At 40.3% G+C, this 125,479-nt stretch overlaps 1 protein-coding gene across 4 annotated transcripts; it reads right to left on the bottom strand.

Moving 5' to 3' along the window:
- Positions 1-4,229: 4,229 nt before the first annotated feature.
- On the bottom strand, positions 4,230-90,652 carry CHRM2 (cholinergic receptor muscarinic 2). 4 transcript variants are annotated; one of them, XR_005604543.1, is made up of 3 exons: positions 89,911-90,652; positions 6,680-9,165; positions 4,230-4,528 (listed from the first exon to the last, which is right to left on the bottom strand). XR_005604543.1 is itself a non-coding variant. In XM_039571453.1 (3 exons), the coding sequence occupies exons 2-3, from the start codon at positions 9,124-9,126 to the stop codon at positions 4,507-4,509; spliced, it is 1,416 nt and encodes a 471-aa protein (XP_039427387.1). In that variant the 5' UTR covers positions 9,127-9,165; positions 89,911-90,652; the 3' UTR covers positions 4,230-4,506. The 4 variants fall into 4 exon arrangements, 3 of the variants coding, with proteins under 3 accessions (XP_039427387.1, XP_010408701.1, XP_039427388.1); XM_039571453.1 differs by having other exon boundaries at positions 7,733-9,165; XM_010410399.4 differs by lacking the exon at positions 89,911-90,652 and adding an exon at positions 12,878-12,962 and having other exon boundaries at positions 7,733-9,165.
- Positions 90,653-125,479: the final 34,827 nt, after the last annotated feature.

Below are 125,479 nucleotides of genomic sequence, written 5' to 3'. Positions count from 1 at the left end.
GTTAGTGGTGCCATCTGCCTTCATAACTAAAAAAATTCTTTTGCTTGGATGCAACAGGATGGCTACAAAAGAATCTTACCTATTCCCTTCCAATACTTGGATGGCAGAAATATCTGGAGGAATGTTTTATTGGAGGCCCTTGTCAGACTGCTCAAGGGACATTGTGGTTAAAGGTGACATTTTCTGAAGGAGGAACAGAGATGTGGACAAAACAAGGACAGGTGAAGTTGTACTTCAGACCTCTCTTGAACTTCACACTTGCCAAGAAAGTCAGGCAAAAGAAGGTTAGAATTTTTTTCTGGTTACTACAGACATTCTCACTGCCTGTGGCTACTGTAGGAAAAGCATTTCTTTCGATCTATCACTGTTTCATATTTCACAGAGTAGTTCAGTAGGTGGAAAGATAAATTAAACAGAGATACCACATACAAACACATTTTTACTATTATAATTCTCTGTTTAATGCAATGCTTTAACTAGGAATACAACTCAGCAGAAATACATACACATATATTGCATGTAATTTTAGTCGTCTCTTCAAAATGTTTCAAACCCTCATCATCTTATTCCTTCATGGCTTGTTTTGGTGAAATACCTTCTTTCTTCATCTTGTATAACAAGTTAGAATGCTGCTGAATAACACAGACATTTTTCCTCCAAATGAAATACAACATTACATCCAAATTCCCAGTTAATATGACTTTAACAAACTTCGCTTTCACTGTATGAACGTTGTGTATAATATATGTATATCTATACAGCATATATAAATATATATCTATAATGTATATATAATCAAGTGGGTCAGCTTTACACAGCTAACCATAAACTTGTGCTTATCTTATTTATATGAGATCAAATGTACGGCATCAAGAATTTGACCAGTTCCCAACTTGTAAGATCCTCAGTTCCTGGTTTTACCACATGATTTTGGACATCACATACAGGTAACGCATTCCCTTCTTTTTTGCAGTCATATTTTCTTTTGAGGAAAAGAATGCAGGTGTTTTTTAATACATATATAAATGAATAACAAGTTTTTCATATCCTTAAGTTAAAAAAGATCTCAAGAAGAGATGAGATTCTTCCTTGTACATAGAACTTGAAGAGTAGTTTGACATTCATTGTAGATATATTTACATTACAACCTTATCTGGATAGTATTACACATAATGTATTATTTTTTACACAGTCAGGATATGGTATTGGTCATGTTAAAACACACTATCTAAAGGTATTTACAAATTGCTAGTCTCTAACTTACCAACCACCTCAGCTAAGTGGCACCAGAAATAAGGGATAAGATAGAAGAAGGTCTGTGTTTGGCAGTCATGGCACTCCCGCCAGTGTTTTTATTATTATTATTACTGCCACTACTACCATGATGTGCTTCAGAGAAGGGTTGTCTTTGGGGTAGAGGTGGAGACAGAGTCTCCAGTGGGGGAAGAAATCCCTACCTCCTCCCTGAAGCCTACATGAACTGGGGGAAGCAGAAAAGCAATCCAGCTGGGACTTGCTTGTCCCTTTGCAAGTAAGAGAACACCAACCTTGTCCCCCTGTGCTTTCTCCATTTCCATCGGGCGAGTCCAGACATTAAACACTCAGCGAGGTCCTTGCTTCCAAGGGCACTGTAACACGGGCTGTGATCACACTGCCTCATGTACTACACAGAGCTGCTTCTGTCAGAGTCAGAGCACGTTGGGACATCTCTCAGAAAATAGTTTCTGTGTGCTTTTTGGTAAGTATGATCCAAAAAAATAAAAAAGAAAAAGGAAAAAAGGAAAGAAACTCACCGTGGAAAGATGGAAAAGAGTAGTTACTGAATGGCACTTTTCAGGTAATGCAGAATTTTGGAAGGCAAAAAGACACCAGAATTTATTTTCCTTTATTTGGTTAATACTGGAATAAAATGTGTTTAACAAATCTACCCAGTACCCTGAGATATGAGGCCTGGGAAGGACTAAGACGCTCGTGTAACCCACTAGTTCCACAATGTAGCAAAAGAGGCCATAGCAAAAGGAGGGAAGGAAAATTATAGGAGAAACAATTGCATTGGTTGTGGTAAATGATTCATGTTCAACCTAGCCTTGCTATAATTACATTCTTAGGTTTGGACTCTCAGTGCATACTCTGCTAGTAAGCTCGTGAATGAAAGAGGATTTGAGGGAAGGCAGGGCTGCCTTTCCGTTGCACAGAGCATAAAATTAATCCGTGCATGTTGCAGCATGATATTCCACTACAAGCACATTTGCTCCTTGACATTATCCACTGTTGTGCCTAATACAGAGATAACAAAACTGGGGAACAAAAGAACTGATTTGGCTTTTTTTCATCTGAGGGTTTGTTTTACTTCCATTTTAAAACCCATGCAGAAAGGATTTATGGAACTTGCCACTCCACACAGTAGTTTGGGCTTCAGTGGAGGGGGGGATGTGCATGCTAGGGAAGGCAGTTTTTGGGTGGAGTTAAAGAGGTTGAGTACCAGCGTTCACAGTGCCTGAAAGGCAAATGAAACTGCATGCCTGTAGCTGAAACACAGGTGACATTTGTTAAAGTGAGGAAGGAAGAAAGCTTTTTGTTAAAACTGTGGTAAAAGAGGAAAAACAGGCAGAGAAGAGAGGCCACAGCAAATTAAAGACCATCTCTCAGATTCCTTCAAGGCCAGATTTTCTATAAATTAAAAAAAAAGATTCCTTAAAAGCCTGCAGCATTTCATGACATACAAGAACTGTAAAAGCAATATTGTATAGAAATCATACCCTTATAAGTGTCTTTAGACATAGTATATAGACCCAGTGTGAAAGAAAAGCTAACTTCTTTTTAGCCTCTCAATTTCTACCACTTGTACTGCTGTCATCTGGGACTATTAAACTCCAAACTCACTGTCAGAAAACACCCCCCATGCACAGGGTTTGTTTTCTGGTCATTTCTTTTGTAAGACTTTAGCTTCTCACCCCAAAAACACCACAATTTGTCAAAAAATAAAGATTTTTAGGATATATTTTAAGGGGAGGGAGAAAAACATCAGCATTGCTCTTCTCCACTTCCTCCCCACCCCAAGCTGCACTCATGTCAGCTTTGCAGCAGGGGGGCTGTCAGGATGCTTTACCTATTTGGTCCTGCTAGGCCACTGCCATGATTAGTTTTGGGGCACAGAAGTGGCAAGGAGAGGTACTGTCAACAGAAGTGAAAAATTCAAAATGTGCCACCTCAGCACCACAGGAGAAACTGGGAGCCATATCCTGAGGCAACACTCATCCACAGGAATGTCTCATTCATAGGAATGAAGAACAGAGACCAAAACTGGTCAAAACTGGGCAAGTGGACAGTGAGTTTGCTAGCAAGTCCCACAGACAGATGGACACATTCAAATCCATAAAGAGATAAAACCAAAAAATTCTGTGCCCTCCTGCTCCTAACCCTGGATGGGAGGCCAGGAGCTGCTGAGCCACTTCAAGGTTTCTCAGTGGTGTGTGGGCTGCTCTCACCACAGTCACACTTCATAAAAGCACCTCCTCTAGTCAGTATGTTGTCCTCCACCAGAAGGGCATAAAACAGAGGGCTGATAGATTTAGCACTTGCTTTTGTCCCCTTCATGCTTTGTGAATGCCAAACAACTGATCTCTGGGGTCCACTTGAGCACTCCCTATCCCGTCAGCATTTGTACAGCAAAAAAAGAATGAAAGAAGGGAAGAAAAAGCAATCTGACCTCTACAGATGTGTTTGTTGCCTTTGGACTGTCTTTCATCAGGCAGCATTCATATACTTTCCTATATTTTAATAGATCCTATGATTTCTAATAAATCAAATGAAAATCTCAAACAGAAAGAAGGCTGACAAGTTTTTCTTAGACTTTGTTCTCGCTGGAAAACAGATTTTCAATATTGCTTCAGATTTCTCTTTCTTTCTTTCTTCTTTTCTTTCTTTTCTTTTTTTCTTCTTTCTTATTTTCATTTCGTTTCATTTCATTTCTTTTAGTTTCTTTTCTTTTTTCTTCTTCCTCTCTTCCTTCCTTCCTCTTTTACCACAACACCTTTAATACTCAGAGAAGTTGACCACTGGATTGTTGCATCTTCAAGTTGCTGTTTTCTTCCTGAAGAGTGAAGGTAGGGCTGTCCTGTGACAACACAAATCACTCCCCGTGGGCTGCCTCTTTCTGGAAGTAATGAAAGAGGGAAAAAAACGAGGGAACAAGAAGTTCTAGTGCAGTTTTTTGTTGTTAGCTATCCTTTTTTGTTTTTTCTTTCTTTCTTTTTTCTTTTTTGTTCTCATGAGTCACCTGCACAGTATGCTTGATTTCTATGCGAAGCAAAAGTGGTCAGTGCAGCACGTGGTGTGGATGTGCCGCTGGGATCCTCTGGCCAAGCCCAAGGTGAAGATGAGGCAGCTCCAGCAGCAGGGCCACTTGGGGCCGCAGGGCCACGGGGTGCAGGTGACAGCCAGGGAAGCCGAAGTTACCCACGGAGAGTTGCTCTTCAAGACTGACATCTAGATCCCGCAGAACTATCACTCAGAAGGGAAGTGAAACCTGGTGAACGTGGTTTGGGACACAAAGGAAAGACATGAAAGCTCAAAGGATATTCAAGAACAAATTGTTTCGTGGTTCTGAACCATTATGACATTTTTGTCTTACTGAGCCAGCTGAAGACCCAAGAGGTTCCCAGTATCTCAGGGCACTCTCTATCTGTACTTCCTCTCTGCTTTCAGGAGAGGCTAGATAGTGTAATAAGTGTTGGCTCTGCAGCTGCCAGCACCTGGTAATGCACACAAGGCAGACAAGATTCCATGCAATATCTTGATTAGTAGTTGGTTATTTTTCATGTATATAAACTGTATTGGGTTGTGTGTTTGCTTGCCTGTGGACACATGCATTATGTCATCTATTTTTACACTGTTTAGTTGTCTGCAAATGTAGAGGTATCATGGAACTGTTGCAGGGTGGAAACACAAAGGACTGTGTGTCCTGCAAGCCTTTTAAATATACTAAAACACAAATTAAAGCACCTTGTCTTTTGGGCTCAAAAGTGAGGGTGGTGCCAGGGAAAAGTGCTAGAAAGCTTTGAACTGATATTTTTCCTTTGCTTGTTTGTTACATGAATGCTGGGCCCCACAAAAACTTTTTTTTCTGTGGTATTTTGAGTGTTATCACATGATGAAGTATAATTGTAATCTATCTGTCACACTTCCTAACCTGTAGGGGTGTCCTTAGCTGTTAGATTAATTCATTATGAACAAGTGACAGCTTCAAATGTGAGAATAAAGGATTTGCCCCCTGCCAGAAAACCAGAGTTAAAAGATTAAGCATGGCTGTACAAACCATTATTTCCCAATTTGAGTACCTGTACTGTTGATATCCACAGCACTTGCTGAATGAAAGAAGCAGGTGTGTTTCTTTTATGAAACTTTTCTAAAGAAGTCAGATTTAGAAATTGATCACATTTGATTTTATTTTATCTTGGGATTTTATCTGGGTTTTTTAATACTGTGAGAGAATGAACAGCCTAGGAATGTGTAAGTCCTTCCTTTGACCTGTCAAGATAAACCTAGTGAACGAAGTTTTAAAAGGCAAGTAGTGCTCAGTTTGGCAAGCTTTGTCATTGAGTTATTCTTCCTTACAAGCAGGAAGATGAAAACAGTGATAGTAGATATGACTCGAGGCAAGTGGGGGTTTCAAAATTAGATCCTTGGCTGTATGGAGACACTTATATTAGGATGAAATCACTAGGGATATAAATTCAATGGCTTCATATTAAGACACATTAATCCTGAGTTTAACGTGGCCTTAATTTACTGCAGTTTAATCCTCCTGCTTTTTGCTTTCTGCTGGGAACTTGTACTATGAAACATGAAAATTGTTGTGATACCAAAGTGCTTTGACACTGTGTTCCAATAAGCTTGTCAAATGTAAAACTTAATTCTGCAAGATTAATTTCTCTGCAATTTCAGAGGCTGCTATTTTGAGGTACATTTTGGAATACTCTAACGTGGTAGCATGAAATAACAGAATGCATTGGTGTTCTGTTTGGTGGATGGCTTTCATTCCAGAAAAGAGACTCTCGGACACTGTCTATGCTCTTTTTGAGTAACAAAATATATAAACGTACCTTTGATAGGGCCTGGAAGTTAGAGCTACTAAGAAAGAGGTAAATAAAATATGCACAACACACAGACAACCTCTGTTGTCAGTAATCTGATACCCTTTGACCTGTCCACACAATGCTTAGTTTTGCTACAGTAAATATCAAATATTGGAATACTAAATTCTTTATCAGGCAGAAATAATCTAAATTTTGCCTAGTGTGGAGTAGCAGAAAATATTTGATCTTAACTCTTGCCAGACTCCCATCCAGACTATTTCAGTATCTGATTTCCTATAATCACAGTTTTCCTCTCTGCCTTTTTATTAGTGTTATCCCTTGGCTTACAGTCAAAATATGGCTCCCAGGCAGTACACAAGGCAATGTGACCACTATCTTTTCCAGAAAGCAAACATCTTGTCCAGGATTCACCCAGAAAGGACCCAAGTTTCACACTAAGGGCTTAGCAGAGCTTGATCAAGGTGGATATGTTGGTCTATCTTACTCTTTTCCTCAATAAATTAATCATAGAATCATCTTTTGACAGGCCAAGAGCATGGTCATCTAATATTAACTATTCATTCTGTGAAGCCTCAACATACCTCTTTGTCTGTACATCCAACTTTAAATGGATGTAACCATTCATCTTCCTAGCAATAATCTTGTTTCTATTCTTCAGCTGAGACCCATTGTTTGGCCACCATGGTGGCTGACTGGATGAGACCTTTGAATTTAAACTTCTTTTGATGTTCAGTCTTGCCCGGGACAAATAAGGTACAGAAAGGAAGAAAAGGCTGATGGAGGTAAAAGACAAATCCACAGGTCGATGTTATGTGACGAACAAAGTGAACAAAATAATCTCAAAAGCTTTGGTTTACATGGAGGCTGAAAAAGTCTTGACATGTAGCAATCTGGACGAGACCACATCTTTTCACTTTGATCTTGACGTGATGAAGTGGTCACAGAACAAAAGCCCCTGGGAAGGGGCAAGCGGCAGACTTCAAACAATATACAATGATTACATGTTGAGAGCATAAGTACACTTTCAGAACTGAGGCAGTTTTGGAAATGGTGGTGTCATAAACAACATAAAAAACTTTCATCATGATTTACCTAACATTAAGCTTCTTACATGACAGTGGCAAAACAGCTTTAGACAACTTGGAGCTTTAGAAAATTTCTGCCATGATTGATTTGGATTATACAATGATCTTCCAAACTCCTGTGCCTCTTCCACACAGTTATTAAAATTTGGGGGTTTTAGCCATAGGTGAAGATGTATTAAACACATACAGGAAAAAAACAAGAAAAAGAGAATGAAAGAACAAGAATTTTACACAGAATGACTAAAAATCAGAGACTTTAAAGCCCTTCTGCAGAATATTCTCAGAAAGTAAGGAACTGTGCCTCCAGTCCACATTCTTGAATACTTTCTCAAACATCCCCATGTCCCAAAGATTTATTTTCATTTATAAAAAAAATGTTTTTAAGTGTAGTCCTCAGGGGTTCAGCTGATGCCCCTTATCAGTATTTCCACTAACATCCTGGATTGCACATTCCATAGAAGAGCATAAAGTGCTATAGCGTTGGGTTTTTTTAAATTTAATTTGGAACTTCTTCACCCTTTCCATAATTATTTTCATCATTATTTTTACCTTGTAGCTCCTATATTCTTGTAATGACACATAAGAAGGTGCTTAAAGGTCTTCTTGAAAGTGGCATTGCACAGCGCGTAGCAAGCGGGGTTGATGGTGCTGTTGATGTAACAGAGCCAGTAACCTATGGTCCATACGGTGCTAGGGATGCAGGATGTGCAGAAGCTGTTGATGAGCACCATCACATTGTATGGGGTCCAGGTGATGATGAAGGCCAGGAGGATGGCCAAAATAGTCCTTGTCACTTTTTTCTCCCTAGAAGGGGGTGGTTTCTTTTTGGCTGGCTGCTTTGTCATCTTGACGATTTTCCGGGCGACGCTGTTCTGCTTCTCTTCCCCGTTCGTGCCTACAATCTCCACGGTAGTGTTGGTAGGGGCACAGCAGTCCCCCTTTTGGGACTTGGTGACTATCCTGATGCACGTCAGCTTGGAGTTCTCTGCTTTGAGATGGTCTTGGGAGGCAGAAGCCTGTCTGGCATCTTTGGTAGCTTCGTCCTCTTTCAAGTTGGAAGCAACCACACTGACGGAGGTGGAGTCATTGGAGCTCTCCTTCTCCCCTTGAACACAGTCTTCAGTCACAGTCTCTTCGCTGGTTTTTCCATTCTGAATTTTGCTGTGCTCCAACCCATCTCCACTGGTTGGGATATTGTTATTGTTTGGTTTCACTATTTTACCTTGGACAAGGCTGGGGGAAACTGTTTCTTGGTTTTGGGTGGCTTCCTTTTTTCCTTTCTTTATCCGACTCTTACTGGCTCGAGAGATTTGCCAGTAAAGGACAGTCATGATGATAACAGGCAAATAGAAGGCTGCAATGGCAGTGCCAAATGTGACAGCAGGGTTGGAAAAAAACTGGATGTAGCAATCCCCATCCGGGACAGTCCTTCCTCCCACAATAAATTGCCAGAAGAGAATTGCAGGGGCCCACAGGATGAAGGACAGGACCCAGGCAGCTGCGATCATCATGCCTGCCATCTTCGTGGTCCGCTTCACAGGATATGTCAGAGGTTTGGTGACACAAAAGTATCTGTCAAAGCTGATAATGAGCAGGTTCATTACAGAGGCGTTGCTGACCACATAGTCAAGAGCCAGCCAGAGGTCACACACCACAGGCCCTAAGGGCCAGTAGCCTATCACAGTGTAGAGGGTGTACAGGTTCATGGAAAAGATGCCGATGATCAAGTCAGCACAGGCCAGGCTGAACAGGAAATAATTGTTGACAGTCTGGAGGTGCCTGTTGACTTTGATTGACACCATAACCAGGATGTTCCCAATTATGGTGACTAGACTGAGAGACCCTGCCACCAGGACGATGAACACCACCTCAACAGTTTTATAAGGGCTTTCCAAAGCCATCACATTTTCAGTGGAAGAGTTTATGTACGTTGAGTTATTCATTTCGCTTCTGATAACAAGGTACCCAGTTACAACTTAAGCCTGCAGAGGAGAGAAAAGAAAACAGATACCATCAGGAAGTTAGTTTCTTTGCCTTTAAGGAATGGATCCCAAAAAAGCTCGACATGACAGGAGTTGAAAGGTAGATGTATTCAGGAAAAACCAGTCAGCTTTGGCTAAAGGAAACACCTTACAGTGTACAGTTTAAGAGTAACAGAACAATAGGCTAGGTCTAAGCATGTGAGAAAGGCACACATTTGGATCCAACACTACATTTTTAAGTTCTCAGATACAATTTTCTCTTTGTTACTTTTTTACAACTAATGTTGACTTGAATATTTTGGAACTGAACCTGCATATTGTTTTCTTTCTTGCTAACAGAACAGTTCACTTTGCGCATTTCAAACCCTATTCCAAATAAAAAGTCTGGACCTGAGGGTGCAACACCCTTATAACCCAAAGTGAAGCTGTGATTTACTGAGAGGCAGATGACATGAAGGAGATTTCTGTTTCCATCTTTCTTTCCTGTTCCACCCGGGCATGTTTCTGTGAGGTTTATGGAATGGGTTTTTATCATATTTCCTCCCAATTTTCTTACCCTGCAGTTCCTTTTATAGTCAACACGTACAAAGATTTTGGCACTGCATCAAACTAATTAGTCTGTCAATAAAGCAAAAGAGGGTGATTCTGTTGAAGTTAACAGAGTTAGTAAACTCACATCAGTTGAGCGTTTGGCTATCTAGTTAGATGCATACATAATTTATTTCTACTTTTTTCAATTTCAATGTTTCAACAAGTAAGATTAAAGTTATTTTTTACTTAGTTTTGAGCATTTGTATCTGGATAAGGCAGTGTTGTTTGGGTAGAGTTTTTTAAAACACAATGAGATTATCTTTTGATGCTTGCTTGATACTTTTCTCATGATTTTTCAAATCACAATATTTTTAACTGGTATCACATTAAACTACAACAAAAGGTCTGAAATGGATAGCAGGGTAATGCTAAATAAAGAAACAGATAAAAATAGTTCTGTTTACACATAGCAATTCTTTTTGTGCCCTGTATACCCTACTGGCAGTGTTCAATAAATAGCAATTAAATTGCTAGCAATACACATTTGAGAGAAGACTGAGAAAACAGTGCATGCTTTTGCCTTCAGGATATGTTCTATCATTTTGTGCATCCCCTGGAAGTCAATAGAATGCACTGGAATTGTACAGCCCATCTCTGACTGCTCATTATTTATGAGCTGTGCTCAAGAGATTATTGAAGCATGAAGGCCAGATGTGACAGGGAAGTTAGGTTTTTTCTAATTACAATATTCTCCTTTTTTTTCCCCCCACACATAAGGCCTCACTTCCTTAAGAAAGAGTTTCTAAATGTGGTGGTGCAATCAAAGGAAGACAAAAAATTCATCTATGTATAGCCCCTCCAAACACCAGGGATTCAGGAATTCTCTGGTCTCTCTGACTAACCTGCTGCTGTACAGGCATAGGCAGTCCACGTCACTTAAGAGGAGCAATGCATTTTTACTGTCATTTCAGAACTGTGCTTTGCTTTTCTTTTTTTTTTCAGATGTGAAAGAAAGAAAGAAGATGATGCAAAATGTCAGCACAGCAGCAAAACCCCTTCTGACCTCTCGGAAAAATAAGAGAGTATGTCCCCATGGAAAAGTCAAAATGCTAAACCAGGGTAAAAGGTTTTCTGTCTGAGGCAACTTTGTAATCTTGCAATTTACACTTAAAGAAATACAACTGGCAGAGGGTGGGGCTCTTTGAAAGCCTTTGCTTTCAAAAACAGCTAAAATTTTTTTGCCAATTCCATGTTGAAGTGAATACATGAATAAGTAGAGGAACATAAGGCTAGACAGGCATTATTTTCCTTCTATCTGTTTAGAGGTACATCCCTAAAATTCTTGGGATCAGGTTCGAGACAACAAAAAAAGGAGGAGGAATGCTTTAGCAAAGTGTGTTCTTTGTACAGTAAGAATAGGCTGAGTGCAATGGAGCAGAATTTCTACTCTGTGCAAACACATCCACAGGACACCTTTAATATATAGGACTGTCATTTCAGCATTTCCTTGCGTATTTTTCTCCCAAAGCTTCACAGCTGAGCAGCTGGTTATCCAGTTAGATGTGTTAAGACATCAATTTTTTGGACAAGCTAAGAATTACTCCCAAGCAGAGTTGTTTATGAACATTCTTAACAGAATGCATTTTTAATGAAAAGACAAAATCACACATAGAGATGTATTGATTTAAAAAAAAAAAAAATTCAGCTGAAGAGGGTTTGTGATCCAGGGCTCTGCAGCTACCTCTGGTGACAGAAAGTGAGTGGGGGAGCAAAAATGGAAATGACTGAGAATGGATCAGAGCTGAAAAAAATAGTGCTTTATGATAAGGAAACAAATGTTTCTCTGCAATAAATTTTTGAAAAACTGTTCAGAAGTTCTGCTTCATTCCACCAAAGAACAAAATTAATTTTAAAAACTTGAAACTTGTTGTGAAACCAAATTGCCATCTCCCAGCTAACTTTATTCCTGAGTTTTTTCAGGTAAAATTTTTTACACACTTTCACTGGAAATATTAGTAATTCAATTCCCCTGATTTTATGGGAATCTATGGGATGCAAGGAGATGGATGAAAGCTAAAAGCTAATTTTACTTGCTAGGAATAGGATTTCCCTGTGTTGATGCAAATGGAAGCAAAACAAAGTAGTCCCTTTCCCAGTGATCTGTGCACAAAACTTTCCAGCCTTTGAAAAGGTTGGTAATTGTGGACTGCAAATTCCATAGATGGTGACAGCTTTCTGAGGTACAGGGAAACATCTGCTGTCACCAGCTCCAGTGGAAACTTCCTTTGCCTGCATCACTGTGATTGTAAAGTGAAGCATGTTTTGCTGTGTATGTTGATGAGAGGGTGTAGGGCTGGAGAGAAACATCTGATTTCCACTGACATATATTGTCACTGCTGAGAGTACAAATATTACATGAGCAGAGGCAGGGCTGTGCACGCTTCCTAACCCAAGAGCCCCTGCAATCTTCTGGGCTCCTTCCTGTTGGCTCCAGTAGAGCTGGAATCAGGTGCACAGAGAGGGTTCTGTTTCTTGTCGTGGCCACTTGCTGCCTCAGTACAGGACTGCCTGCGGACTGCTTTTGTTTTTGTCTTGCCACAGAGCCCATCTCTCCTGCTGGAGAGGCAGTTGTTATGGGAGCAGATGTTATTCATCAGGCAGACCTAGGGGCAGAGGCATTTTAAGGTAATATGACCTCCGGTGTGAGAAATACCAGATCTTACTCTTGAGCAAACAGAGCTCTCCTCTGCAAGCCCATGGGTGTTTGTGTGAGTTACACAATATGGCACTGACTCCCATGGGCTACCATAATTTATCCTCCTATACTAAGTGCATTCTTGCTAAACAGAGGATACCCAGAAAAGGCAAGGAATGTCTCTTGTGACCTGAAAAGCAACCAAGTTAATATTCTGAAATATATTTCAAAATATATATGACTTCGTGGAGTGGAAACACCATAATCGCTGCACGGAATATGTCCAAAGCCAAGAAATCCACATATAAATTAATTCATTGTTTATATTTGATATGTACGTGCGAAACATTCCCAGTGCAGTAGTTCCTCCCTCTAAAGAACTCATAGTGCTGAAAATCATTCCCTTCTTTTGACTGGACAACAGTTTAGGGCAGAACTGGAGCATACTTAAGCACTACATCCTGCTGAGTTGTGCTTTCCACTTACCCCAACAGGAACACATCCATTTGGTGCAGGCGAATCTTGTAGCAAACACTGTAATTTTAAGTTTAAAATATATCTCCAACATCTGTCACAAAACAGAATGTAGAAATGTTTGGTATATTGAAAAAAATGGCTGAAACATCACGCCTGTCAGAGTGTGTTAGACAAACCCTTCTTCCGTATTGTGCATATTGACAAGTTAAATTTGGTAAGGATTTAATGTCTTCTTTGAATTCTCTGAAACCATATAAAGGTCAAGACGTGAAAGAGGTAACAAATGATCTGCACCTGAAAGTTATATTTGTGATTTAAACAGGATTACCCAAGACTCTGTGCATTGCTATTCTGAGTGCATTTCAACATGCAACTCTCAAGCAGAAGTTACTTTAACTTTCTTTTTCTGATCTAGCTCCTATTCAGCCCAAACCTATGTAAAATGGATTTGATGTTTGCTGTAGCAATAATAGAATTTTTTTTCCTGAACCGATTTTTATCCTGAATTGAATTGATTTTGATTCTACATTTCTTCCTCACACCATTTTAAACTCACAGTATGAAAAGAAAAAGAGAGAAACAAAATCCCTACATCTGTGACAAATATCCTAGGTCTGTTAGCCAGAATTTATTGCAGACTTTAAGAGAGAACTATAGATGTAGTCTGGACTTTTGGTAAAAAAACATTTCAGAAAATACCCCAACACCTGAAGAATAAAATCTTCACCACATGGGTTATCTTCTGCAATCCTTTTGAAACTAGAAACATCTTTGCTAAATGTTATGGTCTTGGTGTGGTCCATTTGTTTTAATTTTCATGCACTTTTGTTTATCTCAATCAACACATGTCCTACAAAAAAGATATCCTGTGGGCCTGCCTGGATCTACTTTTCTCCATCTCATTGTGAAGAATACCTAAGGGCAAAATTAAAAATTTCTGCATGTATCTTGAAACAACAAGTAGATCAGAGTCAAAGAGCATTAAAAAAACCAAACCAACAGTGTGCCACAAGCAACAATTGAACAAGGCAGAAATGAAAACATTCCCCCAAAAGCAGCAGGGGACTGTACATGAGAAGGTATCAATGCTGGCACCAAAAGTGCTGCCTCAGGGCAAGTCAGGGTCTGAGGATTTGTAAAGCTGTTAACTACATCTTGCACACTGCTGCTCTTATAGTCTAAAGCTATATAGGAGCAAATGTAGAAAAACTATTTGGAAGTAAATATAGTGCAATGAGCCCAACTTGTTTGTATTAAATATCACACAAAGAAAAGTATAGTCAATATAATAAAAAAAACTCAAACAAAGAATAACCTCTCTGGTGTCAGGAAATTAAAAAGAAAAAAAAAAGGGTAGTTTTTCCTCAAAGATATGGATAACCAAGTATTTCTAATATATGGGTACTGTTATTACAATTACTACTGTTATGTTGATAGTCACCTGTTGGTACTGAGGCACGTGAAATATTACCTTTCTGTAAGTATAGGTTTGGCTGCAGATATGTTTTTGTTTTCCAGGACCTGAGTAATCAAGAGAGAATTTACATTCTGTCTTTGGGCAGCTGATACCATTACAAGCTAAACTCTGCATCCTACTGCATTGGGCAAACCTGAAAAATATGCTTAATCAGCATGGTTTTATCTAACTGGTTTTGATCCACAAAAAGGGATTTTTACCTCCTGGACTAGAGAAGATACTTTGACTCACATGCCTCCTTATTCTTGCTAGGATCATCTTGGTCCAGAAGGGAAATAGCCAAGTCTCTTGGTGAAGTTATGGAAGGTTTTCCTCGCTGTTCTTGTGGAACCATGAGATATATCCCTATGATAAAAGTGACTGAATACAATGATCCATATCATTCCGTCTGAGTCCCACCTGCAATGCTGTGCACCTCAGCTTGTCAGAGGTGCTTACACAGTAGAGGGAATTTTCAGGATAGCAGTTGTAAAGCAGAGGGTTTCAGCACTACATTTCAGTCAAAGTCAGTAGTTAGGGATGCTCTTGCTGTTGAAAGCTAGAACCAAAGAGCATTTTTTCTGGTGGTTTTTTTTTTTCTTTTTTTTTTTCCTTTTTTTTTTTTTTGTTTTTCAGGTAAGCTGTGAAATATGTCTACTTGCTAAAATCAAAATAAATTTATAATCCAGAAATCAGAGAAAAAAGTAAAATTTAGTCTTTGGAGTATGAAAGGCAAACTGGAGCTCTTATTGAAGCATCCCACAGCTTTCTCTAGAGGGTTGAGTTAAATGGATAGGATCTCCATCTAGAGGCACAGATAAGCAGCTGCCACATAAAACAGTAATTTCCAGCAGTAGGATAGTTTCAAAATATGTTAAAAACTTAGATAATTACTTACGTCTTAGGCAGAGGAGCCCCACATTTTATTGCAATTTACTTTTTATTATAATTAATGAGCAGAGACATAATTTGATGAAAACCTGAAACCATTACAGTTAAATATTCCTGGAGCAAGCAGTCTGGGTGAAGAGGTATATGGCCCTGGGATTAGCTCAGTCTGTCAGAGCCTGGTACTAATCACACCATGGTTCTGGGTTCAATCCCTGGATAGGCCATTCATTTAAGAGCTGGACTTGATGATCCTTGTGGATCCTTCCAAATCAGAATATTCTGTGATCTAGTTACACTGGGGCACCCACTGCACAGAAGCACATGCTTAGGCCTGAGCTTATTCACTGCAACCATCATTTAGTCATCTATCTGGGCATGACCCAACTCCTTCGAGAGGCCATAAATGGGTCAGAAGAGTGGATGATGTCATTAAAAGGTAAAATCTAGGGACTAGCTCACGGCACATACACATTTCATCAGGGCACCTATACTGGTTTATACTTGCAGAGGTTATAGGAGAACTAGAAAAGGGACTTACCCTGACAGGAGCACTGACAGATGTCAGTAAGTCACTCTTTTCCTCCTTGTGCTGCACCACTGTTGCTGGAAGTTGCCTGAAGCTCCACACACCCATCACCCAGCAAGTTTTATCTGACTATAAGTGTCTTCTTCAAACACTTTAGATAAAATAATCATGCCAGAACTCAGACTAAAGTTATACCTATCCTCGGCCATGAGAAAGGTTGCCTCAGCAGAAGAGTTATTTAAGTTTCTGTTCAGATTGAATTGAGGATCATTAGGTTATATTCTCTGAAGGAACAGTGTGGTGTGAGTCAAGTTGTCCCTCTGCAGCCCAGCACAAATTGGAGGCACAGTACTTCATTATCCTCAGATCAGCTATCACACCTGTGCTGTTAAATACAGAAACCTTATGAGACCTACTCGAAGTCCCTGAGTGACAAGTAGTGAAGCTGCTGAAAGAGGAGAGGGATCAGAAGGCTGACTGAAACCAACTTAGAATTTATTCTTACCCAAAGCTAATGTATAAGAGGAACGCACCTCTTTTAAGAAACATACAAGCAGACCTATAAAAAATCCCCCCAGACCAAACCAACAACCAACCAACCCCCCCAGACAAAACAAAATAATAAAAATCAAAACCCAAATCCCAGTCTTTCTAGTCTTTCCTGGCTTAATTTTTTTTTTTTTCCCTGGAAGAGCCTGTAGGAATATTGGTCATGAAAAAACCCCAGAGAACTGCAATACAGCACAGGGAGGGTCCCTTAAGGAACCATGGATTAACCCCCTCAACTTGCCAGTGAGCCCAGAAAAGATGCTGTGATATTTCAGTGAATGCCTGCAAATCCCTCCAAATCATAGAACTCCTTTTGGGATCATGGATAAACCCATGGAGACTCTGACTCTGTTCCTCAGACAGAGTCAGAGTAGGGCTTCTGACAGGAATATTAACATATGAGAGACAAAGAGACTCTTCCTGAAGCTAAAGAAAATCTCTCCTTTTCCCTAGGTTGTAAACAGTGTTAGTATGTGGCTTTTGCACGGGATTTTCTTATTCACTCACTAAGATCTATCAGATGATCCTTGAATCTGCTTTGGAAAGTACCTCATTTCTTTACTCAGCAAATGATTTTAAAATTCTTTTAAACACCATCATGGTCAGTCTTACATGAAATTCTCAAGAGCTTGAAAATCTAGTCTGTTCTGCTTCCGTGTCCATAAATTCTGGGGATGTTTACACATCTTCCATCTCACTTAACAGCTTACCTGAGATGTAGATTAGAAGCACAGAGAAGAATGCTGACTCAGATATAACAGGGAATGGCTCAAATTCTTTGCAAGTATTTAAGCATATATTGAACAGAAGTTCAAACTTGTTTCTGAGAGAGCAGCTAAATCTTTTTTATGTCTGTATTACTGAAGATTGCATTTGAAGCAGTGATAATGAAATACTGAAGGAACTTAATTTGGATCTTACCTTACCAGAAAGCAGTGATACCTAAATTTCCAACCAGAATCTATATTTCCAAGCTCATTCTGCAGTCTGAGAAAAGTTTGTGAAAGAAGGAAAGAGGGTGGCAACACCTAACAAAATATTTATAAAAACATTTAAAAATCTCAAAGGAAGTGTTTTCTGCAGCTAATTATAAACTTGTGGGTCACAGCTATGAATGTTTGCTGTGGGTCTGCATGATCATCTCCCCTTTTGTGAGCAGAGAACCTCAAAGATTGCATAGTCCTTGCCAATGAAAGGAGATATTTATTCAGCAGCTTTTCATGGCTACTGCATTAGTATAGGTTCCATAAGTCTCTGACTATGCTGTTTCACTGCATGACTGCTACCAACTTTAATTACATAGACTCTAGCTACAGACTAATTGTATTTTGACTCCATTACGGGTTTAACAAATCTGTGTTTGAATCTGGCTCTGATACATGGGTCCAGATATTGGTCCTAACATGCTGCAGCTACTCTTAGCAAGGTAAAATACCTTAGCTTTGCATTAATTCACCATGCCTCTAAGAGAAGCCCCTACCCTCTGTCAAAAAATAATGTAATGTTTAACAAGCTTAACTTAATAACAGGAGACTGAGGGACTTTTCTCTGACCATGTACCTTCTGCAAAAATTATGTTCATCATCAGTGGGCCTAAGACTAAAGGCCCAGGAAGACTAAAATGCATAAGCAAATACTCTCAAGCTCTCTGCTTATTTTGGTTTTTAAAGAGACGTTGTAAAGCCTGTTCACATCAGATTTTGACCTCTCTTGAATATTTGCCAAAATAAAATAATGGGAACATATGAAATGTAGGGTTTCAGAAGGGCTAAATTGGATTACTTGAAGCCAAAACCATTAAAAACCTGAGGGGCATTAACTAGCACAGGGTAGAGAAAAGCAAGGCCATTACTGTGCGCACAGATCTGCAAACTTCACAAACTCATCTTGGTACTTTATCAGTGAAGTCTGCGTGATACAAAATTTCCACAGAGTGATGGTGATGAATATATTTGATGTCCCTTGCACATTCCATTCTACGTCAAAGATGAGTTTTTAATTAAAAGAGAGAAAGACTTTGATTTTGAAATTTAGAAGCTGTGCCGCTGTATTTTTACCACATGGGAACTGCCACATTGTGGCAGAAGCACCATGTCAGCTTCAGCACAACTGTTGCTACAATGACTTGACTTGCTGATGAAGTCAGTTCCTCTCCCATTTCTGGTGTTGAGGATCTCAAACTCTTTTTATTAAAGTCCTGAAATTCCACAGTTATGCTGTACATTGCTCTCTGCCTTTCTTTCGCAGGCTTATCTGTTACTGTCTGCAAGTTTCCTGTTTCTGCTTCTACATCTCAGGCCACATTTCCACAGCAAACATGTCTAAGGACAAAAAGACTACTAACTAATATATTTTGTTTTCTGAGGTTTCACTTTACCTTATTCTTCTGCAGTGGTCCACTTCCCTGAACCTAAGTCCATCTTTACATAACAACTCTTTAAATTGGGACTTTGTGGTAAAGCAAACTTATGGGAAGTAAAATTAAATCTAGATAGGAATAGTATCTAGCAGCGTGCCTAGGGAACAATCTCCTCCATCAATCTGCTGTGTCCCTGAAGTGTCATGTTGGGGATTAAATCCCTCCCACTGTGCCATGCAACAGCAGCAGAACCACTCAGCAGTGATTGCTGCACTGCAACGTGCCTCCACACAGAGCAAACCTGTTTGAAGAGCACAAGAACATACCTAGAGAAAGACATAAAAATGTGTGGGGAAAGAGAAAATAATAAATGGGGTGAATGTGAGAGGGAGGAAATCGGGACAAGACTGAGGTGTGAATAAAAAAGAAAATAAGTTAATTAGAGGAAAGCAAGAAAGGGTGACTGCAAGAGAAGCAGTTCTGCAATGCATTCACATGGGCTCTTCACATTGTCACCCTTTAATGCCTATTTTTGGTAGAAATACCTCACTGACCCTAGTTTCAGTACCTGTCTGTATTATCCTATGACAGTCCACACAGAGATAGGGTAACATTTCTTCAAGCCTTGCACTTTGAACAGTATCGTGGAAACACTGAAGTGATTTGAAGTTTGGAATCTCACCTCAGTTGTCATTTAAACATTTAAGTTCTTAAAGCCACTGCTATTCACTGAGACTTGGCCTCTATAACCTCTTTAAAGAAGAGGATAGAAATTATTTTTTCAAAAAGTTATCATCTTCTTTCATAATCAGAAATTCCAATGTATTTATTACTTGTATAGAGATTATTTTTTCTCCAGTAAATTTCTTTTTGGTTTTTTGTGTGCTATTATCTATGTTGTGATCATGAACTTATTTCCTCCTTTTCCTATCATTATTTTCTTGCTCAGTTCTGCATCAAAGCCATGACCTCGAGTCTGGGATCATTAACAATCATTTCCACAAAGGGTCTGCCTCTAAATGATATGGGATTCTGATAATCAACTGGGATTCAGATTTTTATCTCCAGGTAAAGATGGCAGTTATCAAAGGGTTTCTATATTACTGCCTGTCATCCCTGGGGATGAGTAAAGCATTCAAAATACTCAGTTGAAAGAAAATGACACAAAGTAAACAGAAAAGGGAAACTGTGACTGAATTTGGGGGACCCCTGGAGTGGGGTACATCCCTTCTGTGTCAGCTGAACTGGCAGAGGAACAGCTCAGTGCTGTGGACCAGCCACAGCTCTGCATGAGGTCACATCTTGGGACTTTCAGTTGTCTTGCTGTCTCTTTTCCCCCTGCTCTTGGTTGTATTAACAAGGGGTGCCTCAGCATCTCTTCTCCTTAACAGTGACAATTTTCTCTCAGATATTTGCAGCAGCTTTGCATTAGGACCTGATCTGTAGCCTGTAAGTCTGGGACAGACCTACACCACTCTTCTCATTGATCCATTTCCCTTTTCATTTTTCCTTGCTGCCTAATGCAACATCTGCTCCCCTTCAGCCTCTCTGGTCCTTCTTACCCTCTTCATCAGCTCTCTGCTGTTCACATCCATCTTCTGGCTATCATTTTTCCTGAGGCTACCACTGTGTTGCTTTTCTCATCTCCTGGTCTAACAGGTATTGGTTTTGCTGGCAGTGCTCAGCTCCCATTTCTCTGAGCACTTTAAACTGCAGAAAGACAAAAGAGGCTCCTGCAGTCTCAAATAAACCTCCTAAGGGTTGTAGCAGGAAGCAATGCTGTGATAGCACATTATGGTGCTGCCCTCCCACTAAAAGCCAATGTTGGGTGAACTTGACCTCTGTCTCTACCAGACAACTTGCAGAAATAATCCTAACCTTCAACAGCTTTGCTCTGAAGTTTGTAAGAAATGGGTACATCATTACTGACTGTTCCAAAATCATGAGACACAATTTTGCTCCCTCTTTGAGAATTATCCGTGGGGCAGAGTATCTTTTTTGCAATATGCTTTATGTAGGAGAAGTAATGAAAATTGTTTTGGATGAGAAATGCAGAAGAGTTGTGACTGGAGAATGAGGAGACATAACCATGGCTGGAGTATTCTGCCAATCTGTGTGTTAGACTGTGAAGTGAATCAGACCCCTCTGAGCAGGATTTTTTTTAGGAAACATCAAGAGTGATCTGTGGTGAGGGTAGTTTGAAGGGATGACCTTACAACAGCATTCTAACAATGAGAAAGTATCCAGTAGTAACAGAGCAACAGCAGGACTAAGGGGAACAGAGATGGTAACATTACCTAATTTATGTATATAAAATGACCAATAATATTACACACAGAACGTGTGCCTATGCTCAATTATTTCCTCATAAGCTGGTCACATCAACACAGTCACTGCCCAGGGTGGAAGTGAGATAACCCAGGTGGGAAGGTGGAAGGAATATGGGAGGTGATTTTGCCCTGCTGAGGTTTGTGGCTCTCTGCAGCTCTCCGAGGCTGAGGCTGAACAAAGCCTCAGTAACACCACCCTGATTTGCAGATGCCATGTACCCCAGTTGCACACGCCTTGTGATACTCTCTGAGAAATCTGTGGCTCAAAGGCTCATTTCACAGCTCCTTGCTCTCAGTCACTCATGCAATAAACCTGTGACTTCAAAGGGACAGCTGAAAGGAAATGTTTTCAGAGAAAAAAGGAAAAAAAAAAAGATTGTCTGCTTGTCCCTTTTTTTCTGTTCATGATATAACAGGCTTAGGATGTTTTGGTATAACTGCTTCTCAGTGGGTTATTTTTCCCTTCTTACTTTACAAAAGCCACAAAAAAACCCCTGGCAGTGAGGAAGAAAACAGCTTTGTGATCCCAATCCAGATGCTTTCATCTTAGAGTGGGCTTGTCAAAGACTAGGCTCCTTGGGTCAAGCTGGACCCAAGATAGGGACTCTTCTCACTCAGTTTTTTATTTTAGGGCTTTCAGCAGTAGCACATGCTAAAGCACTACTGCTCCCTGCTGCAGACCCAGCCACAGAGTAAACAGAAAAATCTCTGAGGGTTGGTGGTGTCCTTTCAGGCTGTAGGCAAATCACTAACATGACATTTTCTTGTCTCTTAATGTAAATGAGGTTCATTTCTAAATTCAACACTTTTTGAGGCTTTTAACATGTTATCTATACCATCAATGTCCTAGATATGTATAAAGTCCTGAATGCCTTTCACAAACTTTCTAAAGCATTTTTTGGTTTGGGTTTGGTTTTTGTTTTATTTTTTAGTACATATAAAGCTATATAAAAGTATGATTAGATTTCTTTTTAAATTTTTAATTAGTTTGTATCTATTTGTTGATCTGCTCTTGATCTGTTGTGATACACAATGCAATCCCATTGAATGTTAGAAGCATTGAACAACACCAAATAATTATAATGCAGACACTCTTATTTGTAGAAAGACATAGCAGAGGTATTTACAGTCAGGTTAATGTTTAACCTCTTAATCTTTCTAATGTTATGATTGGAAAATGCCCTTTAAATTTAATTATCTGCTTCTGTACATTTACTACTTTGCAAGTGAGCATTTAAAATGTCATTTTTCTTTACCGAGATCTTTCATAATTTTGTATACACTCATAATGATACTGGTCATCCTAAACAAATGCTATCCAACCCACCATGCCACTGACCTGGGCATTTATTTTCTTCTTAATTGTGTAAGGTCTGTAGATCTCAGACCTTGTAATTTAAGGGATAGCATGCTTTCTCCTTAACCCCACCATCTATTAAAAGCATTTCAATGACAACACATTTGCATTGCATCACCTTTGTAGAGAAGATCAAGCATCTCAAAGATGGCATTCACAAGTAATATAATCATATCTGGTAAGAAGAAAAATGTCTTTTCTAGCTAATCCTGCTGGATGTTGTGATTTACTAAATTTGTACCCCATACCTCTGCACAATCTGTTTATAATTAAACATAATAACACAGTTCATAGCCATTTTCAACTACAGAAATTATGGCAGAGAGATTAAAAGAGCTGAACTCTTACACTTTCTCTGGGAGAATCTCTTCTTGCTGCCTTGTAATCTTCACAGGTGAAGGGGGGTTGTTGCTCTACATCAGGTACTGAGAACCTGATGCAATTTGCCTTGTACTACACAGAGTCAATATGACTTCAACTCCCATGTAAATACACATGGACTTCAAACACAAGCAGAAATTTGTGTTTCAGGCATTCTAGCAAATTTGTCATTAACCTGCAGCACATGACTTGTGATACCTCCTGTTCTTTCAATGCTGGGAAACGGGGTGACATTTGAGAGCGAGTTAATGGCAAATAAATGGTGATGCAGCTTGTTCTGATATCTGCTTGGTAATAAAGATAATGCAGTAAAAAGAGGAAAAATTCATCCATTTCCTAGTTGTTCTTTCTAAATCTTGTGATGAATGTTGTACTTCTGTGGCCAGGGAGTGGTTTATTCTACCTGTTTGCTAGGGTCAGGATAAAAATAAAGCTTATGTGGTGAATTTGGATAAGTGAGCCAAAAGTTTTGGGTTTTCAAGGCTCTATGCAGGAAGTGACAAAAGACATTTGAGATTTTTATCCTTCTGAAAGTTCCTAAACTCTATTTTGAGACTTATAAGCAAAGTGACAAAGGTAGTAGTATTAATGAAGGGGAATGCCAAGTAGGTTAAAGCTTCATTTTAGATATTTTTTTTTCCTTTTGTCCTCCTATTTTTATTCAAGGAGGTGTTTTATCCCCAAGAGTGACAGCAACTACTCCAGCAAACACAGAGGTTTGTTAGACCTAATCACTATTCAAGAAATCATTTTTCCTGCTTCCTTAAAATGAGTCTGTTCTGCAACAGATAGAAAATCAAAAGCTCATAATGCCTTCAAAGCATAATCTCTCTCTCTCTGTGTGTGTATGTATATTTACATATTTATGCTCTATTGTAGTTTTTTATTTCCTATCTTTTTCATTCTTTACTAATATATTTCTCAATATGGTTGATCTGCATTGCATTTTTTCCTCTTTATCTGTTTTTCTTGTCGTGTACACAAGGGGTTTGGACAGAACTGTGAATATTAGACAAAGGAAAATAAATCCAATATGATCCAATTATATTTGCTAATCAACAATAGCCAGTGTTTCTGTCAGAAGGTGCACACGCATTGAATGTACGGTGTGTTTCTATCTCTCCTCTATATTGTTTGGGTTTGAGATTCACAGAATTAATCTGAGCTCCCTCTGTAGCTAACAGAGCTATCTCTTCATGACAAAAATACACAGATAATGTTTGCTTGTGCTAGATTCACTTCATCTGCTCTGCAAACATGCTACTTTTGTGCAGGTTTAAGAATTAATTAAATATCCAGCTGCTCATAAAAACAGCAATCAGCGGAAGGATATTAGAGAGTGTTCATGGATTGAGCTGTGAAATTCCACACATCAGCATTGGCCCTGGAAGCCTGACTTCAGAGAGTGCTGAGAGCAGGGCTCCACTGTATAAGCTACATTACTCATCCACAGTCCAATTTCAGAGCCTGAAATCTCATGGTAAATTGCTCTGAAGAAAGATCAATAGGTCAAAAGCCCTGTGTATGCCAATGGCAAAACTTCTGTTGCTTTTGGTAGGCTCACGACTTTTCTATAAAATAGGAAAAAGCCAGGATTGGTGTCTGGGGACTAGTCCTAGTTCATTGTTTTATTAGATCCAGAATCATATTCTGCTGTTCCCTGCTGTAAACTGTCCTGGGATCACCCTTGCTATTCATCACTTAGGAGAAAACTCCGTCTTCAGTATCCGTTTGTAACATTAAGAGTGCCCAACCAAGCATTTCCTCCTTCTAAAGGACAATATTTCTCTTTTCTCCCCTTAGCACAGGGTCATGCAAAACTATCTAGGGCTGTGACTGTTGCCAGGTCATTGCCATATATATCTTGGAAAAAAAAAACCTGCAAAGTATAAAGTTGGGTTCAGGTTTGGAACCCAGTGGGCTTCTGATACCCCAGAGCTGTAGATACAGTCTGCTTTGCTGGTTTTCCAGGTGTATTTACTGGACAGTGGTCCCCTCCTTTTAAGCATCTGCTGCAGTTCACCCATCCTGTTTATGTCCAAATGGATCTCCATGTATATGACTACTCTGAGCTCATAAAGTAACATGGAACCTTAACTGATAAAAGGACTTTGTAAATGACAGGGACTAGCAGCATCATCAATAAAAAGAGCATAGTAATAGTTCTATGAAGATTGTGATAATCAGCAGAACAACTGAGGAATAAAATAACATCATTTTCATTCACCTATTCTATGGAGAGGATGTGGCTAACAGGCTTTCCTTTATAAATTGGAAATTAAAACTCTGGGAAAAGCTGCAGGGACAAGAGCTACTGGGATGTCATGGGATGGGATGAGTTGGAGGAAGTCCTGACAAAGACAAGGTCATCAGTACAAACAGAAGGAGAGGAAGGAAATTATATGACTGCCATGAGCAAGTGCTTCTCTGAACAAAATAAAATAGACCTAAGTCACCACCATTTTTACTCAGGTCTTGTCCCTTAAGTGAATAAGACAAAGGAACAAATAAATAACAGCAAAAAGAATTGAACTCCCCCACATTTGCCCTATCACCTCTTAAAAAAAATGTTTCTGTTTGTCGAAACATTAGTATGAGACTCAGACTTTTCAGTAGCTCCTTTATGCCACTCCTGTGGTGTAAAGTAATGGAAAAGCTTCCAGGCAACTGAATATTTTCCCCCTGCTGTAAGTTCTCTGGGTGGCTTAGACCCAACATTTAAAAACTCTTACAAGTGTGAATAACCTCAAGATACCACAGGTGGCAACATCTAACATTTAGTACAAAGGCCACTAATTACAGCTCTCTGTGTAAAAGGAAAGCAAAAAGCAATGCTATATATATGTCTCCCTCTCAAAAGAGAATCAATAGAGACTACAGGAAATTTCTTAGAGAACTGTTGGACAGAAGATTGGTTCTTTCAGTTCAGTCACCGAACCCACACAGAGGGGCTGAAGTGATGCAGTATTCCCTAGGGCAACTGGGCTCTGCCTGCAAGACTGGGGATGAGAATCCCCACTGGGATAAACATGGTCTTTCCTTCTTCTACTCACATTGCTTTCTGCCCTGATTCTCCTAAGTCACTAATCACTGCAGTGGCAGTGGCTCTCATCCACCAGACATCAGCTTTGGATATCTCATTTCCCACAGTCCAAGAAGGACTGTGTCCAGCAGATCAGAAGTATCTGTAATATAGCAGAGATGTCTAATTTTTTAAAAAATGCTTTTGTCCAGTGACTGATGCATCTTGGAAAGTAGTTTAAGAGCAGACCATATGTCCAAGATCAATGACAAGGGATATTCTGTTTGATAGAGTGAAGCACGTGACCTGGAAGGGAAGGCTGAGGGGAGTGAGAGTGTTTAGCCTGAAGAAGAGATGGCTGGGGTAGCAGCCTGCCAGTACCTACAGGGAATCTACTGAGAAGATGGAGCCAGTCTTTTTATAGTGGTGTGTAGTGGGAGGATGAAAGAAAGAAGACAAAAGGTTTTGATGATATCAAGGAAAAAAAGAGGCCAGCAAAGCAGTGGACACAGATTTGTGTACAGGGTCCATCCCTGGAAGTTTTTCAAGCCAAAACAGATAAAATCCTGAGCAACCTGGTCTGAACTCCACACTGACCCTACTTTGAGGATGAAATTGGAGTGGAGACCTCCTGAGGCTCTATCCCTATGAATTATTCTATGTTCCTGTGATTCTAGCATATGCCATGAAGTTTGCAGGTACTCTGGATCAGGAAAGCAGGAACACAAATACCTTTGTTTAATATAGAGTCAGATATGATGAAAGCAACCCATGTGATTGTGCAGAAAGCAGTCTGTGAGTCTGGGAGAAGCACATTGGAGAGAAAAACAAACAGCATCATGCAGGTCCTTGGCTTCTCACTCAGAGTAAGTCAACATCTGAGCTGCGCCAGAATGAACTGCCCCTTAGTCACCTGCCTGCAGTTTGCAGTGTGGGATATCTGCTGCTTCCCAGGAGCTGAAGCTGAGATCATCAGAGAATCAGAAAGAGATCCTCTTTGCCCCAGTTTCCACAGCTCTGACCTGTTGTTGACCACTAGATAGCCTTAGCAGCCAGTCTGAAAGAAAGAGATGCTGAGGGTGGGTGGAAGGGCCCACAGAGAACATCTTAAGGTGTAGAGATCAGACTCTTACAGAGTTCTGCCCTGATTACATCATTTTGGAGAAATATACACGGAGAAAGGTATAATGTGAGCAAAGTTGTGTGCTGGCAAAATTTCACTGCAAGAGTGAGTACTCAGGTGCATACCTCAGCTCATGCCAAAGCAAAATGCATTTAAGCACAAGTGAATTAGGTTCCATGTTTGTCCTTAACTCTTATTTCTGTTCTTGTCCTACCACAAGTTCACATAGACATTGTAACGAATCACATGAGAAGATCCCAAGCTCTACACTGTCTTCCAAAAAAGTGCTACCTTGTGCATAAGCAAGAGAAATGACAGTTTTAGCAGGCCCTGGCAGAACTGTGGAATAATAGTGAACAGGATCACACAGCAGTCAGCCTTTCCATCTCCATTACATGATATGTATCTTTCCCCCCCCTCCAAATTGCTTTTACCAGCAACCATGACAGCTGTCTGTCTCTGATCCCAAGCATGCACGTCTTGAAGGAGCAGCTGCTTCCCCTCTGAGCATAATGGCCCTGACATGAATGGAGTCTGCAATGATGATGCAGCTGAGATTCATTTTCCAGTGTAAAGGCTCAGCACAGCAGCATCAAGAGAGCCAACCACATACAGTTCAAGCACAAAGGCTTGTAGGAAAGTAGCCAGACTCTTTGGGTTATCATTTCTGCTGTTAACTTGGAGGTTCTGTTATTCACCCATTGTTGAAGAGGTTGAGGGTATAGAGATTCATTCCATTTAAAGAATAGTCAGTTCACTGATGCTCTATGAAGAGTTACCTCTATAATTAGTCCAGCTCTAATTACAACCCAGCCAGAACAGCATTCTCAGTTTTTTGACTGTCATTATAGTATCAGAAATATACTTTGTAAAATACTTGAGTGTGAAAAAAAAAAGCAGAAGGATGTGTTGTGGCAGAACTGTTACAACTAGAAGTGATGACGATATTGCACATGATAACACAGAGCTTTTGAAGGAACAAGAGTTTTGGCATAAAAACAATGATTTAGATTAAACTTTTCTGGAATCACTGTCTGTCTCTGAAAACTGTGGGCACAACACATCATCCCTGACCTCAAAGGCACCTCTGGCACCCAGAGGTGCTATTGCTTATGACAGTCTATTTATCCATTTCAGTCTCCTGTCTGTCCCTTTTTTCCCCCTCTTTTTCCTGCTCCAAATTTATCTTGCAACTCAGAGCTCAAAGATCTGCAGGGCATTGGTGATGTCTCATTCACATCAGAGAGATGCTGAGCACAATAGGCATGCCAAGACACGAGAGCTGCTATATAACTGCATGGCATGCCATAGTCCAAGGCATGGAGGAGAGCTGAAGGTTTGTTCACCTTTTCATTTTCTTGTTTGTTTACAGGCAATGAAACAGGCAAGCACTGAATTTATTTTTGGCACATTTTTATACACAGCCTGTGCTTGCTGGGAGGTGGTGGGATTTTGGGGCACATCACTGATGGCAGGCATTTCCATGTACACACAGACAGCTTTTGCTAAGGGAGAACTACAATAATGCTCAAGGAGAAAGGAGAAAGCAGGGTCTAAGAAAGGAAAAAGGGAAGTTAAGAGGATCCATTTAAATGCAGCAGAGCTGAGCTAAAACCTGGATCAAAGCCTTGAAATTATACCATGAAGTTGGTAGAAGCCTGGTAGAACTGGCCCAAATGAGACTGCTAAATAATAAGTGACTCATGCTTATAATTCCCCCTCTCTTTCTTTTTTGTGTGCTGAAGGTAAGTGAATCCTTATGCCATATTGCTACATTCAGTGAAACCATAAATAAGCAAGTTAGTATTATTACAGCTCCAGCTATAATAATGAAACCTGGCAAGGGCCTGAAAGGTTTTCAGTATTTTCACCAAAAATAGCAAGAACAAAACAAGCAGTCCACCACCTCCAGTTTTCATCAAATTCTTTATATATTAAATTATTCTGGAAAGACATAATATTGCCAATTGTTATATATTATTGCCTCATGGATGCCAGATAGATTGTGTTATCATAACGACCTCTCTTTTGCTTTAAAAGTTCTATCAGCGGATCCAGGAACAGAAAAACTCCCTGGAATAGCTATAAGTTTGGATTCATTAATTCATCCTTTCCCCTAACTGGTTCTCTGATGCCATTTGAAATGAAAGTGCTGAAAATATTCCAAACACATTTTCTTCCCTAAAGATTGTTTGATGCATACCACAGTGTTTTCCATCATTTGTATCCACTAAGCTCTGCACTGTCTTTCTCTCTCTCTGTTCTGTCGTTTGCTGTGCTCCCAGGAGATTAACAAGATAAGTTATTTAAGTTTTGACAACTCTGCAGGGCTGCTTTCAAAGCAGCATTTTTTTTCATGCTCATTTTTTTTCTACTTGGAGAAAGTATCTTTCCTTCTGGAACAAACTTCTGAAAAACATTCTGCCTTGTATTTGCTTTTCCTGCTAATCTTTCTCTCCAGTGTTGTAGGCATTCAGGAAATAAAAGTGCCAGTTCTGAGACCTGAAGGGCTGTGGTGCTTAGAAGGTAAGAAAGGTCTTATCAGAGGGTTACTGTTCTTTGAATTCAGAGCAAGTCCCCTACATTTGGCTGTTCCTTCTGAAAATGCTCATGCAAGCTTTCTAAAGGCTATCTGAATCCAGAAAAAAATCTTCTTTATGACACTTAGATGAGTTCATTCCTTCACAACATCATAGATAGTTGAAATACCACTTTAAAGCATACTTTAAATGGGGAAGCTCACAGCTTTAAAGAAAGTCACAGTTATCACATGCCTGGAAAGAAATTGTAATTATGATAAGGATTTTGAATCCTGTGAAAGAAAGTCAAAGTATGGGTGCCCAGAGGGGTATAACTTTTTAATTATTATTTTTTTATTTCCTGGTTTATCTGGTAATATTCAATAGAAACCTGAGTAGCTTCCTGCAAAGAGTATTTCAGTTACTATTAACACTACTAGATAGGAATAAAAGCCATGCAGGTATCAGGAGCCCTGTCATGTGTCAGTGTGCAGTTCAGTACCTGGCTTCTTGTGGTGGTTACAGACTTACTGGTTAATTACTACAGAACAAAGAGAGAGTGAAGGAGAGAGTTTTCGTACCTATAGCAGCTGATGCTTAACAGTGGTACCTAAGTTAGCAGACTCACCTTCAGCTCTTCAGTGAATGAAGATGGGGAAGATCTTTCACAGTCATTTGACTTTTCAGACCTCTGAAACCTTTCTCTCTGATCCCTCTTAGGCTTCTAACCCAAGAATCTCAGCTGCAGCTTAGTGGAGCATGAGCCCCATCATGCCAAAGAGTGAACTGTGCTATTTAGTTTCTGTTATCCAGTTTGATCTTTGGGAGTCTTTCAATATCTCATCTTTGTCTCATCTCCCCTCCACAAATTATTGTGCAACCTGATGTGGAGAAAATGGCAGTCAAACAAGTATGTTATAAACACCTTGTGATGAGTGGAGCAAACAGCATGGCAATAAAGTTGACCAGCCAGCCTCCCTCACGGGTTGCTTTTTATTGTGTTCAGCTGCAAGTGTCATTCCCCTAATGCTGCCCATTCATCTTGTGCTGGGTTGCAAGTCAAACCTGCTGACACTCATGGTCTCTTGGGGCTGGAGAGATCCAGCTGTGGCCCACTCATGGCAAATAAACTGTCTCATAAAAATACAAGGGTTCCCCCATAATTTTTTCTCCTGACTTTTTGTATCGTTGCTATGGAATAGATGATCGCAACTGGACAGTCCACAAAGGCATTTCTTGGCATGTCAGACAGCTGTGTATCATTTATTTGAGATGCCACGGCAATATCAGAGGGATTCAGGATGGAGAATAAAAGATATGGTAAAATCTAAGCAGAGTGTAGTGGCACTATAATTGAGGGAAGATACAGGAAAATGGAGTTTACCTACAAGTAAACTGAAAAGTGTAAATTTGCTGGTACTCCTCTAGTGGAGTAACACTCACTGGGGAAGGAAAAAGCTGTTTTGTGAGATGAGGGGGGAAAAAAGAAAAGAGAAAAATTCAAGCAGGTTGTTGTAGAAGATTATAGGGGTAATTTATATGAAAGCAGCTGCTCAGTTTCTCAACCTGAGTCAAACTGAGACAAAAGGTCAGAGAAAACAGTGATGGCAGTTCAATATCTACTTCAATAAGCAGCAAAGTGACTTTGCCCTCTGCAATCTTTCAACATGAAGAAAGACTGCCTTGATTTTTTTGCACTTAATGAAAGTAAATCATGTCCGGCTCTAGAAAGTTCAATAAACCTTTCTGGTTAACACATTTTAGAAATGGTTACAGTCAAACCATCTAGTTAATCTGAAATCCTAAAGCAGATGCTTTGACAACTCCACAATATTTACATCTTCTAATCCTGTCACCACAGCAGGCAGAGACTTTTTGTGCTTCACTATAGAAATAGATTTCCTGCTTCTTGTTTTTCTGTTGAGTCATAAAAAATTCCCTGCTATAAAAGATCCAAAACCAATTTACATCTGTCTTTTCATATCCTTGTTCAATTATGGTTTCTATTACCTCAAAAGTTATCTTAAATGCTCCCTATTGTCCAAGAGGTAGGTAATTAAATAAATAAACAATTTAACTGCAAGGGAAAGAAAAGCTTCATTCCAGTATTTACCACAAAGTACTCCAAGGAACTGGTTCCAAGCTGTATAATGGCTACACTGGGTTAAGAGTCTTCTCTCTGAACATTTCAGATACAAAGGTCTTTTACCTCTTCTGTCTCTACCAAGGTTAATTTAGCTGACCTACTGAGACATCAGAGACTGCCGCTATCTAGCTTGAAGAGGAAAAGGAGATGATGCAGTGATCACATGAAATGCTCTGTGTCAGACAGAGGTTGAACTCAATGCTTATTTTGCCCCATTCCTCTCAAATAAGGGGACTTCAGAGAAATTTGAAAGTCCACAGATGTGAATCTGGCACAAGGATTTTCATGTGCTGTACATATGGCTGCAGAGCTCACTTCCACAAGAGAGGTTTTTGGTCTCACCATCATTTAAACAGGACTGAATGTGTGGACTCACAAAAAGTACATGTAAAATGTTTATAATACGAATCTTCAAGACTATATGCAGAGGGAGATGGCATGCTGGTCCTTACTCACCTGTGGCTGGATTTCCAGGGTGATTTCTAAGCAGTACAACTCACACAGACCTATTCATCCTGCTGTTTGTTTAGGAGCTTCCCAAATAGCTGATAAGATTTGAAGCACTAGTGGACACAAGCAGAGGGAGGATTAGAAACTCACTGGGCAAGTCCTGTGTTCTCATGGTCTAACACTATTTGGCTAGCATGAGGTGTGCTGAGATCAACCCTGACCATGCACATCTTTCAGCCTTTGTTAGACCTTTAGGTTTCCCAAGTATGGTGGTTTTTTGAAAAAAATGTATTCCTTCTCTGTAGTCTTATGTGCTCCAGGGACCTTAGCTTAGTCCTGCTCTGAGAGTGAGGCAGAAGGCTTGGAGAAGATAATGTAATGGCTTTTGTATCTGAAGGCACTTACACTGACATAATTGCAATTATTAATACTGGTGACAGGATGCACCCAATCTATAATTTGAGGTAATGTTTGGCAACTCGAGCAATACGAGTCATGAATCATTCATTAAGTGAGCAATGCATTTAAGGAGTTAGAATTAATTTTTAGATGTCCTCTGTCGTTTTGTTGTGTAATTTAAGGTCACCAGCAGTACTTTTTGTATGTCATAATTACATTGAGGCTTACATGCAATCTCTACAGAGCACAAAAATATTGTTTGCTTTAGTTTAAACTTTTTTTTTACTTAGGGGAAGGACTTTGGGAATGGTGCCTGCTTGATGTTTCAGATCCTCTTTAGCCCTAAATTGGCACAGATACATTGAAGCTAGCAGAGCCCTACCACTAAAAAAAAAAAAATGGACAATGTGGCTTTGAGCAGGGATCTGTTTCCTAATCAATACATTTCCAGGCTGCCTACCACTCAGCCAGACATTAATACATTCAAATTAATTACAGTCTTTTTGATTGCTTCACCAAAAACTCTCAAAAGTTATGTGACCTCAGGACATGGCACCATTCCATTGTGTCAGCCCAAAATGCAGGGGATTAGGCAGAGGAGCCCATCTTTACCAAGATATAAGTAAGGCATCTTTTTCTGCACTGACTTACGTTCCATTTTTCTTCCAGCATATCCTAATAAATAAATGAGAAAATCCCCTCCTTTCTGCACAGTCCTGTAGCTTACATTTTAGTTGTACATGCTGTGTCTGTCTCTGGAAATGCTCATCCTCACACTCCATCAGCAGAGGAATGAAGACAAAATGCCAGCTTCCTGAGAGACCACCGAGATGTCTTTAACTGCATAATAATTGATGTTTTTATGGAGTTCCAGATCATTTACTGATATTGAACACTTCAGTGGTTTAATCCTTCCTCACACAATGTGTAGACAAATAATAGCTTGATAGACTTCATCATTTATGAAAGGCAGACAGAGCAGGCAAGCCAGCATGAAAATATTTTAATTATACTTTGTCAGAAGTATATAACGGGAGATAAGAGTGCTCTTCTTTCACCAGTTTCATTTGGAGGATTTGCCCAAGTCTAAATTTATTTGCTATTAATTGCACTTGGGCTCAGAGACTGTGTTTCCAGAAGGCAAGAAGAGAGACAAGATAAGAACAAGTATAAGAACAAAAAGTAGCAGAACACTACACAACTTGGGAGAGCAATTTCTTGCTTGAGGCCAGGCTTGAAAAAGAAAAAACTTCCTAGAAAATATTAAATAGTATAAAAAAGAGAATAGGACAATCTCACATGTTTTGTTAACTCTTGGCTTTATGTAAATTTAGTATGAGACAATACTATGCAGTACCACTGGACACGTGGCTAAGTCACTGCAGAAAACCTTCCCTTTGATAAGTGTTCTCCAGCACAGCATGTGTTCTCCAGGCCTTTCTCCCTAGCTTCCCAAACCATATTTATAAATTATCTAGAAGTGTAAATGAATGGCATCAGGGGTTGATAAGGAACATAGAAAGCTGGCTTTCTGATCAAATAAAAAAGTTATGTCAAAGATAATTTTTTTTTTCTGGAGCTGGATCCAAGCTTACTAAAGCCAGAGGGAGTTTTTTCCACTATGTTTCAATAGTTTTGGGATTGAGCCCCTGTGAAACTGTGCAAGATAAAACACCACATATTGCAAAACAGGGTTATTGATCATTATACTGCTCAGCTTCTGCTTATGTGGGTGTTATTATTTTTAGGTTGTATAAAACAGCATTTGATAAAGGTTGTCAAAATTATATTGTCTCCAGTGCAAATGTAGTATTGCTTTTATGTGTGATGGTGTTATGTTACTGGTGGCTTATCTTCTAACAATATGACATGGTAGGAAATATGTGAGAGAATCAAAGATAACAAAATGGGGTAAACCATATAAAATTCCATTTTCTTTCTTGTCAGTGTTACCATGGAATCATAGACTACAGAGTCCCTATACTGCTGAGATAGATTGTATTGCAGGACTAAAGATAAGATGTATTTACCTGGCCTTTGGTGAATGCAAAAAGTGGTCAAAAGTTTTTCTGTCACCTTGGTTGCCACTGAATGTCTCAGAGCAAGAACTAAAGAAAGGATTTCCAAAAGGTGTCTAGAATTTGCTTTATTCTGCTACCATTTAAAGCCAAGAACAAAGTACTCTCGACAGCCATATTGGTGAGGTCATAGCAGGAGAGGGAATTGAAATTCTTCCCATCCTAAAAGCTCTACACATACTATAATGGGATCAAGCCCCAGGTTTCCAGCCATTCATCTTGTTCAGCAGTAATGGCTCTTCTCTACTCAACCAATTTCCAAAACATAGGCATGTATCCAACATGTAATTCATACAAACACAAACTTTTTTTTTAATCTTGCCAAGCTTTTACTGTCAGTAAAATTTCCATGCAGTGAAAAACAACAATTCAATTAAATGTTGCATGAAACTATTTCTTTTCCCCTGTTGTACATTTGCTATTAATGCATCCTGTGCTATTCAACTCAAGGTAAACAGACATCTCTATTTAGGTCTATTTAGCTTTCTCAATCAATTAATTTAATTTTTATAACTCTGTCATGATTGATGTAACTATTTTCTTTGCCAAAAAAATTTTCCTAGCCTCTTCAATTCTGTCTTACACTGAATGATGTTTTCCCTCACTGTCTTTAGACCTTCATATTTTTGTTTTTTTCTTTCTTAAAGACAAGATAATTGAAACAAAAGACAAGAGGGCTGAAACCACTGTGGATGAGACACTTAACTTCATTTTATTCACTTCTTGCCTCTTCAGCTTTATTAACTGTTTTGTTTGTTTTTCTTTTCCTAGAAAGGTTACTTTGATTTCAAAGCTGATGTTTGTACATGGATGCACCTGAGACTGCCCATTACACTTATCACCTTCCTACGTAATGTGATTATTTAGGAGTACATTGGAACCTTACATATTCTATCTTGGCCAACCTAACCACTTCCATCAGCTAATTTTGCCAAATCTGTATTTCCCTTTAGCCTATTGAGTTCATTAGGTAATAATTGCAGCTAATTAAGAGCAACTCTTGCAGAGAGTAGTCCATTTATCTGCTCGATCTTATACTGAAGCTTGACAGTTATTATTTCTGTTGGCTTACTGTCTCTTTGGGAAAGTTTTTTTCCTTGAGAGTGTGGGCTCTGAGGAGAGCTGAAGGATGGAGGTGAAGACTCTTAAAGAGCATAAACCAAGTCTTAATAGGATGTGAGGGTATTCAGGTACTTCAAAGCCTACATGCTATAAAAACACACTTTGGTCTGAATAGCTTCTCAGTCAGAGAAATGTGGAAAATTGAATTGTCTCCCTGTAGGAAATATTACTAATTTGTTTTCGGCCCACGCTGATGAAATTTTGACATCTCAACTATTTGCACAGAAAAGAAAGTGGAAAACAATCTCAGTGTGGAAATATTGGACTGCAAAATGTTTTCTTTCTTGATCAAAGAGATTATTAATCTCAAAAGGCTGATGTGTTTGGCATTCAGAAATTTGTACAATATTTCTGACAGCTGGAAATATTAGTGTTGGGATTTTTTTAGATTGAAATGTTTATTTGAAATGTTCTACTTCAAATATTCTGTAACTAATATTATAGAGAGAACATCCTGTTTTGTTTTGTGGTGGTGGTTTTTTAAAAATTTTTGTTTCTTTGAAATTCTAGATTTTTATGGCAAAGAGTCAGTCAAAAGGTTTTAGACATCTTCTCTCCTACTCTGTTTTTCAGCAAAAAAAAAAAAAAAAAAGGAAGAGGCATCTTTGAGACGACTCTCTCTTGGTTCACTGAAGACATAGAGACCATTCATGCAGGTGCATCCATGAAAATGCCCTTCATGGAACGTGCCAGAGAAGAGGCATTTTGAAGAGATGTGCATTTTAAAAAGACACCACATGTTTCTGCAGGAACTCAGAAATTCACTTGTGTTCATTTAGTAATTTTGGGCCACAGATTATTTCTGACATGCTGGTTAACACATTTTCTTAAGGGTTTCTAGTTGTCATTTTCATTAAAATTTCATTATCAATTTTGATAAATTATGGTAGTGCTCTCTTTATTTGCCCTAGTTGTTAATACAATATGGGAGGAAAAGCTTGTTTCAGTGTAGAAATGGAACCTAAAACCCCCTGGAAATAGCGACCAAAATCCTGGTTTTGATTTCAGGTAAACATCTGCAGAACTGGAATATTTTTTTTTTTACAACTGCCACCAAAAGAGAAATTTGATGAAACTAAATGTTAAAGTTACCTTGTTTTATTTGAATTACCTTAGCTTATTTGGATGAGAGAGCTCTGTGGCAAAATGCATGGCACCTTTCAGATTTCGTGAGGGCTCCATCTCGACTCTGCCACCACAGGGGGGTAGCCTATGGTGTTCTCACCCTCACTGCAGGCTTGGCTCATAGGAGCCATTAGGAAGAATACTCAGCTATGCTAGACATTAATGCTTCTTTTGGATTTTGTGACTACATAAAATGGGAACTGGGGTTTTGGAAGACATTGCCATATGTGTTTTATCTGCCAACAAACAGTAGGTGTATCCCCTACAAGTTAATGTCTGATGCCAGCAGAGGCTACATATCTATGAATTTACAGATTCTCATTGAATTGCACTGACCTTTTACATACGACAAAAAATTAACATTTTAGTTAAACTTATTTTACCTCCCCCCCAGTTTTTTTTCTCCCTAAATTTGGCCTGCACAAAAGCCTGAATTGCTTCATGATGTCAGGCAACTTTCCACTCATCCTGGAAGTGGCAAGTTTGTGCTGATAACAGTGGTAATGACACCATAGGAAGTACAGGAATGTGTACCACAGTGTTGCCCTCCTACAGAGCCATCTGAGACAGTGGAAATGGATTTTGCATTTTTAGTGATTAAATATGAGGATGTCAGATCAGGAAAACTAGATCAGAAGTGACAGGAATGTGGCTACAGAGTAATATACATTTAGTATTTTGTTTATCATTTTCTCCAGATTCAGGCTGGAGCTACTGTACTTTCAGGAGTTACCAAACTGCACAGAGAAACAACATCAAGAAGGCATTTTGTATTTTAAATTAACACTGACCTTCCATTCACCTTTCAGTCCTCTTGGGTTACCCAGCTTCATATTAGAAGTCTTCATCTGCCTTGCTTCAATCCCCCTTCATTGGTTGTGTGATTGGAAAAAGTCAGTACAACTGCACTTCTGTGGTTTGGTTTCAGTTGCTCGTACTGACAACACTGGAATATTGCTATATATTGCAGTTTAGAAAATCACTTGTATACTAGGGCCTTTCATAAATATCAGTATTGAAAGCTCTTCTGCAACTGCATGGGGTAGATGGGTTTAAATTGACACATTTTGCAGTCAAGCTGAGGGAACTGGTGAAGGCTGTAATGGGTTAGGGGAATCTCAACAGCTGCAGTGTAAACACTTCTCTGCTAAGCTCTACCCAAGCAACAAGACTTCATATATCCAAACATATTCAATGCTTGATTCCTACTCATCATCTCTCATATTTTGGTTTGGAAATATGAGGGCATTTTTCAAGCAAACTAGACTTTCCAGTGAAAACTAGGTGAAATATAAGGTTGCACTTTGATTTTCTGAGATATTTAACTGTTACATTTTAAATGGAAGCAATGAGAAATGGAAATTAAAATGTCTGCCATAGGTTACAAGTGAAAACCTCACACTTTCACAGTTCAAGTCCTGGTATCTCACTTCTTGCTGTCTCTATGTGAAAAGCAAACATATCTCTGAATGCTTTGCCACTTGAGGCATGTAAGGTTTATCAGAATTAATTAAAATCTATAGATACTTAGGAGACCAGTAATGTCCCTCTTCCCCCAAAATCAGAGTTTAATTCACAAATCTCTTTTTATTATGGTTCAAACTCAAGCTGAATTCTCCTCTATGGGAATTTAATTGAAGAAAACATTGTAAATTGGTTAATTGTTGGATTAGACAACCTCATTGTCTTCTTCTCACCTGCCTTCCTGCAGTTCAGTGCAGCACATTTCAAAGGCTAAAAAAGCAGCTCTGAAACTTTACCCCAGAAACCCAATAATATGCCCTGAGGAGACAGCTTCTCCTTTGAGGGCAAGTCCCTTGGTTCTAACTCCCATGCATGCTTGTTTTTCTTCTTTTCTCCTACACTTGGACTAGATATGGATGTCCATTCTGTCTCTCCATGGTTTGTCATTGCTTCCCTTTTAAAACCTCGAGTGCTTTTCAGCAGATGTGAGAGCCTTGGGCTCACTTGCCCTCTGAGCCACAGAGAAATCCTGTATATACAGAACCAGGTTTTGTGTGCCAACAGCAGGCACTGTAGGCTGAAGGTGTGTGTTTAACAATCAGCTACTGAACGTGTAATGGCTTCTACCTGAATTGCTAAAATCACACAAGGGAGGGCTGACCTTTGCAACATGGTTCCCACCAAAGCTGTTTTTCCGCTCCTAGGGCTTCTCTTTTTAAAATGTTTTCATTTTCCTGGCAGCAATTCTATCCTCTAACTGCAGTTTCTCTTCAGTGGTTATTCAGATTAAGCAGTTTGATTGAAATTCTTTGCTGTTAAGCTCTGGAGTTTTCAGCTGTGCAAATGGTAGGGGATATTGAGAGAAGGGGAAACTCTGGAGTCCCTGAAGAAGTGCTTCCTTCCTCAACATGCTGATAGAGACAGCTATTCAGATCCTTTTCTTCAATAAATGTCTGCTGCTCCCATTTTCTACAGTCCATGTCTACAGTGACTCCGACGCGCTGGCACTGCCTGCTGCTCTGCTCGGGGTGCATGCCAGTGCCAGGAGTGCTCTCATGGCACTTGTGGTGCCAATCATCTCTGGGCCTGTGCATCTGGCTCTGAGCACAGAGCTTAGATACTCTTCTAGTCTGAATATTTGATCAGATGAATTTAGGACAGTCTCACCACAACACACAAATATTTGTGATTCTCCCATGCATCCACTTGTTTGATCTAGGCTCATAACCCCTTCTCCCCACTTTCCCTCTGGCTCAGGATGAGAGGTTTTTGGTTCACATATGACAGTTTCAAGGAACTCTTGAAACAAGAACTCAGTGGGAGCACTAAAGACTGTCAGTTATAAAATGCACAGACGAAACTGCAAGAAATGTTTAACAGCAGAGTTCAGGTAGGTGTCATCTAAATTATCCTGGAATTCACTGTTTCTCTGCAAGTGAATTGCAAGGATAGTTTCTTATACACTTGCTGCTAATGTTTTGACTGCTGAAATCAGATTATTTATCTTTTTTTTTTTAATTAGCCAATGTTATCAGCTCTCTAGGAGTGAAAAGTTGCACGATTGCAACTTGTACTGCCATACAAGGGAATTCAGACACTTCTGCATCCTCTCACAGGAGCAGGCATGAGAGTGCAGTAGGACACACCATTCTAATTGGTACTGCAGAAGACCACCTAATATCCAAATTCTGTGCTCTATTTGCATATGTCACCATAGAGAAGGGGTTTATACTCTACTTATCAACAACACCCACTGCACCTTGTTTCATGCCTGCTTAGACCCATCTGAGATATCCTTTGTCTATTGAGCTTTCACTTTTGAGATCTGTGGTTCAAAATGCAGTTGAAGAGTTACATGCCATGTTTGGAGCTATACCAAGGAATAACATGAATTCCATTCTTCAGCCATTCACTGCTACTGTGTCTTGGAAATTTTTTTCAGCTCTCCTGGTGAATAAAGCTGGATTCAAACTCTATGAACACACAGTAAGCACATACCAGCTTAAGCTTCAAAATCATGGCACACAGTAATGCACCACCAGTGAAGGTGCCAGATAACTGAATTACAGTGTTTTTGTTTTTCATTGCTGATACTGGAATAAAATAAAGAGTAAATACTGTACCTTTTTTAAAAGACCAAACTGAGATTAGGATAACAGAATTTAAAAAATTAATCATAGAATCACAGAATGGTTGAGGTTGGAAGGGCCTCTGGGGGTCATCTTGTCTACCCTCCCACTCAAGTGGGGTAACATTGAGCAGGTGACCTTTATAGACCTTTAATCATCTTTTGTTTTGAAGTGTTTTGGTTGAATTTGCAGTAAGTGACACTCCAAGTGCTTAACTGAATTCAAATAAGTATCCAAGAGCTCAAAATTCTCACTGGAGATAAATTTAATTTCTCTGAAACTTGGTAAGCAAATCCTACTGAAAAATTTCATGAAAATCACTTATTTTGTCACACTGAAATGAAATGGAGTAGAAATTAATTTACTGAATAGATCACCACTTTTTTTTGCCAGAATTTGAAAAGTAGCTGGCCTCATTCATTAAGCTATTGATTACCTCTTTATTTAATATTTCTAAGAGTTCCTCTTTTTTCTGGTTTTGAACTAATTTGATTAGAATAGTCTTTATTTTGCTCTCTTAATATATTCAAGTATGGATAAATAACAAAAGGAAAAAGTCCCATATGAACTGAATCTCTCCATAATTGCAAGTCAGGCTCATGGATTGAGGAGTTCATTAGTGTTCTCCTGTATTAACAACCACAAGTTTCTCCAAGTTTCAATTACTTGCAGGTACCAGGGCTCATGGCCAAGCAGTGATTGTAATAGAGAGATTAATCTAAGTCTCCAGTGTATATAGACAGCACACTTGCTCCCAACATGATGCAGGAGAGAGGAAAGGCACAGAAACCCACCCTGTCTGATAACTGCATGATTCTCCTGGCAGTGTTATTAGCACTCCAGAACTCAATGGAAAACAGCAAGGTGAAGAGTACAGGGTGACTGTAGAAGATGATACTAAATACATGAAAGATGAGAAGAGTGTAAAGTTTTCAACACTCTGCTTCTCTGAACTGATGGCAGCACTTTTTGAATCTGTTTTGGGACAGAACAGATATTTTCCTTGCTTTAGGATCAGAGACTTAGCAGTCCTGGAGTGTGCTCCTTTAAAATTTTCAGACAAAGTCACCAGCTCAGATAAAGCAGTATAACTGCACTGTGGCTTTAATTAAATTATGTCAGTCCCTGAGTATCTTGCCCTTGAATAGTTGAAGAAGGAAGCTCTTCCCTCTCAATGACTTTATCAACTAGATAGATAGGGTGGAAGAAAGGAAATATTACTGTCTGTATTAAAACTTAACTTATAGTAGGCAAGTAATTAAGGGATAAAATCGTAGAGCACTACATTTTCTTTTCCACCAAGAAATCTCTGCAGCAGAGTAAGGGAAGACATCAGGACCTTACTGATGGCTGCAGCATTTTAATTTACATGGTCAGTCACTGACAAGTAGTGTCTTAGAACAGCCCTTGTGCTTGGTGTCCCCTCAGAGGACTCTCCATGGCTGGAAGGCTGGTGTAAAAGAGATTTGTTGTCTGTGCTTCCTCCTTGAAGAGGAGAAGAAAGGTGACAGATGCAGACTTCCATTACAGATGATTTGCATTGAGAAACTCCCTTTGAGTACAGGCAGTGAGGACACCAATCTTTTTCACAAGTGGTATGAATTTAAAAAAAAATAAGAAAACTTTGCTCAAAACATTTCCAAAGGAAAGCCTGGGAAGTCCATGCCAGAGTACAGTTTGAAATCCAGCTTTGAGTATGTTTGTAGCTTTCCTGTTCATGAAATTGCCCTTCCTGCATATTTCATTTCTTCTATCTTTATTTCTGGTTAAGGGAATACCCTGTTAACCTTTTTAGGAAATAAAAAAAGAGCTTGACCACATTTTGTCATTAAAATACAGATAAAAAGGAACCAGGTGTTATAAGAATAATCTTAGGACACATTCAGAGATTTCTTAGGCGCTACTGTATTTGTTCCCTAATATTTTTCAATGCAGCTTCCCTTTGATTTAGACCACAGGAACATAAATTTTGATCTCCACTCCACGCTCTTCCTATTGATCTTTCGATTTGTTTATGTCTGCTTATACTTAAAATCTTCTAAGTTTCCTCTTGACTTCTTTTTTTACCCTCTATTTCCCACCACTGACCCTGTTATCAAGGTTACTTTATGCACTGATAAAGGCCTTTACAGCTATCTGAAATGCTTCACTAGAACCAAGTTATATTTTGACTATCCCACTTCTTGTACTTGATCCTGCACTTAATCATGTGTTTAAATGATGGAAATCCATCCTAAAGGGGATAAAAATTTCTGAATTTCAGTTCACTTGCATCCATTTATTGCACACTGAGTCTATATCTGGCATGATATATCCCACTACTCAGAAGGAAATCATTCTGTTTGAGGGCAGCTTTGATAGTCTTTTACTGGTTTTTATTCAGTGCTGAAACTGAACTAGGACCCTTCAAATGTTCCTACAGAAGTGAAACTGTGCCAAAAAACTATTAACAGGTCAGGATGCCTTTGATTCAGGAACCCTGCTAAGTATATTAACTATTTTCCCTCTATGATTCGAGCTGCTGACATTATGGAGCTATTATGTGACTCTGTGGAGTCACAGAAAAGAAGCATGGTGAATCACAAGGTATTACTCCTTTTCAAATGTGAACTGGTATGGGAACCATCCTACCAGAACTCCTCACTGCAGTTTGCATGGAAAATATTGGTAACAACATCCCTGTCAGCACTCCTTGTCCAAGAAGGTAGTTTGTCTTGCTGTGAATTGCAAGTAGTCTTTAGCTAACAGTAAATTTCAAAATATTTTTAATCTGTTCATTGCAAAAAATGAATCAGCAATTAAGGGGTAACCCAACGCCAGGTGTTAGTGGTTCGAGAGTGCCACAGCTGCTTGAACACCTGCAGTGTCACTGCTGTATAAGAAACTCACTTTTTGAATGACCACACCATCTAAAAGAGCAAAGGAGAGGAGGAGGAGGATGGGAAGGAAAGCCTCTTTCCTACAGAAAAGCAATACCAGCTAAGCACAAAGATAAATTACCATGGCCCTGCCAGTGACCTAAAATTGTCAGGAGCTGGGTCTGAACTGGAATAGAGTGAAGCAAGTATAGTTTTGTGTTCCTCCTCATGGTGACAGTTCCCACTGCAGGAATGGAAAAAAATGAATTCATCAAAATGTGTACAATCTTGTAGAAATTGAGATTTGACTTGTGGAATCTTCTGCAATCTGTTGTCAGGGATTTGGAAATTGTGAAACCAAAGCCCAGTGGGGCAGCCATGGATGGCTGATACTCCTGGATAAGCTGAAACATCTCTCTGGTGCCTTTTGTCTGCTGCTGGGCAGTGCTGCTGCTGGACTCTCTGGAGGCTGGGTGGATACACCAGAGGAACCACAGAATGGGACATAAACCATGGAACTCTCTGGCTAGCCTTCTGTTTTGTATTTGCAGGGAAGTGACCAGCTTTACCAGTCCTCCCAGGTGTTCTATGATGGAAGAAGAATTCTTCCTGAAAAGAATATGACACCTGACTGCAGTGGTTGCCATGAGAGAGAAATCCTGTGGTCAGTAAGATAACTCATTGCCTCATTTAACCACTTATGTCACTGGCAATGCCTGCTAAAGTGCTGTTCCTTGGGGGGAAATGAATAGCTAAGAAGGAAAATGGCCAAGCTCAACAGCACAAATGATATAATTGCAAAGCATGTTAAAGAGGCATTATTAAGTGAAGTGGGCTGGATGATTTACTTCGAATCTGCTCAGTGAAAATTTTGCACTGAGAGACATGGGACAATGCCAAGGTTAATCATCTGCATGGCTTGCCCATAGCAAACACTCCCTGCATAGACATCTATCTGCTCTTTAGAAATGGGCAAACCACAGAGTGTAATCAGAGAGGAAGAATGAAAAATCAAACCCTCTGCATCATATATTCAACACAAAAATACAGTATTTTACATTGCCACTTGGTACTAATGAAACCATGAAGTTAATGGAGTGTAAGGAGAACAGCACACCATCTCCTACATGGAGTTTGCATTTTAAAGCCCTCTGGGACATGTTTTTATATGTAAGAAAATTTGTAGAACCTAACTAAGAGGTGTTTTATAAGTCAGAAGTGTTTCTGCATGATTACACTGCTTATTAAAGATGCAAAAGGTTGAACTACTCTTCCAGACTGATTTCTTAAGACAATTTGACATCACTCTTTATGGCTAGTTTCATGTTTGTCAGGGAAAATACAATCAATACTTGCACAAGTTTCTTGAATAATAAAATTCAGCACAATGCCAGAGACTCCATCTGGTCAAGAAGGGAAAATATATTAGCTGGATTCTTGACAGTGTTAGGGAAACAGAGGAGTCATGCAGCCAGTTTCACAGAGGCATGCATGTTATTCCACTGTTTATAGCAATTGTCAAATTCAGTTCTGGTTTATGAAGGTTTAAACCTCTGTGATTCATTAAGTGTCTGCAACAGTTAAGGTATATTTTGCAGGTTATCTTGTCTTCAGAAAAAATAACTTTGTCATTCATATTTCTGCATAATTGATATTCATACTACAAGAAAAGTTATCTTACAATAAATGGCTACCTTTGAAATATTCATTGGTCATGAGGAACACAAGAATATAAGGAGAGAAAAAGACCTTGGATACTGCTGTGACAGAATTATTGTTACATTCAGAAAGTATTTTGAAGTAATTGTAAATTAAGAGTTATTGGAGGCTTTCTTTATTTTAATGTTTTAGGTGTATACAAGAATTTACAAAATTTTAATGTCAATTCCTTGTTTACAAGGCTAAAAAATACATTTCTGTTTTAAAATATATTTGAAGAAAAAAAAAGACCATACAAAGCAAAGTTTTGGAGGAAAATACCCCACTGAATAGGACACAGATTTAAATCCCTCTGCTTCTGTTACTTTTGAAATCTTCACCAAGATGCAGAATTTAGGATTTTGATAATGCAAATTATGGAGTTCACTTATCATGTAAAGCCTGCATATTTGAAACCCCCTTCCACACAGTACAAGGGTAAAAGAGAACTGCAAGAAAGAAACACATTCCCTGGGGAAGACAAAATTCCCTGTGGAGTCTGTTTTTTCCAACAGAAATTATTTTCATCAGTCCTACCTTAAACACACGTGGGCTGGTCAACCAGGGAGAAGCTACACACTAAAAGCAAGGAAGCACTTGGCAATGATTTGTTCTTTCAGCCTTTTGCTACAGAGGATGATAAAGAACAGCTGAATCTGGGGACATTTAACAGTTAGGGATTCTTGACTCTGTAATACAGAAACTGAGACACATCTGAACCCTGTCTAATACACTTCTAGCAGTGGAGGGCTTGTCCCACACACTTGACCTTTCTGCAATCCTCTCAGTTGCCAGTTTTTCCCTAAAATCGTGGTGGGTAGCAGGGTTGGCATACTTCAAGCAGGTTTCTGCTTGCAATTTCTAGCATAACTTTGGCTTTTTCCTTCAATATGAATCATACAGAGGGGCTTCCTCTGGAATGTGGAACCTTGCTGCCTGCACACATGAGCCTGATGGCCCCCTCTGCCCAAAGCCCCGCCCTGTAGTGCTCAGGTGAGACAACAGTATTTGAACATCAGGGTCATACTTTGTATAAAGCTGAGGAAACAACCTCATAGAGGTAGGCTTCATTGTAAGCAAACTGTTGATTCCTTTGTCCCTTTATGTGTCCCCAAAAGTCATCAAAGAAAATGTGGCTGCAACCAACACCAGCTCTAAAGAGGGCAAAGAATTTCCCTTCCAATGAGCAGTGATGCCTGGAAGAGGCAGCTCTCAGCCACGCCCTAAGAGGGTGCGTGGCTCCAAATCGTAACTGAGCTTAGAGTTTCTGGTCACAGACCCCTTCCTCCAGAAACCTGTGTGATTAAAGACCTAATTATATTGTTTTCCCTATCCTTAGTCTGTCTGCCCTGACCTGACATTGACAGTCTCATTTGTTTAAGCAAATGAAAGATGTCTGTCCCAGCTAATTTATGTTTGGCAACACTGCAGTAGAAATTTTTCAAAGAAAACATCACTTCTGTCTTCTTGCCAGAGGCAGGTAAATGTGATGTGAGTGACAACCTGACTTCTGATTCTGGCTTAAGAATTAAGAGAGTGAGGCTGAGCCCCTACTGTGGAAGCAAAACATCTTGGCAGTGACAAGCATGTTGCAAACTCTCTGTACCAGCAATGCCAATGTTTCAGGGCTGCATAAAATTCAAGAAAAAAGGTCACTAAGGAAGAGTTGATTGTGGAATTTGCTATTCTGGTACTATTCTGAGAAACTGATTCTCATAAAAAAAGTTTATGTTTCTGTTTGACAGATTGTGAGTGATATTATAGTTGGCCATTTTTCTTCTCCTCTCTTCTCTAACAATAAATACAATGAAATTCTATTAAATTCCATAATGATTTAGGTTGTGGCAGCCTTACTCTCTGCCAAGTCTGCTGGCAAAATTCCACAATGCAACTGGGGAAATCCATCAGTTATACGAGCAGATAATGCCAAAGCATAAACAGATGTAATTGCAATTGCTGAGGTGTGCTTGAGATGAGGATGATTATCAAAGTGCAGCACTAGAAATAGTGTGGTTATTTTAGGTAGGAGTTTTAACATCTTTTGTCCAGTCAAACCTCGTAGGTGTAGATAAATAAGTAGATATTTGAAATTCAGGAGCAAAAAAAGAGACAATCCTCCTAGTTTCACGAAATTGCACAAGGAAACCTTTTGAGAGGGAGAGGGAAGGAAATGCTAACTATTATTAACTGAAATGTGAATTACCCCTCTTAAGAATAGAAAAGTGGTAGGTCTGAAAAAGAACTCCTTTCAGAACGTCCACACACGTTGAAGTATAGAATTTAGTTACAGGTTAATGTCCAGATATGTTTCAAAATGATACAGTATTAGGAAAGAAATAAAAACATCACTGAAGAAGGAAAGCAAAAGGCCATAAAATTTAGATGGCCAAAATAGGCCATCAGACTCTAAATTGTCCCCGTTATTTGCACTGGTAGAATGGTACAGTAAAAAGCATCTAGACTTGGAAAGGAGTACAAAAACAAACAAACAAAAACCCCAGAGACTGAACAGTGAGGGTAAATCAGAATTTAGGTTTCCAAAACTGAAAAAGTCATTTAATAGGAATGGAAGAAATGTGCAAATGAGAAGGAAGAAGCAGAAGAAAGATGGGTGTCTGTTTTGTGCAGGCTTTGTGTCGTTGTTATCTGAACACTTCACAACCTCACCATACCATGAATTAGTTCATCCTATCACACTCCTGAAAATTGAATAATGAAAACTTTCCTGGACAGTGGAAATTAAAAAAAGAAAAAAACAAAACCAAGGAAAGAGAGTTTAGTAAACTATTCATTGTCTTTTTTGACTTTATGTAATTAAATTTTGACATTACAGTGCATGCCTCAAATAAGCCGTTGGATGATTATTTACACTTAGTATTGTCTGTTGGGCAGTGTTCTACTGAGCTCAGTCTTCTGTGGAAGAATCAGTAAAGAATTTTTCTCTGTTTTCTAGACCTTTTTCCCGACTGTCTGCCACTTAATAATACTCAGATTCCACATTTGGTCTCATTATTTCTGAGGGCACAGACGAAAAACATTTCATCTTGTGAAGGCAGTGTGGAGGTGCTGCAGCCTCTAGCAAAATACGTGAGGGCTGGCTGCTCTGGATTCCTCCTAAGACCCACAGTGTGGACACCCTCCTCATGCACCAGCTCCGTGCCTGGTCCTATATCTCAAGTGCACGACATCCACAACATCCAGCCAGGAGACAAGAGGGTCCCTTCCACTCTGGTGACATGGGCAGACAGTGCAGCGAAGGGGAAGCTCCCAGGAAGAATGTAGCTATCCCTCAGCTCGTTCCATGCCTGCTTCTGAAATCTCTTAGGACTAAATTGCAGACTGGTTTACCTGCTCTAATGGTCATGCCCTGCCCAAAGGGCTGTATGGAGGTTACAGACTGAAGCATATGCAGCTTATATGGTATTGGTTTCTATCCCAGCTGGAATAGAAGAATTGGAAGTCATATTATCCTTGACTTTGAGGATTGTCCCTGCATGCAGGTTTGAACCCTGCTGGTCATTAATGCTGCTAAATATGCAAAATTTTCTTGCACTGACAATGCCTATGCTGTGAAGCAGAGGACTTTGTTTCTCAGAGTCATCACTCTAATAACTTTCATCAGCACTGAACAACCTTGAAGGAGAAGTGTAATTTCTTCAGCTTTTTTAAAAAAAGGTTGTCACCTTAAGGATATTAGAAGACAATCAGTGTCTGACTATTGTAATCATCTTTTACAGGAGAAGTGACATGTCCCAGTCAGACATCCTTTGGGGACATGACCTCTGTTATCAGCACACTTATTAGAGTGGACCACTGGTCTTGGAGGCTACCTAATGAATACAAATCTCCTTGCAAAGTAAAAACATTCCTGTTGAAAGCCTTCTGCAGCCCCTGGTTTGAACACAGGTTTGCTCTCCTGCAGTTAAGTGGAACCTTACATCTCTGGAGGTTTCTGTGTTTATTGGTTACCAAAACTCCACAACAATATCCCGGGGTCCCTGGTTGTTCCTTGCTGGATGCCCATTAGGGATAGAGACGGGAGTCTCTGGGGTCTCAGAACTGCATTGCAATGGGTAGATCCCCAGTCCTGGCTGAATACTGGCAGCTGAGGGATTCTCCCATACAGCATGCTGGATGTTTCTAATCTGTACGTAGAACCTTCTGTGAGAGCATCTGCTCCATCCATAGCACAGGACTGAATCCTTGACAAAAAAGAGTGAAGGCAATGGGAAGTGTCTGAAGACAGAGGAGTAAAAAGAGGGACAGCAGAAGGAAGACCAAGGGAAAAGGGAGAAAAATGGGGAGATTGAAAGACAAGGAAATGAAAGGCATAAAAAAGGCAAATGAGATGTTCTGAAGCTTTTTACAGAAATGGCACAGGTTTTCCCTGCAGGATGTGTACAGAGGTTGTAGTTGGTGTAGAATGGCAGAATTACCCCATGTCTGAAGCTTCAGAAGTTTCAGTTGCTTTCTGGACACCCAGTCACTGGAAGCAGCCTAAGACTAGTGAATATCCTTGTTCTTTTCATGTGTAAAGGCTGTTGATAAAGACCGATGATTTTTTATCTTAGGCTTTTTTTAAGCTAAAAAAAATTAAAAAAAGGATGTTGCAGGCACATAGTTAAATACCTGAGCTCTGTCATCTATCTACTTTCATCAGATCACCATTAATTCTACCTTAGGAAAGCTGTACAGTCAGCCTTGATAAAGGATATTGAGGGAAGAATGAAATACCATTAAAAACCTGCTTTCTCAAGGTGCTTCAGGATGCTTCTGGTCAGCCTAATGCTTTTTAGTAAAATTGAGTGCAGTGCCATATGAATATCAGCTAGTAGCTCATAAGAGGAGCCTGCATGCTGCCCCCAGAGCACTTAGCAGCACTGTGCTCTAAGTGATCTGAGCCAGTACATGGCAGGGTAACACTGCATTATTCCAGGCCACTGCCTTACACCACCACCACCACACTGAGATGCAGCCCCGCGGTGTTATCACGTTGTTGAGCTTGGTCCTGAAAATAAACTCTCTAAAGGTTGCAGCTATAAATAGACATGGTACACTGCCTTATCACCTCCACAGCCTGAGCTGAGGGGTGATGTCTGGTGTTGGCAATGAAAAGGGGTTAACTGCATGTCCCCAGCATGCCAGAGCACATCACAGCAGTGCCACCACGGGCCTGTGTTTTGCCACCTGTATACAAAGTTGGATGTTTCCTCTGTTGGAATCTGGCTGGTATCCTGTCTGCACGAAAGAATGGTATTGTTTTAACCAGCTCAGTAAAGATCTTACAAGTGTTTGGCCACAGTACTCTTGGGGACAAATCTTGTGATGGGCAGAACCACCCACGGTGGGCAGAGTCAGATGAGCAGGGCAGTGGCACAGCTCAGGTCTTGCTGCCTTGCTTTTGCCAACACCACAGCTCTGGCAATGCCCCCCTGCTGCTGCCAGGCACCTCAGAGCAGGCACTGCTGCAGTGATGGCTCCTGACAAAACCAGCAGCTGCTGACTGCTTCCCCCAGGCTCTCACCCTCTGGCTCCCTCCCCTACTTATTCCTGTTTTCTCCACCTTCTCCTGCCCCTATGCTGGAGGTAGCAAGATTCGGTCACAAGTGAGAAGCTTTAACCCAGCTCTGAATTATGTGCATCCTGCAGTTTCACTGAAGAATCACAGTGTGTTTAATGAGTACCAGAGCCCTCAGTTCAATAACTATAGGCAGTTAAAAAATAAATGAATAATAGATAGATTTTTAAATTTGCATCCATATCATGTGTTCTATCTGCATATTAATTTTGCAGATAATGCTCTAGGAAAGAATATCAAACAGTTTTCTAATATGATGTAATATTATATTAAAGTATGTAATGTAGGTTTCCATGAAATGTTGCTATCCCCAGAAACCCCATCTGACTTAAATAGGAACACTACTGTCTGTGAACTAAGTAAAAACAAAAGACTGCAAATAAAGATAACAGTTCTGTGATATGTCTGATCTGTGGAGTGATATTCTCTAATGTGGCTACAGGGAGAGCTGTTTGATTTAATTTTATTTAACATATTCATTAATTCAAGAACATAAACAGCTTAGAAATGAAACAATATGAATATATTATAGGAAATAATGGAGCAGATGAAAAAATAATACAAATTAGCTTGAGCTTTGATTTAGGAAAGAACTTAAGCAGGCTCTTATTCAGGAAAATTCTTAGAATGAAATATCAAATTTTAGGAATATGTCTGTATTGCTGGTGGGAGCCAGGATATTGCACAATGTTGTCCATTGCACAATGACACCTCTTTTTGTCATATGTCCTTGTCAGAGCAGGAATGAGAGTAGAGGAGGAGACTTTTCCCCTTAGCTGTGAAATATGATGCTACAATTTTGAATTGAAACTCATGATTAGCCTTAAACATATTTTTAAACTTTTTCTTCAAGGGGATATTTTCTGTGAATTGGGTTCTCAGGAGATTTGGAACCAGAGCAGGAGTAAAGCTATACCAACTGTGAAGTTTGAAGAAAAATTGTCAGAATATTAATTTACAGTGAAAATGAGAAAAAGTAATACATTTAGAGAGGTTTGATCAATAAAGAAAAATGATAAGGTAGTGTATTACACTGCAACACGGATATCAAGGAACATTATTAATGAAAACTTTCTTTATAAAGGTAATTTACCACCCAAAAAGCAGCAGCTGCTCTCCCACACCACTATGCTGATATCACAACATGGATGAGCACATTTCCCTCAATGGACCAGCTGGAGGCAAACTACAGGGGGTTCCACAAAGCTGATAATCTTTCCCCAAAAAACCCCTGATCGCTCACAACCTTTGCCAATGTTAATATGTGGGTATGAATGATAAGCAGTGAGCATAAGAATGAGAATCTCTAGTGATCTAGTGCCCTGGAAAAAAAAATAAATCAGAAATTAAAATTTGATAAAGGCAAGAACAAAGTCCTACATGAAGGAAGTGGAAATTAAATAGACAAACTCCAAATGGAGACTATTGTTCTTGTGGAAAAGATCTTCACATCAGTAAGATCCAATATGCAGTGTTACTATGAAAAGATAAATATGATTATGGAATGTGCAAATCTCAAGCTAAGGAAAATAATTATTTCAGGACCTTACAATAATGAGTATTCAGCTGGAATACTGCATTCTATTGTCACACCATTTTCAGAAATTCTCAAATGTATTATCAAAGGTCCAGGGCAGTAGAAATAAACTGATCAGAGGTCAAGAAATCATGCAATAGACTGAAAATTGGGAGAATTGGATTTTTTAATTCTAGAGAAGTTTGAATTTCAGAAGGTTGTTTCAAAGGATGAGAAACTTTTCTCTACCCTCATAAGCAACAGCAGAAGGAATAATTACTTTGATCTGCAGAAAAGAAGATTTAGATTCCTAATTAGGTAAAGGTTCTAGCTAAAGGGAGAGTTAAATGCTGGATCAGTGTACCAACAGTTTTATAGCATCTCCATCCATGGAGGCCTTTAATATCAGGGTATACAGATACCTATTGATGATAATCAAGATATCCTTGGTACTGCTTCCATGGAGTAAGAGTAAAAGCATCACAGGCCTCCTTTAGCAGTTTCTGGTGTAATTTCTAAAATGCCTAATCATGACACCATAACAAGGCTTGCAGGAAAACCATGAAGAGGGGGCATACACCAGTGGGTGGTTTGATTGCTCTTTTCCATTTTTACTCTCTGTTATTTTCACCTTTACCTTGTTGAGCTTGTTTGGCATCCTTAAGGATGACTAGCAAAGTCACGTATGATTTTAGTGAAGTGAATGTCTGTGAGTGCACAGAACAGCAGTACCATTCTCTATCACAGTGGGCTATGTTATATTGAAAAATGGTAATTCTTCCATATGAAGAAATGGTTCTCTCATACAACACGTGAACACATGGGAAGAAGCAAAGACATCTCTTTCATAATTTCAGCGTAGCTGTGTAACACAATCTGTATGCCCCTCTCTTGAAAATTCTGGAATGAGCTCAGGAAGGATAAATTGGAGAAATCAGTGGTAAAAGACCCTCAGATGTGGTGGTGGTGGTATTGGCTGTAAAAGTGAGGAGAAGGGGAAAAAAAATTCCTGTGTGGGTATGATTGAGTTTGTTATCCATATTGACATAATTTGCGGAAGTTACTTGCATGCACCTTCTAAAAGGTAAGCTAAATGACTTGCATTCAAATGGAAGAAGAATTCACTGCACAGGGCTCCCTGTAGCTTCTGAGCTGCTGCAAATATTATGTCTATACCAAACTGTCCTTCTATTGACTGTAATGAAGCTGTGTCACGTAACAGTTGCTGAGACGCTGACATTAGAGCTTACTAAAGATAAAATGCCTTTTGACTTAATGTGATTTCTATTTACAGTCATTTGTCTTTACATACAATCTAAAAATACAAGCATTTATCTATGTATGTTTTCTCAATCAAGTCACTTCATGCTTCTACTGGGCTCCCTTAATAATTCTGCCAAGATCAAATAAAGAAGTAAATGGGTCAAAGACTAGAAAGAAGTGATGCAAAATTTCCTGCATAGATCTTTGGAATCTGAAACCAAATTCCAGCTTCCAATACATATAAAATGCCACAGGGCATGGCAACAATGGTGAGTGAATGAACCTCAGAGTAAAGCAAACCCACTCAGTACTTTCAGTTTTTATGATTCAGCTCTTTGCTGACAGAACATCTGAAAACATATTCAATTGGGCATTACTTTCAAATGTAAGTCCATTTTGGAAAGGCTATCAGGAGTTCAAAGCAATCCTTCACATCAGGAAAAGCCCAGTCACTGCCAGTGTATATACACTAAGAAAGTGCATGGAACTTACCTGCACTATAAATTTAAATCTGCCTGGCTTTGTAACATGGAGCTCACCTGTTCCTGGATATGCAGAAGAACTAATTTTATAGGCTTTAGTGATTCTCCAGTATTTTATATTACAGCAATTTAATTTTGAGATAACCTAAAACCAACTAGAGAAAAGGCAACCTGAAATCATAACACTGTTGCAAGTTGTGGCTGATTCAAGAAAATGGATAGATGGAGAGGAAACTACACAATGGTATTTCGAAAACTGTACATTGCAAAAGACAGAACATTATTCACTCACTGGTTGTGTTGTCTGGCATCAAGGGGAAAAAAAAAGCTAGAAATCCAAATTTCATTGCCTGAAATCTTGCTTGCATGGATTTTCTTAAATTAATACATGACCAAAATAAGATATTCATATCAGATTCAGTAATTTTAAATTAAATTTCTCTGCTGGGAAAAGTAATCCTTTGACACATCAGAGAGTTTTATAGATAGGCAAATATAATTGTAGTAGATAAACAGTGCACATGTCATAGTTTTAGAAAGTAATATGAGTTAGAAAAAGAAGAACAAAACCCAAACACACAAAACACCCCCACAAAACAACAACAAAAACCCCACAAAATTTTTTCCCTCTCCAGAAGCAGAGTTTTGACATTAAAAATTGCAGAGACATGAAGAATATAAAGTTAGAAAGGAGGACTAAGATCACTGATAGGAGTAACTTCGTGGAGCATTGGTTATCTACTTTTTTCTGAAAATAATTTATTTATGGAACTTCAAGATTCAAGCTGTCTGGAGCTAAAGTCAGAACTCACTTTATTCAGTAAAGGGGATTTTTCTTAGGAACTTCGAATCCTCTTCTAGTAGCACCTTTAATTAAATAGGAATTAGGTTTGGCAACTTTGGACATACCTTTATTTGTAAGGAAAAAACCTAATCCACAGAAGTAGCTTGCTCTGTACCTTACAACTAAAGCAGAATATTACAAATACTGTGCTGGGGGTTAGGGTATGTTCCAGGCTCAGGGTCCCAATCATAGACATTTTCAAAAGCAGAGGCTACTGAAATGATTGTCACTGTGAAAATGCATAACAAATTCTTCACAGACACACCTTGCCCTGTTGATAAATGTCCTGCTGAAATCAATGGATATGCTCCCAAAAATTTCCACAGAAAATTCTGAAGTCTCAACAGAGTAGGTGACAAGGGAGAAGAACAAGCAAAATCTCTTCTTTCAAATACCAGGGGAAAGAGGCCCCTTTGGTACCCCACGAGGTCTCTTTCATGAGGGTATTTCACCCTTTGTTCCTTGTTCCTCGTGTTTGATTAGAAGCTTTGTATCAAGGGCTGTAGGAAGGTACCCCTTTCTGGTTGAAACAAATGTTCATTGGGGTTTGAGGCTGGAAAAAGGAGACAACAAGCAAAACAGACTTCAGAAATCTTCCTTCTCCTTCTGTGGGATACTGTTTGCCTGATTTTAGTGTTCTGTAAGTCACGTACCTTAACAAAGCTATCTAGGGTCCCTCTACAGCAAAGAACACCGCAGAGAAGCCTCCAGAAGGGAATCTGCCCCCTCTTCCTTATTCCCACAGTAGGATGGAACTAAGTGCCAGCAGTGGACATTTCTTTACTACACAGCAACCTTAGCCAGGCCTTGTAGACTAGAAGGCCAACTTGTAAGTGGGTTTTGAAGCCTAACTGGGAGGAATCCTACCTCCAGTACTGACCTGGAGTACCTCACTGGACTGAGTAAATTTCAATTGTGAAGCTTCCCACTACAAGAAAAAAGACAGCATCACAACTGTGTTATGGAATTCTCAGTGCTTACTAAGTAGTAAAGCTATTATTCATTTTCCTTGGCATTAGAAAGGGCTCTTAAAGCACAGAGGTTTCTTTGGCTATTGTTAGGTAAAATGTCAATCCTCTAGCCTGTGATTAGAAGGCTTTCAAGCCGAAGGCATTACTTCCTTCTTTCCATTATGTGTGTGAGACAGAACTCACAGTTGGTGGAAGTGAGCTACAAGGGAACTCTGAAAACAAAGCAGACTAATAATAATGGGATTTTTCTTTACCCTCACTGCAAAGAATGGTAGTAACCACAAAAGCCACACTGTGAAAGTACCAAGTAGGGCTCTAGATTGTGTTTGCTACCTTATGTAGATTTCTATGTCATATTAGCTCAGTGCACAAATCAAAAGTCAATCTAAGTGTCTACAAGACCTGCAAACCCAGCCTCGTGCCTAAACCCTCCTATAATAAAAGTGCAGTGACTAAGGCAGAGCTGACAATTTTGCTGACGGCACACACACATCAGATCAGAGCACAGCTCATTCTTCCAGATTGTAATAGCTGAGCATTGCTAACAATAGAAAATCTTGGTCAGTAAACTAAGCAGAAGTCTTCAAGGACACATACATAATGTAGATCAAGAAGTGTCTTTTTCACACTTTAGACTGAGGCTGCATTAACTGTGAGGATTTGTGCTCTGCTGTCCCTTCACAACACTGTTAATGGCATTGTTCCATCGCAGCCCATCCAAAGCACCTGCTGAGGAGCACCTAATAACAAAGATCTTTGATGCAGAAAACAAGAAAGCTCATCCTGTTGCCTTCAACATGATGGCAAGCAGTGTTAACACAAGTGGCCTGATATTAGCTGGGAATTTAATGCAGGATCTCTCCCTTCACCTAGCCCTCAAAGAAGGAATCTGTGTCACAGGTGTTGTAATTAGGGGTAGGAAGGTATATGCATGATGGTCACACTTTCTATTCTCTGAGCAGAAAACAAAGCAATGAGCTGGCTACATCCTTCAAGCAACTATAGAAAGAAAGGGAGTGCAATAATCCACCTTGTGAATAGGTTCTATTCATATTTAAAACTGGCTTTCACCTTACTGAACTCCTTCAAGAGATTGTTAATTTCCTTGTCCAATAAAATAATATTGATTAACAAAATGAAACTTTGATCTATGGTTTTGGTTGTTGCATTTTGCTTTGTAGGTTTGTTCTTTTTTTTTTTTTTTTTTTTGGTTGGTTGGTTTTGTTTGTTTGTTTTTTTCTAAAGATGATAATAATATTGTACTAGGAAGAAAACCCTCCAAACAAAAAACCCTAAAACTGTCTATAAATCAGATGCAAAATCCAGCACTTTCAGATCCTGTAATTTTAATATGTCATGTGTTTGGGTTGGGTTTTTTTTTTTCCCTTAAAATCCCAGTTCTGTGAATCAGGTTATGATAGCATCTAATATTTTGAAAGAATGTAAGTTTCCAGTCCTCAAAACATTCCAACATCTGGAAGGAATTGAGAACAGCTGAAATGTTTTGTTTTAAAATGTGCTTGCTGAGGAACAATCTTCCGTGAGATGGATCTGGGGAGAATTAGGGGGTTAAAGTGAAGATGGCTCCGTATCTGCTGTTTGTAGAAAGGAATCACAAAGGAGCCCAATGAAACCTTAACATTGTATTGTTGCTGTCTAGTGTCCTGTATATGGAGTGGCTTGTGCTACTACTGAGGAAAGACAAAAACCCTTACTGTGCAGAGGGTGGCACAACTTAAAACCCACACTCTCTTAGCTTCCAGGCTAGAAGATGAGAATTCCTTCACTTGTCTCCACTCCTTTTTCTTTCCATGTGTGAATGACCAAAGAAGGGAAAGAAAAAAGTAAATTCTAACTCATATTGAGGTGCACTGTGCTGAAGAGATTCAGAAATACTCCCCATGCCATATTAAACTGGATTAGTCTGATGGATCAGTTTTGCAGCTTGTGGCACCCATATTCAAATAGTTGCTACATTGTTTATCCAGCCACACCAGAATGGAAAGGATAGATTTATAACTCTTATGAAATCAGCAGGTTGAAAAGGACAAGTTGATTAGCCAGTTTGCAGTAAGCTTTACACTTTGCAAACTAAACACACCAGCTGGGAGCAGTTACCCAGCTAGTAAACACCCATATGCCATGAAATTTCATAAACAAAGACAAGTGGTCACGTTTTTTCACTTTGGTTCAAAATATAATCTACTTTTTAAGCATGTTTACATTTTTAAGAGATGTTGCAATGAGACAGAGCAACTGAAGTCAAAGCTACAGGCTCCAACATGTGAATAAGCAGCTGCCATGGTGTATTGTAATTCAGCACAAATCTCTGTCTAAAAATAAGATCCATAAATATGGGGAAAAAAGCCCTAAACCCATAAAAGTTGGTGCAGAGTTTCTTAAAAGAACCTGAGTAAATAGCAACATGTTTTCTTTTTCAGAAGACAAGAGAAAAACAGGGACAATGATTACACCCTACTCTCTAAGAGCATGTCTGGACAGATGGGTATAGGTGGTTTGGAGTCCCTTAGCCTCAGCAAGGTCCCACTCTGTGCCAGGAGATTTTTGAGGACAATGAAAGATGCATTACTGGGTGAACACTGTTTCCAAAAACATTAGGGATCTGCTTGAGTACAATCCACTCACACAGCCAAAATTTAACATGCTACATCACAAAGCTCTTTTGAACAAGTGGGAGCATTCATTTGTTCCTGATTAAAGCTGTTTTTGCTCAGTAACAATATCTGGTGACTGCCGGCCAACTTGGAGTCCAAAAAGTTTATTTTATGACATTAGATAACCAGCACAAAAGTGACACCCCATGTGCTTTCTTGCTCTCTGTCTGCTGGAGGCCAATGGCACTAGTGCAGATTTCTTTGGAGAGGGCTGTTACCCCGAGTCAGCTCAGCAGTAGGATAATAGGGCACTGGAAAGTGAGTAACACACTGCCTCCACTCTCCCTGATTATCAGTTCCCCCCTTTTCCCAGTCACTACCAACAGCTCCAAGGGCTCAGGTAAAAGAATGTAACAAATATCCCCTCAGCTGTGGGTCCTGTATCAATTCATAATGCATGAAACAGCCCTGGTGAAACAGAGAGCAAGGGAGCTTGTAATTCCATGTAACTCACAGCCACGTCACAATCAATACTGTATAATACAGGTGCATTGTTTGTCTCCCAAAGTCATTTTATCCCCCAAAGAACTCTTTCACTCCCTTAATCTCTTTTCTTTTCTTTTTTCCCTAAGGAAAAGAGAAATGCCTTACGGAAAGCAAAAGAGGTCTCTGAAAATCCCATCACTTTTAGATTGCTTGTCAGTGGCAGACAAGATATATTTAAATCACGGTTCAGTGAAGCATGCATAAGCATGCATCCCGCTTTACAGAGCTCTTGCTCATATCTATTCTCTTACAACCTCCTATTCTGCCCTCAAATAGAAATCCTGTACAGTAAAAAGAAAATGTAAGTAAGTCCAGTAAGCAATGGCCTAAGCTTTACCACTGACAATTCCTGAGGTAAAAAAATTCCTGGTTTGCAACGATTCATTGTCAATATCTTTGAAGAACCTTGGTGCTCTCAGATGCAAAAAGTGAGTGACCCAAAAGCCACAAGGTCTTCAATATGAGTGGCTGTCTTCTGCTCCAGAGTAGTTCCCCTCTTCCAGAATGACAAAAGTTCCCTTTACCCAAGTGAACAACAGTGGATTCGATATTGAATTACACCATTGCACATAAACACACACGATCATGCAGAAGACATGATCCTCCGTAGGTATGTCTACACTTCCAGGTGGAAAGAGGGCTCAAAAGTAGATGTAAGGGTGCCATTCCCCATGACCTCAGAGCTTTCCATCCACACTGGTATTTATAGCTCAAATTTCCAGGAAAAAGGCAAAAGCTGTACCTCACATGTGCTGATGCAGTGGGAGAGTAACATGCTCTGCCCAGCCATAGCTTGCTCTGCCTAGAACACTTAAACAAGATTTGGGTTCATGCAGAGGTTGGGAATGGGCTCAGGCTCTCCTCTCTCCAAAAAATCATAAATAACCTGAATTCAGAACCGCTACCACCACTGTAGGTATTCACTGAGGATGGAAGGCATCCATCCACGTGTGTTGGAGAATGGCCTCATGCCCATAAATTTTTGACAGTGTAGGCATACCCTTTCAGAACATGCCTGATTTCTTTGCTTTACTATTTCAATGGTTTCACAGAGAGCATCATCTGCCCGTTTACCTCTCCCTTTGACAAAGAATTGAAATTTGCAGCATTCACAGCAAGGTGGAAGCAAATCCACTGCAGACATGTGCACGCACATGCTCTTGCTTGGTAACAACCTGGAAATCTCCTCAGCTGTGTACCAGTATTGATTGTGCTTTAGGCCCCAACAGAGAGATGGTTTGCTCCGTCTCGTCAGCTGTGGAAGGTTTGGGGTTTTCTCCATGGGTAATTTCCTCCAAAGCAAGCGCAAACAATGCAGTCAGAAGAGCTCCAGAGGCAGACAGGGAAAATAACCTGGTGGTTGAGAGGAGTTTATTGGCTTCCGCTGCTTATGAACAGCTCAACAGCATGGAGTCCTCCAGGTTGGTGTATCTCTATAATCTTGACCCACCTGGAGATCCATGGTGTCGAACCATGAACTCATGAAGACAGCACTGCTTCCAGTGTTCCTCTTCATCCTCAGTGCGTCGGACAGGGAATTGCTGAGTCCTTTAGCATTTCTTCTACGACAGGCAAACTCCTTTGTTCCTTTTACTACCCCTTTTCCACCATTGTACAGTTTGATACGCATGGATAAGAGGTCACACACACCTTTCCTTTCAGCATTTGGTAAATGGCTGTCATGCTACTCCTTCCACACTCAGTACTTTCTGTATCAATTAGAGCATCAGGGTGGAGACCTCCATCAGGAATTACAAAATCTGGGATTCCTTTCATGTCCTAACCAAGTCTGAATAAGTTTTTTGGGTAGCTGCTTTGTTTTGCAGCAATGCTGAAGAAAGTGAGTAATAATGTAAGAAATACATTCTGGTTGGCCAAGAAAGACTTATAAAAGGAAATTCCTCAGTATTTCTCAAAGATGAGCAGAATCTGAACTGTCTTTCCAGCCTCAAATCACATGTTTATGTCCAAGGAAGATTCTATGGTGATCATGGTGATTATCATGGTGATCTTAAAAATTTTTCTACCATTTCCAAGCACAGTACAAATGTGTGAGCACAGTGTCAGAAGCTGTTCTTTCGTTCCATTGACTCTGTACTTCACTTTGGTGCCTCTAATGAGACCTCACTTGCAACCTATTATTTTCAAGCTTTCTGGCTTGCCCATTATTCTCCTACACTTTGGGTTTGATGTATAAATAATAAATGGTCAGCATGATGGCTATAGGACCTTTAGGGAAAAGTATTAAGAAATCTTCTTTCTGTGAAGGTTTAGATAAATTAATTTTGCTTAAAAAGCAAATTTGAGCTGACTGCCTGACATTAATTAGCTTAGCCTTACGAAACTCCTCCAAGGTATTATATGAATTTTACAACATGCTATGCATTTTACAGAGAGGTATGCTGAGGTTCACAGAAAGACTAAATGTCACATTATTATTTTATGCAAACAGCTGACCAGTGTGGTGATTAAATTGTGTGGTGATATATTCTTGACAAGAGTCTTTAGCTAGCTTCACTGGGGAGTGATAGCAGGACATTTCGAACAAATAGGCATCTATTTTGGAGCTCATCTCCCCTACTGATTCGCAACCTAGCTTTCTTAATTAAGTTGGCAGGTAGGTTTGCCATTCATTTTTCTGCCACCCAAATAATATTTTTTTTCTTTTCAGGGTAAAGAGGCTGTAATTATTCACTATTGATATACAGTGATGATACATGACAGCATTTGCTGGCTAGAGAAGACACAGAGACAAGACTCATGCATGCCCCACCACTGTCACAGGGAAGAAGCACACACAGCCACCTCACTCTGTAAAAGCTTGTGTAACCCAGGAGAAGCTTAAGAAGAGACCTTGTACACATTTAGGCTCCAGTTCAGCAGCACAGTTACTCACTAATCTTCTCTTCTAGAACTACAGAAAAGGAACAAGAAAGCATATCTAACATTTAGTATTGATAAGTATGAAACATTCCTAAAAACATATAAAGAGATGCCAATGACAATACAGTTTTGAAAACTACTCTGTATCAAGGAAGTACTACTTAGGGCAAAGAAATTATTGCTGCATTTTGCAGTTCATCCCTATAAAGATGCCTCATCATTGTCTTGAAAGTATTTGAGTTAAAGAAATTTTTGGTTTCTACAATGGATATGTTTGGTGTTTACTTTCTTCTGCAATGTATTGGGATGATCATTTGCTCAGAGTCAAAATACATGTGCTAGAGCTGAGGGGTTTTAGGGACGTGCATCTGTTCTTGTGGCTTTATCTTTATTTGAAATTACAAGGCTGTTTGTACCATTAACTTTAGTCGCAGCTGAGATGATGATGATGTCACAGCAGGAGCAAATAATGAGTATAAGCAGAATTGACAAATGAAATCTTAGTCTTTGCTTTCATGCATTTGCCAACAGTCATTTCAAGTAAATATATGCACAGTAGTTCAAATTATGTTGATGACATATACTTACTTTATGGTGAAGAGTACATTACTCCCTGAGCTGCTGTGGGGAAATACATGGGATTCCTGCTTAGTAAGACATTATTCTTCAAATAGCCCAGTTGGAATGCATGAACTGCTGCTGAGTAAACCCACAGAAATGTGCAAGGCTGATAGGAAAACTACATCTTCTCAGAATGAAATAATGTTTCAAGATCTAACTGTAAGGAAAAAGTAAATAAAAGACACAGTATCTGATACATAACTAAATTACAAGACTGTGTGTTTCTGCAAGTTTTCTACAACTTATCAGCAGCCCTTTGATCACTTTACTGTGTAATGGCACTGTAGATTTGTTGTTCCCTGTTTCATTTCCATCAAACATGAATCAGAAAAAAGTTTTACTAAAGCAATTGCCATGAGAAAATCTTTAAAGAATGGGGATAGGGAGCTGCCAAAAGGTACTAAGGAAGGTGAAAGACAGATGAAATTTGCAGTCTGACCTTCCAGTGCTCTTTTCATTTTCATTTACCTCTCCTGCCTCCTTCCCTGCTCAGGTAGGACTGTAAGCCTATACTTCAAATCTGCTGCAGAGATGACTGACAGCAATGATGCCAGTGTACTGTGGAAAGATAATTGATGTTGCAGTCTGTCAGTCTCCCTTATGATATTATCACTATAACAGCAAATTTCACTGCACCACCAGAGACAGTTTCTTAAGAACTTCCTGACTGTCAACAACAGAGCAGTCTGATAAGTGTGCCAAAAAAAAAAAAAAACCACCAACTTTGAAATGTTCTTTCTTAGCACAGGAAATATTTAGATTTTGTTTCTATTTGTGTCAAACTTCCTGGCTGGGGACCTGCTCCAAGGTTTCTTTAACGTGCCCGATTATACGTAGTACCGGCTGACTGACTGATCACTGTCCAGATCCCATATCAAGCAGAACTTGATGCAATGGAGAAGGGGACAAAGATCTTTGGCAGATCTCAAAAGACAACCTCATCTCTGTGATTTCCTCTGTCCTCAAGAAGGCAAAGAAGAGTTTTAAGAGAGTCAATTCCTTCCAAAAGCCATGAATTCTTTTAGAGTTTTTTGGTTTGGAGCTCAGATTTATCATTATAATACTACAAAATATTATCGTCTGTAAAATATTAGATCTCAGCTGTATGTTATTGCAAAGTCTTTCAGTGATTGATTTAAAGGCATGTGAAAGGCATTCCTCATAGAAGATTTTCTTTTATTCCTCACTTTTTCCTTTAAACAGTTCTGGTTTTGTGCCTTTCTCTTTCAACTTTACAAGGGCTGGATAAAACTATCTCTAGAGACCATTGGTATCACCAGCAGTAAATTACCAGCAATTGTGCTATTCTCTCAAATGATAATGAGATGGATTAAAGCAGATACAGAACTGCTACCCTAATACAACTTGGGTAATTAAATTCCAATATGTAAAATTCTATCTGGCATTGCAATGGGATACCATACTCTATTTCCTATCCTTTGATAAGGTGTAATTCTCCTAAATGCTCTGACACAGCTGGCATTTTTCAGCCCAGAAGTGTGCTGAATATGATGCAGTGGAGAGCTTTTAGTGTACTGAAGTTGAATAAGTTGGTAATATATTTTATTGCTCCCTTAAGGTGATAGATAACATGAAAATGCAAACTGTTTCCAGTAGCATTTGATTATGGAGAATCTAGCATGATTTTTGGAAGTGTTGGGCTCTAACAGCCCCAGCTGAAGACTATGAAAGCAAAAAGATTCCCAAAATCTCAGTAAATCAGCCTCATGGGCTTCCCTAAAATGCTACAGAAGACTTTCTTGTAATTACTGCTAGTAACATGAGGGAATGCAACAGAGACAAGATGAAAGCTCTGGATAATAATTTTTATAATCGTCATAGAAGTGAAAGTTCCTGGGTGGAAGTTATAAGATGAAAATGCTGCCAAGTCAAGGCTTTTCCTGCCTCTGCAAAGTTACTAGTCCAAGGGAAGTGTCAAAGGAATTGATTAGTATTTGTATAAAATTTATATCAGGGTAGAATTTTTTCAAAGTGAATTCGAGTCAAAAATTTCCAGTAATTTCTGTGGAGGACTTGATGAGGACAGATACCTGTTTTACAAAATTGCAGGCTTCTCACAAGATTAAAAATTTTCACATCTCTTAGGATCTCTGGGGGAAGTGTGTCTGTGTTGGTTCATTTTAATTTGGAGTAAGATGTTGTCTAATACTACCTGGCCAGAAAGGTATAAGATGAAGTTTTGTGACAACCAGGAGAGAAAGAAGATCTACTTTAACCCCTGTGGAAACAAGCTTTCTCCCAATCCAACTGTTTGTGAGCTGAGACTTATAGATTTCTACCGAATGGGCAGAATTAATTTGATGTGAACTGTGTGTTGTGTACTATTGAACTAATGAATAGTCCCTGATGGATATGGTATCTGCAGGGCATTTCACCCTGCTGAGTCACATAGTTTTTGCAGTATGTCAAAAATGAAATGATTCTTCTAAGGGCCAGCATTTTTCTGAAGACAAATAAAGACCAACAGGCAGCTAAAATCTTTTTAAGGGACAGCACAATCCATCATTTCAGACATGATTTTGACATTACCCAATATTTTAGCAGCTGACCATGCAAACTGCCTGTCCCCAAATACTGCCACATGCCCTCTTCCATCCAAGAGTTATAACCAATAGTGAAAAGATGAATGGTTTATTATAATTGCTTTAATTGTCTTATAAAACCAAGCAGCTCTCTGATAAGTACAGGAGTTGATTGTCCTGCTTTACTCCAAGCTGTGCAGCCTCACCTCCAGTCCTGTGTGCAGTTTTGGGTTCCACAATATAAGAAAGACATAAAGCTGTTAGAGAGCACCCAAAGGAGGGCAGCAAAGATGATGAAGGGTATTGAGGGGAATCTGTACAAGGAGCAGCTGAGGGCACTTGGTCTGTTCAGCCTGGAGGAGACTGAGGGGAGACCTCATTGCAGTCTGCAACTTCCTCATGAGGGGAAGAGGAGGGGCAGACACTGATCTCTGCTCTGTGGTGACCAGGGACAGGACCCCCTCGAGGGAATGGCCTGAAGTTGTGTCAGGGGAGGCTCAAATTGGATATCAGGAAAAGGTTCTTCACCCAGAGGGTGGCTGGACACTGGAACAGGCTCCCCATGGCAGTGGTCACAGCACCAAGCCTGACAGAGCTCAAGAAGCACTTAGACAATGCTCTTGGGCATTTGGGGTGATTCTTGGGGATGATGCTATGCAGGGCCAGGAGCTGGACTTCGATGATCCTCACGGATCCCTTCCAACTCAAGGATATTCTATGATTCTATGATAACACTGTGCCAGAAGCCAAGAGAAAACACAAGTCTGAAAAAATTTCATCTACTCTGAGGTGTGAGATAAAGAGATCATCATCATGAAACGTTTGCTCATGAGATGCATCCATAAAAAGAGAGAAGAGAATTTGAGTCCTGAAGAGTGTTGCACAGGACAGTATGCTAAAATATTACCATAGTCATCCACAGGGATATCAGAGGCTTCAGTTATTAGAGAAATTTGCTTGAAAACTGGGAGACCTCTGTTTTTTTCACCTGAGAGACAATCCTACCCCAGTCCATAGGTGGTCATTCCCATCAGGGATTTAAATCAGACAACTCTTTGAAAAAGGCTCCTACTAGCTGTACCATTATGTATTGAAAACAAATAGCCTACTGAGTGTTGCCTACAAAACCTTGCCTCTTTGATGAGTTTAACCTCTGCTGTGAGGAACATGGGATTTTTAATCTTGATCAAATGGGACAAGGAACACCTTGATGTCCCTGGCATTTTCAAAAGAGATTATCTTTCACATTCAGATTTTTAACTCCTTGCCAGCTCACTCCTCATTTGCTAGTCATTTGCTTAATGCAAAAGAATAAGCCATCTAAGTAATGAAATCTCAAGCACATCACAAGCCATTTCTTGCACTGAAAGGCTGAACTTCAATTCAAGATAGTCACGTGGTATTTTAACAAATTGCACTCTATGTATTACACTATGAAAAATTTAGCCTGGTAAAAGTAGTCCTTTTTCATAGTGCTGTTTTGTAACTGTGCTTTAGGTAGGGCATCAATCCTCACTAGTAGAGGACAATTTTTTCACAGGAGTGTAACTCTGGTGTCAGAAAACCCAGTATTGTCACAAGGGTTCTGATCTTTTAAGAACTGAGCACAAGCTTGCATAGAAAGATACACTTTGACTGAAGGGTAAGTGCATTTAACAAGGCTTTGGAGTTTTGTTTCTAATGCTACTTTTGGTGTTTGTTTGCTTGCTTGTTTGAGTAACAGGGCAAAACTCAGGATGCCAGAAAGAAACTGGTGAGAGCAAAAGGTAAGAGAGCATTTCTCATTCTCTTGTGTTTCTGCTGTAATGCCAAGCTCAGGAAATTAGGTTAATTTTCTGGGAGACACACAGCTTTGCCAGTGTCTGAAAGCTCCTAAATTCTATAAGTCTGCTACACATCATTCATGACAGGTTGCAAAGAGAAAGAACACTTACCAAAGCAGAAAGAACAACCCAAGGGGCAGCAGTACTACCCAAAGAAACTCAAACACTGCTTACTACACAATGCATTACATGAAAAATGGATATATAGAGTATGATGATCTCTTCTCTTGTCAATGACACTGACCAAACTAAACAAAAAACTAGACATTTATCTTAAAGGAAAGTTACTCTTTCAAAACAGAAATATCTCCAGCAGGATGTCTCATTTAGATATGGTCTTGTTTGGAGACTTAACTGGAAATCCAGCTTTGGTTTGGTCTGCTTTTCTTTTGGTTTTCCTACTTTGTAATAATTTTGTCTAAAACCTAAAGGGAAAAGACAGGCAGGCAGAGAAATCTTGTAGTTAAAGGATAAACTGATTAAAATGAAGAAAACAAAATTACATTAAAGGGCTGTGATGTGTTGCAGGACAAAGAGAAAAAACCACCACCAACAGAACAAAATCCTGGATGATGAGGGGTTTATTACTTTTTGCTTTCAGAAAATGATGATTGCTCTTTCCATCAGTTGAAACATTGTTTTAGAAGAACTGATTTTTCCCAGCTAAATGGAATGAAATCTGATTTTCTCTCTTACTACTGAAGCTCCCAAGAAATATGGTATTTTTGGAACAGGCTGCTGTGCATATTGGAAGTAACTGGGTAGAACAGCCTGGTAAAGTACACAAAATCAGAAAGAAATTTTGAATTCAATTCAGCTCACTGTGCATGAAAATAAAAACCAGAGCAGATATTAATTAATTAATGCTACTTTCATGTTAATTCTTAGAAGTACTGCACCACACAGAATTAGTTAAGTAATACCATGAAATACTTTGCATCTTGTCAGAAAGCAGGCAGCAATGGACAGTAAGCATCCTCATGATAATACCCTGGAACAAGAGACTCTTTAAAGGTATTTTGGTTATCCTTGCTTTTGTGAGGCTTTTTGCTATCCCAGGCTTTAAGTAATTTTCCAGACATTTTGCTTTAATAAAAGCAGAACAATGTGTCACACAGAAGTGATATTTACCAGCTGTCAGGTAATTTCCCAACACAACTCAAAGCTGTTTTCCTCAGCAGAAGGCTTTCTATAATTCTGTGTAGGTTTTCGTATCGCCCACAAACTCCAGTTGTCTTGTGAACGATTTTCCTTCTCCAATCAAAGGACCAAACTACTTCCTAAACAGTTTCAGGGTAAAGTGTAAGACTTGCTCCCACTGGTCCTGGATAAAAGGATTCTAGCTGCAAGAGGCCATAGATGACAAAAAAGATTTCTATTCAAACATTAGCATTAGCAAGGAAAAGTCTCCTTCTGAAGAATGCTACTGAGTTTGAACTGCAAGCAGGGCTTTACAATTGAGTTTTTTACTTCTTCTAAGCCTTTCAGGAGCTTTTTCAGTAACACTTCAAGAAAATCCACACAGAAATGTAGAATGAAAATAAGAAGAGAATAATAATAATAATAACAGTAATAAGGAGAAAGAAAAACAAGAGCTATGGTTTCTCTGTGCATTTTTTTTTGTTGGTCTTGTTTATAAATCTACCTACAAATTATCTTCTAGTGTAGAAAAAAAATGAAAATGACAATTGTTAAAACTATAAAGAACAGAACTGTCTTCTTTTTTATTTCCAGAGCAGCCTGGGATTTGAGAAGCCATCTTTACAGCTGAAAGATGCTTCTTTTCATCTCAGGGGACTGTGACCAGGACAAAATTCACCCTCTGCCAGCTCTGCTGCGGCACATTCTGAGCAGTCAGGCCATTGACCTAAGCAGGCTAACACAGAGACACTCACAGAGGCAGCATCAGGTGGGTGTATTATATCCAGGCAGCCCAGGGAGTCTGGAAATACCCTGCACTCCAAAGCTGTGCTGAGGTAATGTGGCACGAACGAAGCAGACACGTGTATGCTCTCATTTCTGCTCCAGGCACACAGGCTGCCCTTCAGGGCTCATTATTAAGTGCTTAATGTAAGAGGCCTTTGAAGTCTCTCTGGCCTGAAATTGCCAGTCTCTCTTAATTTAGTGTTCCTTATATTATTGCATTTGTGGATACTGCTGGTAGGTAAGAGTGCAGGTGTAAGGGTGCTGGGCTCAGGCAGACAAAGGCTGTTAGTCTGCTGTTTATCTGATGCCTCTGAAATAATTGCTGGTACTGGTTGCTGACAGCATGAAGGAGACACTGCTTTTACTCTCTTCTTGTATCCAGATATTTTAAAAAGAAATACAAATGCAAGGGCTCTGACAGTATCTGCCACAGCAGCATGACTGGGGTGAGCCTGCTCCAAGCACTGTGGAGGTGAGAAATATCAGTGGGTTTGAGGCTGGACTCTCTTTGCCAGCCATGCCACCTGTGGATATGATGGAAGGCCACAGTAAAATGCACCAAGCTGGTGCATCTTTGCTGGCAAGTGAGTTATAGATTATTCTGGGATAGGTCTCTTTCAACCACCCTGTGTGACAGGAGCCGGAATACCAAACCCCTCCATGTTGGTAGAAAAAAGGAGAGGCAGAAAATGAAAACTAAGTTTGCACTGTACTTTCAAGAGAATGCATTAAAAGTAAAGTAAAAATCAAGCTCCACATTTGTGAACCAAATTCTAGCTACTTGGTTTTAGAATTCCCTCTGTGACACTCAGAGCCTGCAAAGGATCGGAGGATAGAATTGTGTCATCTCATTCACTCTGCAAAAATCTCTACAGATGAACATATAGGGAATAAGAGGTAGGGAGGTGGAAAAGAGAAAGCAGAGGCAGGAATAAAGTGGGAAAACCCCTGTGTATGAGTATTAAAACAAGCTTTTGAAACATGAAAAGGAAGAATGGGAAAGAATCATACACCAGAAATACAACAACAACAAAGAAAAAACCAAACCCCAAACAAAACTCCCCAGAAATTAAAAAGAAAAAACTCCCAAACTAGTGAATTAGGTAAGATAATCAAACTCCTTGTGAACTCCAGCCAAAAATGTAGTCTAGTTTAAAGAAAAACAGGGTAAGGAGAAAGCTGGAGAAGAAATGACTGACAGCTAAATGGAGTTTAAGAGACAAACAGGAGTTTGGCTTAAAGTAGTGGGATGTATCCATCCCTAATCTATTTATCTAAAACAACTATCTTCGTTTGCTAACATCATTCATTTCTCAGTCAACTGATTTGTGTGTGTTTTGCTGCAAGGATACAGTGGTTATCTCAAATTATCTTCTAAATCCATTCCTTCATCTTTAAATTACATTCTCTATGGGGCAGATATTGGGAAGTATTGTGAGGTTTTTATTTATTTTCCTGTACATTTTCCATATAATAAAGATAAGACACATATTAGTACTCACTTTAGCTCGGAACAGAGAGGCATAATTAATTGGTTTGGAATCATGTTTGAAAAATTGTGTAAGCTAGATAATTTTTCTGAGGTATAATTTTTTTATATATATGTATGGGTGATCTCTAGATCATATGATGTTTTTCTTTCAGCTGCAAGCAAAAAATAGATTTCAAGACTAAGTTATTTCCTAAGGAACAGAGTTGATTGTCCCATGTTCTCTCCCTTTCATCTTGCTCCCACACACTATTTCCAGAGCCAGTGAGAGAGCAGAAAACATAAACCAACAACATCATTAGCAGGTTTTTATGCTCCCCACCCCATGGGGATGGCTTTGGCTTTTGTCTGGCCAAAAAAATGTTGCCTCAGCATTATTCTCTCCAGCTCTGTGGTCTTTCCTGTCCATACATTGCCCCTGTTCCTCCAATCTTCATGTGGAAAAAGAAACTGAAGCAGGTGACTAAGAAATTGCCTGTTAGTCAAAGCCCTGCCACAGTCAGGCAGTCACAAACAACCCTGATCATATTTCATCCTATACAAGCACTGATGTTTTATGGTGATATTGGTAGATAGGCAATCATCCTGCAGGACTTTCAGCAGGAAAATATGGAACAAGTGTTGATTTCAAACTCATCCCTTCCTGCTTTGCCCAAAGACATGAAGAGCCCACAGCGGGCACAAAAAAAAAGTATTTCTGTTCAAGGTAGCAAATGAAGTCTATTCTAAGAAATTCTCCTAGTGGCCTATCACCAAAAAAAAAAAAAAAAAAAAAAAAAAGGAAATTTAAAAACATTCTAGATGTAAATGGATCCAGTCAAATCAAGTACATACTCTACTCTCCTTTAGAAAAATTACAAACTTTTAGGTCACAAGATTACCATGTATTGGGGAATATCATGGTAGTAACAAGTGTATTTTTTAAAACTACCATTATCTTCTAAGGCTTTTACCTCCTTATTCCCTTCTCTTTTTCTCCACTAATTAGATTTTTCATCATATTTTGTTTCTTCACATATACCTCGCACACTGCTGATCTGGTACTTTCATCCTTCAAAACAACATCAAGCAAAAAAGTTCAGCAAGGTTTTTAAAATTTTGTTTTAAAATGTAAGAAATTAAAGGGAAAGAGTTTCAACGAGCTGTTGAAACCTGAGACAATGCATTGTTTTGCATTTCTAATGAAGCAATTAGTAGTTTTTGTTGTTTCCTTTCTTTTTAATCTAGGCAGATGTTTTTCACTGGAATTCTTAGCTAATAGAAAATCAAATATTTTACTGAGGAATCATCTTTTATAAATATATTAAAGTAATAACTTTCTTGGGCTTCTGCAGTTTTTGGCAGTCATTGCTTTTTAATACAAATAAATGGCAGTTATTGACAGTTGGAGCTGTTCCCTTTTTTTATCTTCCTCTCCTATTAGGTCATTTCTTGTTCTTAAGCATAGGAAATTACTGAATCTAAAAAGGAATAAACCCTCTCTGCTCTAAAAGAGTGTTTTTCATTAGAGACAGCAGTAATTCTATAATAAATATACTAATAAGGAAGTTTAATACATAAAGAAATACTATAATGACTGAAAATGAAAGAATAAGACTGTTTAAGAAAAGACTCCTTCTGAAATGGAAAGCTCCTTGCAACTATGGTGTCAGCCCAGAGTCTTAAAAATTAATTAAGGAATGTAAAGAGGAAGAGTGAAAAAATTCACTAAAATGGTAACACTTCATCCTAAATCTGAACATTCAGGAGAGATAAGGATAGCTGAAATCTTACTCTTCAATCCCATGCAGAGAGTGAAAATACATCTCAGGTGAGAAATGGGTTCATGAAACAAACCTGATGATTTTTTTTGTTCCCGTTTTTGCCATGAGACTTCAGCTTAGACTGATCTATTCAGAACAATTATCCAGTCAATGACATGTTAACCTAAAGCAGCACTGGGACACTTCATTAAAGTACCAAAATCTGATCATTTTGGTTTCCAACAACTTATTGTAAAACATGGAGTGAACATTCTTTCTTCCAAGTCTGGCTGTGTGTTAAAAACCTGTCTAATGAGACCAGGGAACAAAACTTCAGCAGTAAAGTGCAGTGCTACTGCATAAGTACAAACCCAGTCAGACTGCTCATTGCCAGCTCTTACAGTGGGCCAGGCCTGAATGCCAGCAGATTTTCTCATGCTTCTACGGGTACACTTACATCCTGCATGTTTCAAAAATAACAATTCCTGTGCCACGTCAGTAGCAGCCTTCCTCCTCAGATTTACATTGCACAGGAGGGAAATCAGAGCTGGATCTCTCCCTCATTGTGTGGAGACAGCAAATGAGAGCTCCTCATTCCCAGTTCAGGACTCAAATCCTGCAGTCCTGGCTTAAACAAATGCCTGTTCCTCGTCCAAATCTCCTACCTACATCTGAGGGACCACTTGTGAGAGTGACAGTCTACAAAGTTTCAGCAGGAGAAAAACACCCACTCTACCTCAAGCTAAGAACACAGAGGCTGCTTTAGAAGTGGCAGCCACTCAAAAAGTATAACCCCCGACCTCTGCTGTTTGCAGAGCAGGGGGAGGATAAACCAGCCCACAACGTTGCTCAAGTTACCTCCAAACACAACTTCTATACAACAAGCCTGGGTATACTGTGCTGGCTGCATAAGTAGGAAGTCTAACAATTATAGATGTTGCTAACACAAAGATCAATTATTATTTTACATATAAATCTTAAAATTAAAATAAATTCTTTATCCTAAAGAGATAATTTTTTCAAACACCCCCTCCCCCGGAAAAGTCAGTATGGAGATCTGCTCTCAACAAAAATTCTTAGGAAAGGGAGATCCAGCATTCAGGCAGAAACCATCTTTACCTCTTTCTGCTCCAGGCGTCTTTTTTATTACTCCCTTGAAACTGGAAACTCCTAATGACATGCTGTTGAAACCCTTAGGTTTCAACTTGGTGCTGTAGAATTGCTGGGAATAAGGTTTTTTGTTTGGCTTTGCTTTGTTTTGTTCTGTTGGTTTGTTGGTTTGGTTTTTTTTTTTAACAAGTAAGTAAATTAATGAAAGAAAGCTTTAAAAATTCAGTACAGCAATATTTTGACCACTTATATGATTAATGTCCGGACCTGATTAAGGAAGCAGTTTACATTGAGAGTCACTGCATGGAAGCCCCTTCACACTTTTTCCTGCCTTTTGATCTGCCTGAATTCATTCCCTCTCAGTTCCACTGCAGCATGGACCTGTAAGAGCCCCTCTGTAGTTCTCAACCTCTCTGCTGCTCCTTTCCAATAAAGATACCAAAAGTATAAAACGATATTTAACTTGAAAAACGTGAAGGCAAGTAAATATTAAATGTGAGCACAGCAAGGAGATTGATAAAGTGGATAGCTGGCATTTATTTCAGATGAAGATCTGCAGCAGTCAGGAGCTGGAAAATAGAAACGGTTTGTGACAGGCACTAGCCTGTTGCAATGGTACAGCAGCCCTTGTAATGAAGCTGCAATCACTCTTCTGATCTCCTGCTGCCTTGTTTCGTCCTTTTCCTTCTTGAGGAACTGGCACTTCCAATCTGTTCTAATTCTCCTGATTCTAGGCTTTGATTTATACTGCTCTGGCTATTGTACATCCTGTCAGAGGAAGGAGGAGTTAAGCCCTCGAGGTGGAAAGAGAGGCAGCAGTGACATGAGGGTGAGTAAGAACAGAGAATAATACCAGCGATTAGACAATGCTGATGGATGACGTACGAGCCTGCCTTGCTCTGTAATTATACATAATATTTTTTCTTCAGCCTTGGCTGATGTGAACAAATACAACGTACCACCACCCTCCAACCCCCTGGGGAAAAAAAAATAAAAGAAAAAGAAAGAAAGCTCCATGTAAAATTATAGTCCAATAATAAGAGCATGGTGCTGAACTCCGAGTCAGGACATCTGGGTTCTGGCCCCTTGGCATCAGCATGACACTAGACAGAACCCATTTATTCTTCCTGCTGCCTTTGTTTACTCTGATGCATTGAAATAGATTTCTAGAAGCTCTGCTCTGCTAACAAAGTGCAACAAATGAAGAACAGACTCTTTAGAAGTGACATCTTAAATAGAATTTATCTAGCCCTGCCACTTATGACGCTTGTCTGTCTATTTACAGGTCCCTGGGGCCCTGTGAGTCTCCCATGCTCTTTTTGGCCATTGTTTAATGGCTCTGAGACATTTTTGAAACTTAAGAATCTCCAAGGAGGCAGACATCATTGATGCCCCTATCCAAGAGTAGAGCAAACACAAGTTGACATATAATAAGTATTTTTATATATATAATAATATAGTAATTATAATAAATTATATAGTAAATAAATACTACTATAATAAAATAATATAGTAATTATTTATATTTCATTCTTTGAAAATCATGCACTTTGCTCAATAATCAGCAGCTTTTTATTAAGTGGAAGGATACTCTTTGAACTCTGTAATCCGTGTAAAACCAGGCACATAAGGTCTGATACCACTAGTAATTCTAATCATACTTGAGGGTGATGTCTATTTCCACATGGTCGATCAATGCTTCTTAAAAATGCACTAAATTTCTTAGTACAGTAACTGTCTACAGTCTGCTGCCTAACAGTAAGAAAGTCACTGAGTAAAATACACTTTGAAAATATTTTCTAATGTGCTGCCCTGTATTTTCAGCATGTGTGAACAGATTTTATGTGTAAAACAGGAGATGCTAACAAATGTGGGTGAAAAGATCATGAAAGATTTTGAAGTCTTTGCTCAGATTGGATACCATTTCATTCCTTTTAGTATTTTGTGCCAGATCCAGGGACCATCACTCACAGTATGGAGCAGTTTATGTGACAAACATTTCTGGGGTGTTTGTTCAGTGATGAAGTACTACCCAAAGTGAATAAAAGAGCAGTTGCCTTATCCTAAAATGAGCTGAAGAGACAGTAGGTAGTATAAAAAAAAGGCAGTGCTAAAGCAGCAGAAATGTCATAAGACAGGAATCCCTTTGCTTGCTTTGCAAGTTTTTGCAAAGTTTTCAAGAAAAGGGATGATGGAGCAGCCAACGCTGAAGTGAAGGAAACCATGAGACAGAAATTAACTCCCCAGGGAAGCCAAGTCTATCTTAAGATCACACATTTTCCCTTGGGACATACACAGCCAACCAGGTTTGCACTTTTGGAGTGGACTGGACTCTGTGCCATGTCCAGGATGGAGGAGATGCAGCACAGTTTCTGCCTTGTGTGGAAGCAGTCCTGGTGTATGCAAGGAAAATGTGCCTAAAGGGAGTTTCTACTACTAGCCACAGTGTAGACCTGCAGTTTCATATCTCTTTAAAAGCACTTGTCTTTAAAAAGACAAGTGGATGATGCAAAATAATGCTAAACCATAACATATCAGTGTTATGTTCCCAGGTATTGAATCAAAAGATCCTTCTGCAAGATGTGATCAAGAACAGGCTGAGGTATGGAGTCAGCCACCAGTGATTTACAATAATTATCTGATGGGGGGAAAGGAACAATAAATGCAGCCCCTGCTGAACAGCACATGCCTTTGGTTTTGTTTTTTCTCCAAGATATTTCTGGTTTGGGATCTCTCCTTTCAGCTATGCTGCTCTTGAGCTCTTAGAGCAAGAGGGAGCAGTTGTTGTCCAGCCTGTCTTGCCATCTAGAGCACCTTCAGCTTCTGCCTACAGATGTCAGGTCATTAAATTAGAGGCAGGAAGCTGGTTTACATGTGTTAAGTGGACAGTCACACATGAAAAGTACCAAGTTCTCAATACTGAATGTGAAAAGCTTTAAAGAATCTCTTGGCCTTGACATAATAATTGGAACTATTAATCAGACTGTGAAGCTTAGCCAGCACACTTGCAGATGTACAATTTAAAATATAGGGGGGAAATATCCAGTGGACAAATTAATGACAATTAACAGATTGTTCATCATAGGTCATTTTATTTTCAGTGATCTGAAAGCAAAAGAAAGCATCAGCTGTCTGATGAGACCAGTGACGAGACCCAGGACTGAGGGCATGTCTGTTCTCAGAAAAGCCCATCTTCACACAACCCTCTTTGAGGCTATTGGGAAGACAAAATTTTCCTCACGTCTTTCAGGTTAATGGCACTCAATAATTTACAGCCATTTTCCTCTATAGAAGCCTGCTAATTAAGTCCCCATAATAACCATTTGTGTTGGCATTACACTCCAGCACACCAGCCTGATCAGATGGCTTTGCTTGCAAACAAATTCCATCACCATCACCCCAGAGGGTGGCACAAGCTTATAATGACCCCATGAGCAAAGCTGAGTGGGGAGGGTGGCAGGCAGGAGTATAAGATAAGTGTGTGGTTTTGTCCCACATCTATTCATTACCTATAGCCTGACAACTTTTTGTGTCCTGCCCTCTCTTCCTTAGACTGAGAGGGCAGAGATAACAGCCAGACAACCCCACAGAAGTGGCAGACTGCAAACTGTTCAAAACAGCAATGTGCTCCTGCACTGAATGTGCAAAATCAAGAAAATCAGTAGCTCTACATGTGAATGGGGCTGGTTAGGTGATCACAGCACATTGACTCAAAGACTCAAACAGCAGATTAAGTCATTTGCTGACTCACTAGGCTGTGTCTTTGAAAAGAGTGATGAGAAGTGCATGGTGGAAGGGAGTATGGACGGTGGAGGAATAAACAGGAAACTGAACAGGAGTTCTCTGTTTTCAGTCTGCTGGATGTAGACCAAAGAGAGAAAGTTTCCTCTCTCTTCTCCCAACCCAAAACAGAGAGCTGCTTTCCATATAATAATAAAACTTTGGCTTTTTTTTATAAAAAGTTGCTCTCTTCAGTTAGATGTTTAATTAGAGTAATGATAGATTGTTAAAAGAATAAATAAACGTGGGACAGCTTTGGCAAAATCTATCCTTTTAAAAAACATCAAGGAAAGTATTTGATTTTCAGATCATTTCCCCAATTAATCCTTTCATTCCCCACTGGGTGGAAGATAGCATAATCATCTATGTGTAAATAGTGATAAGAGTAACTGTATGTACTCTGTTGTGGAGACTGTGGAGGTTTTTTTTCAGAACTTCTTTTTTCTTTTGCCCTTGAGGCACTGTAGGTAGTCATTTCAGAAAGTAACAAGAGAAAAAAAAAAATAGGTATTGTACCAAATCCCAGGTACTCCTGAGTTGAGGGAGTGGTTCTGGTCCTGCACCATTCAATGTGCAGGACTGCCCCTGGAGCTGGGATGTCATGTACACGATTTCCTATAGGAACACAAACAGCTATGTCATTGTTCTGTTAATGTGCCTGAGAATGCTTATCTAAGCAAAGATCAGCTCTCCTTTCCCTCACTGTGCAGTTCCATTCGGAGTTTAAGGAACGGTGGGAGATCAGACAAGGCGCAGTCCTTCTCCCTTATCCCCGGTGGGACGTACACGGCACTTTAAAGCAAAGACAGTGATGTTCTCACTTTGTAGCTAATCAATTCCACCACTAAAAGGGACTGACATCTTAGCAGCAGCGGCACTGAGGGCTAACTGGAAACACACCTTGGTTCCTACCAGAGCAAAGAAGTGCATCTGAGTTCTCTGTGAGGTGCTGTTTTCTTTTAGCACCTCTCCTCTTGCTTTCATGCCTGCCTCATAAACACCCAGCTTGTCAAGCTCTGGTATCAGAGAAAACGTGCTGCCCCCTGACAAGGCCTGGATTAGGCTCCTTCTGAGGCTGCTCTTTAAGCACCCAGAGTGGTTCACTGCAGAGCAGCAAGAGGTCTGGCACTAGCACACATACTAATCCTCTCACATCACGGCAGGGAAACAGGGGCTGAGCAAGAGACAGCAGGCTTTAAAATCCCTGTGTCTCTACTCACTCGATGATCCTGTGGGCCCTTTTAGTGTCCAGGATGCAGTGAAATCAGGATGGGCTCTGCACAGCCTGAATGTCCCCCAAACCTCCCCTGTGGCTGACCATTCCAGCAAAAGGAGTGGGTTAGAGTGGGGGAGAGAGTTGGCATGATGACCACAGAAATCTTCTAGGTGGCCTGTACAATAACTAATCATTACACAAGAAAAGGCAACAACCACTCTTTAATGCTGCAGTGCAGGAACTGGCTTTATGGCAGAGAAGAGCAGGTTGAAGAGATGAGGGTGTTTGTCAGCACAACAAATATAGGCTGGTGTGATCCCTAGCACAGAGGTAGTACTAGACTTTCAAAATAAGCAAATGATTTCTCTCTATCATCTCTTCTCTGCCTATGTGTTCAGCTGCAAAAAATTTCTTCCTTCCTGGTTGTCGTGCTTTTAATTTTGTTCCTTTGTTTAAGAAGCAATAATGTGCAATGAATAAAATCTTGATCTGGAGCTATTCTTGTGAAATAAACAAATTATTAAAGAAAACAAAAAGTGAGAGCTCTCCTGGGCTTTTCTCCTCGTTCTTTTTGTTGTACTGCATTAACACCACTGCCAGAGGTTTAGGAAATAGGTTTAACCACAGCTTCCTCATGCCTTGAAGGAAAGGGATGGAGACCTTTTTATTTGCTCCATCTATTCAAACTGGAATAAAAGTTAAATTGAGAGCTTTTCACCTGCTAAGAGATGTGCAATCAGGAGTCGCTGAGCCTCCCAGCTGACTCAACCAGAACATAGCATCCAAAGCATATCAGAAAATGCAGAGGATGCATTTCTCCTTTGCTGCTGTGCTGTAGGCATTTGTTGTGTTGTCATCCTTAGCACAAAATCAAGGCATTCTCAGCTGGTCCTGTCTACTGACCTGCACTGAGGAAACCTGATGTTTCAACTCTTAAATTGTGGAGAAAAGAAAGGTGTAGGGAGGGCAAGGGGTTCATTCTCATTCAAGTCATAGCATCATAGAATATGCTGATCACCAGGAGAAAGATCCCCTTTGAGAGAGAATGACCAGCCTGCTTGTGTCCCAGGAAAAGGTGATTCAGACAGTCTTCAGTGGGATTGAGTCTTTAGAAACTGCACCTTTTGTCTACAGCAGCCAGATCCAATGATTCTCCCTGAAGAGCAGCACTTTTGACTTCTAGGCTGCCACTATATCACCTTGTCACACCTTCCCAAACTGGGTAAATACTGCTGGCGCTGGTTTGGGTGGCTAAGTGCTTTCTCTCTGCAGCTTTGCACCTGCCGTTCCCTCAGGGCTCTGAGCCCTCCCACCCAGTCTGTTGGGGCCATGTTTTAAGAGTCCCTGGAGCAGTGTTTTCCCCTCACTCTTCCCAGTCTTATTCTCATGCTGATAACCTCAGAACCTTGCAACTGCACCTCCCAATAACCTTTCTGTGCTGGGTTCTCATGGGCAGCAATTGCCACCTGGGAGATAACAAGATTTTTTTTCCCCCTCCTTTCACTGTATTTTAGTTATAGCCTTCAGTTTGTGCAAGGGACACAATAATGCTCTTGTATGCACAAGAAACTGGCCGTGCAGCCCCTGCCTTGAGCAGTGCATGCTCCAATCAACACCAACAGCAAGCAATAACAGCCAGGAGAGGTCTGGAAATTCTGGCTGTTTCTCTTCCCAGCTGAGTGGCACAATGAGAACTTCCCCTTTCTCTTTTGTCTCTCCTCTGTTTTTATGTTTTTCCAAAGTTTTCACAGTTAGAGACAATGTTTGTTGCTGGTAGTGGAAGAATGAGAAGAAATGCCAGAGATGTGACCACATTTTACCTTTCTCAACTCACTGTTCCACTCTAAAGAGAACACCTATAACAGGCACGAAAAGGCCTTAAACTGAAAGAGAATTTTGTCTGCAAGGTTAGGATCTTATATTGTAGTTATAGACAGTGGGGCAGGAAAGCACACTCTGAGGATGGCATCGAGATCAGCCTGGAAACAAGGTGTATTTCTAAATTCTCCAACTGCTACAATGAACAAATAAAACAAAGAATCTTTGAATTTATTTGTAGGAGGTCTTCTGGTGGGATTAAGGGTTAATTAAACAACTTTCCAAAGTATCTTGTAGTAGTTTTAGTAAGAACTTGGCCAAGAAGGACAAACAATTTCTGGTGAGCAGAGAAAGTGAAGCAGGCTGAGCATTGTCCAAAGAAGATGGCTCACCTGGTGACTCTGAGTGGGGCTCTGAGTGCAAAAGCAACTCTCTCTAAGCCCATGTTCCCACTGCTCTCTCTCAGAAGTGTGTGGCAGCAGTGAGCAAGCAAAGGGAACAGGCATACAGTGACACCACCCCAGCATAAGTTGGGACACCCAGGGTCAATGGATAGAGGCTCTTACTCTCCAAAGACCCATGCTATTAGGTAATTTGCACATGGAATAAAAGCAACTGAATGTTTGAAAGATACAGTCTTTCAATAACACTGAAAGACAACTAATTTAAATAGACCAAAAGTTCTCTGGAATATGATTTTCCAAAGAAAACATTCTTTCTATGGATGCCCAGATTTAGGTAAAATTAAGGGTAAGTTCAGTGCTGTTCCAGAAAGGCTGCCAAACGCTTTAAAATCTAAACAGGAAGAACAGACAAAGCTTGTGAGAATGAAAATGTTATTTTATACTATATCCATGTTAGAAGCTGAGATACAGGAGGTTGCTGAGTTTGTCCAAGGCCATGTGGTAAAACCAGGAATTCAGCACTTGTCACTACTTTCTGAAAGCAGTAACAAGAAAATTACTCCTCATCTTTTTAGCTATGTGTCATTTCCACACCCCACTTTGATTTTTAAGAGCAATTAAAGACAATAATGTGGAATATTAATTGTCAAATTTGCCATTCAGAAAGGATGGCAGTGATTGACTTATCTGGTTTTTTTTAAACCAGATTTTTTGCATTCCCCTGTGCTTCAAAGTAGGAGATACATAGTCTCACTCTTTGCTAAAGAAAGGGAGAGAGTGAGTTACAGGTTTTCTTCAGACAAAACACGGTTTTGTTCTTCTTTCCTTGCTTTTTTCTAATTGTAGACTTTTGCATTTTTTTCTCTTTACTGAAGCACATAGCAAAATAACTAATAACAGTAGGATATTCCTTGCAAGAAACTCTTTCTGATGTCAAAACCTTTCAGTAAAAATCCCTACATTTACTTCCAGTGGATCAGATTGTGAAAATGACTAGCAGACATCAAACAGACATTTTTTATGAGAATTTAACAGTGAGCCCTTCATGTATTCTTTCCTTCTAGTGGCAGTTAAGTGAGCTGGCTATCACAAATGTCAAAAGCAGAAGGTAACTTATTTTACCTTCCTTCTTCCCTGCTTTTCCTCATAGTTAAGAGCCTTCTATGTTTGGCTAAAGGAAGAAACTTTACAACCAAGACTCCCCGTTTAAATTCTCACTGCTAGGGCTCAAGGTCACAACGAGAAGGCATGACATTGTCAGGTTAAATATAGCACTTTCTTTGGTGATGGCCTCTCCTTTCATGTCACTCGTGCTCTGACAGCTTTCATCAGCTGAAAATACACTGCTAAAAAAGTGAAATTAGTGTGGGTGAAAGATGCCAGTAATGGATCAGGGGATCAGTTTGAGCTTAGCTTAAGCATGGAGAAGCAACAGTAGAGAAAACATCTCTCTTTTACTTCTCACCAAGATCTGGAGCAGTTGCAGCTTCAGTACTTGTTTGTTTGAGGGATCCCAAATATTTTATCTTATCCTCCTTTTCTGAACAGAAACTTTCCCAGTAAGCAACTCCTAAGGGCTCAATTTTCCAACACTCCAGTGCAAAGAAAAACCCTGTGGATGGAGTCTGCTCCTTTCTTGCATTTGGCAGCACCACAGCTGAACCTCATTATCTGACAATCTGTGGGAAGTGAATCCCCTGGTCATGAGACCAGGAAGAATTATTGTCCCTGCCTCAGAATGCCAAGCCAAAACCTACCCAAGGTAACAAGAGTTGATCTCTGACCTCAGCAGACTTTGTGTGAGGCCATAGGACTGTGTCAAAAATCAGGCAGCAGTTTGGTGGCATGGTCAGGACCTTATCTATGATCAACTTGGTCTCAGTCCAGTGTGCTAAGTGAAAAAATATCCTTCTCTAATTAAACCCTGATGCTTGCACAAAGCACTAGCACCCTTAGTCCAGGAAATGTCTGCGATATTCAATGGATTATTATGGAGAGAGATCAAAGAGGTGTCCAAGTCTAATAGAACAGCAAGTTCACCCACCCACATGTTGGTAAGTCAACTGGTACAAACAGATTAAAAAACCCCAGCAATTCCTAAGTGATTTCTAGAATAAGTGGAGAACATAAGAGTAGGTGCTCTTAACTAAATAGCTGAAGATGTGGTACAGTCAAAACACTGAAAAGTAATAAACTTATTATTATATTAAGAGCATGAAGCTAAAACTAATTATAATTAGTAAACGGCTTAAAAAGCACTGAAGGCAGAAATAAAATGAATTCAAAATTAAAAAACTGAAAGAATGAAAGAGAAAGAAAGTAAAATCCATGGATTCAAAACAACAAGTATTTCAACAGACAGTTTCTGGTTCAGTGAAGTCAGGCAGAAAGCAAACTGGAAGGCAAGATAGGAAGAAAGTTATTGTGAAATGTTGAAGTCCAAGAGGTTGTTTGAGCCAAGCAACCAGCTTTGAGGAAAAGACTCTTCATCTCTGGTGAAGCCCATGGCTAAGGGAGGGAATTAAAATAAAACACAAACAAAATGTCAGTCGTAAATGAGGAGGGCCAAGGGTGCACAAACTGACAAGAGCTTGTGGGGGTGTGTGCAGAGGGGGGAACTGCAGGACATTTCTGACAGGTCTTGAATTCACCCTGTTTAGGAGGGAATCAATGGGATCTGCTGCACATCAAGGGACTATTTGGAATAATTAGTGAGGAAAAGGAGTTTACAGAGGTTCTGAATTATTTATTTGGTTAAATCTTCTCTGCAAATGATGCTGTGCCAATATCCATGATAGACCTATTTTTTTTCAAGACAAGAAAGCACATGAGCTGTTGGAATGTGAAACACTGAAAGGGGAAACATTGGAACAAACTGATAAACTAAACAGCAGCCTATCACAAGGACCTTATGGTTATATATGCAAGGGTTTGGAAGGCATTTGAAATTGAAGTGGCTGTGCTGATAGCAAAAATACGCAAGTTGTTGCTGTAGTCAGATATGCTACAGAAGGACAGAAGGGCAGCAACAAGCACACCTATCTTTAGGACAGGCACAGGATTAATCTTAGGTATTATATACTGAAAAGCCTTGTTTCACTTCCACCTTAATTGATTGAAACTAACAAAAACTAGATTTACAAATAGGAGAGGATAAAAGAATCCTAGCTTTTGTTAAAAAAATGTTGTCTGACATATATGCTTTGAAGCATCAAGTTAAAAGACCAAGAAAAACAGCCTGACAAATTTACACATACAGGTTTTTATATATTGTTTTAAATTCTTTGACAAATTTAAGTTGTGGTAGAATAGGTGGATTATTGTTACAAGCCGGAAGCTGGTTAAGAAAGAGAAAACAAACTACATACGAATGATCCTTTTTCACTATAAAAGATTAACAGTGGGGTTGTCCAAGAACTTAGAACTTCTTTACTGAAATTATTGCTCTTAGAAAAAGGGAATAAGGGTTAAATTATTTCATAGTATGTTAATTAAGTTGAGTGAACCTAAAATTTGGATCTCTAATGGAAATTCACATTGGTTGATGCAGAACAATCACAGGTGAAGTGAAATATTTGGAAGCCTTTCTGGGTTCTAAGCCAGCTGTGGCTGCTCAATATGGCATTACAGTGAACTACCCAATTCTGCTCTATTACAGCAGTGGTCAGCAAAAAAAAGCCCAAATCAAACAGACAAAACAAAACTTCAATTAGCATGGGAGGAGTAAGAGGTGTTAAAATGGAAATTATTTTATTGTTCGTTTCTTCTCTCATGGTTGAGTAAATGAATGACACACAATGAAGTGGCTGTTCCAGTCGGTCTTTTTGTGTTGTATAACAGAAAGGTATCAATAACACTGAAAGACAACTAATTTAAATAGACCAAAAGTTCTCTGGAATATGATTTTCCAAAGAAAATATTTAATTAACCTATGAACCTCACTGATATATGCTATCACTATGGTACTGACCCTACTGGGAGGCAGAACTGGATTAGCTGCTTATCTGGCCAGTGGGTACAACTGCAGCTTGTCTAAAATTGCTAAAATTTGGTGAGGGAGGTGAGGAGGTCTTTTTGTCATTTGGAAAAGATCTCTGGGTAGTGAGCAAACCCAAGCTGATAAAAACCTTTTACCTGAGGGCAGTGGAGATATCTAGGGCACCCTATTCCTATCTATTCCCTACACCTGCCTTTTTGGTAGCCTACATTGATAGAAACACTGCAGGACGAGACAAAACACCTGTCTGATCCAATACTGTAATCATTATGTTCTAATGCTCTTTAAGTGGATGACTGATGCCTTTTTGAATAGGAAAACAATGAGCAATGAGAACAAATAACACAAATTCTGTTAATTATTCATGCTAACATTCATGAAACTTTTGAAATGTGTGAATATTTTCATGAATAAATCAGTGGTCACTGGCTTGCATTAAAGGACTTCAGAAATAATAGCGGAATAAGCTTGTTGCCATTACTCATGAACAAAGTTATGAATAATTTTCAATATATGACTGCTTTGCTTTCTAATTGACTGAACATGAGAAAGATGAGTCTAAAATAGACATCAGTAATTCATTGCAAAGCTGAGAGAACATTTCTCAGGAATCTATGAAAATGCTATGGGCTATATCAGAAAACTAATTTTTCCTCATGTACAGTTTTTGCTAATTTTTGTTTCTCACATGGTGGAATGGATTACAAAAGAGAAGGATCTAATCTTTAGTGTTTGCAGGTCATCCAATCTGCACAGAAATAAAGAGATCTTTATATATTCAGGCTACCTGAAAATCCTGAGCCAGAGAAATCACTAAGCAAGAGAATTCTTTTAAATTACTAGGTTTATTTTATCACCTTGGTTTCCAACACTAATTTTGACAATGATTCAGAAGAAAGATCTATGGAGATATTTTTGTCTTATTACATCTCTCTCAAAAGAAAAGCCAAAAACCCCAAACAAAACCAAACACCAACCAAAAAAAACCAAAAAACAAGCAACCAAAAAACTATGAAAACCCACACATGCCCACAGTTTACTCAAAGCTTTCCTAAGAGCTTGAGGGAAACCCTGGGAAATGCTGATTTACAGAATTTCTGGCCTATTTATGTTGTGGCTGCTCACAGAGATCTTTATTGCTGTCACTGCAAGAGGTGCCCCATGCTATTCCCAATGCCCATTATCACATTGCATTTCCCTTTCAGCAGAGTCGGATGAAACAGAGCTGCTCCATGAACAGTTGTCAAAACACTGGCATATTCTAATTACAACACTTACTATGTTTCTGTGAAAGTCAAATTCTGAGCTCAGTTGCACCAGAATAAACCAGATGCAATTAAAATCACTGGAGGCACCCCTGATTTGAAGGGACGTAATTAAGATCAGAGCTTATCTAGCCCATGGAGTCTAAAGAAATACTGGAATCAGAGAATCATCTTGTCAAACAGAAAACATGCAGAAGACTCTGAGCAAAGCAGCTGGCCCTAAATGTGGTCTGTTTCATTTTATCCATATCATATCCTTAAAAATGAATACATGAAGCATGTGGACTACTGAAATCCCATTGCATATCTTAGTGGCATTGGCAAGCATTCTTTAGGAAGTGCTTGATGGAAATGAGATGAAACTCACTCCACCCTGTCCTATCCTCTTGGGAGTTCAAATTACGTTATATGAGAGATATTCTCTTGAAGACCTGCTGATGTATAACCCTTTCTATGGGGAACAGATGATTAGACATAGGTAGCAATATAGCTTTAAAGGTAGGACAGTCAGCCCAAAATGACAGGCAGCTCCACAGCCTAAAGCATTTTTACACAGAAGCAAGCTCAGGGTGTATGGGAAAAGGAGGCAGCCCTTTAATGCAACTTCAGGAGTGGTCTCAACTTTTAATTCTGCCCACTTCAATCAGGGAAGTGTAGGAAGGCGGTGGGATAAGTCAGCAAGGGATCCCTCCTTGATTTAATATGGAGAGCTAGGGAGTGCAATCTGCTAGGCACAGGTGTTTGGCAGTCAGCTGGTGGGATGAGGACAAGCAAGTAGGGAACTGTATCTTTTTGGGCAGCTCTGACACAGGAAAAGCTGTGGAGACCCTGGCAAAACTGAAAGCTACCTTTGCCAAAATAGAGGAACTGGAAAAGATGGGTAGGAGGTGTGCGTGGAGTCTCGTTTAGCTACAGGAGTTCTCAGTGCTCGGTTCTTTCTGCAGCCTGGTTCTTAGAGATGGGAATCTCTAAGATGGGTTTAACAGGGCTTGAAGTGCTACCACACAATTTAATGCTACCATACATTAAATACCAGCATACAGTTTAAGCTTTTTAAGATTTAAGGCTACAAGTATTTGTGAAAAAGTTATCCCTGTCATTCATATAAGCTGGATCTAAGCCTCTTCAGCTTTCCTTAGCCTGATTACTGCTGCCTATCCCATCCACCCACCTAAACAGCTGGTAGAAGGTCAGGGCAGCAGTTTCACAACTGAGTACTCCTCTTCTGTGCCTTCAAATCCCTCAGAATTAGCTGAGAGCTGCTTCAAGCTGCGAAGCTCAAGGACAGAGAGATACAAAATTTCTGAATAAATGGCCAGACATAGTCTGGGCTTCCCAGCTCCAATTTCTTCCCACTTACTACTCCACAGTTTAACCCACCCAAGCCATAATCTCCTAGTGACCAAACCAGGATCAGCTGAATCAGCTGAACACCACCTGCCTTTTTTTTCCAGCTTGGGATATAGAAGAGGGAAGATCTGACTGGAAACAGACACTGGAAAGAATGTCCTTTTCTCACACCACTCGCTTCTCCCCCTCTGCTGTAGTTTGCCGTGGAGCCTCACATTCCTGGCGCCCGGGGATGCTCTTCCTCGCCCGCCGCTGGCACTAGAGGGCGCGGGGATCTGGGCTTCAGGCTGGAAATCCAACTCTCCACGGCTTCCGACTTTGCCTTAAACTGAACTCAACTTTCAAAGAGGTCTTGATTTCACAGAAAGGGAATTGGCTTCATTACTACTGGCTTGTCTCAGTTCCCCATGCTGCATTGCTATGGAAACAGGACCAGAAAATACGTCTTTTGCATGTAGGTCATGATAGTACTGGAGAAGGGATAGTTGGGTGAATGGGTGAGTGGGTTACAGGGGTGAAGTGGGACAGAGTAACCTCCTGGGATTATATTAACAACTGTGAGGGATTTCATAGTAGAAGTCCTTGAAAGATTATTGAATGAGGCACCCAATGGGCTCAAAGAGCCAAGCATTTTGAGTAGCTGAGAACCATGACACACACACAGGGATTCAGCCCAGAAGTGACAACCTAAGTGACAGTGGGCACTGGGCTGAACACTTAGGAGGAAAAAAAAAAAGTAGTTTTGTTCATAGATTCTCCTTTAAACTGATGGCCTCAGTTTTCCCCTTTCTATGTCTCGGTCTCCATCCCGGATGATGACAGAGCACTGTCCTGTCTCTTCCATCTCCTCAGGTCATTCTTGATCACACATGGTCCAGATCTCCCTGAGTTCTGCCCAGATGCTGAGTTACAACCATTCAGGTAGAGGACACTACTCGAAATTTTGGGTTTGGGTGGGAGAAAAGCATGACCTTTCCTTTTTTATAATTTTGCCCTCCATCCAAAACAAGCTGGGGACATCCTAGACCCCCCCTCCCCATGCACTGGGTCTCATTCCCAAGTGGACTGCAACGCAGAAATTGCAGAGTGCTGAGGGAAGGAACAGAGAGGGCAGCTCAGTGGGGCACATGCTCAACAGACCAGCGAGATTACTGCACCTCTCACTCTCCTGGTGCAAAAGCAAACAGTCCTGGGGTCCTGCAGAAGGGAAGTTCAACCAAACTTGTACTCAAAGAGCTCCTAGAGGAAAGAGGAAATGTATTCCCTGTAGCTTAGAGGGGTTTATAGATGAGTCACCGAGAGTGGCTCGTATCATAAACCACATAATCAAAGCTGGTGTGTATTCAGACAGGGGCTGTGATTGCAAGTGATGCAATACCATAACGGCAGACAGCATGCATACTTCTGCTCTCCTGTATCAACCTTCCTTATTGCTTTTTATAGTTTGTGGATTTGGTATTTCCCCCAAATAGCTGCAAGAGCAGGCTGTCAAGCAGAGGTTAGACCTTCTTTTTTTGTCCTTGCTTTTTTCCTTCTGCAAAGAGAATATCTTCCTTAGGGGACAAGGACAAGTCAGTGTGTGCAAACACACTGGTTGATACGTAAAAATGGGAAGAGATGTCATTTTGGCTAGATTTGCAGCAAGAATTTCCAGCTGGAAATAAAGCCATCTCCTTGCCCTAAAAGGAAGTTTGGCAGATGAAAATAGTAGGAATAAACAATCCTACAGGGGTGGGAAGAAGCGTTGCTTGTCCTGCACCCAGCAAAGGGGTAAGGACTCACCCATGGGCCAGGGGGGATGAGTTATAAGCCCTGGCAGCGGGCACAGCCATCCTCCAGGAGCACCTGGCATCAGGGCCCTGCGGCTCCGCCGCCTTGCAGGGGGACGAGCAGAGGAGCTCGCAGCCTGCCTCTCCCCATCATCCTGCTGCTGGGGCAGCCGCCAAGCATGGCACGGGGCACAGAGCGGTGGGAAGGCGCAAAGCCAGGAGAGTGCCCTACCTGTAGGGATGGCCAGAATCGGCTTTTGCCCGAGAGGAAGCAGAAAGCACTTTGTCCCTTCAGAGCCCTCGATACGGCCTTACTGTAGGGCTGCACCAGGACCTCGATGCCCCAGGGCTGTTTCTGGGACGCAATTTTTCTCCCACAGCTTGATCTGAGCTCCCTCTCAAAGTATCAGCTCGCTCTTTCCGGCCACAAGCACCCCGTGGCGGCGGCACGGGCGAAAGGAAAGGGAGCTCGGAGGCACGGCCGGGAGCGACACAGCCCTGCCGGGTCTCAGCCGGAGCGGGGCCGCGGGGCGAGCTGGACCCTGCCGCGGAGCATCCTCTCCCGCAGCACCCTGCTTCCTGCTCCGGGGAGCGAACCCCAGGAGCAAAGATCCGGGGAAGAGGGGCCGGAAATGAGCCGGGGAAACCCCAGACCCTTCCCACCTCCGGCGGCGCCTCCAGCCGGCGCTCCCCTCCCCGAGGCAGGACGTGGGAGCTGAGGCAGCGGGAACGGGAGCTGCTCCCGGGCAGAGGAGGGATTCTGGGGGCGACGGACCGCGCCGGCACAGCGGCAGCCCCCTCCCCTGATACCCCGCATCCCTCCTGGTCCCGGCAGGGCAGGGATCCCGCCCGCCCCGTCCCTGCCCTCCCGCCCGACAGCGAGCGCGCACCGCGGGCAGGCTCCGCTCCCCGGGGACGGCTCCGCTCCCCGCTCCCAGTGACATTTTGCAGGAGTCGTCGACAAACATGTCACAGCGGGATTTGGGAAGGGTAGCCTGGCAGATGAACCTGTGTCGGAATGTAGCATTTATAATAAAACCCCTTGTGTATAGAGCTTGAAGAATGGGAGGATTTCTCTAAATCAGGCTACTGTATCTCTGCTTCCCCGCTATACCATGCTAGGCTCGGTTCTGGGAATAATATCGCAACTGAAACGCGACAGAGAAGGGCTCTGTGCTGGGAGCAATCGCTTTGCCTAATCTCCTCTCGCTGTCTTTCACCGCTGGCCCGCACAGCTGTGACCCATTCAGCAAAAGTTTCCCTATGGTCTGCTCTGCTTCTTCTACCAGGAAGCAAAAGCTCGTTTCTTAGACATTATTTCCTTGGCGGGAGCTTTCCTATGACAGCAGCGGATGAAATCCTAGGTGCGGCGAAGAAGGGGCGGAGGGTAGAGGACGCGAAAGAAAAGCCAAGAGGAAAAAAAAAAAAAGACAAAAAACATAGATGGAAAGAAAAAGGAAAAAGAGAGAGAGAGAGAGGAAACGTCAGTAAAACCCAAAGCTTTCCTACCTGTGATCCAATTAGCAGAAGTTGCATCTCATCCCGCTGCAAGCGGCTCGCTGGAGCGGTGGCGCGGAGCGGCCGCGGCTGTGGCGGCAGAGGCATGCGGGCTGCGCGCCGTCAGCTCCCGCAGCCAGCGGCTTTATCTTCCTCTTCCATATCTTCCACGAAGAGGGAGGGGGGTTGGGCTGGGGGAAATACAGATCACTTGGTACCGTGATAACGGGGGGAAAGAATAACAGGTCGGAAGCTTTAAACAAGAGGTGGTATTGTCCGGGCTGATGGAGTTTTTGTCTCTCGCTCCCTCTCGCCCTCCCACACCCACAGGCACACACATATACACGCACACCCTCGGTGGCTCTAACCCTCGGGAGTCTCTGCTCTAGTTCAGCCAAGCTGAGCTTTTAAAAAAATAAATAAATAAAATTGAGAGCAATAGTGCAATCAAACCTGGCTCAAAGGTTTAGACAAAACTGGAGTAATTAAAAACAGGTGAAGCCGGGACTCGTGAATGAGCCGGTAATAATTCATACTTCCCCCAGAGCTCGTGGGGAAATGAGGGTAAGCTGCCGCCTTCGCTGGGCTGGTGGCGAGCGAAGGGAGAGGGGTGCCTAGGTGAGCATCTCGGGTGAATGTCCTTGCTGGGTGCTGCGGCTCTGGGTCCGCTCGCTGACCGCCCGGAGGGGTGTGCGGGGGTGTGTGATGTGTGTGAGCGCGAAGTGCTCGATTAGCTGCAATGGGAAGGCAATTTCTGCAGAGAACATTTACAGTTTTCTTTCAATATGACAGGATTAGTTGCTGTTGAAGGCTCTCCTCCAATAAGATCGCACTGCTTTCTGATTTGGTGGTTTTGCTGAATAGAAATTACTGGTTCTTGTTATCTCTCAACACACTCTCCCCTCTTCCTCATCAGGCACTCCCCTCTTTCTCATCAGAAGTCTTTATCTACAATTTGCACATCAGTATCACTTTTTTTTTTTTTTCCAATTACCCCTTCCCCATCTTTCCCGGCAATACTCTTCTCTTTATTTCTGGTGGGTTTTTTTTTTTTTGTTTGGTTTTTTTTTGTTTTGGTTTTTTTTTTTTTTCAATTCGGTGATAGCTGTAAGTCTAAAGAAGTGTATGGGAGGAGAAAGAGAGAAAGAGATCTTGCTTTTAGATTATTGCAGTCATCGGAGGCTCCACACATTGTGGAAAAATGTTCTTACACTAAATTCAGTTCAGGTTTTTAAACTGATTATTGTTCTGAAATTTTCTTGGAAAGAGGCTTCCTTAGCACAATGACAAACAAATTAGGGAAAACAGGTGTATTTTGAGAACAAGAGTTAGTTCTAATAGGGTGTACAGCATTCCTGTTTAACTAATAGTCACTAGGCTAAGAAGTATTTGTTTTGCTTAAGGAAACTTGCCAGTTCTACGGATGTAATCTAGATATAAAAATATTTATGTTTTCTTTGTTTCTATTCACCTCTCTCCTGGACCAGAACTGATTTGTGGTGTGAAGGTTGCTTTTTCTCTTGGGATAGGGGCTGTCGGAGTGGGAAGCAGGAGAGCGGAACCCATCTCCTCTAACGTCCAAAGAATAGTAGGGGGGAAGTGGCAAGTGCAGAAAAGAGAAGGGGACTTTGTGAAAGCAGTCCTGGCTTTTGGCTACTGCATCCCCTGCCCCATCTCTTGTCTTGAAGGGCCGAAGGAGCCACAGCCCAACCACTCCCTTCGTCTCAACTCCACAACCCCCTTCGCTTTGGAGAAAGCATTTCTTGGTCTGAGATTGCTCCAGGAAAAGAGCTGGAGCTGTCTACCTGACTCACACACATGTAGCTGTTGCTCCTGGAAGCTCCTGGAAGCCTTAGGGGTGGATTTACCCCAAACAGGGTGATGTGCCTTCAGGGTAGGACTGTTGCCTGGAAGGGTTCAAGGCCAGGTGGGGGGGGGCTTTGAGCAACCTGGTCTAGTGGAATATGTCCCTGCCCGTGGTAGTGGGGTTGGAACTAGACGATCTTTTGTGTTCCTTACTGCCAGCTAATTTGGAGATGGGAAGCTCTGAATTTGGAGGTGCTTGTACTTCAGTGTTACACAAGGCTGTGTTTCTCTACCTGAAAGCACTTTCACGTGATTTAAGGGCTGGATTACTTGTAGCTCTTCGGGAACATCAAGGCAGCTGGGACCTGACTTCCGCCCCTTGGTTTCTCAGCCTTCACAGAAAATTTTGCCTGGACTTCAGAGTTAGAAGACAGCTATGCAGGCAACTCAGATGAAATTTCGTATTGGGAGGTTGGAATGATGGCCATGAGCACACTGCAGCCTCGTGGGGCTACTCCACCTCACGTGCCAGGACAGGGGACAGCCGCCTCCACAGTCTGGGTGCCCCTTCCTTTGCCAGACAGAGCCTCAGCCCCGGCCGCCCCCTGCACCTCCCACGGGTTGTCTCTCAGACCTTGGCACTTAACACGCTTTAACATTCACTAATCAGGATGATCAGCAGCCTCAAAAGTGACAGCGCCTGCTTCTTCTTCCCCTTATTATTATCATTATTGTTATTTTTTCCCTCCCAGCGAGTGTTTGATTGTGCACGTTGATTTCTGGAGATTTAATTAGAGTTCAGTCACTGCGAGCACGAGTCAGCCCTTCCCACAGCGGGGGGAGCAGGGAGTGGGTGGCGTCCCTGCCCTGGGATGACCCCGGCAGTACACGACAGTCCTGGGGACTCCCCAGCCTCCCTCCCTCCATTGCAGAAGAAGGACAGAGGTCTGGGGCCGGGGATCGCTTCCAGCAGCACGGCTGGAGTGAAGGCAGGAGGCAGCTCCGAGCTGGCTCTACCCAGCTGCAGGGGGCTCCCCAGTGCCACGCTGCTCAGCGCCGTGTGCTCGTCACGGACCGCTGGAGGGACATCCTCCGCCGTGCCAACCTCGGCCAAGCGGGGAGCATCTCCCTTCCTCGCAAGCATCCCCCCCCCCCCCCCCCCGTGATCTCCCGTGGAAATAAAAGCTCGGTCCTGAAAACCCTGGCGTGTGACCCTCACCTCCTCCGTGCCTTGTCTGCAGCCCGCCCGGGGAGAGCGGAGGTTCCCCGCACCGACACTCGTGTCAGCAGCGCTGCCCTCCCGAGCCCGCCGAGCCCGGCTCTTAATCAATCTCAGCAGATACATCTTGATGGCACCCGGTGACTCCGCCGTAATCGGCAGCTCTTAAGTTTGACAGAACATCCGTCATTACCGGCTCTCCTCTTTGTAGATCTAGGTGCTAGACACACCTCCTGAGGGAAAAATTGCCGCTTCTGTGCGTAAAACGTTTGAAACACAGCCCCCCCACCTCCCGCCGCCCCAAACCCCCCTCGTCCCCGGCTCATGCAAGAAGAGGGAGGGTGGGGGAGCCGAGTCATTTACAGGGCGCTGAACCGCTGAAGAGTTAAATTCTTAGTAGAGCCATAGAACAAAGCACTCAGCCCTTCCCTGGAAGAAAAAAAGGGAAAGCTCGTGAGGAAGCGAGTATTTGCTCATGCTGAACTTTCCCTCCCGCAGAGGGAGCGGGAGTCGCTCCCGGGGAGCGCAGGCAAGGACAGCAACTTTCAGCGAGGCTATTTCCAAAAGAAACCGCATCTGTGTCCAGAGATGCCGAGTGATCTCTAATGAGACTTTGCTGGGGGCTCTCCCTGTTTTTGGCTACACGTCTCCCAGATGGCTCCTTTCCCCGGCATGGAGCTACCTCATTGGGGTTTGCTCCAGCAGGATGAATCCCCTGTCGCCAGGGATTTATAGCTTGGGTGGAGAGGGAGGAGGGGTGTCCCCGGGAGCTACTTCCAAAGGGAGCTTTTCTATGATATTCATAGGGGTGAGCTCGCTCTCTGATTCAGCTCTCATCTGCACCTGGGGGTCACAGAGATATCTGCAGAAACTCAAGGTTCCCTCAAGAGTGAGGGAGGCTACCAAGGGCCTGGGCAGGTGGTCCCCGTGCTCCCACAGCGCCTATTTCCCCCTTCTCAGCCTCTCTCCATGCCTGTTTCATCCTATTGCCACAGGGTTGGTGTTAGAGGGGGTATGAGAAAAGGTCAGACTGTGACTTCCCTCTCACTCCCAGGGGCTCTCACACCCACCTAGAGCCAGGCCACATGACAGCTTCCCTCCCGTTAGCCTCTTTCTGTCCCCAGGTGGATAACGACGGACCAGGAGAGTAGTCCAGCTCCAGTCACTTGCTGTTTCCCACTTGCTAAGTTTCCTAGGAGGAGGGAAGCAGGGAGAGCGCACTTTTAGATGTGCAGATGCCCAGTGGATGGGGATCTGCTTCCTCAGATCCCTTCCAATATGTTCTTCATGGCTTGGGTGACTGGCTTCCCAGCCAGCAGACAGCTTTCTTGGGGGCCTGAGAGAGCAAGCCCAGGGAACATCCAGCTCTGCTAACCAAAATGCTTCACTTCCCTTCGGAGGTGTGGTCCTCTCCCTGGTGCCTGCTGGAGGTGGATGTGTCACCTCCCAGGGGAAGGAAGTGGGTCTAAGAACCATGTTTATTGAGAACACCTCTTCCCTGGGAGGTTTTGCCAGCAGTTTTAGGCAAATAGGACTGGGGAGAGCAGGACAAAGCCCTAATTTCTCAGTGGATGAAAACACCAGGCAAACAGGTTCTTAGTGCAAGTAGTGAAAGGCCATTAAAATTCCACATTGATTTACCCCCAGCCTCGCAATGGATAGCTGAATTTAATGCATGGGGAGGCAGGTGTCTGAGAGATGATGGGAAAATGCTGGGGAGAGTGGGACAATGGAACTGCAAATTACCTTGACAGTGTGGAACACGGAGAGCAAGAAGAAAGGAAGGAACAAATCCAAACTAAGACAAAGGCAAGCCAGAGTCCACAGAAATAAATTCCTAATAGACACATATATGAGGAAATTAAATGAGTTAAATAAACTGATGGTCAAACCTTTAACAGAAAATGATGTGTAATCCCTCAGCTATGTCCAGGACAGTGCATTTCTAGGAGTGCTATAAACCGCAGTTAGATCTGCCAGGGTAGGCAGTGAGACATTGACACGTGGTAGCTTGGATCTCACTAGTGCCAGGGAACTAAGAACGTCTTGGTTTCTTCTTCTCAGTTCAAGCCTTAAAGTCCTTCAGAACAGCTGGTGAGGAGGGGTGTTGCTTTCACCCACCAGCTACATTAAACTGCCTTGTTAATACAAAATCATCAAGCTTTTCTTTTCCCTTTCCCCTGGATGATGATATTCATTTTGTGTCCCCTTTGAATCTCAAAGCCCAACATACTGGGAATTATTCAAATCAGATGGAAATGGATGCAGTGGAAATTCCCAGCAGGCTTAGATGGGGCTCAGGGTCTAATTCTAAGAGCCAAACTGATCCTCTCTCTTGTGGAGCAGCTAGGTGGCGAACTGGAAAATCAAATCTACTGTTTTATTGAGGATAAGCACAGTACGTGGAGAGCATTCTGCTAGGCACAGCAAAACTGATGGAGCACTTTTTAATATAAGCATGCATGCAGTTACCATCCTAGCAATAAACCCCTACCAAGTGCATATCTTCACTGCATTTTTTGTTTGTTTGTTTTTTTGTTGTTTTGGGGTTTTTGTTTGTTTTTAGGGGTTTTTGTTTTTGTGTAGAAATACTTATTCCTTGAAAATGTTGCAGTGTCCCAGGTGGGCAGATCTGAAAAGAGTTGCAGAACAATCTGCAAAACATATCTGCTGAGAATCAGTGTCCAGATTTGGGAAGACAGTGACTGATAATCACGCTATAGCAAATATTCAAGGTTGTCAGACACACTTCAGAGTACAGACAGAAGAGTGTGTTTCAGGAAAAAGAAAACAAGAAAGAAGTATGTCACCTCAATTTATGTGATATAGGAGTTAAAAAAAATTAACGAGGGGACAAGCAGGGATATGGTTTTGTTTATAACATGGTATATTTTATAGCTGTGGCACAAAGCTGTTAAAAGGCAAAGAAGTTAAATAAAACTCCCTCTAAATTGTGTACAGGTGTGTGGAGTGGGTTATCTGCCTCATAAAAGCTTTACTTGACGTTGGCCATAGAAAAACAGACCTACCTTGACCTGAATCTCAGTGGTTCATATCCTGAAGTGTCTCTAATTGGGAGAAAATGGGAAAACCTTGAAATGGACGGAGCCGCCGGAGGAGTTCGGAACCTCCGCCTGCAGCACCCTGGAGAGCGGCCTGGCAGCCTCCGGAGTGTCCCTGTTTCCCCGTGTCCGTGTGTCCCTGTGCCCGTGTGCCTGTGCACACACACACACACACACACACACAGACACACATCCCTTTGCACATACGCCCCTTGCTCGTACTTGTGCTCACAGCTGTTCAGGCAAACACAGCTGCACGTCTGGTGAGGTGTTCCTTGAGGTCACACCTCTAGTTTTCAATCCCACATTACTTGGAAGATGACTCCCTGCAGGAAGCTGGAGGAGGGTGTTTCTGTGCCTTGCACGCACCCGTGAGCTGGAGTCAGTTGTAGAAATGAGGAAGAGTTCATTGTGCCTTTGAGAGTGTCAAAGAATCCCAGAATCCCAGAATGGGGAGGGTTGGAAGGAACCACCAGAGAACATCTAGTCCAACCTCCCGGCGTCCTCTCGAGCATGTTACTCACGACTGCGTTCGGATGGTTTCTGAATATTTCAAGAGAAGAGGTTCAAACACACAGAAAAACAGAGTAACTTGAAGCTCAGCACTAGGAATAGCTCCTTCCAGTACAGGCTTAAGTAAATAGTTGTGTTATTGCAAAAAATGAACTTTCTGCAGAGAGCCTCAGTCACTGGAAACGTGCCCACTTGACTCATGTTGTACACCAGGATGGTGTGTGGACACGGGAAAGAAGGTGTCAGGCAGGCTATGCACTTCTTTTAATTTTAATTAGCTGGGAAAAGACCAAGAGGTATTTCAAACACAATTTTTTCTTAGAGCAGGCAGACTGTTGGCAGATTTATGTGCACTCCAGTGACTCCAAAGGTGCACTGAGGACTGTTTGTTTGATGAAGAGATTTAAAGAGGGCCACAGTTCAGGGGGAAATATTTCCCCCCAAATATTATTTTACAAACAGGGTCAATAGTTCATCTTCACTGGGCATGAAGTCAAGGGTTCTGTCTGCTCTTTAAGCACTCAAGCCCACATATGAAGTTCTCCTGCAGTGTAACTCTGTAGATACTTCCCCTTTGAACTTTTGATTCTGCCACAGGGCTTGTATAAAATCTAATACTGGTACTGCTCACCCAAGCACACACAAGGAATGAATGGTTATCTGAAGCCCATCTGAAGCACATAAATCCAGAAAAAGAATTCTTAAAATCAGAGATCCTGAAAACTTTTTTATTAAGCTACTTCAGCAAGCAGTTCAGATCCATCCTAAAAAAAAAAAAAATACAAAGAGGAAAACTAATTCAGTTTCTTTGGGGAGAGGGTATTGAAAACTATAACTTCTATGTTCCCTGTGAGCATTGTTTCTATGAGATACCTGTTTTCTCCTCCTGAAAATGCTGTATTTTGTGCCTTTTGTCACTTACTGGAGCAGTGAAGCTTGCAGAAGAACATTGCCTGATTAAATGGCTTAACTTCATGTTGGTCAGACATACACTCAGCTGGAATGAGAATTCAAGCAATAATAACGAAACCAACAGCCATTTCATTTAAAACAAGCATTAACAACAACATTCCATGAACAATGCTGGATAGCACCTTCTCCTTAGTGTCCAGTGAGTTGCTGATTGGAATCAGAGAGAGAGGAGCTCTATTTGTCCTGTGTTCAGGGGCAGACATCTCTCATCATGCTCAGGAATAATATGACACTATTTTAGCCTTTTCCTTTCTCCCACTGCTAGCGACAGCAGTTACACACTCACCACACAGTGAATTTGCACCACACAGTGCCAGGAATCCTGAGATGCCAGAGGTGTTTCTGCAATTAGGCACAATATTTCCAAGTATCTCTTCTATGGATCAGGGCTTACAGGCTCAGGTGAAGCTCCACCTTGTTGTGCTCGCTCTGTTTTCAGCACCTGAACCATTACACTCCTGTGTTCTCTGTAGATACAGCCTTAAAAACACTTCTTTCATTTGTTTACCTCACTCTTTAACCTGAGTTTCATGTTCGTTTTTTTTCTACATTTTTCACTTCTTCTACTTCACAGCTTAAATTTCTCTTGAAGTTTTTTATCTTTGTCTCAGGCTCACAAAATGAGGAAAGAATTTCCAATCCGTAGATTGGCAAATTTAGCAGCCTGTCTCCAGCAATGGCCAGATTCAGGTGTTTCTGTAGAAAGAGCCAAGCAGTTTATCCCTTAGACATGAGATAATCTGCTTCCTCCTAGAAGGGTCCTCCTAATCACAGAGAGTTATGGTTGCATAAATTCTCCTGCATGTTTTTTGTTGTCTCTTCTCCTGTTTGTCTTAGCATTAAATACTGTAACTTATGGTATTGCTGGTATGCCTAGAAAAACCCAGTTCTTTTCAGGCCTAAGGTCGTCCTTGGCTTTGACAACTACAGTATAAATACATGTTCTACACTTCAAAGTCTGTGAACAAAGGTATTTTCTTATATGAGTCTTGAAGTTGATACCTATTATGTCAACTGATGGCCCCACAGTGTTTTGGTTTTTGGTCTGAAGTGGCAAAAACAATGATTTCCCATCTTGTAAAAGCAAATTCCCAGGTTGGAATTATTCATTGTATCTTTACTTTTTCTATATTTTTTCTTGTCTCCCTACTCTCTAAGGGTAAGGATTCCAGTGTTTTTTCTTCACGCCCTGTTCAGCCAAGTGTCTCTGTTTTTCCTTTCTTCATGGCAATTATTTTCCCCCTTTCTGGTTCCCTTTTACAGCATCTTTCTCGAGACAAGTTCATTTTATTGCAGATACTATTCTGGATGAAACCATACCACTTAGATAGATGGTCTATATAATGTCGTATAATGTTCTAATATGATTGCCTAATATTATTTCATAAATCAGCATAAACCTTGTTGCTTAACATCCTTCTGCCTTATTTACTTAGCTAAGCTCTGAACATCTTTGCTAAGCTGTTTTGATTTATACTTGTGTCACTGCTGTGTTTAACTGAAAAACTTGAGCAAAATACAACAGCATATAGTTTTTTTCTTCTTTGGAATCTTCTGCTTTGTATTTTTCAACAATGAGCTTCATTAACCACCAAATTTGTTAAATGCATTCAATTTTCTTCACTTTTTCTATTGGTTCCGGTCCAGCACAAAACCCATTCTCAATTCACTGCACTCTTCTGAACTGCTATTGGAGTCCCTTTGTCAGAAACAATTTGCAGACTCATTTATTACTAATGGTCAAGTTCTAAATTCCCACTCTTCCTTTATTACACCAGTCCTATCTTACCTGTTTATACTTTGAAAGAGAATAAAACTCCACCAAATGGAGTTGCTTAGACTTCCCCTCCTTTCTACTTCTAGCAGTTGCACTGAAGTCATACCAACTCAGTTCAGCTGTGTACCTACAGCTTCTCAACCTTCAGCTTGCAAATCAAGGTAAGATTAGTAACAGTTACTGTCACATATCCCATAAAACAATTTTTTACTTTTGAACATTTTTTTTTCCTTCTGCAGCTTTGAGCTATAGCCATATTATCTTTCCATAAAAGTTACAAATCCTACCATGTTTTTTATCTCTTAATCTTCATTATCAACACAGAAAGAACTTTATTATATTCCTAAGCATCCTGGAGAATTTACTTGTGTATTTTGCTGAAAACTTCTCCCACCTAGAAAGGGTGAAATGTGCCTATGAAACATGACAATGAGAAGCCATTCTTTTCCTCTTTCTATGATTTTAGTCTATTTCTTGTCAATAGGATATATTTAATTGAGGCAATATTAATAAAAAGTGTAACAAAATTTTCTGAATCAGTTTGACTCAACAAACATAACATTTATAGACCCTCTGTCAGTATTTCCATATTGTACATCTTAAAATTACCTGTTCTCACATTCCTGTGCATTACGTTTTTGGTTGAATTGTTTTACTTTGGAAGGAACAGACTCTCTTGAGGGGAGACATGACAGTAGTTTTGTAGCTCAAGCTGTCATTAAATCAAGTATAAGCAGCCTTTCTAATAAGCTTTTAAATTAGAAGGAGAAAGCTCTCAGATGAAGTTCTACATTGCTGCAGTGATTATTAAGAGCAATGAATCATGTGGGGTCAAGCTTAGCCAGCAAACTAAATTAGTTTTGGAGCACTTTTAGAATGTGTCTTGCAGCCACACTTTTAATGCTGTTTGGTGATTCAGCAACACTGTAGATCACAGCATGTGGCAATCTTACACAGGAACAGAGATTTGAATCCACTGCTGTCTGATTCCCTTGTGAATCCTTAGAATGAGAAATAGCTGAAAATCCCCTTCCTTTCATATGTTTTTTCACATTCCAAGTTATCAGCATGGACTTCTGCTAGGTCAAGCACTATTTAATCAAACATTATTTTCATCAAACCATCTTTTCTACCAGAAACAACAAATTATTTTAATTCTTACTCTTCCTCACTGTACCACACGTTTCAACAACTGAATAGCATTTATTAAGACAAGTTCCTTCTTGCATCACTTGTAGAGACAACAGATGATGCAGTGAAACTTTCTATATGCCATCTAAGAAGACGAAAGTATGTTTTTTCTTCCCAAGTAAATAGATAGACCCCTTTTGACATTCATGACAAGCAGGGTGAGTAAAGCTAATTGCATTCAATTATGAGCCACTTGGAACATTAGCATGTCAGTGTTTTTTAGAACCTTTAGAAGTCACTCTCTGGTGCACATTTAATAAGCTACTGAGACTGTTAATATTCTGTTCCTGATTTTTCTCTTCAACAAAAGATATACCTGACTACCTGAACTGCCAAACACTGTAGTATATTTTGAAAGATTATAGCTAGCACTAAAGCTCAACTTGTGCACATAAGCTGGCCCAAGTAAAAAGGTCACATCTGTAAACCATTAGAAAGACTTTTTCTTGCCTATTTCCATATGCAAGGTAAGCCTAGATATTGATATCTGTTGGAAAATGGTGTCATCAGAATTATTATTCTGATAGTTCATGAAAATAGTTCATGAGAATGCCTGAGTGCTCAGTGTTCAGCACAAAAGTGTTGGTTTAAAGGACCTGAACATGGATATGATATTCTCACCTGGACCTCAGGGAGCAAAGAATAAGCTCAGGAGTCAGAATTATTACTTTAATACTCAATTAAGTGCCAGTTTTCCAAACAGTTCTTTCAAGTACAGGTTATACAGCACTTGTGCTCCAAACACAAGGCTGCTCAGCCAGAACTGCTGAATATCCACTGTGTGTGGCTGTTGAGCAGAGCAGCTGTTACTAAGAACCAGGGCTTTGCTTTGTCAGGTTAGTTGTTTAAAACCTAAAGAACTTAGTAAACATATAGGCTACAATCTGTCTTGGCTTCCTTTTCTGACCTGAGAATTCACTACAGTGATTATCCCCCTCAAAGGTGTGTTGTGAGGCACTGCTAATTGAAGTCTTTCACATGTGGAAAGGTATAGGTGGCAAAGATGCTACAGCACAAATTATTAAAAGAGGAGCAGAGAGGCATGTATCTATTTCATGTAATGGGTTGGTTATTCGTTCCTCCTACTCATGTCTCTGATTCAACAAAGTTAAAATTTACATGCCTAAATACTCATAAAATAACATTAGATTCATGTTCACAATCAATATTACATATCTGTACAGCTGTTTCATTGATTTAGGATCTATTCACTGTACCAGTAACCAGAAATAGATCATGTTGTTTATATTGTTCTTTAAAACAAAAGAAAAATGCATCAGAAAATGTCATTTTTTTATCTGTTAGCTATGGTCATTTGGGATTTTGTTTATTTCTTTTTTTCAGCACATTTTACAGAATTCATGGTGTTATCTAGTGGTCCTTTCTGTCAGAGATTTCCACCTCTGATCTGAACTGAGCTTGATTTTATAGAAAGAAAATGGCTGTACCAGACAAGACTTCCTTGTATCAACCCCAGGTTTTTTGTACAAGTTGTTACCTGAGCTGAGCCTAAACAAAGCACTCTGGAGAACAAGGACCAAAATATTTTCAATTTCAGGCAATAATAATATACAGGGAAACAGAAAGAGAAAAAAAACCTCTTTCATCATCCCAAGCTATCCTCTGGGTCTCTGAAGGATGAGCAACTAGATCTAGCCCTGCAAAATGAACTAGTTTGTAAAACATTAACTTGCAGACTCCAGAGCTTGGACCTAGGCCCTTGAGTCTTCCTGTAGAGGTTTAAGACTTTGGATTCATAAGAGGTAGTTCAGTCAGGAGGCAAGAGCAGCAATTGATTAATAAGAGTCCAGGCAAAGAATGACCCTCTGTGCTCAATCTTTCTGGCTCTTTATGTACCACTAGACTAAGTTTCATCCTCTGTGTGTGTGTCTATGGGCAAAGAGATTTGGGACTTCTTGCTGACCAGTTTCTGCCCACATAATAATATTGGTAGCCAGTTGTATTGGCTTTGTCTGGGATAAAGTTGGTTTTCTTTATAGTAGCTAGTATAGTGCTCTGGATTTGTGATGGCAACAGCGTTGATAACACACAGATGTTTCAGTTGTTGCTGAGCAGTGCTGACACAGCCTCCAGGCCTTTTCTACTTTTTATTCTGCCCTGCCAGTGAGGGAGCTGGGGGTGGGCAAGAATTTGGGAGAGGACAGAGCCTGGATAGTTGGCTCCAAGTGATCAAAGGAATATTCCATATGATGTGGTGTTGTGCTCAGTAATAAATACAGGGGCAGAGGAAGTTTGCCAGGACTGACATTGCTTGGGGGCAGACTGAGCATCTGTTGGCTGGTGGTGAGCAATTGGACTTTTTTGCACCACTTGCTTATATTGTTAGGTTTTGGCTTTTGGGTTGTTTTTATTTTTTTTTTTTTGGTTTCGTTTTTGTGATGTGATGCAGAAATCCTAAGCTCTAGATGTCTGCTAATGCACTTCAGACCCCTGGGTTCAGGTTGTGCAGACTTTGGGTAGGATATATGAATAGATTTTTTTCCTTTTCAGTAGAATGGACAATGAGAGGAAATTTGCTGCATTCATAAATTCCCATTTTTTTTCCTTTGTTTTAAAATAGAGCTTCCTTCTTAATATTTAAAATCTGGTAAAACTAAGTTTATTATTATTAGACATGGTGCTTGTCCAGGATTTCTGATTAAAATAATAGTGTGGACTAGTGGTTATCTTTTCCTTTGAGAAAATTTTTTAATGTAAATACCACAGATGCCACTTGAAGATGCCCTGTGTGTGGCAGCTCATGGAATAATGCCTACATAGGGAGTCTCAGGTAGATGATTTCACACAGGACTAAGGAAGCTGTGTGTGTGCTGACTGTGGAAATTATAACAGGCTGGAGAAGGCCAATTTCATCTTGTGACACCCATCAGTGTTTCACTAGTTCTTGTTGTTCTTCCCTCTGAAGAGGAGAACACTGAAAAAAGATTTTTATTCTGAGAGAACTGTCAGAACATCAACTTGTTCTGTGAAGTCAGCCTTAGAGGAGGAGGGCAGGGGAAAGGTTTTTCTCCATAACCAGGGAGATTTCTGTTGCCAAAAGAATCTGCCTAAAAACCACCAACAAATAAAATTCAAAAAAAAGCTTCAATAAAATAGAAAAAATATATTCTTCCTACAACATTTCCATCAGATCTAAATGGTAGACTCTGGTAATTAAAAGTACGAAGATTGAAAATAAGGGTTGAAGAACTGCAGAGCTTTAATAATTCTTATCATTATCTGTCCTCAGACAGATATATAAAAAAGAATTAGATGTATTAGTACTTCAGAATTTGACATGTAAGAAAGTATATCTCAGAGCTGGCACTCCAATTCTGCCACAGACTATAAATTGAGATGGTGTTCCCAGATGTGACTTTTGTAATGAAGTATGATCTGCCACATCACCACTGTAGAAGAAAAATATTTGTCTTCACTAAATCATACAAATACTGCCCATTGCATATTCCCTTGAATGGTGTAATCAGACTCACTACCACAAAATGAAGTATATATCTTTATTCATGACTCTTAGGATATAGGAAATTAATGCCCCAAACACACACAAAAGAGAAGGAAAAAATGCAACAAAAAGCTAAAGAACAGTTTCTATTTTGATGTAATTAGTTTCTAAAAGAAAATACCCACTACCCAAACTAAATGTGAAGTGCAGTTACCTTCTTTATTTTACAGTGATCAGCTAATTGGCATCTTTTGAGTTAGTTTGGTTCTGACATCACAGAGCAGCTCCTGCTCTACTGTGTGGTGAGCAAGGATGCGGGATGCCCCCAACATCAGAAGGATGTGTACCTGTTGGAGTCCAGAGGAGAGCCATGAAGATGGTCAGAAGGCTGGAGCACCTCTGCTATGCTGACAGGCTGAGAGAGGTGGGATTATTCAACCTGGAGAAGAGAAGTCTCCAGGCAGTCATTAGAGCAGCTTCCAGTGCCTGAAGGGGCCCTGTAGGAAAGCTGGAGAGGGACATTTTGTAAGGTCACAAAGTGATAGGACAGGGAGTGATGGCTTCAAACTGAAAGAGGTAGGTTTAGCTTAGATATCAGAAAGAAATAGACTGTGAGCATTGTGAGACTCTGGCACAGGTTTCCCAGAGAAGCTGCAGATGCTTCATCTCTGTAAATGTTCAAGGCCAGGTTGGATGGGGCTTTGAGCAACTTGGTCTAGTGGAAGGTGTCCCTGCCCATGGCAGGGGAACTCCAGCTCCCTTCCAACCCAAGCCTTTCTGTGATTCTGTGGTTCTATATGACTCCTACAGACATGACTCACAGAAAATGATTATTCTGGGATTAACCCACAGTACAGGGCAACAAACACTTGCAGTGATTAAGCAGTCTGCTCTTCCCTGTAAGCATTTAGAGGGCAGAGGCAGAACTTGCCACTGCTTTGCAACAACCAATTTGAGGACATTTCAAACCTACCCAGTCTTTTCTCCCTGTTGCATAATTACTGTTTACCTCACTGAGTTGTATCCTCGTTAATAGGCAGTCTCATTACACTGGCTCCCTCTCATCTACAGTGAAAGCAGCAAGAAACAATCACCCATTGTTTTTGTCAGGATCAGCCCAGCTCTGAGAGAGCAGCAGCAGAGCTATTGTTATTTTCTCTTCCAGATCTATATATACACAGGCATATGGAACCTTTCCCTGCACTGATACTTTTCTGCTCAAGTGTTATGGTTTGCTTTTCAGGTTATTAATAACAACAGCAAGAGCAACAATAATAACAACAATAGTAATAATAATAATTTTACCCCACCAACACCTGCACTTTCAGTAAATTTCAGTTGCATCGTTTTTCCCCAGTTTCCTTGTTACTTGTCTTTCTTCCATATACTGACAGTGCCTAATGTCTAGACTGTAAGAGCCTAGATCAAAAGTTTTCAAACTTTTGTGTTTTATATACCCTGAAAAAAAATCCTAATGGAACTGCAAATACAAGACTAGTGAGTACAGATTTATTTTTGTTAGCTATATTTCTTGCCTTCTCTAGAAATAGCCAAAGTACCTCCAGGGGGTTGTAGACAAACCACTGGAAAACAGAGACATAAAAGATGAGTTTTCTGTGCCTTGAGGTTAGAGTCAAGCAAAATTTCAGGTGTTCTCTGCAGAGTTTGGGGTTTGAGAAAGCTCCTCTGCAGCATGGATGTAGGGATGTGGTAGCAAAACATATCTTGTGGGAGAGAGTTGATGCAGTCTGACACGCAACAAAAAGATAGAGAAACAATATTTTTAGACTAAGGACTATAACAGGTCTTTTTTAGTCTAGCAGGAGTAGATCTCAGTGTCTCAGGGTAGACAATGTACAATAACAATACACAGAATGCTTCTTTATTTGAAGAGCACAGGGTACCTTTGGGATTCAGCTCTTTTAGCAAAAGTATATTTTCCTTTATTACTATTTGTTCAGAAAATACAGTGGAAGTTGCAAAAATATGTGTATGGTGTTTTAAATGGTTTTAAGATCAGCACTGGTTGATCAATGTATCATATAATAATTTTTTCATTTATATATTTCAAATTTACATTACTCAATAGAGTATCAGTGACAATAGTAGCTGAGAAATAATTCAATTATTTGCCACCCTCAGAAAATGGCTTTTTGTCATGGTGGAACAGATTTATGGAAAAGGCAGTGTTTATTGTTCCTATTTCAGCATATGTCTGAATATAAAAAGTATCACATTTGCTTTCCAAAGAGAGTTCAGACTTTAAGATTTAATATGCCTACAAGTCAGTAGAAATTAAAAATAAGGTTTTTAGACAGAGTCAATTTTTGTTTATACCTGTAATGAAATTTAGATAAATAATTTCAGGCTTTTAAAATAATGGCTTTGGAGAGGAAAATGTATGCATTAAGAGATCCTTGGATGAAATCCTTGTGGGATCCCTATATATGAACATATATACTTATGTTTAGTTGTCTGTATGAGAAAGGATAGGTTCTTTTTAGTTGCAATAATAAATGAATTTTATGGCCTAAGGTTTTCTATAGTTTTTCTAGTTTTGAAATGCTCCTGACTTTTCAGCAGACATTTCTGAGGCTGGACCTTGTCTGAAGTTCCCTTGCTAATTTCATAAGAGATAAAAAAAATGTCCACGGGAAAAGCGTGGAGACAGTTTGAACCTCCTTAAGGTGAAAAAAAGAAGCAGTGAAGATGCAATTACTGGACTGTAGTTGCAGCTGTAGGGCACACACACTCTAACTCATATAAACCAGCTGCCCTCCCTTGTCTGTAACTGCCACTAGGTGTGCTAGATCCTTCCAGATTTATTTTGTGTTATATTCAAATATGCTAAAAACCTACTGCTTTACACTCCAGTTACTGTAACCACTTGGGTGAGTGAAGGAGAGAGATTAAAATCTATTCCTAACAACACTGCTGCCACAATGTCCTCCCTACTGATGCTATTAGTCAGCTCAGAAAACCCAGAGGAAGCCCATCTTTATCGAGTAGAACGACCTGACTCATTGGGATAGTGATAGATTTGGATAGCTTTAGATTACCTATTGCTTATCTCTCATTGACTGCACAGAAATAAGTAAAAAAAAAAAAAAAGGAAAAAATAATATTCTCTAGAACACTCATTGCAGAGTGTCTAGACTAAGAGTGCTTAATTGTATCTAATAAGCACTAACCCTTTTCTTGCTTCTAGCTAAAAAACAAAGGTTATAGTCTCTTATCTAATGCCAAATACCAGCATCAGGCATTGGGTTACAGAAGGAGAAAGTGGTTTCCACATCTCAGGTATCCTCTTTGCTTTCATTTCTCCTCACCTGCTAAAGCTGAAAGTGTGCCATTAAACAGAGCAGCTTGATCCTCTGCCTTCTTCCTCAGTTTTAACAGGTGCTTTAAAAGTACTGAATCATGAACAGTGATTTCTGAGGTCCAGAGACCAGCCCTGCTCCTTTAATCAGCTTACAGGTTCTGGAGGACTGCAGTTCCTATCTGCATCTCCTGGGTGGATGACCTGCCACTGGCAAGGGTGAGTGGCTACAAATCTGCCAAGGGAAGGATGCTACTACCTACACCCCCTGAGCAGCTGTAGGTCATGGAGCAGGTACAATACTCAGTTTGGAAACTAATGGCTCCAGTTAAGATACACCTGAGACCTGTGATGTTAACACTTTTGGCAGTGCTTGAGAAGATTGTATCAAGAGCCATCATTTGAGTGACTGACCCTCACCATACATCTCACACCTGTCCAGCACTCTTTGCCTTTGCACACACAGGCCAGAGGCTTTCAGGCAGTTTCTAGGACTCAGGAATTGCAATCATGACCAGGAGTAGAAAAAATTATTATGATCTCTTCCCTAGGAGGAATGTGTTTTAATTTCATGGAGCTAGAGGGGTCTTAACTAATCTCTGCTTTACTTAATTAGATGTGCTAGCAGAAATTTCCATGCCACCTCTTGAGGAAACAACAGGAGGGAATTTGAAAAGAGGCTGTTGGTTAAAATGAGTAAAGATGTTATACACACCTCTTTTGCCTGCCTAATTACTCACGACATGAACACACACAGCTGTGACTAGGATGCACCAGAACAAACTGTTCTATAAATTCACAGCAGTTTCCTGGGTATTCCAGAAAATACATAAGGACCTGCAGATAATGCAGAGTGTCAGTAGTCTCTTGGCAACTCTCTGTTGAGTAAACTCATATGGGGACTGTAATAGAACATAAAACCATTCACTTGCAAAAGGTTTTCATTTCTTCTGAGATGTTGGATATTTATCTCCTGAGGGATTAATGTGTTGGAGGCAGATACTGAATGTTCCCAAGATCTCGTTGGGAATTTTCTGCTGCGAGTGTGAAACCTCTGCAGCTTATGCTGAAGCACCGATCAGTTTAAGAAGCTTGTAGCTGTGTGTCTGAGGAAACATGTTGGTTCATTTTCTTCTACCTTTGAAAACAGAATCAGAATTAAAATAAGATCAAGCAATTTTATTATAAAGGAATGAACATAAATCCGTGGAGCTTGATTTCTCTGCCAATTGCACTAGGGCAGCTATATATCTAGGTAATTATTCTCATTTAGTGCTGATGTAAGTGAAAGGAGAACCATGGCCTGTGGTCTAAGAAGAGAAGGTTGTAATAAATGCTGGATACTTGCCATAGACAATATTTTGTATAGGTTCAAACAAACTCCTGAGATACATTTGGTTTCATTTAAACTTCTTCATAACTTATCCTGGTTACTTCAGTTTGCAAGAAGGTTTTTGCAAAATCCAAACACCTTTATGAGGGCTCATGAATATAATAACTATCATGCAGACTTCAAAGTGGTTAAAACTCAGAAGAACAGACGTTTAAAGATTTAATAAAAAAAAGAAAATGTATATACTGCTAAAGGTATCATTCTGCTATCGTCTTCAAGTGTTATCAGGTAGGGATAGTTGAATGTTGGTGCCAGGGAACAGAGGACAAACTCCTTCTTGTGCTTGCTACCATATCATTACTTTGTATATGGAGAGGAGAACCGGTTCCACAGTGCAGAAAGTCATTTGCAAAAGAGATGATTCCTGTCCACTTCAAAACATACCCAAAAATGAATCAGAAGAAATGGTATATTCTCTTCGGAGAAAAAGAGGTAGAAAAAAGAACATGTTTTACTAAAATGTAATTTAAAAGAATATGATTTTTTCCCTTCATTTCCCCTTTTACTTTTTGTGTGTGTGTTTTGCAGGTAAGCAGAAAATTTACCATACAGCAATAATACAGCAAACTTGTAATAACCTTTCATGACTTTGTAGTCAGAGGGCCAAATCCTGTCTCTGTCAATGTGAATTGCAAAAGTATAATTGATTTATATCGTGTCATGTTCTCAACAAGACTCATGGAAAAGACAATTGAGTTTTTTTGGAAGTTTTGCAGCAAAGGCTTACTTTTCAGTTTTTGTTCCAAACACATGATGAGCTCACTTACCTTCTTATTCTTTTGTTTCACATAAGTATAGATTGGATGTTTATAAACCCAGCCTTTTTATTTCTAATCCCACAGTGTTGCTCATACCAGGAAGACTTAAAATTTATGCAACCTTTTTGGCAAGTTTCACTCTGTTCAGCCTTTGTTCAAAATAACATTGCAAACTTTTCGTGGAACTTGACTCACATTTTCAGAGCAATAAACCTACCCAGAAAGCCAGTTGAATACATTCCTTAGGAAAAAAAATAGCACCATGCTAGGATTTTGAGTTTTTTCCTTTAAGTCATACTTGAGATTTCTAGAGAATTCTAGATTCCATAGAAAATATTATTTTACACTGCTGTATACTCTGAGAAAAGCTGGTCACAAGTTTCATTGTACAGATGTAACTCCTGGATCTGTCTGGGAGACAAACAGCAAGTGTCTGCTAGTCACAGCTCTCATCACATAGTTTCTAGCAGTAAACCTCAGCATATGGCAGCTCCACACATAGTTACCTTTATTTAAATACTGTTTGTTGCTCATGGGGGATGAATAGTTACATCACATGACAAGGCTTCTGCTCCCCAGTTGAATTAGTGAACATTTTACAACCAGCAAATAATGTGAAGTATATCAGAAATGAGAGTGAATGCTTTTGTTTGCGCAGAAAGATCCCAGTTTTTCTGTTTGGATGGGTATTTAAGTGATGCACAGCTAGGCTTCAAGCAACCATATGAAATGCACCAAGTACAAGATGAGCAAACATGACTGAACTCTTTATTTCTAATAAATAGTTTGAATAATTTGGATGTTGTTTATACAGCCTACAACCAGTTCCAACACAGAGCTGCACAGAACAGCAAAACCAAGCTAAAAGCCCTAGAAAGAGCCTCCCATCTTGCACTTGTTGAAACTGGGGTCACTTAAAGCACATCTTTTTCTCAAGGATCAGAGCTTTCCATGGGAAAGTGGATTTTGTTGCCACTGTTGGGGAGAACAGAAACACATGGTCATTTTAATGAAGTAGCAGGCAAGTCTGTGAGAAATGTTTGTGTGAAGCCAGGACAATGCTGTGGAAAAGCTTAAGGTTGAAACACACCAATACTGCTGAATTGATGGGAGAGTCCTTGTGAGTGTCAAGTTAGAGAAGTTGCATGCGAAAAAGAGTACCTCCGCGTTTTTGGAATCGTGTGCTATTGCATAGCTAATGAATGCCACAGGATTTCCATCTTTTAGTAATTTAACATCTCAGTTGAGAGCTAAGAAGGAATAATATTTCAAGTAGGAGTCAGAGTCAAAACTCCAGATCTACACATCCATCATCCTGAGGCAAATTTGGTTCTAGAGCGAAATGCTGTTGCCTGGGCTCAGTGCCAGAAATGTAGTGGTGACTCATTAGTAGCACGTCCAGGGGAAATGAAGGCTTTATGGTGGTATGAGCATATTGACTGAAAGGCCAGTAGTGCCCCTGGAAAGACTCCCTACCAAGAGCTTTAAATCAAGCTGCTAAAACTGGATTCCTGGGGATATTATTAAAACTCCATCATATATCTTGGGCTCCTGGAGAAAATGTAGCCATATGTCTACTTGATGAATCACTGAGATTTCTGATGGAAATATCTCATCTGGTACTGATCCTGCCAATTTCTATCTAGTTTAAGTTCCAGTAACCAATTACAACCCAATATATTATAGACTGAGCCGCGTTCTTGCAGGTAGCTCAGACACGTCAGTGTTGCCGTAATAAGTTTTTCTCACACTTTACATTTATTTTTAAAAATTGCCTCTGTTATTGAAGAGCTTGAAGCAAGGATCCATGGCATCAGGAAGGCAAGAAGCATTTGCAGAAACAGAGTCAACTTTGCTATTGCTCTTTGGGATTCAAAAGACACATCCATATCACCTTCATTTTCTAACAAGTAAATAAGTCAACAGAAAAAGTGCTTAAGAGAAATTTGTTAGCAATTAATCACATGTCTCAGAGACCTCAGGTTCCAAATGTAGGCAGAATGGTGCTGAAAGTTGAGATTATAGAAGCGAACAATTAAATATTCAAATTAATATTTTTAAAATTGAAAAATCAAAGTTCCAACATCAGCAAAACATGGGAAAAAAGTAGTTACCTCTGCTTTGCAGTCTGTGATCTTTACTGGAAGAGCTGAAAAGAAATTAACACAAAATACTTTGAAGGACCTATTTATTGCTGGTGATTCTGTGGATCAAACAAATCTTCTGTAAATGTACTTCAAAATGTTAAAGTATGTAAAAATTTTAGAAATGTAGGAGGTGAATATGAGAAGAGTGAGAAAGGACACAACTTTATCAGTTCTTTCTGACTTTTTTGTATATTTAGTCTGATAGATACTTAGGAGCATCCCTGAGCCCAAGTTTTCAGGGAAAGCAAAGTATAAAGTAATAGAGAGAATTTTTTAATCAAATGCTCTACTTGCATTTTGTGACAACTACACCTTTTTGTCCATATTTCCTTCCTGAAAAACAAGTCATATTTTCTGATTAACTTTGGTATTTCTTGGAAAGCCTGAGAAAAGCATAAGAGTAGGTTTTGACGTTTTCTTGGTTTTGATAAATGTCCCAGTTTGAAGGAAAATGAACCTCTTAGGTTTTAAAGGCATAGAAGTATTTCCTAAAAAATGTGAATTCTGAGAAGAGATTAAAAGTACTTCTAATTTCAAAATTTAAATTGAACATAGCAATAACTACTTTTCATAAAACATCTTGTAAGCACACATGGCTGAACTGTGAGGTATCTATTAGCTACAATAAGAGCAAGTAACTGATTTGTATGACTTCATAATGATTTATTACCCTTGAATAAATTTATTAATAGCTTATTAAAAACAATATAACAGGAGGGGACCTTAATGGTAAAATACAGAAAATGAAATATTCTGATTTCAAATTAGATGAGAACACAAAATAAGGTAAATCTTCAGAAAGCATGAATTAGTGAGAGACCATTTAAGTCATGGGAGGTGGAGCAGTTAATGCCAGCTGATCATGTAGCTCCACAAACTTAAATCTGTTCTCCTCTCGTTAACAGTGGAGCAACTAGTGATCTTAATGCACTGAACTGTGCAAAGCCTTTGCACAGTAAAAAACCACATTATTCTTCTGGTATCAAAAATGGAATTTGGAGGTGCAAAGAGGTTAAGTGCTTTGCAAAGGTTGCAGGACAGAAAAGTGGCAGAGCCAGGAATAGATCTGGCATGTCATGACTCCTTGTAGTAACCAGAAGATTATCTGGCTTGTCAGAATAAATCCACATTTAATTAGGCGATGTTCTAAGGGCAAACAAAAATGCCAGCATAGGTTAAATGTCATCTAATAATTTGTCCTCACAGCAGTTCATCTGTAACAAGCCACTGTATAGCCCTATTTCTAATCTGTTGCATCACAACTTCTGCTACATGACTGCTAAAAAAATTCTTTCATCTTTGTCCTCAAATACAAATTCAGAAGATGTAGTGCTGGCTAGGTTGTGCTTTGTCTGGAGATATAAGCAAGGAAATTTCTTGATTCATTCCATGAAACACTGAATGCAAATATCAGATCATTGACCTGACTTCTCTTTTATTAATTACATGTATTAGCCCACTGGGAAAAGAAAACCCACCTGATTTTATTGAAGGCAGTTCTCCTAAACTGAAATTTAGTTTATCTCCTCCTTAGTAGCAGTCCAGCACTGAGTAGACTGAGGACACCTGTCACCAGTAACAAATGGGGCAGCTCAGCCACATCAGAATCCAGGACTGGCCAAGACACTGGTATGTCTCTCACTTACTTTGGCTGAGTTTGTATTTTCCCTAAAAGTCCTAAGTTTCTCAACATAAGTCTTCCTTTCCCTTCTATGTCCCTACCTGCTGCCTCTTTTGCAGCCACCAGGCACAGCTAATGGGGCTGTTTTCTCCATCCCTCGGCTGCAGACACAAATTTCATAGTGGGATAACTCTCAACCATCTTTACATTAATACAATAAATCTCAGAGCATGTTTTACTCAGATATTGTCTCTGGCTGCAATTTAGTCTTTTCACACTTTACTCCTACACTCTCCTTCCTAGAAATGTTACCTTGATGAGGAAATTATTTAATTTTTTTTTTAATATTCTTTTTTAATTTTCCCTGAGCTTCTGATAACATCTCATTTACCTGCAGAACATGAAGTAGCCATAAAATATTCTGCAGTGTTAACAGTGCAGGAAGGGCAGTACATAAGAAATAGGGAGCAGAGCTTTAGACATTGTAATTCACTTCCAGTAACCCAAAGTTACAAAGACTTGCCTCAGCCAAGGACCTGACTTATAACCTAAGACTAAGATAACCTTCCTCCCTTTTATTGTGAATCTTTGAGTAAAACTATGTCATTTCTCAGGAAAAGGAGAGAACTGCAGACTCTTCTGTTAAAGCTAGTTATCTTTACCTATGCCAATCACATCCTGCTCCAGAGATATTTACCAGAGTGTGAGAATATACCTATAATCATAAAGTGAATTAAACATATAAATAAGTTTCATGAAGGTAATTGCAAGCAAAATGAAAAGAATAAAAAAAAATAAAAAAAAAACCCCCAAGCATATGAGGAAGAAACAGACAGGCATAATGAAAATGGAGACTTAAAGTAATAATTTCAGGAAAGACTTTGAAGATCTACTTTAACTGATGACTTATACTCATGCAATTAATGAAGAAAGAATTGAAAAGGAAATTAAAGAATAAATTTAAGATATATATAAAAATTATTCTGTGTGACTGCCTTTGTGGTTGCTTTTTAATTATCCAGGTGGGTTGTATAGTTGACCAGAATGACAAGATTCATTCAAAAGTTTCACTCCCACTTGACACATCCTTCCTTTCTGTAAAACCTTTTGCCAAATTATTAAAGGCCTGACACTGCTGTGGCCAATAATGTGACTTCACAGTTTTTAGCTAATACTCTGGACGTAAAATCTACCAGGTGGCTGTTGTACTCTGGAGACATTGGCACCTCCACCATGCTCCTCAAACATGACCTTAGGAAGAAAGAAGAGATTTGCACTCCTCATATTTACTCAGTGCTTATTATGTCTGTGATGCTGGTGTATCTGCAAGTTAACAGATCTTACTGGCAGAGTCTCCTGCTGCTCTCTTCTTTCTCTGTCCCCAGGAGTGTGATTATGCACTTTGATTAGCCAAGGCCATAAGCCCCTGAGAATTACATCAATAATTTTTTCCATTTTCTTTTGGTGACCTCTGTTTCAAAGTTTCATTCTTTCCTTGAGGTGTCCTGGACAGCATTGCTTCCAGACCCTACCTATCACCCACATTTAACTCTGTGAAGCTATCACTGCTCAGTTAGTGGGAGGTGCACACTCCAGACTCAGAATCAATTTCTGGGGTGGGAAATGAAGGGAAGGAAAAGAAAAAGAGAGAAAAGAAAAAGTAAGAAAGGAGACTATTGTATGAGAGCTTTGGTGGATCGATGCCGCGTTTGTCCCTGCTGGGTCCCTCGTGGCCCTCTTAGGCAGCGCTCTGCCAGCACCCACGCGTGCACACGATCTCACCTTCACAGGTGGTCGTGAACAGCCGCTCACACACCCACAGGCTGTGCATGAACTGGAGACAGAGAGGTGAGAGGGGTTCTCTGCATGCAATTCTGAGGTGTTTAATGGCAACAGCCCGAAGGGAACAGAGGCAAGAAGAACACAAAACCAAAAGCCCACTCCAGTTTTATCCTGAAAACTCCCAAAGGCGGGCAGGGCATCCAAAACCAACAGTCTGAGGGCTAGGAGGCAGAGGCAAGGTTGAATGGCATAACAGGGGCCAATGGGAAAAGAGATGGGAGGGGGAGAGGGCCAGTGGCCAGCAGAATCTAGACAAAGGGAGAACTTTCTAGCACAGTGTTGTAAGGACAGACCACTTGTAGGGGAACTTGGGGGATGTAAAGTGGACTTAGCCACTGCAACAAGAGACGACTATAGAGCAAGCCCATCTTAACAGACTATCAATAATTCAATGCAAATTTATTTTTCATAGCTCCTTTCATGTGAACTGTTCTCCTAAAATGCTATACAAAATAAATAATACAAGACCATAGGTGTTATACTGTATAAATTACAGACCAACAGAAGCAGAAAGATGCTGCCTGTAGAACATATTAAAGAGAGACAAAGGTAAATAACAGAGAAGAGAGTGGAAGAAATTAAGAGCTGCAGGCAGGGGAATGATGAGAAGTCTGCAGATGAGATCTGATAAGGGATGAAGAGTTGATAAGGCAGAGAGATATTGGAAGGATGTTGCAGATGGCAAGAGATTGTGCAGAGGGTCAGAAGAAGCTGGAGTTAAACCAGTGGAGGAAGGAGGAAGGGTTGCCAAATGCAAGGCCTGGAAGTGCACTAACAAGGCAGGCATTTTGCAGCCAGTGCCTGACTAATGGGCTGTTCAGGGATTTCCCTGGAAACAGCAGGGTTATGAACTGGTGGGTTTGGTATGACAAGTACAAGGTAATGGATAGTATTTTGCTTGCTGCCAAGCTGTAGAAAAGCCTGGGACAGGCTGTGTCATCAAGGCAAAGAAACTTGGAATTCTATTGGGGGGGGTGGAAATTAAAATCCTCTATCTTCAGATATAACTTATTTATTAAGTATGGGTGCAATTTACATAGGTATATGTTCAAATGGTAATAAATTCTCCTCAGATCTTGAAGTCCACTCATCTGGTATGGCTTTTGAAATTCCCTTGCTACACTGGCTGTGCCTCTGACCTACCCCTACCAGCGGTTCCTCTATGAGAAACCCTTTCTAGCCAACAATAAATTGATATTCTGAAAATGTTTTAGAAATGGCTTCATTTTAGCATCTGCACTTTTAAGAGCAACACATGTTGAACAGACAAATTTAGCTATACACATGCGGCTTGTGCTCACAAACATGGTTGGGATCCTCAATGTTCGATGCTTGGTTCAATGCTAGGTTCTGCCTGCGTAAAATCAGGGAATTTTAGAAGTTTTTCAGTTTCATTTTCCAGCCCTGACTACTCATGATCCCTAAAACTGCTTCTTGTCTTTTAACACTGACTGTTGAACATTTGATTTGACCTTGGTTCTAAAGGTTATGATGGGGTTATATCTGAAAACTGAATGATATTTTAGTCCTGTGATCAAAGGGTGTAGCTTTGAGCCTGAGGCCTTATAAGATTTTTTTCCCCAGAAGTAGTGAAGGGCAAATATTCCTATGTCACTTCTTTCATTCCAGACTTACTCCCAAGTTCCACATGAAATAATTTCTGTGCAAAAGAACAGCTTGTAGAGAGTTTAAAAGTGAATTAACCAAATACCTTCAGAAATAGAATGACTTCTCCGAGAGCTGGTTTGTGGGCCAGCTTGGTGCTCTATATAAGTCATTAGTATTAAAGCAGCTGGCTTTAAATTAAGCCTCTGATTTTGATCAAAAGAGAAAAAATTCTATTACAGACTTAGGAAATTGTTAATAAAATACTCCCTTGATCTTCCCAAAATTTCAGACAGCAGAACAAAACAAGTCTAACTAATCAACATATTTGTTTTCTTCCAGAGGTTTCAGAGATCACTCATGTGTCCTTCTCAGACCAGTGTAAATGCAAGATAAGGAATCATGCCAAAATGTGCTGAAAGCAGATGCCAGTAAACAAAATGATCTGAATTCCAGCTGATCTGCAGAAGCCCCCATGATATTAGGTGGATATGATCTGCACCAAAATACTTCTTTGTTTTGTAAAAGAGGTTAATGAGATTTTAGCTAAAATGGTAAAACAGTAATTTCTGGGCCATCTATTTGTCAAGTAATTTTGCTAATAATGGTAGTCATACTCCAGTAAAATTAATTTTTGGAATGATGGCCAAAGTGTGGTATTTTCTTCAAGATCTGTAGCCCTATTTTCTGCCTGCTTCTGTTCATGCTGCAATTGTCCATATTTTGGACAATTAATTTTGTTTGCCAACAATATCTAACAGTGACATGCAGTGTATCACTGACTGACCGGTAATTTAATGAAGACAGTAATGATATCAGTTGATTTTATATAAGAAAGAAAAGAAAAAAAAATCAGAAAAAATAACTAATATCGTAGGTGATTTTTTTTCAATACTTTTTAAATCCAACTTGATAGAGTGGCCATCTGATGCAGAATTCCTGCATGTACAGAAATGTTTTAGCCACTATAAAGGTGCAAATGTATTCACCAGGCAAATGTCAGGGAATGTTTGTATTGCAAAACTACAACTGCATATCAATTTTTTTTTTTTAAATGACCTGAATGTGCATCTCAGGATATACATATTTTTTAGCTACACAGCTCATATGAAATAATTAGACACATAAATCACAGAATCACAGAATTAACTAGGTTGGAAAATACCTTTGAGATCATTGAGTCCAACCTATGACTGAACACCACCTTGTCAACTAGACCATGGCACTGAGTGCCACATCCAGTCTTTACTTAAACACCTCCAGGAACAGTGACTCCAAATAACAACAAGCTCAAATTTTCATACCTACAGACAATAACCTGGCAAGAGCTATGAGTTTTGCAGGGCTCCTTAAATACTGTTTGGCTTGGTTTGTCACAGCCAATGGGAAAAAAAAAAATGGAAGAAAGTAAAGTGATCCCCAGAAGATGTTTGACTGCCAGCTCTCAAGTCTTAGACCAACAGTATTTCTGATCAAGATGTTGTCAGTTTTCTGACAACTATTTCCAACATAAGCATTAGTAATGCCTTAAAATACATTTGTGTCTGAATGAAGTAAATAGCCTTTTTCAGAAATGAAAGCTGTTATGGTTCTGATGGGTAACTTGATTTGGCACACATAAACTAGCAAACCTGTGTGCCTGGTATCGCACTAGAAGGTTTTCAAGTATTGTCTTGTGCAGAAAACAGAATACTCAGCCTCTGAACAGCTGCTGTACATTAATTAGTGGAATTAGGGCTAATAATGTGCCAACCAAGCCCATACAGAATTGCTTTGTTTTTATTTTTCTAGCCTGAGCACAAGACATTTAAGAAGAATTTAAACATACCTTCCTTCCTTGTGAATTACAGTCTAGCAAATACCACTGAATGGCTCTTAAAGTAGGGTACAAACAAGACAGGTGGTATAGATGCTATTTCTTAGGGATTGCTCCAGGCCCTGGATTGTACTGCCTGTCTCCCCCATTTCTCATTTTAAGGAAGCTTGGCACTTATTGGACCGCTGTGTGAGTGGTCAACTCATTACTGAAGAAAAAAACAAACCCCTTGCTAACTAACAAGAAAGAGAAATCCTTGAGTCTGGAGAGTTTTCTGCAGGATTAGTGCATTGAATTAAATCAGAAAAGGTCTACCAAAGATGCAAAAGCAGAATTATAGCCATCTCTTCAAGAGTATGTGAGGGAGGAAGACATAACAGTTTCCCATTTTTATGGAGGTTGAGTTTTACTTAAGTTCTTGATCATGTAACTTCTCATATTCACACACCACACTGAAAAAAATCACTAACCTTGGTAGTCACGTAGCTGCAATTTTGAAAATCCTTCAAAGATGGAAGCAGAAGAATTGTTGCTGGCAGAGCCAAGGGTCTACTTGGATCCAGTCTGCAACAAAATTCTCATGGCCATATATCAGCTCTGTGAGTAATTCTTTAGTGAAAAGTCAGTCCTGTTTGGGTCATTCAGAGCAGACCATACAGACCTGAAAATAAAGAGCAGGAAAATGAAAGAAGATCATCTTTGTCATCTCTAGTCTCCACATGACTGGGCTGACGCAGAAGTGACACATTTTTGACTCAAGAATAGAATAGTTACATTATTTATGGCAGGGATATTACAAACACCAAAATACAATGAAATCAAGGCAGTCTGTGTTACTACCCTTACCTGAACAGGATTCAGCTGTGAGGAACCTGTCTGACTGTGTCATCTTCAGCAACAGAAGCTCTCACAATGCTTCAGTGCATTGATGAGCCTGTGAGAAGAACAGATTAAAGGGGTAAAATGAATTCCAGCTCCAGTCCTGCATTCCTGTCCATTAAAAGCAAACATTAACTTTAAAAATGCAAATAAAGATATGAAAGGAGACCAAACAAAAGCAGTAGCATTAACAGCTTCTCAAAACCCTTTATAGCTCTCTGGAGTGATTACATCTTATTTTATTTCCACTTCTTAAAGCTCTGTTATTGTATTCTAGCCACAGGAAAAATAAAACCAAAAAACAAATAACCTCTTTAATTATTCTTCAATGTTTTTTGCCAGCCAGGCCCTTTGTCCTGGATTGAAATCAATGTTAATGGCTTTTGAGACTCCAGTTTAGATATATTTTTTAATTGATGTCTCCTCTTCCTCCTGCTGACCTAATTCTCATTTTCATTATATTCAAAAACACACTGATGATCCACTCAGATCTGATAAATTATTTTAGCTCCTTTCTGCAATAACTAAATTTAATAGTGTTATGCTGGCACAATTTAATTACTGGCACAAACATTTGAAATTTGTGAACAACAGCTGAGCTGCAGTGACAGAAAACAGGTGGTCTGGTGGCTGTTAGGATCGAAGTAGCAAGCAAGCTAAGAAAATACAGGCTACTGGGTGGACTCATTATTACAGTTTTTGTTTGAACCTCTTCTTATCTATCAGTTTTAATCTTTATTCCATCTGACAGGGCAATTGCCATTACAGACTCCTTCTGTGGGACTGTTTATAGTTATAGAGAAGGCACATACTTAAGAGTCCGCCAGGCTGGGAAAGAAAGAATGGAACAAAAGCAGAAGAGGTGCTTAGAATGACAATAAAATTATTTGGTATGCTGGAGGTAGTGTGGAATTTTTTAACCTGTAGCCCTCACTGATGCAGGAGAGAGGCAGGGAATTCTACAACTCAAAGAGTAAGCAGTCAAAATTGGCAGAGGAAAGCAAGTAAAGTTCCTCAGATGTCATACTGTGATATTTCTTATGGTTTTTCATCTTGCCAGAGGTGAATTTGCTGGGCTGGTACCCACTGTGCTAGCACTGCATCCTGTGGTGGGAATTGTGATGTCTGCAGAGCCTTACTTCTGTGAGCACTGTGCCTCCATGTAGCTGTGCTCACAGCTAGTTCAGCAACCACAAGTCTGGGGATTTTTGGTGTGCCAGGCAGGAGGATAAGCTGTTTGAGGAAATGTGATTGAGTTCACCTGTTGCCTCTGTACTCTGGGCCCAAGAAGCAAGAACATTCATAATTATCCACTTGCTTTTTCCTGGACAATATTGCTCTGAATCACATTTCTCAAGGTCAGAAATATTCAAACACAAGTCCTGCAGGAATCTTAGAAAACACCTTACTTGTCATCAATGCCAGCAGAAGCAGGAGCACTAAGTCCCTCAGAGCTTTTCCCATGAAGTTTGCTACCTACTGTAACATTATACTCCACTGGGGAAGAAAACAAGCTCATTAAAAGAATTCCTTTATTTCTGAAGTACATTTTAAAGAAATGTTCACTATACTACTATCATTAGATGCATAATTGTGGTCTAGCATGAATTGTTAATAGGTGTTTTCTAAATGCAGGCCAAACCAACCTAATCTTTGCTCCAAGCAGTTTTGTAGCCTGCAGCAAGAGACAAAAGGTGAATTTAGGAAGAAAGGAAGAACAAGGGAAAACTGCAACAGCCTTGTGTCAGTCAGAAAAACTGACCAGTATACCAGAGTTAGTTTTTTTTTTCCTGTTGCTCACTTGAAAGCTAATAGACAATTGCAGGGAAGTTTGCAGGTATTTCTGAGTAGGTCTGATGAAGCACAGGTGATCATAAGGAAGAATATTTTTGTCTGAAGAATCATTTAAGAGGTCCTTTGGTTTCTAGATAAGTTTCTGTTCCCTTTAGTGTTTATTATTTAAGACTGTTGTTCTGGATCTGGATTGCACAGGCATACCATGATGACTACTGGATAGAATTGAATAATCATCAGAAAAAAAAGATCCTTGATATTCTTAAAAATAAAAGCCTTGTCACAAACTCTCTGCACCTGAAAAAGCTGATGGGATATTTCCAGTTGTTTGTGTACCATTCAGAATTGCTGTCGAAGGGGAAATGTCCTTGCTTGAGGAGATGTTATGCATCAAAGTCATGATTCAAAACAGTAAAGATGAAGAGATAATCAAGGGTGCTAATGGTCACAATGAGGCATGATAAATCTGGACAAAAGTGGTGATTGTGGGCAATAAATCCAACAACCTGCTGGGCTTGGCACAGAGCCACCTGAGACAGGCTGATTGCCAGTAGTTTTCAAGGTGAGCATAAAATGAAGCATCCTCAAAGTAATAACGCTCACATAATGAATATAATCTTTTATTAAAGCACTGTCTATGACCAATGCAAAATTAGTCTGCCTGAGTGCATGAGCATGTGTGTTCAGAAGGAGATCTTGAGAGAGACAAACAGGATGATGAACACACCTGCAGGTTGTTATTTTGCCTTCCCTTTGGCTTCTCCAGTCCTTGTTCAGCAGCTGTATTCTCAGAAGGCTGTTTAGTCCTGAAGCTGTGATGCCTCATCATAAGATTATGCAGTTCTGCTGTGTTGGAAGTGGTTGGAATCTGGCCATATTAGCATCAAATACTAGAACAGATGAGGTTCTGGGTCCTGCACTGCGACCACAACAGCCCCATGCAGCACTACAGGCTGGGGAGCTGCTTGTTGGAAAAGGACCTTGGGGTGCTGGTTGACAGCAGCTGAACAAGAGCCAGCTGTTTCCAGGTGGGCAAGAAGGCCAAGGGTGTCCTGGCCTGTGTCAGCAATAGTGTGGCCAGTGGGACCAGGGCAGTGATTTTCTCCCTGTACTTGGCACTGGTGAGGCCACACCTCCAATCCTGTGTTCAGTTTTGGGCCCCTACAGGAAAAACATGGAGGTGCTGGAATGTGTCCAGAGAAGGGCAAGGGAGCTGGGGAAGGGTCTGGAGCACAAGTATTACAAGGAGTGGCTGAGGGAGCTGGAGTTGTTTAAACCGGAGGAAAGGAGACTGAAGGGAGGCCTTTTATTGCTCTCTAAAACTACTTGTGGTGAGGGAGATGGGGGTCAGACTCTTCCCCCATGTAACAAGTGATAGGACAAGAGGAAACAGACTCAAGCTGTGCCAAATGAGGTTTAGTTTGGATATTAGGAAAAATTTCTTCACTGAAGAGGCTTGGAACAGGCTTGCCAGGGAAGTGCTAGAGTCACCATCCCTGCAGATGTTTAAAAGAAATATAGGAGTTGTGGTGGTTAGGAACATAGTTTAGTGCTGGATTTGGCAGTACTCAGTTAATGGTTGGGCTTCAGGAACTTAAAGGTCTTTTTCATCCTAAATGATTTTATGATTCTACAAGTGGTAGCTGGAGACCTTTCTATTCTCTTTCTTATTAGGGAAGCACACTGGCAGGAAAGGAAATCCCAGAGATTCTGACTGGGGAGCTGGTTGTCCTTTCTCAGTCCCACCCCACACTGAGCTCTCTGCTGGTGATGAGAGATGAGGATTAGCCTCAGGGCTGAACAGCCTTTGAGGTGACAGGATCAAGCAATTCCCTTTGAAACTATTTTTTAGGATCTCTGCAGGCAGACAGACATCACTGTAATGTATATGGAGGTGAGGGGTGGGGGATGGTTTTCCGAAGAGGAGTCAGAAAATTACACCTGTGTCTGTGGAATATGGGCACAAGACCAGCACATGGTGCTCTAAGTGATGTTCTGTGGAATCTAAATCTTAGCTTCTTTCTGAATAAGACTAAATACAGCTTACTGCAAGAAGGAAATTTCCAGCAATTGGTTATCAAGAATTGGTTAAAGCAGTGTTGGTTTTTTTGTTTTTTTCCTTCCACCAACCACATAGATTGATTCTTATAACAGAACCAGTTCTTAGAAAGCTGAACTAGATATCAGATGAAGTAGACCCCTTGGGAAACTGTATTTTGACAATTCATCATAGGAGGTTGTTAAGTTAGTCCTGTGTTTGACTTTTTTCTTTTCTTTTTTTTTTTTCTTATTTATAGAACAGGTTTTCTTTATTTTTTAACTGTTGGAACTAGGAAGGCTGCTTCAGGAGCCTCATCAGCATTCCCTTTAGCAGCATACAATAAGATCTTACAGCTGCCCTTTCTCTGCAGTATTGACTAAGGTAGATGCAGGAGCTGTTATCAGAATGCTATCAAAGCAGAGAGTTTCCACATCCAGCACACTGAAAGGTAACTTTCAAGCCTGTGATGTCTCTTTCAAGTCTCAATGTTTCCAAATTAACAACATTGTACCCTACTGTACTTGTGCATTTTGCTTTGTTTGATGTGGCATTTACACGCTTGTGCTCATTTCAACCAGTCACTCTCTGTCTAACACTACTTAGGCTTGTATTTTTTAGCTCAGTTAAACAGATTTTCTCTTGCTCAGAAGATGAACAGGTCTGACTCCACAGGTAAGATACTTTCCTATGCAGAAAACACAAGAAACATATTAGGTCGTGCCAGTTCTGCAACAGAAATAATGGGTAAAATTTATTCAGTGTTTTTAATGAACCTCTCTTTTTCTTACTGAAAAAAAGCTTTGAGTATCAAAACAGAACTTTTTCTTGGGGAAGGAACTACTTGTTCTGGTGGAACTTTTCTCATGATGATTTTGCAGATCTAGGGCATATTGCAGATCAGTCCAAGTTCAGGTCCAAGTGCTGGCTCAGCAAGCTGTGGAGCACAGCATTTCCCAGTCTTCCTTATCTCAGGAGGATGCTTTAGCTGAGAATTGCACTGTGAGAGAGACCCTGAGAGCAATGATCACAGAGGGAAGGATGTTCAATATGCTCACCAAAAGCTTGCAGAGATGTGAGCTCCAGTCTTCTCTCTGTTGCACAGTAGGGCTCTTTTAGGGTGTCTTTCTCTCAGTGTGCTTAGTTGTTTTCTTTCCCCTTCAAGAAAAAAAATAAAGACCACAGTAGCCTTCATATTTTTAGTTTTCCTAGGAAAGAGGAACTTTAAAATATGTATTGGTGAAAGTTCATTTCCTATTCAGTTTTGGGTGGTATCAGTGGTCACTTAGATGACCTCAGATTGAAGGACAGTTTCCTTTTTCTGCAGTTTATCAGCTGTGCTTATGAGTCAGAAGCTGTTTCAAGGGCTGCAAATGTAGAAGTTTTAAATCTGTAGGGGTAGGATTTCCGTTTTATTTATGTACACAGAGTAGAGTGGAACTGAAGCCTATGGGCACTGTGACAACAGACACAAAAATTATTTAAATGCAGGAAAGGAGATGCTGCAGCCAAAAAGAAATTATCTTGGTGTAGCTATTACATAAACACAAGTACAAAGACAAGGACCATGGCTTTCCTTACAAGATTTAGCAACCAAAATCCTGCCTTTAAAATTTCATAAAATAAAGTTACAAAACACATTCACGGAAGTGAAAAGGAATAGGCACACAGAGTTCATCCTCTTGGGAAGACAACAAGGGCTCCCCTTTCTGTCTTCTCCCCTGCCCTGCGCTGAAGCCTGCGTTTTGCAAGCCGGCAGCTCAAGCTTCAGCCACTGCTTCATGTGTGGAGGCCCCAGTGGGCAGGGCACAAAGATGTTGGGGACTCTCAGCAAATCTCAGAGTGCATCTCTTAGGGCTCATCATGGTTGGTCCTAATGCCAAGTAGTCAATTGTGCACTTCTAGCATTTAGTTCCAATGCGATTTCTACATTTGGCTTTTTCCTATTTCCAAGGCATTCTTTCTTGTATTATCCATTTGAACTCTTAGGTCAGTTAAGATATCTGGGATAAATATTTCAGAGATGGTGTTTTCAAAACCTATGAAAAGGTTGAGGTTGGGCAATAAGAGGTGTTCTCTTTGCAGGTACCACAGTGCAAGTGCTTGACTATGTTTGAAGAAGTTTTACTGAAGGTACTGGAATCACAGGAAAGGTGGAAAAAGGGAAAATAGTTGTCTAAGGAAACTATTCTGCATACCTAGATGTAAATGCTCTTTCCTGGTACATTCATGTTTTGTTTACTGGACAGTCTTCCAAGATTACTGTTGGTACGAAGAGAAGAATGAAGTGAAATTTCAGCTGCGTTATGCCATATGTGAACTGTGAATTTCAAAAGATGCTTCAGCATTTTTACCTTGTCAAAAAA

Source organism: Corvus cornix, chromosome 1A, assembly GCF_000738735.6.
Source record: "Corvus cornix cornix isolate S_Up_H32 chromosome 1A, ASM73873v5, whole genome shotgun sequence".
NCBI classification, from domain to species: domain Eukaryota; kingdom Metazoa; phylum Chordata; class Aves; order Passeriformes; family Corvidae; genus Corvus; species Corvus cornix.
The sequence above is the reverse complement of the archived record's forward strand: the minus strand, read 5'-3'. Positions and strand labels throughout refer to the sequence as shown.

Excerpts from the sequence above, each read along its gene's own strand:
- CHRM2 (XM_039571453.1), bottom strand. The coding sequence starts at position 9,126 with ATGAATAACTCAACGTACATAAACTCTTCCACTGAAAATGTGATGGCT. Across the intron at positions 4,529-7,732 it reads AAGAATATAGGAGCTACAAG|GTTTCACTTCCCTTCTGAGT; the intron begins GTAAAAATAATG and ends CACGTTCACCAG.